Below are 121,896 nucleotides of genomic sequence, written 5' to 3' on the forward strand. Positions count from 1 at the left end.
GTTCCAACTTTATTTTATTTTTCATTTTATTTCATATAATTGTCAAGTCATGAAATCAAATAGGAAATATTTTGAACTCAACCTGAACCCCAGAACTTATCCCATTTCCTATGACCCAGGCTTCCTTTCCGAAAAACAAAAGGATAATCTGCCACCGCTAAACCCAATCAAATTCAAATTGCATGGACAATATAGGGCTTGAGTCGCCGAATTCGGAGTTTGCTGACCTAAAGGTGATTCGCCCCATGGCAAACATTGTCATATCTCACCCAAAGGAAAAACCAGGACACCTCAGGAAGGCGCCCTGCAGAGCCTGTCAATATGGCTCATCACCACCCATCTTTGCTTCCATCTCTGACACCCCAAGGCATATCTAAAAATCTGTATACGTGACAGAAACCCGGACACCCTTGATTGCTGCCATTAATAAATTAAGCACCCTTTAGAAATCGGTCTAGCAGGACTTAATCCGCTAGTTCCTGTCCAGTCACCTCATTGTTTCAATAACTCCCACCTTCTCTTTCCTGATTGGCCCGAGTAGAGACAAAAGGCAGCTTCCTATTGGGCCAACAGAGCAAGGCGGGAAACGAAAGCCCGCCTCGTTCAACCTTCTAGCCTATCAACGATCAGATGGGCGGGGAAGCAGGGCGGGAAATTCAAAGGGTTGTCAGACTGAAATTTTGTATAAATATGGCTTTATTTTGATTGTATGGTACCCTAGTAGACCGAATGATCGCTACTAGAGTCCTCTTCAGCTGAATTGCTCAATAAAGACTCCTTGGTGGATTTTCCTTCAACTTTGGTGGACCTTCTTCATTTCGGCTTCAGGTTGTATTGCGGCTCGTAATTCTCCTTTTGGCTTCGCCAAGGTCCGTTCTCTCAGGACCGGATCAGGTCTCTCCTTAAGGGCCCGATCCCCTAAAACGCGGTCGACAACACTTGGTTGAAACGAATGGTATAGTTTATTGTAATAACATCTTGCATTTGTCTTTTATGTATTTGATTAGCTTGTTGCTGTAAAGTACGCTTGAAAGGTTACATGGTAAAGAAATAACAGATGAGACTATCAATAATTTAGATAAAAATGTGTTTCCCCCATATCCCCATTCCCAAAGGCATGCTACTTCAATCCCCAGAAAAATACCACCCCGATTGCTTACTTCCCTCAACAGTATTCTTCCAATTCCTCTACACTCCAATTCCCAAAGCAGTGAAAAGATGTTCCTTTTAGTGGCAGCAACATTCAGGATTGGTTATTTGGGGATAAAAGAGCATTAGAGACTTACATGCTTTAAAAATAATCACTCTGTTAACTAATATGCAAGCAGAAAACAAATGGAAAAGAAAGAACACCAACAAGATAGGCCTTTTCAGCGGCAGATCCCAGACTCTGGAACTCCCTCCCTAGAGAGACCAGAATGGCTCATTCCCTGCTTGCCTTTCACAGGAAGGTGAAAACATTATTTGCCATCAGGGATTTAGGGTATGATGAGGAGGTGGGCAGGCTGCTGAGAAAGCTATGAGTAGGATTTTTTTTTTGGGGGGGGGGGAGAGATTATAATCCTATTTTTAAAATTTTTATGCTTGAAGACGCATTTAGGTTTTTTATTTTTTATATCCACATTTATATGCATGTGTACTTTTTTGGAAGGAAAAAGGAAGAGAGGCCGACCAAGGGCAAGATGGATGGATGGTATCCTTGAAGTGACTGGCTTGACCTTGAGGGAACTGGGGGGGGGGGGGCGACGGCCGACAGGGAGCTCTGGTGTGGACTGGTCCATGAGGCCACGAAGAGTTGGAAAGGACTCAGTGATTGAAGAAGAAGAAGAAGTACTTTCTTTGTAGTGCATTGTGTCATGTTTGCTGTCAGCCACCTTGAGTCCTTATGTTAGGAGAAAGGCAGGATAAAAATATAAATGCATAAATTAAATAGTACATCTGCTTCCCATATCAAATTTTCAATATGCAGTTTGTTTCTTATTTATATCCCTTGCCTGTCATTAAACCAAACAAGACCCCCCAGTGACACAGCTGCTGAACTTAGCAGTTCAAAACATGTAAATGTGAGTAGATCAATAGGTACTGCTTTGAGGGAAGGTAACGGTGCTCCATGCAGTCATGCTGGCCACATGACTTTGGAGGTGTCTACAGACAACGCCGGCTCTTCAGCTTAGAAATGGAGATGAGCACCAATCCCTAGGGTCGGACACAACTAGGCTTAATTTCATGGGGAAAACCTTTACCCTTTACTTTACTGTTCCGAAGTGTTTGTGTTTATGTATACATATATGTGTATATTGAATACAGACTGGCTCTGACTTTTGGCCCAATGCTACTGGCCCTGTTGTAATGGTCACACAGTGTTTTATTGTTTTAAATGGGGTATGATATTGGTTTTTAAGTGTGTTTTTACAATCGTTTGTTTTACTATATTTTGTATTATATGTGGCATTAATCTTGCCATTATGTAAGACCGCTCTGGGTTCCCCTGGGGGAGAAGAGCGGTATATAAAATAAATAAATAAATAAATAAATAAATAATATATTTTGGAAGAGGAGGGAAGGGAAGCAATCATATCAATGTATTTTATTTTATCTTGATTGAAAATGTATTTTTTTGCAATATGATTGGAAAATAAAATATTTTGAAATTATATATATATATATATATATATATATATATATATATATATATAAATTCAGTTGATGTTTCACTTATCTTGATAAAGTTTCAGCAAGTCCCAACATTTTTAAAAACTCTGTACTTCCACTTCCCTGACAAGTTTATTTTTAAACCAGTACATTCCAAAATGAAAAGGGTGAGTTATTTGCTTTTGAGTTTCGGTTGCCTTGGATCCAGCAAAGGTGAACAGTGAACACAAGTAAAAACAGCTATTGTTTCCAGGACACAGATTCATCAGGGAACAAACAAGGGAAAGATGAATGCCAGCACTGAAAGAAAAACAATCTTAATAGTTAACTAGTGTTTCAATAATAAAGGTCCCAGGGGAAGTTGAAGAAATGGGAGAAAATCACATTCAGAAATGTTGCATGACACTGGATGTGACACGTGACCATCAGGAAGGGAGAGAAGATGAAAAGGACTGAGCAAAACAACTGGATGGAGAGGCAGAAAAAAGAGGGGTTTTTTTGGGGGGGGGGCTGTTTATCACTACTTATGCAGTCCACCTCCTCCATTTATAACACACATTTCCTCCATGGGACTCAAACTGGATTACTAGATATTAAAAACAGCACATATTTAAAACTATATGGAAACTTCAATAAAAGTATCATATATTTTGGAGGGGGGAGGTGGACCCTACGATCTTGTCACATGGGCCACTGGAATCTGGTGGCCGACATCGGGGGGGGGGGCATGGGGAATCCATCACCCCAAAACCCACATCGCCTAGCTCGACAGGAAGCTGACCCCAAGGGGGAAGCATCGACCATGCATCCCCCCCCCCCATTGCTTCCTGAGCAACATGGGAAGTTTCCTGTGTTTCTCCCACAGCAGCATATGCCGGCTTCATTACCCATGAAGCCCTGCTGGAAGTTTCTGTGTGTTATAAGATGGGATCATCTCGGGCTCAATTGGTGTATGCCGCCAGAAGAAGCTCAGTCTGAGGAGGTTGTTAATGTTGAAAGCAAAGTTGTGCAACTCATAACCCAATGTTATGAAGCTCATAAAAATTCTATTATCAAACACCAAAAATTCTTCAGCTTGGAATGTAAAAATAAGATTTGTCAAGATTTTGTACATAAGCATCCAGAAGACCAGGCTTTTGCTACATTTAACTGCTTTGTAGTTCCATGCACACAAAAATCCATCTTTCATTCAGAAGCTTTTGATCTAGCTGAAACTCTGGGAGTTGTAACTTACAAAGTGAAGGACACCGTTTCTTTCATGGAAAATCCCTTATTCATACCAAAAGTCTTTGATTGCCGTGAAACTATCTGCACTACAAAGTCTATGGCTCTGTTGAATTACAAAGTTTTTCAATGTTTACTTTCCTTCATTGAAGGTCTCACTGATTGCTGTGAACCAACTGACCAACCAACTAATCAGCTTTTTGTTCTTTCTCTTGACTGTTAATTCGCAAGCATTTTATGTGTTTGCTAATACCTGATTCCAAATCTAAAAGCTTCCTTTGTATATTTGCTTTAAGAAAAGGAGGGGTGGTGCTTGGCAACCCCAAAAGCTCTCTGCCCTAACTAGTTTGGAAAATGATAAATGTAAGTGATAATGCTAAATTAAAGCATAATTGAAGTTCAATTTTGTTAGAAATCACTCCAGATTAGGATACCTTCATCATACCTGTGACAGAAAGATTCACGTTTTCAGGGATTGTGGGAGAAAACTATGCCACATTCCCTGAAAAGTGTGTCCAAAGTGAGGGCTTTGCCCCCTCAATAGAAATTTGCCCTACAAATGCAATGTTCGCCCAGTCCCGTAATTTATAGCATTGCAGAAACACACTCCAAAGATTTACACTCTCTGGGATGGATTGAAAAGCACTAATGTTTTCTGGGTTCTCTTCTTTCTACTAGCTTGATTTTTTTTTCGTGTCAGGAATGATTTGAGAAACTGCAAGTCGCTTCTGGTGTGAGAGAATTGGCTATCTGCAAGGATGTTTCCCAGGGAACATCTAGATGTTTTGATGTTTTAACCATCCTTGTGGGAGGCTTCTCTCATGTCCCCGCATGGAGCTAGAGCTGATAGAGGGAGCTCATCCGTGCTCTCCATGGGTTGAGTTTGAACTGGCAACCTTCAGGTCAGCAACACAACCTTCAAGTCATCAGTCCTGCCAGCACAAGGATTTAATCCACTGTGCCACTGGGGGCTCCTACATGCTTGATGAGCATGAGTTACACAGTTTTCAAAGGTGCGGAATATATTATGGGTACCATCATTGTATCTGTTGGACAGGGTACACGTTTAAATGTTTTGCATTGCAGTGCTCTGTTCTTTTTCACACTTAACACACCTGAACACCATTTGGGAGATATCAAAGTGAATTGGAGTGGGGATATTGGAGTGAATCTTTCACCTTCACCCTGCAGCAGAAGGAAGGCCTCAGCTTTCCCTCTCTGGAAGAGCAGTCTGCCATCTCATCTAACCCCATCATAAAGTCTCCTCCTCCTCTTTTTCCTTTAATCAGCCTTTCTGCTAAGTACCTTTGCGTGATTTGACCTACTTTCCAACACTTTCTTGCCCTACACTCACACAATCGTATCTATCTATGCAAATCACTTGGAATAAAGATAGGTCTGAAAGAGAATGCTTTCAAGACATCTTTGTAATGGATGCAACAAGAATATCTTGGCCATATATTCAGAGAGCTGATTTGCATGTTTATGAGCCAAACCGATTAATCTGGCCAGAGCATTAACATCAGCTTAATGCTCCTGACAGGCAGGAGTGTCCCTAAGAAAGAAATCACTCTGCTTGGATATAGGACAGCTTTGTTGGCCATTCCTCCTTCCCTGCCAGCTTATAAAAAAAGAAGAGATTGCTACATGGTCACGATTTGAGCTATTCTATGCATCTGCTCCACTTTCTCCTTTGATAATTATTTTCTAGTTAGATCTATAGACATTGCATTAAATGCAGAGGGGTGGAGTGAAGTATTACCCTACCAGTGATTTAGAAATATAATTTGAAGTGCTGCACTCATGATAACAGTCCTCTTATATTAACTAATTCTACTAAGATTTTTGTACAGTGATTACTTCATAAATGGCTATTTAATACCAAGATTCAAATATTTTATACTACAACCAGTGGCATCACTAAGGACTTCATCACATTGAGATTCTGAAGCTGGGCAACAGCGGGGGAATCTGTGGGGCAGCCTGGTAAATCCATGAGGCAATAAAGGAAACCATCACTCCGTGCTACGCATCACCCACATCCTTTCCCATCACACAGGGGAAGCCATTGCTGCCCAGCTTACTCAGTCAGAACACAGGCAGTCACACATGTTATAAATTCTTCCAGCACGCTTTCAACACAAAGCCAGCACGGAGCCCTGCCAGAAATAGCCCTACATCAGTGGTTCCCAACCTTTGGTCCTCTAGGTGTTTTGGACTTCAGCTACCACAATTCCTAACAGCTGGTAAGCTGTATGGGGTTTCTGGGAATTAAAGTCCAACACACCTGGAGGACCAAAGGTTGAAAACCACTACCCATGTAATGGGCTCTGACAGGCTCCATACCAGCTCTTTGTCGGAACTGTCCTATGTCAGGGCAAAAGCCCCTTGTGATGAGGTTCCCAGGCTGATGTCATTCAGTGGAATAACATAGTTTCAACCCCATGGACTTCCCCTGTACTGGACCATATCACAATATTGTAGGTAAAAATCAGAAAAATTGATAAAGTTAGCAACTTTTAAAAAAACCACATGCAGATGAAACCATGTGATTTGAAGTATCATTGCAACTCAATAATAATAATAACAACAACAACAACAACAACAACAACAACAACTCTGGACTGAATGCACACTAGAAGGTTTAAAGAAGTGTTTCGCTTTGTAGGTATACTGATACAGTATACATAAATTGGGCTTACAGAAATGTTTTTCTGGTTATATTTAAGTACAGATAGAATTTTATGAAAAAAAAGTTTCTGCTGAAATATTGTACAAAAAATATATAGACACTGGACAGTCATTTTGGTGTCATCCCTTTGATGGAGTTCCACAGCATGGTTCATAGCTCCTACCCCCCTGCATTGATGCCACTGAGTATAACTGGGATGGTTCATAATTGTAATAGCTCACAATAATTCCAGCATTATGAGGATTCAACTAAGCTCAGAGAGGAAGTACAATGCAAGATGATGTCATTAGCCTTGTTTATATAAAACAAATATGAGGAAAATTCATCTAGATCAAACATTTCACGTCTGTGATATTTGATCTAGATAAATTTAACCAGAGCTCTGCAACTTCCATCTCTAATTATTATAATTGTTACAATGGCACTCACATAGTTGAAATAAATAAATAAATAAATAAATAAATAAATAAATAAATAAACAAGGAAGAACAATGAGCTCATTGTATATTTTTGGTCTAGTCAAGTACTGAGAACAGAAAGGCTTAAAAGAGCCTTTTCTAGTCTCCGTTAGCCTCCTTTAACTTTAAGGACTATGAGGCTTCAGGTGCAAATTACATGTTACATACAAATGCAGATGACAATAACCAAATGGACTCTTTAAATGAGAGCAAGCTACTCCTCCAAAACCCACTAAATGAAATTATAGCCCAATGCCTTCCTCTGTTTAAATTAACTCAGTGATATTAATCACAGTAACTGTGTTGGCTTTACAGAACAGGAACGTGAACTATAAAGACTATATTTGGTAAAGTATGTAGATAGTTAGGAGAAAGGATTTTAGACATGTAGAAACCTTTTCCAGGCATAAATGTCCTTAACAAAAAAAAAAGATAATCAACTATAATTGGGATCATTCATAAAACAAGTATGGCATGCCTCTTTAGGAAAGCAGCAAGTCAAAGCCTTCTACAGATTGGCACCTGAAGAGATATGGAACTCTAATTCCCATTACCCTCCAGCTACTGTTTTAAACTGTGTGTCCTGACCCCCAAATGGGGTTCCCTTCGCTCAATATTTGGGTCCCACCCCAACATTCTGAATATCATTTTCTGGCTGCTACTCAACCTCATCATATAGCTAGATTTGGCTTCATCATATGGGGCTAGATTCGGTTTCACCATGCTTTGCGGAGATGCAGACCACTGCCTCCTTCTGCCGCTGGCCGTCTGATGACGTGGTTAGGCATTTAACACTAATCTGTTAGCAACAAAATGTAGTGTTTACAGTGGACTCTGCAGAAGTTACTTCAGCTGCACTTTGTAAAAAGGAAAATCAGCCTGTTTAGCAAGTCTTGCTAAGCTGATTTGTTAACAGTAAATGTTTGATTTTTATACCTGTTTTATATATTTATTTACCTGGGGTCAAATAAAAATTTCTGGGTCCAAAATGAGAATTGAATTAAAAAGTTTAAGAGCACACACAACTGTTACCCCTTCCTTACAGCTGTATAAAATCAATGTTGAACTGGATTATATTGTGGTGTGGACTCAGATAATCCAGTTCAAAGCAGATATTGTGGATTATCTGGCTTGTTATTCTGGGTTATATGGCTGTGTGGAAGGGCCCTAAGGCAATTGCCTCAATTAGAACCCTTCTACACTGCCATATAATCCAGAATATCAAGGCAGATAATTCACACTATCTGTTTTGACTGGGATTATCTGAGTCTATACTGCCAGATAATACGGTTCAAAGCAGATAATCTGGATTTTATACACCTGTGTAGAAGGGGCCTTTGCCTCTTGGTAGGATTAGTCCAGAATGCTTCATTTAAAGCAATTCTTTAGTTGCCGGTTTTCTGTTTTGCCACTCTTTATCTTAATCTTTGGGACATGAGTGAAGCCTCCCACAAGGATGATAAAACATCAAAACATCTGGGCGTCCCTTGGGCAATGTCCTTGCAAACGGCCAATTCTCTCACACCAGAAGTGACTTGCAGTTTCTCAAAAAATCTTAATCTTTGTCACACATCCTTCGCTGTACTTCTCTATCTCCTCTAGCTTATTCCTTCAAGTGTATAAACATGAGGAGTGACAATATCCAATGTTGGATCATGTAGCCCAGCAGTTGTGTTCAACTTTGACTTGCATGAATGGCTGTCTAATGTTTTGTGCAGGATTTTTCAAGTATTACTCAGATCCTTGGAATTATCCCTCATTCAGTTATTAACCAGGCCGGACCCTACAGCTTATGAAACAAGATGACAGCTGGTGTATTCAAAGTGGTATGATGAATGCATTATGTTGACTAATAAATTATCCCTCTTACTTAACATGAACTACTTCTGGTTGTTCATTCTACATTTGATTTTCAGCCACTTATCACTAGAGAAAATGTACACTTAAATCTCACTCATCCCACTATAGCTTAGCTTTGTTTAGCCTCTCATCCTCCCAGATCAGGCATGTACCCGGGGGGGGGGGGGGGGGGCTTGAGGGGCTTCAGACCCCCCTCCCCCCAAATTCTCAGGGTGGTCCGTGAGAAGGCCTTACATTTATTATTTAAACTCTGTTATGTTTATTCATATCATGATCTAATCACCATGCTCAATATATCCCATATACATGGGGGTATTGGGATAATGATACAAAAGGTTTGCTAGGGTAGATCCTCTCTCACTCAGACTCAGCCCCCCCAAAATCAAAATCCCAGCCCCTCCACCCCCCCCCCCCCCCCCCGAATCAAAATCCTGGTTACGGGCCTGTCCCAGATTGTGTGTGTGTCCTAGAAAGCCTTGTCTTTCTTACATTTAAATTGAACTTCCAGTGCAAACTTGAATACAAATACGTTTGTATCTCTCCATCTTAAAATAATTCATGGCTCCAAGTTAAATAAAATTTAAAAGGCTAATGAAACCAAGTTCTCCAGAGATTTCATTATATTCTCCATTGGCTCTCAGATAGAAGCAATCATTTTATTATGTTGCAATTGATACATCGTTCATAATGAGTTGTTTAAAAAAGCTCTATTATAACTAGTAGACGGCATCACTGACACTTGATTTTTAAAAAATCCTCTAGACTTAAACATATGAGTGTCATGATTTCAGCCTATATTATACATTATATGACTGAAATTTCTTCATTTAGAAGAAAATAGTACATCATTTTGATTTCCTGGTCGAAGCTCGGTAAGGTTGGAGCTAGCCTGACTTCTTTTGGGAAGAAATAATTCAACTGAGGAGCTGCTCCCCAAAAACCCCTGTCTCATATACCCACCAGCCTAACTTTTCTCAAGAAAAGGATACCAGCATGCACTTAAGATTTCAAATTTCAGACATCTCATAAAAGAGAAGGCCAATTTTCAGATATCATGTTCCCAAAGCATTTAGCTCAGTGGTTCTCAACCTGTGGATCCCCAGGTGTTTTGGCCTATAACTTCCAGAAATCCCAGCTAGATTACCAGCTATTAGGATTTCTCAGAGTTGTAGGCCAAAACATCTGGGGACCCACAGGTTGAAAACCACTGGTAGCTGCTTTATAGCTCAAAACTAAGGTTGCCAGATTTTAAACTGGGGTGGGCATCTGTACCTTTAATTGTTGTATAGAAGTGGGCATTTCAGCAGGCATTGCTCATCAGATAAACACCTGCTGGAATTACCTCTTCATCATCAAAAGTACAGAAGCCCTCTCCAGTTTTCACTCTGACAACTCATCAAAAGTAGCACACCAAATAGAGCTCAGAAACAAATTAGAAGCCAACATATACTTTCCATTAAAAGTAGGCTCCTGAATAATTTTCAAGGGCAACTCCATCTAGAGCACATTGCACTTACCTAACTGAGAGGTTAAAAAAACTCATGAATGGTCTAGTCAAATTCACATTTGCTAAAAAGGCATACTGATAACACACCAAAAAAAGCTGAACAAAGGCAATCTGGCCCGCAGCAGCTACTTATATTTCATGGAATAATGGTGACTCAAAGAACAGACCTAAGTGAATTTCATTTTTTATTTGTTTATATTTAATCCATGCAGCTTATAATTAGGCTAGAAACATCTTTCTTTGGGGGTGTATGAGCAAAGTTGTCCTTTCAGTTTAACCCTCACATTGACTTTTTTCTTATTTTTATATGCTGAACTTAATGCTGCTTAGGACTAGAATAAGGAATGTGTGGTGTTCGAGACTTGGAGATAAATGTATATGTGTCAACAAGGTTTAATATGATGAAACCTGTGCAGCTACAAGTAACAATTTACTAAAAAAAGAGTGCATTCCGATACAGAACCCACTACATAGTTATATTAGGTTGATACCACTTTACCTATCATTGCATTTCTAAGTATCTCACCATTCTAGTATTCTGCTAATGGAGCTATGCCAGCCCAGCTGGTATCAGACTGTCATAACTGTGTAGTCTATAGACACTTCAGAGACAGAGGCCATGGTGGGGTTAGTGAGAACATTTTTTAGCCAATGTTACAGGTGACTCACAAAGTGGCCACACATGCACATTGCTCAAGAAAAGCTAAGAACAGAAACATGCTCTCTATCAGTGCTTTCAGGTGCCAGCTGTGTCCTGGACTCAGGTGAATCCTCAAGCTTGGCATGCACAAACACCCCTCCCCTTCCTATGCAGTGAAGGCAGAGGAACAAAGAACACTCAGCTGGCATTCCCAAGAAACAGCTGAGCCCTGGCTTCAATGAAGAAGTGGTACTAGGAAATACTGGCTAAGCTTGTGCTTCTTTATCCAGATTTTGCTAATCAAATGTAAAAACATAAGAAAAGCCATGATGCATCATACCAAATGCCTATCTAGCCCTATTCATACTGTAGCCAATCAGTCACCTATGGGAAGCCCTCAGGCAGCACACGAAGACAAATCCGTCCTCATTATCTATTTCCCCAGCAACTAATACAGTACCAGAAGTGATATTTAGCCATCCTGACTACCAGGCACTATGAATGATCCTAACTTGACTGGATTTTTCCAATCCTTTGTAAAGTCATCCAAATCAGCAACTATCATTGCATTGGGTTGCTGTGAGTTGCATTGTGTGGCAGTGAGTTTTCAGTCATGTGCTAATAGTACCCGAAAGGCACCATATCTGATCTTGGGAGCTAAACAGGGACAGTTGTGGTTAATGCATGGATATGAAACCACCAATGTATATCAGGAGTAGTAGACTATAACTCAGAGCAAGAAACTGGCAAAGCCACCTCTGAGTTTTCATTGCCTAAGAAATCCTATAAAAGCCTAGTGTTGTGATAAGACAATAGGCACCTTGAAGCAACTCTAATGGGGAGAGGATTCATCACTTTTATATGGCTGGATCTACACTGCCATATAACACAGTTTGAATCTACAGTACACAAATACTGTACTTACATTCCTGAAAGCTGTTGTAAGTTTTAGTGCTATTTGGTTAAACTGATTAGACTTTGAAACATCATCAACCACCAATTGTAACCAACATAAACTTATCGGGATTTCAATGGGAAGTGTCGGCCTGCTTCTGGCCAATGAGATAGTAAAGTTCATCAGGATTGTTGTTGTTGTTGCGTGCCTTCAAGTCATTTCAGACTTTGGGCGAGCCTAAATCTAAAATTATTTATTTATTCATTTACTACAATTATTTATTACATTTATATCCCGCCCTTCTCACCCCGAAGGGGACTCAGAGCAGTGTATGTACATACAATATATTATGTTATTAGCATAGCACAATATTAGCATTATATATTACTATATTGAACTATACCACTATACTGTAATATTATATGTAATATATGATATATAATTAATATTATTGTATGGTATTATTAGTATTATATTGTAGAACATCATAATATTATTATCAATATTATATGTATATACAATATATTACATTATTAAAATGATATAAAATATTATATTATAAAACTGAGGGCGGGGGCCAGGTAAATGACCTTGGAGGGCCGCATCCGGCCCCCAGGCCTTAGTTTGGGGACCCCTGTCCTATACCATCATAAAATATCAGCTCTTAGTTTCCAGTTCTGACCCTGAACTCTCAAGACCTGGAACAGTCCTTGTTAAGGTTTCTGTAAAACCGACAGTAAGTTTTGTGTGAGATCACTACCTTCCCTGCACCAGTTGTGTTAAGAGAAAAAGGACTCATTCTGGTGCTTATTATATCCGAGCTACATGAATGTGCTCTTTAGTGCTAGTAAGTTTGGGCCACTCTTGGTGGGGTATAACTGGATATCTTTTGAGATACATGAGGCTTGCTTCCCTCGCTCGCTCTCTGGGGATGGAAGTTGAAGAAGCCATATTCCGCCCTGAGTCCCTTCAGGGAGAGAGGGTAGAATATAAATAAATTATTATTATTATTATTATTATTATTATTATTATTATTATTATTATTATTATTATATTGCTCTCTGCGTTGGTATGATTGCATACAAAGACAATGTGAATTTTGTTACGCTGAAGGACTGTTATTTTGATGCAATGCCACAAACTTATTTTGTGGTTTTGAACTCTGCTGAACAAGAGTAAATTTACATTTTCTTTTCGTGAGTTGCTACTGTGTTTTTGATGGACATGCTTCTGTAAACCACCACAATCCTGACCCTAGTAACCCACCTTTATTCTTAATGTCTTTTCTGTGGGACTTAGATTGGTAGATCTGGTAGGTTTCAAAAGCTTGAAATCTCCCCAATCCTTTCGTTGACATCATCATCATTCATGCTTTTTTTCACTTATATGTTAGGGAAAAAGTTGCATTTCCAGATCAGAATTCAGGAACAAAAAAGTTAGTCAAAACAGATTTATATAAAGTAAGGGTGCTTTCATTTCAGAAATCAAATTCTTGCTAAACGGAGATAAGTTATTCAGATTTAATCAATCTTTTTTGCTTATTTAGCTTTTTAAATACAAACTTTGAATGTAACACAAGTAAGGGATTGGAATTTCTTTTTTCTTCTCTATTTCCTCTTCCTTCATTAAAACTTGAAGTCACACATCTGCGAAACAGGTTCAGAATTCAGGGGTTCAACTCTGAAATAGCCCAAAGCCAAACAATTCCATTTCTAGATAGTAAACACTGAGCAAAATATGGTCCAGTGATTTATCTTCACTATCAATCTTCAAATATTTATTCCCTGTGCACTATCTTGTCTTGTCCCAGAGAATTCCTGGAACAGTGTTTGGCAATGTGTTACAATGCTCTCTTTACAAATTTTAATCCCAGGATTTCTGGAGGAGATAGAATGACTACTGTGCTATCATAAATATGTGGCATAGAAATATGGCTTAGTTAAATGTAGCCTGGTTGTTGCCCAGCCTGTTACAACAGATTTCCAGGCTTTGGCCAAACAGAACTATGAAATGAAAACAAAGGATAAGTAAATCTATGTGATTTATCATAACTTCCAGTCCTTTGCACCTGGACTTGCATTGTGAAATCATTTCTGTCTATGGTCTTTGTCTCCCCAATCTTGCAAAAGCATCCTGACTCCTACTGGCATACAACTAGCACCTGGGGAATAGTGTTATGGATTTATCAACTCAGACCATCTGCTGTTTTGGACCTCTGCCTGCTTCTTCCAGACGTGTTTGTCTTTGGGTCTGTCCCCTGAATAGTCACTCCAGAAGCTTTGAGGATATTAACTGTTCTTCCTGTTTCATGTATGTGTAAAAACAATAACATTCCAGAGAAGAAGTCAGCCTGACAAAAGAGTCTAAACTGATTTCTTTTACAGGTGAGTGTACAATTCTCCCTAGATGCTTTTAAAGTAATATATTGTATTTATTTGGATAGAGATGAGAAAGGGAAAAACACCACTTTTATCCATTTTTATGAAATGATTAAAGGACCAAATTCTAAATGGAGGATTAAATAAAATCAGTGCATTGATTTTCAATGTTTAAAAAAATCATGATAGGTGAACATCAAGTTTACCATGAAATGATGAATTAGCACAATTGTGCTGTTGAAGAGAGGTGTGGTTATGAAGGTATCCCTCACTAAAGGCACATGAGACTGTTTGGAAAAAAAATTACTGGGTTAAATTAAACCAACCTAAGGAGCTGTTAGAAAAACTCTCCGATTTACCAGAAGCTATCAGGAAATATTCTGAAATAAACAAAATCTTTGTTGATTTCCAAAACTAAATAGGAAAAAATGGGAACAGAATCTGGGACTTTCTAGTCTTTTAAAAATTATTCCCAGTGCATACTAATCCTTACGCAGGTGTATCTTCATTGGGGATGGGGGTGGGGGATTGGTGGCATTGGAGAGAACTAATTGTAAGATCTGTTACTGCCCCAACCCCCTGAAGCTGCCTGGACAAATTCAAGATCTGTCTGGAAGGGTCAGATGCTGAAATCAGGACCCCCGACCCAGCAAAGGATGAGCATATGCTCTGCACAATTTAGCTTGTTGTCTTTGTTGAGAAGGGGTTCTTCTGCAGTCAACCCTGGATGATATCATTTGCTTGTTTAACACTTCCTCCCCCCTCCACAAGCCTCCTGATTAGATTTTATGGAAGGGGAGTAAAGTACACCCAAAACTCTCTCTCTTCTCTGTATGAGTAATAGCTAGAAGTGGGATGGGAGGGGGTCTGGGGTGTTCATTCCTGCATTTTAGAAAGGAAACCAGGCATGTCATCATTGATTTGGCCAGCTTGGAAGAGACCAGCATGAACTATAAAAATAACTCAGTGAGGTAATTTCGGGAGCTCCTGATGCACTTTGTCAGTGGTGAGGCTCAACTGAGAGGAAAAGCCAAGGCCAGCTGTTCCAATTGCATCCTCACACTTCAGCACACAAACAGAATTACAAAATCGCCATTCTCAGCAACCTATTCCCAGCAAACACGTGGCTTCAGAAATGCAAGGCTTTGGCGAGAGACTCATGTGGAAAGTCCCATTCTTCTTCAGGAAGAATGGAACCCATTGAGGGCATGAACATGGTCCTTGGTTGAAACCAGCAGGACCCATTTGTTCTCAGGTCAAGTTGGGGCCTCATTCCTGGCCTCTTGGCTGTGGACTTATAAAGTGTTTTTCTATACGGTGATGTGACCAGCCTATTCCACAGACTAAGCAAAAAAACAAAACAAAACAAAACAAAACAAAAACACTTTCTGCCTGATATGCTGTTGGTGAAAACGTTCTGCTTGGTGCAAGGGATGTAATAAATACCACCAAAGAACTCCTTCCTTTTCCACTTAAAGTCACTATGCATTTATTTATACAGTAGAGTCTTGCTTATCCAACATAGATGAACCGTCAGAACTTTGGATAAGCGAAAATGTTGGATAATAAGGAGAGCTTAATGAAAAGCCTCTTAAACATCAAATTACATTATGACTTACAAATTAAGCACAAAGCATCATGTTTTACAACAAATCGACAGAAAAAGCAGTTCAATACACAGTAACGTTACGTAGTAATTACTGTATTTACGAATTTAGCATCAGAACATTGCAATGTATTGAAAACATTGACTACAAAAACATCTACTACTAAAAATTGATTTGACTACAAATAAAAATAGAATTGCATAAAATGAACTTACAGTCAACATTGTCGGAAGTGATGTGATCTGTGATCCTTGCCTGCCTAGATAAACAGCTGTGGATCTGGGTGGGAGGCAGACTGCGTTGGATAATACAGGGCATTGGATGAGCAAAGGTTGGATAAGCAAGACTCTACTGTATTCCTTATTTCCTCAAAGGAGCCACTGGAGGAGAATTGATGGATCTCCCCCAGCCAAACAATTCACTGAAACCACAAAGCAGCAGTCTGGATTCATGGTGTTGGAAATGACATTTAAAGACCTAAATGGTTTGGAAACAGTGTTTGAACATATTCTCTCCAGATATGTCTGCTGAGGAGTGAGACCTGCCGCTGCAGCCTCTTTGAGTCTCATTGTGGAGAGAAAATGTGGTGTATAAATAAATAAACATAATAATAGCAATAATCTTTTTTTAAAAAAAACATCAAAGATGAAATCACACTACATCTTTTGCTCTTTTTCCAAGATGTTTTGGGCTTCTATTATGCGTCACCTTGGATCCCACATTGGGAGAAAAACGGGATATACATTGAATAAACAAATGGACATTTCTTCCTCTATAATTGAGATGTCAGACTCAAACTGTTTATTTAGAGAAGGCAATTTTATAGTAAGATGTAAGGAACCTTTACTGTATTTTTGTACATTTTTTATCTGCCACACCAGATAAATTATTTAGTTAGATGTTTTTGTTGTTGTTTACCTATCAATTTTTTTCTAACCTGAGGCAACCCTATCATAGGATTTTCTTGGCAATATTTGTTCAGAAGAGGTTTTGCTGTTGCCTTCCTCAGAGTCTGAGAGTATGACTTGCCCAAAGTCACCCAATGGATTTAATATCTGAACGTGGACTGAAACCTCTTGAGAGTCATAGTCCAATACTCAAACCACTACACAACTGTTTCTTTTAAAATTTCTTAATTATTGACATATGAATCTCCCTAAATAGCTCAACATTCAAACCATTAAATACCATTATGACTCTCAGTATGAGAAATATTTTGGAAACATTGTGTGTGTGTGTTCATATTTTTATCCCCTAGGCCTCCAGTGGCCTAGGGGATAAAAGCCTCGTGACTTGAAGGTTGGGTTGCTGACCTGAAAGCTGCCACGTTCGAATCCCACCTGGGGAAAGTGCGGATGAGCTCCCTCTATCAGCTCCAGCTCCATGCGGGGACATGAGAGAAGCCTCCCACAAGGATGGTAAAACTTCAAAAAAAAAATCCGGGCGTCCCCTGGGCAACGTCCTTGCAGACGGCCAATTCTCTCACTCCAGAAGCCACTCAAGTTGCTCCTGACACGAAAAAAAATTATTTTTTGAAGTTTTTGACAAACATAATTAAAATATATATAATAAGAAAGAATTCCTGCTTCTGCCTTCTTCAGTTGCTAAAGATGGTCATAATAGATAGCCACTGAAGAAGATGGGAACTGAACTTTTTCTGCTCATGTTGTACTTTTTAGTTCTGTTTGTTAATCATTTCAATAATAGTGGTAAAATACATCCCTCTAGGAAAAGTGCTATTGGTTTACTTTTAACTGTGTGTGTTTGTGTGAGAGAAAGAGAGAAGAAGATAAAAAAACAAATTCACCACTCTTCTACCAAGTTTATTCTGGATCCCAGAAGGATTCAGTCAACCTCTCTAGGTATCTATGTGGGTATTTGACACACTTTAATTGAAGTGATCAACTTTATAGTCACATATCCAACATCAATTTCACAGTACATGCATAACATAAGACTAACTAAATAAAGCAGAACCCCTTTAAAAAGAAAGAAAGACGAAAGGAAAGGAAGAACTGCTTAGTTCAGCTTCAAAATGAAAGCCAATCACAAGCAGATCTCTCGGATTGAAGATGCATTAAACTTAGAATAAATAAAAAGGAGAGAAGGGTCGTAAACTATTGATGAGAGGGGGCTAATCTGATTATATATTCAAATAACTGAAAAAGAAGATGGGATACTGCTTTTATCTTTTTGTATTTATATCTCTTCTTCTCCTTCCCCCCTCTTTTTATTACATTGATATTATTATATTTTTCTGTATTTTAAAACATTGTAAAATGTTCTAAAAGCACAACCAGGAAAGAGAACATGGCACTAAAGGTATTTGTTTCTTCCCTGTAACTACAAAAGAAGCTAAATGTTACCGTTAAACTTCAATAGAGTGAAGTTATTTTTATTCAGTTATGATAATGTAATGTATAGTTTCATTATTGAGGAAGAGATTGTCTACCAGTTGCTGTACACTTGTCAAGTATTTCTATCCAAATTCCAACTTTCTGATAGCTTGAAACCAAAGGCAGGCATTATTGACAGTCAAGGTGACTTGTAATGACATTCAAAGGCTTTTCACTTTAGGCCACACTTTAGATCTGTCTGATCTTTGTGAGCAGAATGACTCAAAGGTCTTCACTATTTAACAGCTGTCTGGAGGTCAAGCTGAAATCAGTTTCTGGTAATAAAAAAACCAAAGAAAAAAGACATGGGTAGATGTTGGGATTTTTTAGTCATACTCAAGCAAGAATAACAACTAAAAACTAACACAAATTTGTCTGATTCCAAGATAAGATAAAACAATTGCATAAAATGAATTGATTCAAGAAGGAACCACTTTTCCTCTTTTTGCATTTGTTGCAGTTATGTCAAGAAGAAAAAAGTGGGGAAAGGGGAGTGACTCTAATCGACTCTGTTTCACCGGCAATTGCAGGTGAAATGGTACAGAGTGCCTCATGGTACTCCATGTGCCCTACCTCCTTCCCCCATCAGACGAGGACAATGGGACAAAGGCATTGCCCCCCCCCCCCCGCATCCCTGTCCCCATCAGATGGGGGAAAGGGGAGCAACATGCATTGCTGCATTGGCTTTTCCTCCATCAGATGGGGGAAAGGCACCAAAAATGAAGGTAGCTCCATTAGAGTTACTCAAAATCCACTTAGCTCTCCTTCATGGGTAAGGAAGCATTTTGTGACCCTTCTTGCCACTTCAGGATGAATGGGGGTGGGGCCAAGCCAGTGTTATCTGACAGTGTTTACCAGGCCCCATCCCAAAAAGTAAAAGGGGGCCAAAAATCCCCAGTGGTGAGAAGCTCAGTCTTCCGTATATGAATTTATCTACATATTATATATGCATATTTTGAAACATCCATCCCATAACTCAAATCAAGGTTAGGGTTTGTTTGTTTATTTATTATGCATGTCAAGATAAGGATTTTCTAAAATTTGGAGTAATCGATTGGTGTAATCAATTGAGTGTCATGAAGTATACCAGATTTTTGGCTGTCAAAGTTTAATATACTGTATCCTCAAAGCCTTTCTCGTCACTTGTTGCAACAAAGCTGCACAAATGTTTGAATAACTTTTCACTGTCACTCCCACCCCCATTCTTTCTTGCAATAAGCAAACAAAACCTGTAGGTTTTTAAGTGTTTTATTGTAATTTTCTGAATGTTCCAGCTGACATGGTCAGTAGATTCTGAGGCTGGATTTACACTGTCCTATATCCCAGGCTCACTTAGCCCTTACCCTCATTTATCATTGCTAGAAGAGGAGTGTATCTGTTGACAAGGACATTCCTCTGTCTCTTTTCACTTCCTTATGAATCCTAAACCCAGCATAAATATCTTTATAGGTTAGGTGTTTTCTCCTGTGTTTAGCTTAGTCCTGTTCTTAAAAAGGTTAAACCACTTAATCTTCTCTTCTAAAAGGTCATATCTGAAATTTTAGTGAAGATTAGCTGCCTTGCATTATTTACAGTTCTAATTAAAGTGGATTAAGTATATATTTCATATTCTTGTGCAGACAAGCCTAAATCCCTCCTACATTATTAAAAGGTGCCAGCACATTTGTGCAGCAAAAAAGAATGCAAAGCATCAGAGTTCTCACCAGGCAATTCTGAGGACCCGAATTTAGGGACAGGCCAATGTAGCCATCTGTTGTTGGACTGCAGCTCCATTCCTTCATGGGCTGTACTGTGCTTGCTAGAGCTGGTAGAAGTTGATGTTCAACAATATCTGAAAGGTCCCCCTTGCTTCTCCATTCTAATATTTCTCTGACACCAGGTTCCCCCAATTTAGCACTCTTTGAATGTGTTAAACTTAAGCAAACTACAGCCAAAGTCAACCTTTTAGTTAGGAGTGATGCGAGTTGTCTTCCAACAGAAATGGACGATGCCTGACTAAGGAAAATTTGCTTCTCTAGGCTCTGTCTACACTGTCATATAAAATCCAGATTATCTGCTTTGAACTGTATTATATGGCAGTGTAGACCCATATAATCCAGTTCAAAGGAGATAATCTGGATTATCTGATTTGATCTGGATTATATGGCAGTGTAGAAGAGGCCATAGTTTGTATTTCTATTCTTTCCTGTTTGTTGGTCTCAGGCCCCATCTATACTGCCAATTCAAAGCCGAATATCTGCTTTGAATCAAATTATATGGCAGTGCAGAACCAGCCATAGACACAAGTTCAACCCCCTGCCATGCATCTGACAGTTTTTAAAAGGCCTGAAGAAAACACCAGCTGTTGACAGTAATGCTTCTCAGACTTAGCGACTAGCTCTCCCCAAAAGGGCATGCTTATAGTTCAATTCCAAATCTACTACCTAGTTGAAGGAACAGAGTGGGAGGCAAGGAAGAAAGAAATGAAATTTGGAAAGAAGAGAAAGTCCATCAGCTGTCTCTTTTTGCCGGCAACTTGAAAACCAATTATAATGCTGCCAGACGGTATGGAGCCTCTGTTTTTAACAGAACTAATTCTGTTCTGGTTTAATAAATTAGTTACCATGCAGCGAGAGGTGAGGGTTCAACATCTCAGGTAGCAGAAGACAGGAAAACAATATGCAATAGCGAAATCTTGTCCAATTCAAAGTCGTTTTATAGAAGCAAATCAGATTCAGTTTTTAGCTGATACTGTTGAGTGTTGTATGTACCTGTACAACATCTATTTCACCTGGCACATACATTCTTGTGAATATTTGTTGGATCCCACATTGGCTGTCTTGGCAACCCTTTGCAAAATTAGCACTACAGTCAGAATTTGATGGAAAAATAGGTTTAGAGATTATAACTTCCAGAATCCACCAACCAGAATAGCCATTGTCCATCCTGGCTGAAGGGAATTCTGGAAGGTGACATCCCAATATGTAATTACCAAGATCCTGAACCATGAATGTAGCTAAGATGACAGAAGTTATTAGTTACATTTGGCGATGCCACTTCCCTCAGGCAAAACACACACACACACAAAACAAATCTAAAGTTTCAGACAGGCAGAGCATTATCTGAAGGGGAGTGCCATAGACATTATTTCCTACCATCTTGACCTCCAACACCGTGGAAATGTTTCAGGCGAGGCACTGCCAAGATGCAAAGGTAGGTTTTCCTGGGTTCCATTCAGTTTTTAGGAATTATAAACATTAATCCCCAGGAGATTCAAAATAATTATTCCATCTAGCTATCTTGTATCTTGTAACTGCTGAACAGAATGCTGGCCATTGTTTCCAGATTTTTATCACAGGACCTCTGTTGAAAGTATTATAATGTTACAAAATTATATTGTTCATGTACCTTTAACAGGTAATATGCTTTGTCAATTTGATACAGGTGGAGCTGTGTTTGTTATATATATATTCTTTGCACTTTGCACTCTGCCTTTTCTGCTGTGTTTTTCTCTTTGAGTTTTGTTTTGTTCCTGCATTATGCTTCTGTATTAAATTAAGTTTGACCACATTACTTCAGGGCTTTTGTTTCTGCTGCAGCTTTATTTTTTTAATACTCTGCAACCTAAGGATTTTACCTTTGCTAACAGGTTATGGGCCCAGAAAACTACAAAGCCAATGTGTTTGTGCTGATGTTTTATTTTGAAGTATGTGGTTTGAAAAGTTTTTTTTTTTGCTCCTGCTGTTTTGAAGAGCAGCGAAGTTTAAAAGCGGCAGTTTGCTGCTGAATGCTGAACCTTGGGAGAGACCTGGAGGCATGAAGAAGATTTATAGCCTGCTATGGTGAAGTGTTTGTTTGGTTTGCCTTCTACATGCTTGTGCAACTAGGGCCAATTTTTTGTTGCTTTCCTTTTATGCCTTGCATGGAAGGTTTTCTCTTCAGTAAATATTTTGGAAGCTGAAAGTAGAAACTAAAAGTCTGTGAGTCAGACCCTGCTTGTATTCCAAAGAAATACAGCGAAGTTTGGAAGAAATCAGTAATTTCATGGAGGAGTGAGTATAGACTGGCTGGTCTGAAATTTTTTTTCTGGAACTTTGGAGTTTTAAAGTAAAAGAACACAACGGCCTTGCCGCCTGTTCAAGTGAGTTCACTCCCGTTTGAGAGACTGAATGATAAGAATTGGCTGAGTTGGAGTATAAGATTTAAAGCTTATCTGGTTTCTCAGAATTTATGGAAAATAATTGAGAATTTGCCAGCTCAATTAACTCCTGCTGAGCAACACCAAGATGAAAGAGCATTGGCGCTGCTTCAGTTGTCTGTGACGGATTCTTTGTTGGTCCACCTTCATAATATTCCTCATGCACAAACTGCATGGAATTTGTTTAAAGATATGTTCCAAAGACAATCAAGTGGCTCAAAGATAATTCTTATGCGCCAGCTGTTTAACCTCAAACATGAGGAAGGCACTCCAGTTCAATCTCACATTACAAAAGTTGTGGCTCTTTTTTCGGAATTGAGAGCAAGAGATATTATTTTTCCTCCTGAGCAACAAGCATTAATTTTAATGGGGTCTTTATCTCGCTCTTATTATGCATTTATTGACTCTCTTCATGGAATTCCAGACACGGATCTCGCGATACCGTTTATTTCGGGGAAAATAATGGAATTTGAAGCTCAACGTAAATTGAGAAGTGTTGATTCTATACAGAAGAATCTGGGAACTGTTTCTAAGGACACTGCTTGTAAAGACACTGCTTGTGTTGCTAAGCCAAAATCACAAGTTGTATGCTATAAATGCAAAAAGAAAGGGCATTATGCTAAGAATTGCTGGCAGAATCCAGGACAATGGAAAAATAAGCAGGTGGAGAGACCTAGTTCTTCAAAGGATTTTCAGCATGCTTTCCTGGTGACTTCTAAAATGGATACCATGAACTCTTTCATCATTGACTCGGGCTGTTCTCAACATTTGGTAAAGTGTAAGGAACTGTTATCAAATGTGAGAGACTCTGATATAAATTTTATTTCTTTGGCAGATGATAGAAAAGTACAAGTAATTTCTTGTGGTGATCTTTATGTTGATCGTCTGAAATGTACTTTTGAGAATGTGTACTATGTAAAAGAAATTGTGTATAATATTCTCAGTGCCAACATACTTTTGGATGAAGGTTTTGAGGTGTCTTTAAAGAAAGAAAAGTCTATGCTGGTTGATCCTCAAGGTAACGAAGTGAAACTGATACAAGAAAAGGGATTTTTTATTTTAAAGTCATCTGATAATGCTAATATGTCTGCTTGCATTAACCAGATACCTGATAATCCCAGGCCATTACATAGCAAATGTATTCATGAATCTCATAGAAAAATGGGTCATTTGTCATGGCAGTATCTAAGGCAGACAGCTGAGTTGTGTGAAATTCCTATTCAAGGATGTAAGAATTTTCTAGATTGTGAAATTTGTGCATCAGAAAATCTTAAGAAAGCTCCTATTGCAAAATACAGTACTAGAGTTTCAAAAAGGATCTTAGAGCTTGTTCATATTGACATATCTGGTCCTCATCCTACTTCTGTAGGAGGGTCAAAATATTTTTTGATTTTGGTAGATGATTTTTCAAGGCTGAAATTCACCTTCTTTCTAAAGACTAAAGGTGAAGTTTTTCAAAAACTTTCTGTTTGGCTGAAGTTAATGAAGACACAGTTTCCTAAGTACCCGGTAAAAGCTTTTCAGAGTGATCGTGGTGCTGAGTTTATGTCCAAACAAATGCAGAATTTGTTTAAAAAGTTTGGTATAGTCCACAGGTTAACAAATCCTTACTCACCCAGTGAAAATGGTGTTGCAGAAAGGTGGATAGGCGTTGTAAAGGTTGTGGCTAGAAAAATGCTAAGAGATGCTAGTTTATCTGATGGATTGTGGGCTGAAGCCGTGGCAAACCAAAAACTCTGATTGAACTCAAATCAGGAATTTTCCCAAAAAACAATACATAAGGAATACTATTAACACTTCTACAAAACGATGTGCTCAATCGTTCGTTTTGTAGAAGTGTTAATAGTATTCCTTATGTATTGTTTTTTGGGAAAATTCCTGATTTGAGTTCAATCAGAGTTTTTGGAAGTGACTCATTTGTCTTAATTCCTTCTCAACAAAGACATAAAAAGGATGCTATCTGGAAGAAATTGAAATATCTTGGCCCTGCATCTGAATCAAAATGTTGGAGGTTTTGGTGTGGTGACAATCGAGTGACTGTGTCTAGAAATGTGAAGTTCCAACAATATAGTGGTTGGGAAAGGATACATTCAAATAAGGAAGTGTTTGTGCCTTTTGAAACTGCTCAAATGCACACACCTCAAGTCACACAGCCAACTACACAACAAGTTTCACAGCAGACTGCTACACAAACGAATACACAGGTGCAATCAGTGTCACAACAGACTGCACAGCAAAATATACAACCAAGCACTTCCCAAGATACACAGTTGGGAACACAAGTGAGAGTGGAGCAAGGATCTACTACTAGTCAGTTACAAGTTAGTAGTCCTGTGATTAAACAAAGTGAATCTCAAAAGAGAAAAGCTGAAGTTTATAGTTCAGAAAGTACTAGCTCTAGTAGTTCTGAGAGTGATGAAACTAATGGAGGAGATAGTACTAGGACCATTCCTAGGCGCAGTTCTAGGAAAAACAAGGGTATTCCTCCAAAGAGGTACCATTGTGAAGCTGTGAAAATACAGGAACATGACTGGTCTGAACCTCATAGTTATAAAGAGATGTTGAAAAGAGATGAAACTGAGAGAAATTTTTGGTTAAAAGCAATGCAAAGTGAATTTGATTCTTTGAAAGATTTGCAGGTCATGGTGAAGTCTGAAACACCTGACAATGTAAAGTTCTAAGTTGTCGTTGGGTTTATAGACGTAAACAAACCAAGGATGGTGGTTTTTTGTATAAGGCCAGATTAGTTGCCAGAGGCTTTGAACAGATATATGGAGAAAATTTTAATGAAATATTTAGCCCCACAGTGTCTGGGGAAGCATTAAGAATATCCCTTGCAATTGCTAGCAATAGGAATTTAAAAGTTAAACATTTTGATGTGAACACTGCATATCTTCATGCAAACTTGGAGGAGAAAGTTTATATATCTGCTATCCCAGGTTTTGAAACTGACCTTCCTGAAGGGTCTTATCTTCTTCAGAAAAGTCTTTATGGTCTCAAGCAGAGTGCGCGTAACTGGAATTTACATTTGGACAAAGTGTTAACAAAATTGGATTTTGTTGCTAACAAATTTGATCCTTGTTTGTACTCAAAAGGAAGTGGAAACACACAAATGTTTGTTGTAATATATGTGGATGATGTGTTATGCATTGGTTCTGAGGAACAAATTCAGGAAGTATTTCAGAGTTTGAACAAAGAATTGAAAATCAAAAATCTTGGAGATGTTAATAAATATCTTGGCATAAATATTGTTAGAAATGAAGGAGGTTTTGAGTTAAACCAAACTGACAAGATTTATGATTTTTTGAGAAGAACAAGAATGGAAAATGCAAACACTGTTAATACACCCATGGCACTTCAGTTTTTACAACATGTAGATGGAGAAGTGTTCGATAATAATTTCATTTATCGTTCAGTTATTGGTTCTTTATTGTATATTGCAAATAACACAAAGCCTGATATTTCTTTTGCTGTTGGTATTCTAAGTCAAAGGATTCAAAATCCCTCACATACAGACTGGGAAGGAGTGAAAAGAATTCTGAGATACTTAAAGCAAACAGCTGGAAAAGTTTTCAGAATTTGCCCAGATGATAAAGAGTCTTTAACAATACATTGTGATAGTTCTTTTGCAAATTTAAAGGAAAATAAATCTATTACTGGTTTTGTGATAAAATATGCAAATACACCAGTGTGTTGGAAGAGTAGAAGACAGAAAATTGTGGCACTAAGTACTGGAGAAGCTGAGTTCTCAGCTTTATCTGACGCTTTGACATCAGCAGAATGGTTAGAATCTTTAATTAAAAGTCTTAACATTGATTTAGAATTGCCAATGCAAGTTTTTGTTGATTCTCAAACCTGTATCGCTTTGAGTAACAGTCAAAATATGAAAACAAGGTCCAGATATATTAATGTCAGATATTCAAATGTACAACAATTTGTTAAAGACAAAAGAATTGTTCTCAATTATATTCCTTCAGTTGAAAATGTTGCTGACATTTTTACTAAACCTCTTTCTTTTGAAAAACATAATGAGTTCTGTAAGAAATTGAATTTATAAATGTGAACTAATATAATTTTGTGGAGGAGTGTTGAAAGTATTATAATGTTACAAAATTATATTGTTCATGTACCTTTAACAGGTAATATGCTTTGTCAATTTGATACAGGTGGAGCTGTGTTTGTTATATATATATTCTTTGCACTTTGCACTCTGCCTTTTCTGCTGTGTTTTTCTCTTTGAGTTTTGTTTTGTTCCTGCATTATGCTTCTGTATTAAATTAAGTTTGACCACATTACTTCAGGGCTTTTGTTTCTGCTGCAGCTTTATTTTTTTAATACTCTGCAACCTAAGGATTTTACCTTTGCTAACAACCTCTTCACATGGGGCAAAATAGCCCTGTTTTGCCACTTGGACAGAACCTGCCGAACCCCATTAGACAATGTAGAACAAGCCTCACCCACATTCCTCCCAAAGTGGAGGGGAAGCACCAGAAGGCACTTCCTCCACTACCACGGGGAGGAAAGTGTGTTTTGGGTAACTCAGATGGAGCTACCTGCACTTTCCTCCCCTTTTCCCTGTATGATGGGAGAAAGGGTGGTGGGGGCAATGTGCATTGCCACCCTTTTTATCATCTGATGGGGACAGGGAAAGGGTGCCAACATACCCTGTCCTATCCCCATCATATGAGGGGTGAAGGGAGGAGGGCAAGCAGGGCATCACAAGCCGCCCCACTCACCTTTCCTTTTGCCAGTGACTGCCAACAAAACGCCATGGCCCGAAAGGGCTGTATAAAGAGGTCCGTAGTCTGCTAATATCATCATATTTAGTGCTCTTAAAACAGATCAATAACAACAAAAAATAGCAACACTTTTATAAAGCACCTTGTAACATAACCCTATCTACACACTTAAAGGCTGGATCTACAACACCCTATATTCCAGGATCTGATCCCAGATTATTTTCTTATCCCAGATTATCTGGCGATGTAGAATCATATCATCCAGTTCAAAGCAGATAATCTGATATCAGATCCTGGGATATAGGGCGATGTAGATCCAGCCTTCGCCTAAGCAGGGAGTATGTTCTGTTGACAACAGTGGTGTTTATGTCTATGTAAACATATGCAGTTTGGGACTACTAATAGAACATTTCCTGCAAATAAATAGCAAATAGTATTTTATAGCAGAATAAACCCCAGGGGGTGAGGGGAAACTATGCAGCTGTAAAAAACCTTTTGAGAATATATAGTTCCATTAAGATACTGCAAGCATCCAGAAGATCTACACCACAGAGAAGCCCAAGACATTTGCTAAAAAGGAACAGCAAAAAAGCTCACCTTGTCTAAGGCCCTCATCACGTGGATGAGGTCCAGCTTTCAGGGCAAATCGTGGCAACAGTGGAACAGCAGCGGAGCAATCCGAGAACCCCAGCTGCCAGCTGATGCTTCTCTATCCCACATGGGGAAGCTTTACTGCTTCACCAAAGCCCCCTTGTTCCTTATGAAACACAGAGTGGCCACCATGTTCACCTATGGAGCCCCACTGGACATTGCCATACCTTGTTTGATGGGTGGTGTGAGACCCCATGGATGAACTGCGGCACAACCATCCTAGGATGGCTTCAATTGCCCCTGTGTGATGAGACTGAAAATTAAAGTACATGTTCATGTGCAAGTGCCATCAAATCACCTATTAACTTATGGCAACCTCACAAATTTCATAGGGTTTTCTTAGATAAGTTGGTGTTGCAAGTTCCTTTCTTGGGAATATTTCCTACAGCAGCTGGTATTCATACAAGTATCCAAAGCTAGCAATGATATATTGGTACCCAGTGTTGTATACTTCACACACATACACATCCTCTTCTCTTGCAAGAATATGATAATACAAATTTAATAACAGAAGTGCTGTTCTTTTTTGACACCCCAAATCTTCTGTCTGAAGACTAGGGCAGACCCTGCTTCCACAATGCATAAGCCAAAAATATCAAGAATCTCCATTTATAATTCTAAATAGAAAGAGAAAAAGATTGATTTCAGCAGGACGTTAGGCTGTGCAGAGGTTGTACATTTTCCTTGACACTGGGAAGAAAACAACTGTACAGGGGCTATAAAGTATAGTGTCTTTGACAGGTTTCAAAGGGTAGAAGTATTGCTTGGCAAATCACACAAAGCTAATCTGAAAACTGGCCAGGCTTTAGAAGTCTCCAGAAATGTGTAGTTTCAGTCAGCAAACCAAGGTTCTTTTTTCTTACTCCTATTTTTTATTATTTCCAGTTTCAAGTATAAATTAAACAGAACCACTTAAAAATATAAAATGAAAGAAGGCATGATTCAATCTTTTAAATGGCTGTTAACATCAAAATCTTTGGGATGTCTGCATAGATTTTGTAACATTGGATGTATCTACGCTGTAGAATGAATGCAATTTGCTATCAACTTAGCTGCCATGATTAGTTACCCAGAATATATTTTACTTTCTCCAAGTGATTAGCTTCAAACCCTTCATATAAAAGTGTAATTTTTTAAACTGAAAGATGTCATAACAAAGTCTGTCTTTACTATATTTCTGAAGTACTGCTTTCTTTGCCACTAGGTGGATGATTTAGTAAGCTTGTTATTTCTTTATAATGACTGATTGATAGTTATATTAATAAATGAGACCCTATTCATTATTAAAATTACAGTTCATATTATCCATGAAGGTTGAAAATGACCAAGTTGCAATAACCTTTTAAAGCATAGTTAATGATTTATTGTTATGAAATTCCAAAAGCCTGTTTGTAGCAGGATGTTGTCAGGTCCCAAGATAAAGAATAGCATTATTTTCTCACTGTATGTTATTACTGGAAGATAAGTGCAACCAAGGCTCTTTTTAAAAAGATTTGTAGTGCTTTCAACTTTTGCCAATGGATACTCTTGTGATTCATTTGACTTCTCAGAAATGCCCTAGTAACTGGAAACTTACTTGCTCAAAACTTATTTATTGAACGCATGCATGATCTTAAATATTGGACAAAAATCAATATAATAACTGTTTTCATAAGATGAAGGACATGAAGAGAAATCTATATGAAGAGAACATGCATGGCAAACATTCATGAAGTGAGACATATGTTCATCATTTGAATTATTATTGCAATATTTTGTGCCTGACTTTGAGAAACTACTTGGTAATCATATCAGATTCAGAAGGATTCAGGAGGGATATCAAAATCTTGTTTACCAGTAATATAGCTGTGTGGTTTTAATTTATACTTAATTTATACAGTGATGATTTTAATTATATTAGTTTCATACTCAATTTTAAACATACTGTATTAAGTCATTCCTACAATGTCTCTCCATGCTTTTAATTATCTTTTGTTCCATCCCATCATGGCTTGTTTATGCTTCCCAATATGTATGTGCACACCTTTTTATATGTGTTTAAAATGTATATAACTATTGCATTGTCTTGGTTTTTTTTTACTGTAATAAAGGCATACTGAACTGAAATGATATCAGATTCAGTGTATGGCAAAGATGAGATATATCTGCCAAAGTGAAACAGACAACAACCAGCATTCCATAGCATTGAACCATGGCAGGTAAAGTGGTAACAAACTGCATTAATTCTACAGTGTAGATGCACTCATAGTGAAGAGATGCACTCTTAACTATGATAATATAGAGGCCATCTATACTGCAGAATTATAGCAATTTGATACAAATAGATAGATAGTAGGCTTGTGCACGGATTCAGTTTGGTTGGCTCTCTTCGGCCAATTTGGCTTGTTCAGCTTGTTCAGATGGCCGTAATGGCAAGGGCTCAGCTGCCATTTTTTTTCCACCCAAACTGGCCCAAGTGGTTGCCAAGCGCAGCTTCCTCCCTTCTATTTGGGAGTATACCCATTGCTGAAACCAAGACTCCCCTGAAGGCAAGAAAGGAAAGGGTCCAAGGAAGGATGCTTCCTTAATCCCATTGCTGAAACACAGACTCCCTTGAAGGCAAGAAAGAGAAGGGTCCCAGGAAGGGTGCTTCCTTAACTCCATTCCTCAAACTCAGGCTCCCTTGAAAGGAAGGAAAAAAAGGATCCAAGGAACAGAAAGGGGAGCCTTGTAAGTTCCCCACTGATGCCAATTGGCCAGATCTTCTCAGATCATTTGGTTTCCTAGCCGAAAACAGATATTTCCATTTGCCGAATTTTTTGGGGGGGGGCTCCCAAAAACAGATCTGGGTCCCCAACAAAATTTGGATTCTAAAAACAGATTGTCCTTCAGCCGAAATACACAAACATAATAGATAGATAGATGAATCTGTCTGTTGATTAGTCCACTGACCATATCAACAATAAAAGACAAAAGACAAAAAAATACACAGACAAATAGATACTAATCACCATCCTAAAACTCCTGTAATAGTTAACTAAAATAAATTAAAACACAATAAAACTTGATTAAATAATACGTTCGGTAAAATGGGATTAAATTACAAATAGAATACTGACACCACAGCTGTCTGACAGAAAAGAGTAAATATCTCACAAAACTTCAGCTCCAGAATTTCATAGCATTGAGCCACGGTAGCCAAAGTGGTGTCAAACAGCTATAATTTGCATTGTGGATATAGCCATAGTCAAGATTAAGACCTTTTACGACAGACCCAGTGACTCAGTGAAGACAGAAAGTAGACCTGTATAATTTTACAGTGGAGGAATCTAAAATTCTAAAAAAGGAAGCTAGTATGGGAGGGTTTAGTTAGGTTGTTCAGAGTACATTGAGATCTTATGCATGTCTCAGTAAATCCCAGGGCATTGAATAGGTCATATTTCCCAGTTGCCTCAAATTATTGTTGGAATATTGGGACTATAGGTTTCGGGAACAAATTATTTGTGAAATGAGGACCTAAAGCCTAACAAATCATAGTGTATGCTTGTTGTTGTATGCCTTCTGGTTGTTTTTGACCTTTGGTAACTCTAAGGTTAACCTATCACAGCATTTTCTTGACACAATTTGTTCAGAAGTGGTTGACATAATGTGACACATAAGTCACACAGTGGGCTTCATGGCCAAGTGGGGATTTAAACCCTGGTCCTCAGAGTGAAAGTCCAATGATTAAACTATCACACCACACATTCGGATTGATTGATTGATTTCAAAACTATACAGATTTTTAAACTATACCATCTGTCACTGGCATTACAACCTCCATCATGGGTTTTTTTTTTTTTTGCTCACTGAAGAATGCTATTTTTCATAAATAAAGGTTTAATTGAGCATACAAATGACTTGCTTTAATTCAGTACCATTATTTCTTTGGCCAAGGAATAAATTGTCAGGAGTGGATATTTTTGTTCCTTGTCACTCTATGTGGGATGAATTGCCTCAACTGTCAATGCCATCATCATTATCATAATTCCAGAGAGACTTTTATAAATCCATTTCCCACTGGGGTGGTTTTTAATGCATGGATGGCATTTCAGAGATAGCATGAGCCATGTTGAGGCTACGCACTAAAATGCAGGAGGTAAATCTGTTTTATAAATAAATAAAGGAATAGGATGGAAATTAAGGCACCATAGCATTTTCTGAGATTGGTTGTACTGTTTTTAATCATTACTCTCCCTGAAGGACCCTTTCTCCTTTCAAAGATGGGAATAACATGTTTAGTTACAGCTTGGAAACACTACTGGTGTAAGGCAGTTGAGTATATGCTGCTGTTTTTTTTTAAAAGATTATTTATTTACTACATTCTGGCTCTCCTACACACATGGTTTGTGCCCCTCTAGATGACTGATGAAACCCTGGGATTTATAGTCTGGTGAGGCACTTGAGCACTTTGGCCAAGAATCCTATATGTCCCTCCCAGGATGTCCCAATCCCAGAGCTCCAGAGCATAGAAGGAAGGCAGCCAAAATGGAATCATGGCATTGTGACTGTATAGTGCGAAAGGATCCTGGCTGTGTGAACAACGTATTTTTATCACTTTTCTTTCCAAGTTCCAATTGATATAATTAATCCAAGGAAGAGAATTCCTTTTAAAAGTAACTTTACAAGTTCTTGGTTAAGAGATTTATAAATCCAGCACTAAAAACCTCATCAGATGGCTGTCAGAGGCACTGTGCTTCATAGAGGGATGTGGGGATCCCGGCGCCTCACGCCCCGCACAAGGGCGATCAGATGGGGGAAGTGTGAGTGCACATTACTTATTATTTATTTATTTACAGTATTTATATTCCGCCCTTCTCACCCCGAAGGGGACTCAGGGCGGATCACATTACACATATAAGGCAAACATTCAATGCCTCAACATAGAACAAAGACAAACAAACACGGGGCTCTGAGCTGGCCTCGAACTCATGACCTCTTGGTCAGAGTGATTTGTTGCACTGGCTGCAGCTGGTTGCTCAACAGCCTGCGCCACAGCCTGGGCAGCTTCCCCCCATGCATGTCTGCAGCTTCCCCCCATGCATTGCAATGGCAACACAGGAGTCTTTCCGTGTTGCTCTGGCAGCCGGATGCGCACACTCCTTCACCCATGGAGCTGCACCGGCGTCATGTGATGGGAGCCAGCTGGCTCAGTAGGTGACTGGGGATAAACTGGCGCATGACGCTAAATTTAGCCCCATGTGAAAAGGTTGTATGAATAGCCAGTGTATTGCTTTGCTATGTTTCTATGTGTGTGCCTTTACATTGCCTGTCAACTTATGGCAACCCCATGCATTTAATATCAAACCCCAAAGTATCATGGGACATACTGCTCCTCTCTTCTCACAACATCGAGCAGCAGCTGTTGGTTGCTAAGGGGGAAAATTCATTTGCCATTTGTTTTTGGGGTTTTTTTTGGGGGGGGGGGGTAAATGGACTTTGTTGCCATCAGCCAGACCACTGCTATCTCTAAATAGGCTAACAAGCTGCCATTTGGACAGCTCATCCTTAGGAATCCATTTCAGCCTCAATGAGTTTCTAGGTGAGCTATAAATATTTTGAAAATGAGTTTGGAAGTGATGAAATAAACCTGTCTAGGAGATGCCAGGAGCTTCTCTCTCATTTCCCCCCATTCTTGGACCTTTAGCCAGAGAAAAGAAAGCTTATCTTTCCACTAATGTGAAAACAGGCACTTTGATAGGTCAAAACCTCCTGCAGCACAAATCAGTGATTAATAATCTTCTGGAAGCTGAAAAGTTGGAAAAATACAAAGGTCAGTGGCAGGATGTCCAAAGACACAATTCATCTGACAGCGAAGCCCTTGAAGCGAATGCCATGCCATTTAAACAGAAAGAAAGAAAAATGCATTTTCTTCCACCTTCTCTTTCTCTTACCATTTTACTTTAAAAAACAAACAAACAACCGAAACACCTAGGGCACATTTTATCTGGATGTATCACTGTATCCTTGATCAGATATCTGCCCTGGGAGTCTGAAAGAAACAAAGAAAAAAGGTTGAACACTAACATCCAGTCATTTCTAAAGGCTTTCTCTGTGATGTCACATTACTTGGCACCTGGGTATGGAGATTATTTGCTTATGTAACTGATCAAGGGCAGACAGTTCAAACAGATGCTGACAGGTAAACCTTCCAGTTCTCTTGTGAATTGAATGGAAAGTCCCAAAGATTCATGGCAGAAAATGAAGATACAAACTGAATAGCAATTCCTCAGCTTTTCAGTTCACAGTATTCACCCAGGTGTTATGCTTTGGGCACAATTCTGAGATGTGTTAATCCTGGGTGCCAGTTCAGTGTAAGGTAACTGCCCCTATGGGCAAGGATAATGGAAGTTGGATTGTTGTGTGTGTTTCCAGGCTGTATGGTCATGTTCCAGTAGCATTCTCTCCTGACATTTTGCCTACATTTATGGCAGGCATCCTCAGAGGTTGTGAGATATCTCACAACCTCTGAGGATGCCTTCCATAGATGTGGGTGAAACGTCAGGAAAGAATGCTTCTGAAACATAGCCATACATCCTGGAAAACACACAACCCAGTGATTCCATCCATGAAAGCCTTTGACAACATCATGGAAGTTGGTCACATAAACAAAGAGTTTTCATTAACTGCTAGCATGTCTGCTGTGATTATAGAGGCGGTCTTGTTGTTATGTACTTTCAGGTCTGATTTGTGTTAGCCCTCTCAAAGGATTTTCTTGGCAAGATTTACTCAGAAAAGCAAATGCAACTGATGGCATCTAGCACCAGAAAGAGAAAGCTAGCTTTCAAGCAAAGTCCTTTAAAAGAGATGAGGCAGAAGCGATCTTATGGAATAGGATGGGGACAAGTGAGCAGCCCCACAAATTGTGGCAAAGTGGAGCTATGTTTGCCACTTTGACTCTGAGGACAGAAAAGAAGAATAAAATGAATAAAATAATAACTAATTTCATCTCAAGACTGTGGAGTGAGTATTATAAAGAATGTGGCGATAATTCTTGTTAGCTACAATTTTTCTATATAAAAGAGGACAATGTTTCATGTTCCACCTTTCATATAGACACTTTATTGCAGTCTAGGAATAGAAAAGAGAATTCCTTATTTCCTTTCTTTTTTGGAGTCACTCTGTAATTTCTATTTGTGATTCAGAATCTGCTGTTATAACAAACCCATTAGTGCAGGATTTCCTTTTAACAGCCCAGGTGGGGTACCATACCAGGATGAAACTTGGATGTGTAGAAGCTAGAGACAGAAGCCAATTGAAACTCTGTCTCCTGACTGGCTCAGCCAAGCAGCTGTCGCCACATGCCCTTTCCGGTTAATTCACCACATCATGCTGCTTCTTTTACAAACCCTCACAAAAATGACAGACTTTAAAAAGTGAGGAAGGGGTAAGTTATGGTGTGCAAAGTCAAGTGTGTCCGCCAACTTAGTCACCTTTTCCTTGCATCTGTCTTTCAAACATCCAGCCAAATAATCCCTCCAGTTTTCTCAGATTTCTGAATATTCTTTTGTCTTTCTGTCGACCACTCACATTAAAACACCTATTATCCTTTCCTTCACACTTGCACTGCATCACAAAACATTATACCCTACCTTAATTCAGATACTGTAGACAATAATATGTTTAATACAGACAGAAGAACATCACAGCCTCCATGAGTGGTTTCAGTATCCTAAATTTGATGGGAATAATAATTTTGATGTTGCTATTGTTAAACAATTGGGAGACTAAATGTTTTGAGGATCTGCTGCAATAACCCTATGCTATTTCTGTCCAGCCCTGAAATAAACAAGTGTGAAGGTCTGAGTCATAGGCCTGAGAGAGGGGAAATGAGAAGAAACCTAGTTAAAATCAAGAATTATATCAAAGCCAGGAAAAGCTTGTTGCTCAGGCAATATCTCAGACCAAACAGGAAATCTTTTATAGTCTAGGAGGGCCTGTTGGTCAGCTTTAGTTGAGGTGAATATGCCGGTTTTACTTTTCCAGACATTCATTTAAAAAAACCCCAACACCCCATGTTCTTGACATTTATAAATCAACTAGCTTGCGGACCCGGCGGTGCCCGGGTATCTTGAGAAACTTGTGTGGCAAGTTTGGTCCAGATCCGAAGTCAGCTGGGTTCAGAGCTGTCTGGATAAGGGTGAACTACAACTCCCAGAGCCAAAGGACAATCACCCAGAAACCCTGCCTGTATGCTCAGTTGGGCATGATGGGGCAGTGTGCCAAGTTTGGTCCAGATCCAAAGTCGGGTGGGTTCAGTGGTGTCTGATTAAGGGTGAACTACAACTCCCAGAGCCAAAGGACAATCACCCTGAAACCATGCCTGTATGCTGAGTTGGGCATGATGAGGCAATGTGCCAAGTTTGGTCCAGATCCAAAGTTGGCTGGGTTCAGTGCTGTCTGTATAAGGGTGAGCTACAACTCCCAGAGCCAAAGGACAATCACCCAGAAACCCTGCCTGTATGCTCAGTTGGGCATGATGAGGCAGTGTGCCAAGTTTGGTTCAGATCCGAAGTCAGCTGAGTTCAGTACTGTCTGTATAAGGGTGAACTACAACTCCCAGAGGCAAAGGACAATCACCCTGAAACCCTGCCTGTATGCTCAGTTGGGCATGATGAGGCAGTGTGCCAAGTTTGGTCCAGATCCGAAGTCAGCTGAGTTCAGTACTGTCTGTATAAGGGTGAACTACAACTCCCAGAGGCAAAAGACAATCACCCTGAAACCCTGCCTGTATGCTCAGTTGGGCATGATGAGGCAGTGTGCCAAGTTTAGTCCAGATCCGAAGTCGGGTGGGTTTAATGCTGTCTGTATAAGGGTATACTACAACTCCCAGAGCAAGAAGTGAGTGAAGCTACTTGGTTCATCCTCCCCTAATCTGCCCCAGGATGGAAAGGGGTTCATGGTGGTTCTGTGTACCAAGTTTGGTCAAGTTCCGTCACTGGCGGGCTTTGGAGTGGCTTGTGGGAATTGTAGCAATTGAAAGTACTACAAATCCCATCACCCATGGTCCATCATCCCGCAAATGGCACCAGGACGTAAAGTGCATCATGGGGGTTAAGCGTGTCAAGTTTGGGCCAGGTCCGTCGTTCCTGGTGGTCACAGTGGCCTGTGATAGTGGCGGCCAATCAGAAAGCTGGCACATACTCGCATACATACCCATATACATACCCGCATACAAACATTGACTTTTATTATATACTAGCTTGGGGACCCGGCGGTGCCCGGGTTATTCGTAGATGGCATAGAATTGTTTTGGATATTTTGAATGGGCCCATTTGTGCAGATCTGTGGCTGATGGGGTTTTCAGTGGGAGGCAATTTGGGTGAAGGTACTGCAGATCCCATAATCCTTTGTCTATCTCACAAACTGCTGCAGGGTGTAAAGTGTGACATCTGGGATATGTGTGCTGAGTTTGGTTCAGTTGTGTCGTTTGTGGCAGTTGCAGTGATCTCAGGAAGTGAGTGAAGGTATTGTAAATCCCATTATCCATGGTCCGTTGTCCCCAAACCACATCAGGATGTAAAGTGGGTGAAAGGGAGTATGTGTAGCAAGTTTTGTCTTTATCAGTCATTGTTGTGGGTTGCTGTGGTCTCAGGAAGTGAGCGAAGGTACTGTAAATCCCATCATCCTTGGTCTGTTGACCCTCAAACTGCAGGAGGGTCATGTGGGGCCTATGTGCCAAGTATGGTTATGATGCCTCATTGGATAGAGTAACAATGGACAGCGGAAGGGAAAGCATTTGAAAGTACTGCAGATCCCATCATCCATGGTCCATCCTCCCCCACACCACACCAGGGTGTAAAGTGGGGCACATAGCATCTGTGTGCCAAAATTGGTGTAGTTGTTTCATTCATGCGCGTCTCAATGGTCTGTGGGAAGTGAATCAAGGGAAGGTACTGTAAATCCCATAATCCTTGGTCCATCCCCCTCCAATTGGCACCAGGATGTAAAGGGGGTCACGGGGGCTCTGTGTGCCAAATGTGGTCCAGATCCATCACAGGTGGGGACCACAGTGGTCTGTGGGAGCTGAAGCATTTGAAACTACTGCAAATCCCATCATCCATTGTCCAGCCTGCACCAAATGGCACCAGGAGATAGAATGGGTCATGGGGGTTATGTGTGGTTTGGTCCTAATCCGTCATTAGTTAGAGTAACAGTGGTCTGTCAGAGACAAAGTGTTTGAAAGTACTGCAAATCCCATAATTCTTGGTCCATCCTCCCCCAAACTGCTGCAGCATGTGAAGTGTGTCATTTGGGATATGTGTGCCAGGTTTGGGTCTGTTCTGTGATTTGTGGCAGTTGCAGTGGACTCTAGAAGTGGGTGAAGGTACTGGAAGTTCCATAATTCTTGGTCTGTCCTTCCCCAAACTGCCCCAGGACATAAAGGGAGTCATGGAAGTTCTGTGTGCGAAGTTTTGTCCAGTTACGTGACTGGTGGGCATCGCAGTGGTCTGTGGAAGGCAAAGCAATTGAAAGTACTGCAAATCCCATCCTCCATGGCCCATCATCCCCCAAACGGCACCAGGACACAAAATGGGCCATAGGGGTTATGTGTGCCAAGTTTGGGCCAGGTCCGTCATTCCTGGCGGTCACAGTTGTCTGTGAAAGTGGGAGCCAATCAGAACGCTGCCACATACTCACAAACAAACATTGACTTTTATTATATACTAGCTTGAAGGCCCGGCGTTGCCCGGGTGATTTGAGAAAGGCATTGTTTGCCTGTGTTCCAAGTGTAGGCTATATCCAATGTCAGGTGGGTTCAGTGGGAGCGGGTGAGCTCCAACTCCTATATGGAAGTCCCATCGTCCAGTGTCCATCCCTGTCCAAACACATCCAGTATGTAGAGTAGGTCATGGGGGCTCCATGTACCATGTTTGGTCTTGATCAGGCATTTGTGTGGGTCGCGGTGCTCTCAGGAAGTGAGTGAAGGTATTGGAAGTCCCATCGTCCATGGTCCATCGTCCTCCAAACTGCACCTGGGTGTAGAGTGAGTCCTGGGTGTTGTCTGTGTCAAGTTTGGTCTTGATGAGACATTGATGGGGGTGACAGTGGTCTCGGGAAGTGAGTGAACATACTGCAAGTCCCATCATCCAAGGTCCAAGCTCTTTCAAACCTCACCAAGATGTAGAGCGGGCCATGGTGGCTGTATGTGCCAAGTTTGGTCTTGATCAGTCATTGGTGGGGGTCACAGTAGTCCCAGGAAGTGAGTGAAGATAGTGCAAGTCCCATCATCCACGGTCCCTCCTCCCCAAACTGCACCAGGATGTAAAGTGGGCTATCCTGCACGTGTGTGTCAAGTTTGATACAGTTTTGTCATTGATGGACATCACAGTGGTTTGTGGGAGGTGAATTGGATGAAGGTACTGCAAATCCCATAATCCTTGGTCCATCCTCTGTCATACTGCTGCAGCATGTGAAGTGTGTCATTTGGGATATGTGTGCCTGGTTTGGTTCAGTTGTGTGATTTGTGGCAGTTGCTGTGATGTGTAGAAGTGAGGGAAGGTACTGCAAATTCCATCATCCTTGGTCCATCCTGCCCTAATATACATCAGGACGTAAAGGGGGCCAGAGGGGTTCTGTGTGCGAAGTTTGGTCCATTTCCATCATTGGTGGGCATTGCAGTAGTGTGTGGGAGTGAAAGTGTTTGAAAGTAGTGCAAATCCCATCCTCCATGGCCCATCATCCCCCAAACGGCACCAGGACAGAAAATGGGTCATAGGGGTTATGTGTGCCAAGTTTGGGCCACGTCAGTGATTCCTGGCAGTCACAGTGGCCTGTGAAAGTGGCGGCCAATCAGAAAGCTGCCACATACTCGCAAACAAACATTGACTTTTATTATATATATAGATATAGATATATAGATGTGTGAATTTTGCAAATTCTTATAATAATGAACCAAATGAAATCATCAATATAAACACAAATATATCTTTACATTTGACTATTTTGTCTAGTTCCTACATAGTTGTCCTTCAAAATCCTAGTCTTTTGATTTCTTGATTACTTTATTTATTTTAATTAATGGCTGAGCCAAAGTATGGAAAACTTTGAACTATTTCAATATCCTCATTGCCTACTTGCAAGTTAGCCGATCATTTGCGGTCATTATTTTTGTTTGTTTAATGTTCAGTTGTAAATCTGACTTTGTACTTTTTTCCTTGACTTTCCTTAATAGTCATCCCAACTAGTATGGAGTCATCTCTACATCTTAAATAGGTGATGTTCCTGCCTCCAAACACTTTTGATCAGTTCAGGGCAAGATGACTTGTTTCAGAATCAGATCAACACAATGTGAATCACTACTTCATCATAAAAGCCAGGCGAAGTGTGGGAGCAGTGGGATGAATCTGTCAGCCCGTGCGCAGATTCCCACCACCTTGTGGAGAGGCCCCATTGCTGGCTCCATTGGAACCATCACAACATGTGAAGTAGGAGCCACGGTGGCGCAATGGGTTAAACCCTTGTGCTGGCTGGACTGCTGACCTGAAGGTTGCTGGGTCTCATCCGTGAGATGGGGTGAGCTCCCATATGTCAGCTCTAGCTTGTGGGGACATGAGAGAAGCCTCCCAGCAGGATGGTAACACATCCGGGCATCCCCTGGGTAACGTCTCTGTAGATGGCTGATTCTCTCACACCAGAAGTGACTTGCAGTATGTTCTTAACTCGCTTCTGACACGATTAAAAAAACATGAGAAGCCTCCCATGTTGGGGGGAGGGGAAGCGTCCAGCAATAGTTTCACCCTGACTGTGGGCGGGGCCTCCTCCAGAACTCACACAACGTTTTGTGATGTCTGGCATGGGGTGCCATCCTCTAGATAGGGTGAAAGCATCCTAGGACACTGAATTCATCCTGTTTGATGAGGTCCTTTATCTGATCTAAGTGCAGATTGAGCCAATCTGCTCTAATAATCAGAAAAAATGCAGGCACAGACATAATTTCAGGTGTTCTTTCCCTCCAAGGAAATTGACCATGAGAAGAATGTTAGGGATAATTTTCCGATTAGGGAAATAAAGGAAACACCTCAGGCAAATGGATTGGAGTACAACAAACATATTTATATTACCATATATGTTTAAGATACTGGGTGGCATTTTCTGCCATAGGTGAAATAAAACTTGGTCCGCTTTAGGTATGAAACACTCTGACTTTGTGGAGTGTGCTTGGCCCTGATTCTATTCATAATGCCCCACTAGTAGGAAAAAAGGGAAGAGTGGAGCAATACAGTAATAAATCCTTAAATAAATGACCAGCTAGGGAGATGAAAGTGTAGTAGGGGATGCTGAAAGCAGGGATCATAATCAATTATCTATCTTGGATACTGCAATATGGAAGTAGCAGCAATGGGAAATCCAGCTGCAGAATTTGCTATGAGATTAGTGTCCTCCTAAAGACATACTGATTGTGACACTTTGAAACATCATTACATTAAAGTGATCATAAACCAAAGTATGATATCCCTGGAGCTGGGAAACCTCAGTGCTGTAGTGCAGCATCTGTCTGCTCTCCCTGATTCATCCAGACAGTTCTGTTATCTCTTGTAGCCTTGGGGCCTGGGAATTGGATGAGGAATCCTGTTTTAGCCACAAGTGGCTGCAATGTAAACACCAAACGTAAGAGAAGCTCAGTTGCTTGTTAAACTCTCCTTGGTTCTTTATTTCATTCAAAATCTGTCTTGCTTTCTGCCTTTCTCATACAGAGACACATGCAGAGCTTTCCCACAAATGTGAATATGATATCAAATGTCTGTTGCATCTGTCACACATGGCCAAAGATTTGAGAATGACTACCCGTTCAGCTTATCTTTTGTGCAAGGCAAAAAGCACAATGAACTCTTTCAGGCATGCCAGTGAGCAGAGAGTCAGTATGATATGGCATTTTTAAGTGTTGGACTATGACACTGAGAGACCTGAGTTTGAATCACAGCTCATACATGGAAACCCACTCAGTGAAAATGGGCAAATAACACCATCAGCCTTAAAGTAAGGCAGCCTCAAACTTTTTCTGAATAATTCTTTCCAAGAAAACGGAGTTCACATGAAGGCACATAACAGCAATGTTGGGGAAAGGGAATTTTCTTCTTCCAAGGGTACAAAAAGGTGGTTATGGGGAAGCGGGGGTTCATTGGGAATATGGTCTTGCTATCTGAAGGTGCAAAAAAAAAAAAGAGATAGGAAAAGAATTATTTTTTTAAGGGAAGGAACCATAGTGGCGTGATGGGTTAAACCCTTATGCTGGCTGGACTGCATAAGGTTGGGTTGCTGACCTGAAGGTTGCCGGTTCGAATCCACGAGACAGGGTGAGCTCCAGTCCGCCAGTTCTAGCTTGCGGGGACATGAGAGAAGCCTCCCAGCAGGATGGTAAAACATTTGCGTGTCCCTGGGCAACGTCTCTTAAGATGGGCAATTCTCTCACACCAGAAGCAACTTACAGTATGTTCTCAAGTCGCTTCTGACACGATTAAAATAAATGAATAAATAAATAGAAATTTTTAAAAGAATAAATGAATTGTCCTGAACAGGGGGTAATCTATACTGCAATGTGCTGCTACAGCTTACACTTGTTTAGAAGTACTAGATGGGGAATATTTCTGTTGTAAAATTTGTGCCACTTCAATTCCATATCAACAATCCTTTGATAAGCTGTATATTATTTACAAAAATTATAACCCCCTTGCATCTTCAGGTCTCACACCCACATTCACTTCCTGTAACCGATTCCAGAGCACATTGCCTACACATAATGCTTTCTCCACATAGTGCTGACCTTTGAAAAGCCTATTTTTAGGATATATTACTATATAATTCCTGCGTTGCTAGCTGCAAGAGATCACCATTAGTTTAATAAGGAGAAAATATATGCCATTTTCATTCACACTATTTGGATAAAAAATTATTGTCAAGTAACCCATCTGTTTTGATGCATTCAGATTATTTATTTTCTCAGTGATTCTCCAAAATCTCTTCCTTCTTTCAGTAACCATAGGCAAGCATATCTTTCTTAGTCATGCACTACATAATACTTTTGTTTTTCCACTTTCTATCTTTTGCATCTCATTTGTGGTTTTTAAAACCATGCCCCCCTGCAACATATTAATTTCCACCAGTTTAAAAGAAACAAGAGCCGCTGCCCAAATTGTTGCACTATGATCTTAACATACTTAGCAGCTCAACTAAAAGACATAAGAGGTGTTATCTGGAGTTCATCAAGCTCAAGTTCCATTAACAAAAATAAACTAGTGACTTATTTCGAAATCGTGAGGTGGTCTGTTTGTTCTTCTTTGTTCAACTTTTGAAATGGCCTACACCACTGTATATTTCAAACAGCTCATTTGGAGAACATTTTGAGAGTCAGCATACAACACTGAACTGAAAGATTCCAACATGGGTAGAGACAATGGAAATAATTTGGGACCACATAACATTTTGACAACTCCTATAGGGAATTTTCTAACTTCATCCTTTCAATAAATTGGGGACAATATTTGCCCTTTGGATATTTTTTCCTAAATTTCCCATAGTCCCTGACTGTTAGTTATTCTGGCTAGGATGAGCGGGGAGTTGAAGTCCAAAACTAAAGGACCAATATTTCCTCACCCCTACCTTTGAGATATTCATTAGGAATTAATCTGAATTTTTTTAAAAAACAAACAAACAGTTGTTTCAGAGGAGAGCAAAAGTAATATTGTTTGTTGTAAAGTGTACCCCACATGTTAGGCAGGTTTTTCTGTGGAGTTACCAAGAGACATGACATCTGTTTATTAGAGTTTAACAGTAGGACAATAAACATATGCTCCACATTCATTATAGATAATGAATTATCATGGATGTTGTTTATTCATTCAGTCACTTCCAACTCTTCCTGACCTCATGGAGCAGCCCACGCCAGAGCTCCTTGTCGGTGTGGCCACCCCCAGCTCCCTCAAGGTGAAGGATACCATCCATCCATCTTGCCTTTGGTCTTCCTTTTTCCTTCCATTTTCCCCAGCATCACTATCTTCTCCAAGCTTTCCTGTCTTCTCATTGTGTGGCCTAAGTACTTCATCTTCATCTTCATCCATGATTTGATACCACATTTTGAAGTGAACTTGCAAATTACAGCTGAAGACAATCCTGGTTAGTGGTAATCACAATAAGATCTGATGTGACCTTAACCATGTTGTAGACAATACTAGTGTATTACAAAGGAATCTAGGAAGAAAGTCAGGAAAGAACTGATTGTCAGGATTTTAACCTCTTTCTAAACTGTGATCTCTAGATTTAGAAATGCAACCCCTGAATGAAACCGATGGTGAGATAGAGAAAGTAGGCTGGAATCAAATGCAATGAACTTCTAGAGGACTTCTGGAGAGTTCATTGCTCTTTCCTATCCCAGTAAATGATGGATTGCTATTAAATGTTTATTACTAGTGTAGGAGGTCCACTTCCTTGCAAATGTCCTACAATGGAAAGCCAAAACCTTTGCTATGGTTACAAAAGCAAGGCAAGAAACAAAGTTGAGGCAAATATATCCTTTATTTCCAGTAAATTGTTTTTATTTATCTGATTAAAGAATCTTTGTACTTGATAGCAGATTCCAGTTAGCAAAGAGTACCAGAGATGGAAGGAAGTGAAACCTCATGGTCTGCTCTGCTTGAATGGAGTAATTAGAGTGAGTACCAGAGCAGACCTATAATCCTCCATAATGTAAATCTGAGGCCCCTTCTACACTGCCCTATATCCCAGGATCTGATCCCAGATTATCTGCTTTAAACTGGATTATATGAGTCTACACTGTCATATAATCCAGTCCCCTTCTATATTGCCATATAAAATCCACACTATCTGCTTTGAGCTGGATTATATGAGTCTACACTGTCATATAACCCAGGCCACTTTTATATTGCTATAAAAAGTCCAGATTATCTTCTTTGAACTGTGGCTATATGGTAGTGTACACTCATATAATGCAGTTCGAAGGGGCCTGGATTATATGACAGTGTTGACCAGGCATGGGCAAACTTCGGCCCTCCAGGTGTTTTGGCCTTCAGCTCCCACAATTCCTATCACCCGGTGTTTTTTGGTGCTAGTCCAAAAAACCTAGAGGACTGAAGTTTGCCCATGCCTGCTGTAGATGCACCCTGGAGGTTTTTTCACACCCAATTCTCTTTCTGCATGAAGCATGTCTCCATCACTGTGCATTAAACTAGGAAACTAGGAAACTAATCTGGAGTTATAAGAAACACCATAATGTTTGGATTGGAACAAAGTGCAATATAATCTGACATGATGCCACAAGAATGTGAATGTATATTATTGTTTTAAACTGTTTTATGATGTTTTATACTTATTATTGATATATTTGCATGGAACATCACTTAGATCAGGGGCAGCTGATGGTTGATGCATGTGTATGGTAAATCCACTCACTGTTTTAGTCTGAATGCTAAAAGAAATAGGTTCAGAATCTGAATAGTTCCTTTAATGTTCAGGCTAAAACTGGCCCCAACTACATTGCCATAAAATGCAGTTTCAGAATGTAATTGAACTGCATTGAATTGCATTATATGGCAGTGTAGATGAGGCCCCAGATACAGGAGTCACAAGCCATAAGATGTAGGGACATCCGGATGGAGGGCTCCTGTCATCTATTCTACCTGTTTCTTCTTGGTAAATTTTGATGATTAGACTGTAAAAAAAGATAGAAGAAGGGTTGGGAAAATGAAGAGGTCACTATTAGACAACAAGGAAGGCCTGTAAAATTCCATGAATATAATTACATAATTCCAGTTACACAATAACGGCCTCTTCTGGGAGCACCCTGAAGTGAACTATAAACACTGGAAGGATTTTTAATACTCTCACAAATCTCCTTCACATGTTTTGACAAGCAAAGTCCTTTGAGTACATCGCTGATGACGAAGCATTAAAGACAACGATGAAGAGCACATACTCCCACTGTATGTGAAACTTAGTGCATCTTTAATTTTTGAGCCTACCACAAATGAATTTCCTTTAAATGATAGCTTTTCAAAAAAAAATCAAAGCAAACAAAAATATCACCCTAGTCAAAAGATACAGTGAATCACTGAACAGATATTATGTGTAGAAGCTTGTGTAGAAGCAGTGATTGTCATTTCCTGTTCCCTTCCAACTCCCCTTTTGGGTGGTGTAGTGGACTGAGGCCCCTTCTACACTGTCATATAATCCAGACTATCAAAGCAGATAATCCACATTATTTGCTTTAAACTGGATTATATGAGTCTATACTGCCATATAATCCAGTTCAAAACAGATAATCTGGATTTTCTATGGCAGTGTAGATGGGGCCTTAGTCATTATTAAGGATAAGATCAATGGAATCCATGATACTCCTGTGCATTACTATTTTAATTCCCCTTTTTTCAAAAGGGCTGCATCAAGTGTGATTTAATTTGGCTTCAATCCCATACTTAAAGAGGAAAATTACAATTTTCAAGTAAGGTGAATTAACCTGGCTGTCAACCAGCTAATAAAACAGAACCAAATAACATTAAATTAAGAGAGCTTTTTCATCAGAGATAATTCTCTCTCTCTTTTAATTGGACTAAGGTGCAAACTGCCAGCATCAATTATATCAAAGAAAAAAAGGGAGGTGTTATGTTATACACCTACTAATTCAAAGCTGTTACCTGAATAATAAGAAAAATGGAAATTTTCTCCCTAATCTGATTCTGCCTTGCCTCTCTTCATCTTTCCCCCCTCGATGGATTGTCACCTTGTCGTGGTGAGGGGCTTGCGTGTTCCAATGAACCTGCGGGCGCAACCACTGGAGTCATGCACTCCCAGAAGTGGCCGCAGGGGAGGTTCCAGACCAAGCACAATCTGAAGACCCAAAGACTTCAACGGCAGAGCAGGCGGAGGATAACATGGTACATGTTACAATGGCTGTGAAGGCGGAAGAAGGCTGCAACAGACTGAGAAGCCACTCTCGTTGTGTTAACCACACCACTGCTGGAACCTCACTCTGTGAAGACTGTGTGTGTTGACCGGCCGTGCACCGACCTCCACACATTAAAAAAAATCACGCACAGGTGTCTTCCAAGAAAAATAAAAACAAACCAACAAAAGTCCCATGGCGATCAGCGAGTGGTGACGGGGGCAGGTCTGTGAAATCTGGAAGATTAAGCATAAGACGCAAGTTTAACATTTGTGATTGAAACTCAAATCCCATCATCATTGATCAATGGCCATACTAGCTGTGGCTTATGGGAGTTTTAATGCCAAACTTGAGGATATCAGGCTGGGTTATGTTGGCCTGCACTGGTTGGCAACAAAACAACAGAGACATTTCTCCTGGTCACAGTTTTCACTGCATTGATGAGGTATATTGCATTTCTGTTTAAGCTGTAAGATGCACTTCTTTCTAGTTTTGCACCTCTGATTGCAAACTAGTATATTCAATTTTATGCAAATCGTTTTTCATTACGTAAATGAGAACTATTTGAAGAGATGAAGAGTGCAATTTAAGACTTTAAAGAACCCAAAGGGGCAAAATTAGAAACCTCTTGGAAAGCACTCTCTACAGATTCAAGGCCAGTGGGCATCATCTTCCCTATCGTGGGGAAATAATACTGCATTTCTAAATGTAGACATTATAAGTTTGCATTTGAACCAAGTAACTCCCCTCCCAACTCATCTTTAAACATTTCCATGAAAAGACAGATGAATCGAGGTGGACCACTGAGGCCCCTTCCACACAGCTGTATAAAATCCACATTGAACTGGATTATCTGGCAGTGTGGACTCAGATGACCCAGTTCAATGCAGATATTGTGGATTATCTGCCTTGATATTCTGGGTTATATGGCTGTGTGGAAAGGCCGTGAGACTAACTAAAAGAAGAAACTCCGAGCATAAGCTTTCATAGACTCAGGCTCCTTTCTTAAATGATTATAGTGGTATTCTCTTATGTGTCTGTGGCGCAGCTGGTTAGTAATTGGCTGCAATAAATAAGTATGACCAAGAAGTCATGAGTTCGAAGCCAGCTCTTGTCGGAGTGAGCACCCGACCATTAAAAAATAGCCCTACTCATTGCTGGCCTAAGCAACCCGAAAGACAGTTGCATCTATCAAATAGGAAATTTAGGTACCGCTTATGCGGGGAAGCTAATTTATCTAATTTACGACACCATAAAATCCTCCAGCAGTGTTTGGAATGAGGAAATATCCATCAAGGACTCGGTGTCACAGTGGATGATGAAGCAGCTGCTCCCCCTGTGGTCGGAATCGAGCATACCCTCAGTAAGTTGGAAGCTGGAGAAGGTTAAATTGCCTCTGTGTCTCTGTCTCTGTCTCTATGTTCATATGGCACTGAATGTTTGCCATGTATGTGTACATTGTGATCCGCCCTGAGTCTTCTTCGGGGTGAGAAGGGCAGAATATAAATACTGTAAATAAATAATAAATAAATATTGTTCTGACTCCTTTTTTTAAAGAACGGATTCACTCAACTCATTCAGTTATAATGGCTGCCAAATGTTTCAGTTACTGTTGCTGGACACAAATTCTGTGCACAAAATTCTGTGGGAACAAAAACGAAGGAGGAAGAATATTAAGATATTCAAGGTTAAGGCTTTGTTTTCAGAACAGTTCTACTCCAGCCTTTAACACCACATTTCAAAGTAATCGCGATAATTGGCTTTCAAAAGAAGAAGGAGAATAGAAAAACATATAGCAGCTTCATAATCAAATCAGATATTCCCACAGTTCTCTCTTGGTGAGATTTCAAATTACACAAAGGGGTAAAAATCAATTTTGAGTTCTCATCTTGAGATGTAAAACTCTGTATTAGCACATGAGCTTTAGCAGAGCCAAGGATTAGAGATTTTTGTGGAACTAAATAATTAGATACATCACAAAATAGTGTTGGTTGCCTCCGCTCAAGCACTTTGGCATTCACTGTGGTTTTGCAGGGCCAATTCAAGATGAACAAGCCAAAAATTAGTAAATACAAAGATTATCACACTAAACCACAGATTCAATAGACAGTAATTGCTTAAAGCTTTTGGCTTGGGAATTTTCTATTAAAAACAAAACAAGATAAGCCTATGGAACCAAGGCCATACCAGAAAGCAAAGGAAAGCCTGTATTAGTCGATCATAACTAAAGTTTTCTTCCCAAGACAAAACAAACCAGGACAAGTATGGGCCAAAAACGGTTCATTTTATGCTGTTAGAAGAAGTTCCAAGTGTGTTTCTGTTGCAGAAAAAAATGAACCTGGTTTCTCTTTAGGGTTCAAGCTTTAAGATTTTACTTTAAAGGTTAATGTAAAGTACCCAATAAGGAAAAAGGCAGCTCTTCAGATATGGAAGTGTTGGTAAATGTTTGCAAAACAGTGGCAGTCTTTGAAAAACAAAATGACCAAATTAACAAAGCTTATCTTTGAGGGGCTAAACCCCACTGAGATAGCTAGTAGTTATGTGAAGGGGAGGTCTAATGCTAAAATCCTTTTGCAATAAATGGCTTATTTGCTATTTTGATTTGTTTTAGCAATATTGATTCACTGTTAAAAATGGAGCCCACCCTCTTCTTTCTTTTGTGCTGCCCAGTGCCAATCCATTTTTGTGCCAGAATACTAATCCCCTTTAATAGTACCAAAGACCAACCAAAGTATTTTGGTACATGAGGAAGAAAATCCCAGAAACAACTCTCTTTATCTTCCTGGCATTAAAAATATAGGAAAGAACAAATTAATAATTACTTTTATTACATTTGTATAACAAAACAATGAACATTATATGTAACAAATAAATAAAGGCTTTGGATGCAGGTTAACACACAGCAGATTACTTATTTCAGTTCAGTAATCTCCTGCCTTATTGCTAATGCTTCAGATGTGCTGTCCGGGGCAACTGCTTCACACTGCCTAATGGAAGGGCAGGCCTTGGTGCTATCATAAGTCTTAACCAGCTAGATTGATTCAGTGTCCTTGCAGTAAAACTCTGCAAATCTTGTCTATTTGTAATCACCAGATGGTACAGTGTTGAGGTTGAGATAAGTCATGCCAATTGCTTATCGATCGAATGAACTTGGTAGAAATAAACACGGTAACATACATCCCACTTCCTTGCAGACAAATGAGTAGTACCAAGGACAGAACAATAATTACCCAGTTCCATTTACTTGTGGCAGAGGATGGATCATAAGAGACAAAGAGGCTACTGCTAGGACAGAATGCAGAGAAATGGAATAGTTCCCATTTGGTAAAGGGGAGAGAGTCAGGCAAGGCTATATTTCATCACCCTTGCTGTTTAACTTGTGTGCTGAACATATCATATGTAAAGCAGGATTAGCAGAGGAAGTAGGCGAAAAAATGGAAGGAAGGAACAGCAACAATTTAAGATATGCAGATCACACTGCATATGGCATGTACTAGCAGGAAATAGCAAAGATTAAAGAAAGTCAAGGCAGAAAGCACAAAGGAAATTTTGGAGCTGAACATTTTTTTAAAAAACAATAATGACCACAGACATAACTTTAAAGTAGAGCATGAAGATATTGAAACAATTCATTTTTCCATATCTTAGTGCACTCATTAATCAGAATGGAGACACCAGTCAAGAAATCTGAAGAAGACTAGGACTTGGAAGGGCAGCTAACAAGGAATTAGACAAGATCCTGAAGTGTAAATATATATTACTACAGCCTACTTCTTTCTTTGAAAGTGCCTGATGCACTCTGTCCCACTGAAAACAAATTAAAGAATTTTTTAAGGTTCAAAAAGATTTCATGACGCCCGAGTCTGAAAGACCTGAGCAGGCTGTTTGGGATAGAGTGAACTGGAAATTATTCATGAGGTTGCCATAAATTATGACCAACTTGAAGGCAGTTAATAACAACATCAGTATTTATCAAAGATATCTACCAATGTGCAGCCAGATGATAGGTGCAGCCAGGCAGCTTAAAATATTTATGAAAGCACTATTTCCATAGCAGATTTACAGAAAGTTCTATCCCTCTGAAGGCAGTTAGGTTCTTCCTAAACTGGAGACTTCTTGTTAAACTGGAGGTCCTCAAAATGTTTTGGATCCATTAATTTATTCAAATATTTATACCACCTGATATCTGAGAATATCTGGAATTGTAAAATCAATTTGAGACAATAAATAATAGTAACAGTAATTTCCCTGGTTTTCCTTTGGGTGAGATATGACAATGTTTGCCTTGGGGCGAATCACCTTTAGGTCAACATTCCGAATTCGGCGACTCAAGCCCTATATTGTCCATGCAATCTGAATTTGATTGGGTTAAGCGGTGGCAGATCATCCTTTTGTTTTTGGGAAGGGAAGCCTGGGTCATAGGAAATGGGATAGGTTCTGGGGTTCAGGTTGAGTTCAAAATATTTCCTATTTGATTTCATGACTTGGCAATTATATGAAATAAAATGAAAAATAAAATAAAGTTGGAATATAAACCCTGCTGGGAAAAATACATATTTTCCGGGGATCCCAAAGAGTACAAATACATATAGGCAGATAGATAGATTTCATGGAAATAAGGGAGAATCCATAAAGGTGCATAAAGGGGAATCATGAATGATATAAACAATTGAAAACATTTGATAAGAACGAAGTTCATAACATCTGGGGAACCCAATATGGAAATTCATAAAAGTGGAGTTTTAGCAGCATGATTTTACAATCCATGAAGTTAGCCCAACGATTAGAAATTCATATAACAGTGATTCATGAGGGTGTCCAGGTACATAGAATATGAAAATTCACGGATACATTGGGAAAAGAGTTCATCTGTGGTGGAAGGAATTCATAGAAATAGCATGGGGAAGAGGTACATGTGGGTTGCAGTCTTTGGAAGTATAGGATTTCATAAGTTCAGGGGTAGGTCTGGGGAAGAGTGTTCTTCTCATTCATAAAATTATGAAGGTGTGAATGAAACGTGGTGGGCGCCCGTCCAGGCACCCTCCTGGCAGCTGTAGAGAGGGTGAAGGTCCTTGGAGAACTATGTCTCCCCAGCGGGAGAGCGATCCCCCCATCCACAGTTCACAAAAAGGGACCAGTGATCTCTCAAAACCATCCCGCGGGTCGCGGGGAGAGGAAAGTCCGGGATAAGGCTGGAAGAGAGCAGTCTGGCTTGAAAAGAGCAGTCGGTTCCGTTTGACAGTCAGCTGATGTGGTGCCGAGAACTGGACCGATTTTGATTCCGCTGGTGGTCCTTGGGTCAGGAGCCTTAGGAAGGGTTAGGACTAAAAGAAGAGCGTGCTGGGGTAATTTTGATAAAGATATGAGCCAATTTGTATCATCCGCCGTATTAACCTATGGCGGGGGAGCCTCCGCCAGAGTTTAAAGGTCGGACGGGTTAGAGAGAGAAAGAGAGGGGGGGGGAATTGCGTGCAAAATAAGGAGTCAGGGAAAGACACAAAATAACCAAATAGAGAGTGTTACTGTTAAAAATGAATGCTATTTTTATTGGGAGGATTTGTTACATAGTCCAGGGAAGGGGAAAGTGAAAAAAAAAAAGATCTTTTAATAATAGTCTGCTGCGGTCCCGCTCCGTTCCTTTGGTGATGGATCTGTGGAACTCTCCGCTGCGGGTTCAAATCAATTTGAAAGCTGGCGCCACGGTCATCAAGTTCAAATGTCTAACTCTTGTCTTTGTTTTCCCTTGCAGTTCAATAACAAGGTTGACACAGAGAACAACTGTGTGACAACAGTTGTGGCAGCCATTTTAAAAACCTGCCAAGAGGAAGGCATGCCAAGTAAACCTCGAAGAGGGCAGAAAGGAGATGCAAGGAGAGAAGAACAAGTGCCTCTGGGAATCTGCAAAAGGTCCTTCCCTGTATGTTCAGGAGTGACATCAAAAGGGCCCCCTCCCCCCTCTTTTCCCTGATTGTAAGCCTAAGGGGTGCAGGGATCCATTAGGGTGTCCTTTTTCTTGGCAATTTCACTATTCAAATAAACAAGCAATGATCCTATCTGTGTGAGATTGTAAGTGCGGGGGCTGAAAGCATCCTTTTTTGTCACCTTTCTCCACATGTTCCATCCCCAATGGTGACTAACCATCCCACAAAACCTGTTGGTAAGCAATTCTGATGAGGGGAAAAGAAAAACTGGGAGAAGAAAGAGGGTGAGAAGGAGAAAGAGAAATGCTCTCTGGAGGAGAGAGTCTTGGGGGACTTGAGGTTCAGGTCAGTGCTGAGGAGAGCGAGAGGGAGTCTGAGGACATCTCAGTTGGGGGTGCATGGGGAAAGAAGTGGGAGGAGAACGAAAGCTAAGGAAGGAAAGGGATGGGAAAAGGAGAAGGTGAAAAGGGGCCTGCCAATGCCGATCCCTGAGGCTATTTTGTTATAACTTATAACCGTTTTGTGATTACTTCCAATCCCTGAACTTATTTTGTTATAACTTATAATTGTTTCGTGATAAGTTCCTCACTGCAATATTTCCACATAAAATAAAATTCTGCGGCTTTTTCCCACTCCCCTTTAAGCAATTTAGTTCATATCTCCCCTGCCTCTCCATGCACATGAAAAATGTGTTTTCCTCAACAAGCATTACATACAATGGTCAAGCAGCCAAGGAATTTCAATTGCATTCCTGAAGGTTATTAGTTTATGAATTTGTGCCTCCCTTACGTTGGACATCGTCTTGGCATGGCCAAACTGTGCCTCATTTCTTATCTGCTCTATGTATCATTGGCTGTACGAACTAGCATGATGTTTTATTGTATTTATATCACATTATCCTGCTACAGAAATGAAACCCAAGATTGCTTACAAAATTAAAAGCAATACAGACGATCATCCTTGAAGTGACATAGCACAGGTGTAAGTCAAACAATATATGTACATTGAGTGCGCCTTATTAGAAATGATTGGGACCAGAAGTGTTTTGGATTTGGGATTCTTTTGGAATATCTGTATTTGTGCATGTGTATATACTGAGATAACTTTGAAGATGGGAATCGAGTGTAAACATGACATTCATTCATGTTGCATATACACTTAATACACTTAGCCTGAAGGTAATGTTATAGTTTTAAAAATTTTGCGCATGAAACAATGTTTATGTACATTGAACCATTAGGGAGCAAAGATATCACTCTCTCAGTAATCAATGTGGAGAATTTGGGAGCATTTTGGATTTGTAGATAAAGGATGCCCAGCCTGCATGATGAGAAAGAGAAAAAAAGAGAGGGGAGAGGGGGATATCACTGGGAAGGTCAACAAACCTCCCTAAAAACTTCCTTCTTCTACTTTCCACCCTTTCAACATGCTCTTGTCACATCCACACTCTTGTTACATCCTGCTTGGATTACTGCAGTGCTCTCTATGTGGGGTTGCCTTTGAAGACAGCCCAGAAGCTCCAAGTAGTACAATGGGCAGTAGCCAGATTTATAACTGGAGCGGCGTACAGGGAGCATACTACTACTCTGTTGTGTCAGCTTCACTGGCTGCCAATCTGCTACCGAGCCCAATTTAAAGTGCTGGTCTTGATCTATAAAGCCCTAAACGGTTCTGGTCCAACTTACCTGTCCGAACGTATCTCCTCCTATGTGCCTACTAGAACTTTAAGATCATCTGGGGAGGCCCTGCTCTCAGTCCCACCTGCCTCACAAGCGCAAGTGGTGGGGACAAGAGACAGGGCCTTCTCAGTGGTGGCTCCTCGACTGTGGAACTCCCTCCCCAGTGACATCCGATAGGCTCCATCCCTTCTGGGCTTTAAAAAGAAGCTAAAGACCTAGCTATGCACACAAGAGTTTAACAAATAAAATTTTCACGGCTTCGACACGGCCTGGTTCAAGGATTATGCACAAGGTTTTTGGACAAATTGATTTATACACTTTATATGTTTTCTGTAAGCTGCCTTGAGTCTCCTCGGGTGAGAAAGGCGGGATAGAAATGACGTAAATAAATAAATAAATAATAAACATGCAGTCGGTGGGAGAGTAATAATAATAATAATAATAATAATAATTTTATTCTTATATCCCGCCCCATCTCCCCGGAGGGACTCGGGGCGGCTTACATGGGGCCATGCCCAGACACGACAGCACAAATCAGATAAAACATTAAACCGAGCAGTAAAACTTCAACATGATTAAAAACAGTCATAAAAGTCAATATACACAATAATATTAAAATCCCGATTTGGGTCAAAAGATCCAGGCCAAGGTGCAAAGCAATATCAAGTTATCAGGGAGGGATAATTATGCAGCAGGTGTAATACTTAAAGTGCTGAATGAATCCTAAAAACAATCCAGAGGGTCTACTGCTTAATAGGTAAATAACATGATCCCACAAGGATCAGTCAACGAAGGCCTTCTGGAATAGCCAAGTTTTCAGGCTCTTCCTGAATGAGAGTAGGGTAGGGGCCTGCCTAATCTCCCTGGGGAGCGAGTTCCACAGCCGGGGGGCCACGGCAGAGAAGGCCCTCTCCCTCGTCCCCACCAACTGCAACTGCGAAGTTGGTGGAAGCGAGAGGAGGGCCTCCCCCGACGAGCGAAGAGGTCGTGCGGGTTCATAGGGTGAAATGCGGTCTCGAAGGTAGGTGGGTCCCAAACCGTTAAGGGCTTTGTAGGTGATAACCTGCACCTTGAATTGGGCTCAGAAAATAAATGGCAGCCAGTGGAGCTCTTTAAACAGCGGCGTTAAGCGCGTCCTGTAATCTGCCCCAGTTAGAAACCTGGCTGCCGATCGTTGTACTAGTTGTAGTTTCCGAGCCGTCTTCAAAGGCAGCCCCACGTAGAGCGCATTGCAGTAATACAGTCTAGAGGTAACTAAGGCGTGGACCACCATGGTCAGATCTGACTTCTCGAGGTATGGTCGCAGCTGGCGCACAAGTTTTAGTTGTGCAAAGGCCCTCCCAGCCACGGCCGACACCTGGGCCTCAAGTGTCAGCGCAGAGTCCAGGAGGACCCCCAAGCTGCGGACCTGCGCCTTCAGGGGGAGTGCAACCCCGTCAAGCACAGGTTGCCACCCAATACCCCGATCAGACGTACGACTGACCTGGAGGACCTCTGTCTTGTCAGGATTGAGCCTCAGCTTGTTTGCCCTCATCCAGGCCAATACAGCGGCCAGACACTGGCCCAGTATCCGAGGGGCTTCCTTGGAATTAGGTGGAAAGGAGTAGTAGAGTTGGGCGTCATCCGCGTAGAGATGGCACCGCACTCCAAAACTCCGGATGACCTCACCCAGCGGTTTCATGTAGATATTAAAAAGCATGGGGGACAAAATGGAACCTTGCGGGACCCCACAGGTCAATGGCCAGGGGTCCGAGCAGGTGTCCCCCAGCTTCACCAACTGGGAACGGCCCTCTAGGAAGGACTGGAGCCACTGCAGAACAGTACCCCCAAGGCCCATCCCGGAGAGACGTCCCAGAAGGATACCATGGTCGATGGTATCGAAAGCCGCTGAGATGTCCAAGAGAACCAGCAGGGTCACACTCCCCCGTCCAGCTCTCTGCGGAGGTCATCCACCAAGGCGACCAAAGCCGTCTCGGTACTGTAGCCAGGTCTGAAACCAGACTGCGATTGGTCCAGAAAATCCGTATCTTCCAAGAATCCCTGGAGCTGGGAAGCAACCACCCGCTCCAAGACCTTGCCCAAGAATGGAAGATTAGAGATTGGTCTGTAGTTACTGAGGTTAGCCGGATCTAAGGAGGCTTTCTTCAAAACAGGCCTCACCACAGCTTGTTTTAGGCCAGATGGAAATATGCCCTGCTCCAAAGAGGCATTGATTATTCTCACAAACCAATCAACTAGCCCTCCACTGGCTTGTTTTAAGAGCCAAGATGGGCAAGGGTCAAGGGCACAGGTGGTCGCCCTCACCGCTCCAAGAATCTTGTCCACATCATCAGGCTGCACAAGCTGAAACGAATCCCACAAGATCGAACAGACAGATGCCTCGGTTACCTCACCTGGCAATGCGTCAAGGCCGGCGTCTAAGTCGGAACGAATCTGAGCGACTTTGTCTGCAAAATGGTGAGCGAACTCGCTACACCGAGTTGACGAGATGTCGGGTGCTCCCCCAAGCTGAGGAGGGTGGAGGAGCTCCCCAACAACTCGAAACAACTCTGAAGATCTATTTGTTGCAGACGCGATGCGGGCAGTCGAGAAAACTTTCCTGGCTGCCCGCAATGCCGCAGAATAGGCCCTAATAGCGGCTCTAGACCGTGCTCGGTCAGATACGTCACGAGTTGTCCGCCAGCGGCACTCTAGTCTCCTTCTTGCACGTTTCATCTCCGCCAGCTCCCCAGTAAACCAGGGAGCTGGGGCAACTCCACGCAGCAAGAGGGGACGCTCAGGAGCGATCGTGTCTATTGCCCTGGACAACTCGCCATTATAACGAGTGACCAGGGCATCGACAGGATCGTCAGCTTCCATGGTAGACAGATCCCTAAGAGACCTCAGGAATCTCTCAGGATCCATAAGTCTCCTGGGGCGGACCATCTTAATTGGTCCACCACCCCTGCGGAGGTTGGAAGAGACGGTTAGTCTTAAACTGATCAGATAGTGGTCGGACCATGACAATGGAAGAATAATTTGCTCTTCCACTCCGACCAAACCGTCGCCCGCAACAAAAACCAGGTCGAGTGTATGTCCAGCTTGATGAGTAGGACCCGATATTATTTGGGACAGACCCATGGTCGTCATGGCGGCCATGAATTCCTGAGCTGCACCTGTCAAGGTGGTCTCAGCGTGAATGTTGAAGTCGCCCAGCACCAACAGGCGCTGGGAACCCAACACCACGCTAGAAACCACCTCTGCTAGCTCAGGCAGGGAGACTGCTGTGTCGCGGGGTGGACGGTACACCAGCAGAATCCCCAAACTGTCCCGGGTACCCACCTTCAAGTGGAGACACTCAAACCCGACCGATTGCAAAGCGACGCATCTGACCAGGGCGATGGACTGCCTAAAGACCACCGCAACCCCACCTCCCCGCCCTCCTGGCCTGGCCTGCTGATGCACCCCGAAACCCGGAGGACAAAGCTGGGTAAGACTAACCCCACCCAGATCATCCAACCAGGTTTCGGTGATGCAGGCCAGATCCGCATGTTCATCCATGATTAGATCCTGGATAATAGATGATTTACCTTTGACGGATCTGGCATTAAACAGCAGGACCTTCAGCCGGGAGGGGCTACCATGGAGGCTACCACACCTATCCTTCTCCAGGGTCGCAAGAACCCTGTTGCGCTTCTCCCTGGAAATGCGTTGACGGCAATTCCTCCTCCTCCCCCACACGACCTCGATGGAGCCACCCCCCGCCTGTTCCCCACCTCCCAAGGAGTCTGGCTCAATTGGAGCATCCTTAAGAGAATCTAGTCAGCTCCCTGGATCCAAAAGGTTACTAGACACACCATCTAACTTTACTTCAAAAGAAGGGGATAAATGGGGCCTACTGGAAAAATGTAGTGAGGTTGAAGAGGGTGAAAGTTGCTGGTCTGGTACGGAAATTGATTGGGCCAGAGTCTCTAATTGAGACTTTTCTAAAGGGGGGAGCCTACGCTGAGGACTACACATCCTATTATCTCTGGGCCTAACAGATGGTTGAGTGTGTAAAGATAGGTTGGCCACCAAAGGGCGAATCACGGGGTCCACAAATACTCTTCTAATGGTAATGCCCCATGAGAGCAGCCGGAACCTAAGGGCCCATAATTCCTCTGTTATAGACTTATCCTCAAAAGTGAAGATAAGGCGTAAAGAGCGATCGTATGATTGATAGCCCTTATGGAGCCAAGTGATCATCTTCATCTTGACTGTCGTCAGGCTCCTTGAAAGAATTTGACCCAAGGACCTCTGGATCACTCTTTCCGAGGTCCATCTACCCCTGTTCAATATAGAGTCTTCAATTTGAAAAGCCAGCTGTTTCGTCTGTACAAGATGTTCATAGTAATCCTCTACGTATGGAGGAGAGAAATCCCCCTCCAACGGAGAATTAGTTATCGGCTTCACCGCTGCCAAATCTAGATCCATACCTTCCCTCCTTTGAACAGTTTGATCAACAAACAAATCATTCCCTCCCTCAACCTCGTCATTTTCTAATCTTAGCTCCTTAATACCCTTTTGGAGCCCAAGTTCTACCTCTCCCACCAAATCTGAAGGACAACTGGCCTCCTTTAGATCATAACCAGTATTATTATTATCCTCCCCAGGAACATCCTGTAGTCTAGTGGTGTTTACCAGTAACAAAATTCCTTTGAGGAGATGATCTAATTTCTCATTCACTGTTACGAGCTGAGAGAGGACGAGGCTAAACGATCTACCCATGAGGTGGCATAACTGGGATAGATCGTGGTTCCCATGTGCATCTGTCTGACTCATTCTCTACTACAACTCTACTACTCTTCTAGCCAGACCCTCCTTCTTCTACACAACCCAGTCCTGAATAAAGGCACCAAGGCACTAATTACTCAGAGCAATTATAACAATGTGAGTTAAGTATACTCAATTGACTCACACTGCTAAAAACATAGGTTTAAAAGGGATAGGTAAGAAACAAAAATGGGGAGAAAGCCAAGTGGCGGCGACACATTAAATCTTTAGACAAGTACAGCAATATCCATATGCGAATCTAAAAATCTCCAATGGGGAGCATTCAGTCCGACGAAAGCTGTCCAAGCGGACCCTCTGAGGTGGCAAGGCGATGACTCCAGTGAAGGCAGCCTCCCGGTCCGATGGCTTCCTCCACTCTCTTTCTTTCCTCCTTACCCCAGAGTAGCAGGGCCAGAAGTGGGCCAGCAGGACTCCCTTCTCCTGTGCTGGCAGGCAGCAGATGGAAACAACAAAAAGTGTCCAGACACAGATGTTTTTAAGGGCTTCTTCCACTCTCTTCCTTTCCTCCTTACCCCAGAGTAGCAGGGCCAGAGTAGCAGGGCCAGAGGTGGGTCAGCAGGACTCCCTTCTCCTCTGCTGGCAGGCAGCAGATGGAAACAGCAAGAAGAGTCCAGAAGCAGGAGTTTTTAAGGGCTTCCTCCACTCTCTTCCTTTCCTCCTTACCCCAGAGTAGCAGGGCCAGAGTAGTAGGGCCAGAGGTGGGTCAGCAGGACTCCCTTCTCCTGTGCTGGCAGGCAGCAGATGGAAACAGCAAGAAGAGTCCAGAAGCAGGAGTTTTTAAGGGCTTCCTCCACTCTCTTCCTTTCCTCCTTACCCCAGAGCAGCAGGGCCAGAAGTGGGCCAGCAGGACTCCCTTCTCCTGTGCTGGCAGGCAGCAGATGGAAACAGCAAGAAGAGTCCAGAAGCAGGAGTTTTTAAGGGCTTCCTCCACTCTCTTCCTTTCCTCCTTACCCCAGAGTAGCAGGGCCAGAGTAGCAGGGCCAGAGGTGGGTCAGCAGGACTCCCTTCTCCTGTGCTGGCAGGCAGCAGATGGAAACAGAGTATGGCAGAAGTATTTAGCCATAAGACTAGCCAGATGCACAATGAAGGCATCTTCCAGGACTTCCCATAGGTACTCCAGAAGCCATTTGGAGGTGATGCCATTGGTATGCAGTTGACAAAAGTTGTATACCTTGCTATCACAAGGCCATGAATACAGGAGAAGATGCAGGAGGAAAGTGAATTCTGGAGGAGAGAAGGTGTGTTGTAGTTCAACCATAACATAAATTTATGATATATCTCCTGATGCAAGAACTTGGTCACAGATAAGAAAGCTAAAACATACCAAAACAGATACAGCTAACAGCTTATAAAAATGTAATTAAAATAGATATAACATTAAAACATGAATGAACACATGAACATCAAAATTTTTAAAAAGCAATAGACAGAGATAGCCACAGCCCTGAACTTGCAAGACCTGAGCGGGGCAGTTGAGGATAGGAGACATTGAGGTCTTTAATCCATATGAGGCCTTAAATTGAAGTCAACATAACAGCAGTTAATAATAGCAACATAGAAAGAGGTCTGTTAAAAGTTAAGAGCTCTTGATTCAAAACAGTCAGTTCAATTATTCATATTAATGTAGGGGTGGGCAATAGTTTTGGCCCTGAGATGCTTGTGGCCTACACACATGGCTTTATTTTTCTCTCATTTGTCTGTCTTATTAGTCGCAAGTACAGTTCCTATCCAAGGATCAGACACTGACAAGAACAGATCAATTGTCTTCTAAACTACAGTTATGAGAGGAATAACAACTATTTTCCAAATGCATCTGGGGAGACAGCCATGTAATTTCAAGTGTGCTGTGCATTTTAATAGCATGACTACTGCCAAGAGTGGCTTCTATCCTCTGAATTAAAATGCACACTTATTTTTCATGTACTGTTTGAACAGCTATGAGCATTACAAGAGCTCCACCTGGATTTGGTGTCAGGAACACCTAGAAGCCTTTAAAGAAAATACACTTGAGGCAGATGTACTGATCCTAGGGAAGGGGGGGGGGGGGGCAGAGAAGAACAATAATCAGCCAAAGGCCAATTACCTTTCTTAGGACCAGTCAAACTAGCACAAAAATGTTCAAGTTTTCATCACACAAGGTATTACAAAAACTAAGGCATGGGAGCAGACACAAAGTGCATCTACAGTGTAGGGTTAATGCAGTTTGATACCATTTCAACTCCATGGTTCAATGGCATAGAACCATAAGATTTGAAGTCTGATGAAGCAACAGCACCCTTTGGCAAAAAAAGTGAAAAACCTAGTTAAAACTACAACTCTAATGATTCCATAGCATTGAGCCATGAGAGTTAAAGTGTCAAACTGAATTAATTCTACAATGTGGAAGCACTATGAATGTTGAGATTCCCAATGCTCCCAATTATTATGAGACTTTTTAGGAACCCTCGGGGTCCCTCCACACAGCCATATACGACAAAATATCAAGGCAGATAATCCACAATATCCAGTTCAATGTGGATTTTACAGATATGTGGAAAGGCCCCAGTTAATAATGAGCTGAATCCAAACTTCAGCAAACCTTGGGCTTAGGTCAAACACAGTATTCACTTGGGATTTCTGAACCGAAAAGGTTCCCATTCGGAACCTGAAATTCTGGACCCTATTGGTTGCATCTCTAATAATATCTTGGAGGAGGAATTTCAAGTGACAGACTTTTGAACACTTGAAATATTATTTGGCTCTCAGTATTGTAGCTATTTTTGTTTTTCATGCCCTGACAAAAGACAAAAAAGTCAAAGCAATTCAAGTACCTGTTAAAGATTCTTGTCTGTATTATAAACATCAATGGTTCTCAATCATCCGCTGAACATGTATGCAAACCATCAACTCCCAGAAAATGGGCATGTTGCTGATTCTAGATATTTGCACAAACAAAGCTTTTGGTACATTTGATACATTCATTTTCTGATTTAAAGGAAGGAATTGAGAGGGAAATAGAAGACACACAAGTTCACCCAAAGGAGAAGAGATGATGATTTCAGAGTGTGAGTTTAGTATGCCTATTTTCCAGACTGACAGATTAGCTATTCTGTAATTTAGATGTCTGTAAAGTTCTGAAGCTTGCACCCTTACTATAAAATGTTTAAATTACAATGAAGCCTTTTCTTTCTTTTTTTGGCTATAAGTCAGCAAACTACCCTGTGCCATAAAATTTTGGAATGTTTTATCAACTGTTATGAGTAAACACACACACATCTGAAGGGCCAAATGATTCTTGTCCTTGAGTTTACTCTAACAATAGGTTTTGTATTGTTTATTAGAAAATATGCAATTCAAAGCAAAGTTTATTTGTTTAGAGCAGGGAGATATTTGTTGGGCAAGGGGGAGCTATTTCGCTTGGGTTCCCACACACGTCCCCAAAAGGTAGACTTGAGGAACAAAAATATAACATCTCTAAAAAACAAAAACAACGTAATTTTTAGGCAGTGTGGCAAGGGAGTCAAAGCATCCTAAAAAGCTTCAAAAAGCCCTCAAATAAGCCAAAGACATCAGAGATGTGTCTCAGCTGTTCTTGTGTCTTAGCAGGCACTTTTAGCCATAGGTTCTATTGGCCATTTTTGGAGATAGGACTGAGCACTGGAAGCATCATTCTTCCTCACTGACTCATACCGGCAGGCCTTGTGTTGAAGTGTCAAAGTTGCTAGATGATGACTCTGAGTTGGTGGAAGATATCACACAGGAGCTGACAGTATCCTTGTGTGTTATCTGTCTGACACCAGTGGGGGTTCTCTGATAAGTTCATATCATGTTATACCACTGTCATGACAAGTTCATATCTTGCTATCCATGCTTAGACCTTTTACTTTTCACTAAGGTCCTGGTGCCATTGCCTATTTACCTGGGTGTCTAGGAGATACAGAACAAGATGAAAAGCCAGGTCTGGCTCAGGGAAACTAGTTGTCTGAAACAAAAGAAAGGACGGCACTCCCCACAGTGTTGAAGATGACTGGCTGGCAGCTTACTTTTTTATCAGTACTGATGATACAACAGCAGCTTTCATTATTCTTAAGGCAGCAAGTGAATTTAGGGGAGCCAGGACTAATAGTGTGTCATACACAACCTTCAACAGATAGTTCCAGCAACTGTAGCTTGAAGCACTCACCTCAATCTGTCTAAGGTTATTTCTGGTCCTAAGAAACAATAAGCATGATGTAAAACTATTGAAGGTAACCATGGTTGAAAATTTGCACCAGGAGGTACATAACATGTAGTTACATCGTCCTAACATAGCTATTTCCCAGAGAGTTGGCAGAAACTTATTTTGCAGCAAAGTAAGCTGGAAAAAAAGGAAAGTGGGAAAAAGAAAGAAAAAAAGAAAGAAATGTTTTTAAAGCATCCTAAAAAGTGGGCCCCTGGTGGCACAGTGCGTTAAAGCGCTGAGCTGCTGAACTTGCAGACCAAAAGGTGCCAGGTTCAAACCCCGGGAGCGGAATGAGCGCCCGCTGTTAGCCCCAGCTCCTGCCAACCTAGCAGTTCAAAAACATGCAAATGTGAGTAGATCAATAGGTACTGCTCTGGTGGGAGGGTAATGGCGCTCCATGCAGTCATGCCGGCCACATGACCTTGGAGGTGTCTACGGACAACGCCAGCTCTTTGGCTTAGAAATGGAGATGAGCACCAACCCCCAGAGTCAGTCACGACTGGACTTAACGTCAGGGGAAAACCTTTACCTTTACCTAAAAAGTGGGATGACTGAAGATTGGTTGGGACTGTTCCTGCTGAATCAGGATAGTTGGGAAGTTTGATATGAATTTTCCTTTTAGCAGAAGAAACATTTTTCTGGCTATGAGGTAATAACTTACTGCACACTCAGACATTGCAACATCCACCTGAACACAGAAAACATGGACATTATGCAAGGCCCAAGATAACAAACAAGTTTAAAAAGTAGGATTGGTGCTAGACTAAGCCAGAAAAGTGTGTTGAAACTTGCCAGCAAACATGGGAAAGTGGCACTTACTAAAACCCAAATCTTCCGAGGATAATAATTTATTTCACCACAATGATCTTCAGAAGCCTACTTCCTATTATTTTGCACAGCTCTGTTGATGGAGTGACTGATCAAATATGTAAATAGGGGTTTGTGGACAAAAATTTCATTACTCTGCATTTTTGTCTAAGGCTATATTAATTATTAGGATTCTAAATCATGGCACAAAAACACGGAATGTCTGGGTTGCTAAATTACAAATTATTTCAATCATGTATTTGCAGTTGTGGACCACTGGCTTTTGAGCATTCAAGTTTCCAAAGCCTGCCTTTAACCCCAACCTACAATATGTACAGTATAGTCTCACTTATCCAACATAAACGGGCCGGCAGAACGTTGGATAAGTGAATATGTTGGATAATAAGGAGGGATTAAGGAAAAGCCTATTAAACATCAAAATAGGTTATGATTTTACAAATTAAGCACCAAAACATCATGTTATACAACAAATTTGACAGAAAAAGTAGTTCAATGTGCAGTAATGCTATGTAGTAATTACTGTATTTACGAATTTAGCACCAAAATATCATCATGTATCGAAAACATTGACTACACAAATGCGTTGGATAATCCAGAACGTTGGATAAGTGAGACTCTACTGTATTTGTTTTTCAAATACAATAGCTCTCTCTTTCAGAACAGTGCAATTTAAACTGAGGATGTATGGATTGGAGCTGGTTTACAAGCTATTGGCTGCTGGCTGCTGGAAAGTTTCCAGAAAAGAATGAAACAGTGCTAGTCAGTGGGCACAAAAAGGATAGAATACCATTCCCTGGCACGGGGGGGGGGGGGGGGGGGAGACTGCTGTCTGCCCACATCAGATAGCAAGGGAAGCACTGTTCAACATCTGTTTTGTCATTCTGTTTACCAGCTTTGTTCTAGTATTTGGAATAAGTCATTTTATTTGTCTGGGATGTATGCCATGGGGATAAATGGTTGAGTATGTGTGTGTATGCTGTGAATGGCTCTGTGTATGCATGAAAATCATGCAAATGCCGATGCAAAAGTTGTTTTGTACAACTTTTGTACTACCCACGCCCACCCACCCACACACATGCATTTGTCTTGTGGCCCCTTGAAGTCAGCCATGAAGAAATCCAGGGCTGGAAAGGGTTCACCATTAACGATAGAATCAGTGGAATGGTCCCCGTTTGTCCCATAGAAATCTGTGGGAAAACTCTGATCCCCTGCAAGCCTCTCCTACACCAAACCCTACACATTCAAGGCTATCCTGAAGGGTATCTATGTTGTTTTTGAGATCACCAAAATAGTTTTGCTCTTCTCAAAAGAGGAACAGAGCTGGCCCCACTGACAGTTGGGGATGACTGATCTTTGCTTCCCTTCCCTATTCTTCCGACAGGGAGGGCCAAAGAGGAGCAAAGTTGGGGCACAGAGCTAAATGCCAAGCGGAAAAGTTCCACTTGGTATTTTGTTCAGGATCGATAAGAACACAGGAATGCTCTGATTGCCAGCCATGGCTCTCCTGTATTTCAGGCAAAATTCCTCAACTTACTTGCCAATCTCAGCCATTCTCTGGTGGATTCCCAGTCAAGTACTTATTAGGCCCAACCCTACTTATCTTCTGAAAGATGAGATCAGTTTGTTCAGGCTGGCATAGTGCTATAAAAATGATAAATTCAGCAACATTATCAGGTAGTGTGTGTGTGCTTGTGTGCAGCCTTGTGGTCACATACTGTGTTAAGCATAAACATCCAGTATGCATACATTAGAGCAGGGGTCCCCAAACTTTTTAAACAGGGGGCCAGTTCACAATCCTTCGGACCGTTGGAGGGCCAGACTATAGTTGGCCAACGAGCAATAATAATAATACTAATAATAATAATAATAATAATAATAATAATAATAATAATAACAACAACAACAACAACAACAGCAGCAGCAGCAGCAGCAGCAACAACAACAACAACAACAACAACAACAATAATAAAGAGGGTTGGAAGAGACCTCTTGGGCCATTGAGTCCAACCCCCTTCTGCCTCTGTGCACCAAAAGCAGATGCAAAGCACCCCTGAGAGATGGCCACCCATTCTTAATAATAATAATAATAATAATAATAATAATAATGGTTGTAAGAGAAGAAGAGACCCCTTGGGTCATTTAGCCCAATCCCCTTATGCCTTGTGCCTTGGGGGCCGGATAAATGGCTTCGATGGGCCACATCCGGCCCCCGGGCCTTAGTTTGGGGACCCCTGCACTAGAGTTTGGCTATATGTGCTATGATATAAAGCTATTTTGATATCCCATGGCCTGCCTGCACTGATTAAAAAATAACATACCTCTGTCATAGTCTCCTTGATTCTGACACATCACACAACCTCTTTAGCTGTGAAAGCACTTATTTTTGGCTTTATCATGATAAATCAGTTACCCAGTGTTCCAGTTTCCAGAAAATTCAATCTGTTGCTGTGTCTTGCTATATGCGTAGATTGGGCTCGCCTCAAGGGAAAAGTATGTCAGAGACTGTTAAACATTACCATTAAAAAAACTTGTCTGATGCTACTTGCTGGTGTGCACCTTTACCGACATTAAATATTGCTTTATTATTCCTCCTCCAGGAAGTGGCAAGGGGAGGAAAGCAATGGCAAACCTTTTCCTCCAAAGTGATTTGTCATTGCCTTCCTTTCTTCTTTATTTTTGTGCTGGAAAAAGAAAGGGGGAAGGAGTTCCCAGTCTCTTCCTTTCTGCTCCTGCTTTCTCAGCCAAGCAGCTTCTTAGCAGAGCACTACTGGGGAAGTCAGCTGTACAGAATAAGGCTTTGTTTTTGTTTTGTTTTTTTCCATGTCAGGAGCAACTTGAGTCGCTTCTGGAGTGAGAGAATTGGCCGTCTGCAAGGACGTTGCCCAGGGGACGCCCAGATGTTTTGATGTTTTATCATCCTTGTGGAGCTGGAGCTGATAGAGGGAGCTCATCCGCACTTTCCCCGGGTGGGATTCAAACCTGGCAGCTTTCAGGTCAGCAACCCAACCTTCAAGTCACGAGGCTTTAGTCCACTATGCCACCAGGGGCTCCTACAGAATAAGGTGCCCAGCCATGAGATCAATGGCTTCTTCTTATGTCAAAGCAAATGACTGGGAAGCTGTTTGGCTGGGAAGGCAGCAGCAAGAAATCATCTTGGAAGATAAGAAAAAATAAAAATAGTGTTGATTAGAATTCAGGTTGTGAAGAGCAATTTGGACGCAGTACATTACAGGTTAGGTGAATCCGAGATGAATCCAGGGGTTGAATAATCTGAATTGTATCTGGGTTATTTGGGTGTTGTAGACAAGATGTTGAACTGTGGTGTTGGAGGAAAATTCTGACAGTGTCTTGGACTGCAAGAAGATCAAATCAGTCCATACTCCAGGAAATAATGCCCAACTGCTTACTGGAGGGAAGGATGTTAGAGGCAAAGATTAAGTACTTTGGCCACATTATGAGAAGACAGGAAAGCCTGGAGAAGATAATGATGCTGGGGAAAATGGAAGGAAAAAGGAAGCGGGACTGACCAAGGGCAAGATGGATGGATGGTATCCTTTATTTTTATAATATTTATTAGGGCATTTATTGTACATAGGTTTTTAAAAAAATGGGAATTGTGAGGAATCTGGGATGGGGAGGGAATGGAAGGGGGGAAAGATAAGGAAGGGGGTTATGGGGAAGGGAGTAGGGGTCTACTAAGAGTCCCACTATATGACTTCTGATCTTCTTCCTCGTGTTTGTGTTTCTTCCGTTTAATTTTTCTCTTATTATCTATTCTTGCTTCTCTCCTTCTTTTCACTATTTCGGATATTTCTTGGTTTGAATTTTTTTTAAAAAAATTCTTTCTAAATTATTATATTTTATTCTTCTGGATAAAATAGTCTCTCACTGGGCTCCAATCAGTTCCTCCTCTTACTAGGGCCTGACGTCCTGATAGCAATGTCATTAATTTGTCCATATTTCTTATTTCCAGTATCTTAACTTCCCTTTGTTCTATCATTAGAATTCTTTCAGTCTCCAGTTTCTTGCATAGACTATTCTTGCCGCAGTGATTAGATAATTTAAAAGGACTTCTCGATTTTGCTCTAATTTATTATTTGTTATTCCCAATAGCTAAATCTCTGGCCGCATTTCATAATCTAATTTCAGAATTTTTTGAATTTCTTTGTGTATTCCTTTCCAATAATCTTTAGGTTTTTTTACACTGCCACCACATATGATAAAATGTGTCTTCTTGAACTCCACATTTCCAACATTTAGTTTGTGCTCCTTTATAGTACTCTCCTAATTTTTCTGGTGTGATGTACCATCGATACATCATTTTAATCCAATTTTCCCTAAGATCATATGCATACATTTGTTTTAATTTCCTGGTCCAAATGTCCTCCCAGTCCTCTATTTTTATAGATCTTCCAATATTTGTGGCCCATTTGATCATACATTATTTGATCAATTCGGTTTCATTATTCCATTCCAACATTTTTTGTAAGTTTTTGTAATTCCTTTCTTTTCTGATATCAGTATTCTATCCATAAAAGTATCCTTGTCCATGAATCCAGATTCTTTGTCTTTCCTGAAGTGTTCTTTTACTTGTCTGTATTGGAACCAGGATATATTTTCATAAAATTTAGTCTCCTCATGAGTTTTTAGTTCATATTGTCCTTCTCTTTTCTCCAAAATTTCTTTATAAGTTGGCTACTTTGTCCACCCTAAAGGTCTTCTTTGTGACGCTTCCAATGGTGACAGTCATAATGGAGTTTTTGGATATAGTCTCTCTTTATATTTTTTCCAAATTTTTTTGATCAAGGATGACCTAATAAAATGATTTCCAATTTTTTTTTCAATTTTAGTTTTCCCATACCAAAGATAGGCATGCCATCCTATTATTAGGTTGAAACTTTCCAATGAAATAATATCTCTTTTATTTAATGATATCCAATCTCTTATCCACATTAAGCCACAAGCTTCATAATATAATTTTAAATCCAGCATCGCCAAGCCTCCTCTTGTTTTATCATCTGTTAAGTGTTGAAATTTTATCCTTGTTTTTTTCCTTGGCTGACAGGGAGCTTTGGAGTGGGCTGGTCCATGAGATCACGAAGAGTCGCAAGTGACTGAACGAATAAACAACAACAACAACAGACAAGATCTTAGTTAACCAGAATAAAAAAACTAACATAAGAAATCTACCAATTTTCTAGTACTATGTTCTGATAGGCACGTTAAGTGATTTCAGTTCATGTGTAACTGTCGTAGTCAACACAAATGAGTTCTGCTGTGTTAGGTAGATTCCTTTGCCACATTCCAATTAGGATCTCTACCTCAGTCTCTCATATTGTGCAAGTCAGATCACACATTTCACAGCATTTGAAGAGGCTGTGCCAATTACAGGAACTGTGCAGACAGAAGCCTCTTAAATGGGGCCGGGGGGGGGGGGGGGGGGAGAAGCTTCTGCCGCAAGCAGGAAACCAAAAAGGAGTTTAGAATTTGCAAGGAAAAGTTAAGAGAGCAAATGGCAAAACATGTCTTTCATTGAGCTGCTATACAAAAACCTGACTGGCACCATTAGGGTTGATAGGAGTTATGCAATGTGATTCAGTAAACGAAATATACCCTTCAACATTTCACAGGTGAGAACTGGAACACAAGTGGCCAAGCAACATCAGAATGTGGTCAAACTAATTAGTGAAAAGAATAAATAAGCTAGGAGATGCTGCAGCAGTTTGCTTTTGCCTGAGCCTCTTTGGAAGGGCAAGATCGCTCCCTCAACTCCTCTCCTTTTTCCTGAAGTAAAGTGTTCCCTCACTTATCGCTGGGGTTAGGTTCCAGGACCACCCGCAATAAGTGAAAATCCGTGAAGTAGGGACGCTATATTTATTTTAATATTGATACATTATTTTAGTAGTTATACACTATTTTAAGTCTTTATCAACCAATCGTGTGTTGATAAATCACCTCTTTCTCCTCCCGTTGCCACTTTGGCTCCTTTTCTCTCCCTTTGGCTTCTCCTTCCTCCCTTCCTTAGGCTGTAAATTGTAATTTTTTATAATTTATAATAGTCTTTTAGAGTTTATTGAAAAACCGCGAAACAGTTAATCTGCAAAAAGTGAACCGCGAAGTAGTGAGGGAAACTGTAATAGAAAGTAAGCTACTGTTTCACATTCACTCAGTTTGCATTAGTGAAAGGAAGCAGACAAAGGAGGAAAGTGGGAGGATGAGAAGAGTGAAACTAGAGCATTTCAAAAGAAGCTAAAAAACAGGCTTAATTGGGACAATTCCTACCAAACTGGGACAGCTGGAAAGTATACTAAAATGTGTTTCATCTTCACCTCATCATGGAGCCGTGGTGGTGCAATGAATTAACCCTTGTGCCAGCCAGACTGCTGACCTGAAGGTTGGGTTGCTGACTTGAAGGTTAATGGTGCTGACTTGAATGTTACGGGGTGAGCTCCCATCTGTCAGCTCTAGCTTGCAGAGACATCCATGTAACACATCCATGCATCCCCTGGGCAATGTCTCTGTAGACGGCCAATTCTCTCACACCAGAAGCGACTTGCAGTATGTTCTCAAGTCACTTCTGACATGATAAAAAAAAACTCATCATGGTTTGACTCTATAAAGCAAAGGATGGATGTCTTGCTATTTCTGGCTGGCTACATTTTTTAAAAAGACAGTATATTGTAAGTGATGGCCTTTCTTTGGCATTGCCTTTACTTCTAAAGTCCCAGTGACATTCTAGAAAAATAAAAATGCTGAAAGGTTGTGGCTTTTTGCCATGATTTAAAGCTTGCACGTGCTCATCATGTTTGTTTTATTAAAACTAGCACATTTACCCAGTGTTGCCTGGGTGCCATTTGGACTGCTGCCCGACTGCTTTTTCCCTTCTCCAATTCTGAGCAAGTCTACCTCACAATGTCTTTGTGGCAACACTCTTGCAATAGTTGGCAGGCTCTCTTTGTGGCTCTTTCCTCCCTTCCTTTCATACACATCACGTTTCTTTCCCAGTAGTATCGGAGGGGGCCACTTCACCTAGCAACAGCCAATTCTTATTTAATAAAAGACCATCCAGTGACATCACAGAGAGCTGCATAACCTAGCACCAGTCATTGTGGTCTCAAAAGACAGACAAGCATGCATTTATACTTTGAAATAGATAGATGATAGACAGAAAGGCATATATGATTAGAGGATTCTTGGGAATATAGTGAGGAAGTGTAAGTCTCCCTCTCCCATTATATAGGAATAATCCTAGTGATTTTCACTTGCAGTACTGCCATAAATCAGACTATTTTGACATTGGTGCAAAGGCAAAGGCAGACTTCAAGGTTTTCCACCACCCATTGCTAAAATTAGATTTTGCTAGACTTCAAACAAATAAAAGGCGGCTCTCAACGAAATATATCAAGCCAAGGGTTAGTTTCTCCAAGTTATTTCAAAACGTTGTTTGGGTTGACATAAAAGAGCAGCGAAGAATGAGAAACGTGACAAAGCTCCCAAAGACTTTATGGTTCAATAAAACAGTAAATGACAAAAGAATAAGGAGGGTTACAGCTGGAGCTGAACTTTTTTGGGTGGCATTCTTAAATACCCACAGGCAGGGGATTTGCTTTTGAGTAAATACACTAAAATTCATACTATTTATGTTGTCAACATGCAGCTTTAAAAGGTGCATCTCCTGCCTGCATTTTCCCCTTTGCCAAATTTCCCCACTTCACTGTCTGTAATTCATTCTCATAAAGAAAAGGAAGATAAACAGAAAGACTTCAGGTGATGATTCTGCATTTCTTGGGATGAAGACACACCACTAACCCTTCTTCATTATTATTTTATCCAGGCTTTACCCAGTTGCATTTTTGTATATTTTTATTATAGTAAGTGCATTATATTAGTCCTGATGTATGTTAGCCATCAATGAGCACTGGGCATCTTATTGTCAGTGTCTTATTACGCATCTTTGCAATTCAGTACATGGTTAGGCTCTTTCTAAACTGCCATACAAAATCCAGATTATCTGCTTTGAACTGGGTTATATGGCAATGTAAACTCATATAATCCATTTTAAAGCAGATAATGTGAATTAACGGCTTTGATAATCTGGATTATATGGCAGTGTAGAAGGGACCTTACATAGGTCTACATAGCATAACAGGCTATACAGGATTTCAGCACCTGTCTGTAAGCTCCATTTACAACAATAGTTCCATCTCCATTAGGATTTCCTGAGAAATACAAATTTCTGGCATAAGCTTCTGGATCAGTTGAAGAGGACTGAAGTTTATGGAAGTGTGCCCTTTTTCTCAGTCTCAAAGGAATTCCTTTATTTATTTATTGCATTTCTATGCTGCTTTTCTCACCCGCAGGGGGACTTAAAGCGGTGTACAGCGTAATAAATGGCAAAAATTCAATGCCTCACATACATATAAAAACAATACATCACATATCTTAAAACAGTAACATATAACTCTACATTAAAATCATTTAAAACTATACAAACCACCAGACATGATTGTATGATGATTTGTATAGCTTTCAATGATCGATCTTGTAGGCAATGCAATTATAATTAAGGTTTGTGATGGGGTCCGCCTCAGAGAGCAGTCCAGGCAAGTAGTCCTCACACATTAGCAGATGTTGCAGGTACTGGGCAGCAAGGAGGTAGGAGCTCTTAAAGTGGCCGGGCAGCAAGGCAGCGGGGCGGGTGTGTGTGTGTGTGTGTGTGTGTGTGAAGGCTCCCTGCACAGATATAGCTGATGCCAAGCAGCGAGCAGGCAGGCCCTTAATCATTATATCTTTTAATGCTAAAATTAAATAATGTTAAACCCTAACATGGCTATGTTTTCCAATCCAACTTGTACAGCTATTGTAAGTTTATCATTTCATATGATGACATGCACCATCATGTTTCTCTTTTCCAGGAGAGAATATTTAATTTCAGCACTAGTTAATAATTTCACTTTATTCAAACAGTGTTACAGGCATCTCACACACTATATATATATATATTAAAGTGCTTCAAATACTTTCCTTCCCTTTTCAAATCAGTCTATATTCAAAAGGCAATCAATATAGCTGTATGGCTTAAATTTATTTTGTGGGCCTCAATCACCTGAGTTGGAAGTAATGGGAAAGCTATGGGTAGGTTCATTTAAAAAGTTAGGTAATTTTATATGTCCAGAAAAAACAGTATGTCTAATTTAATGATCAAAGTGTAATATGGTACAACCCCCATACCTGTGAGGGATACATTCTTATTATTTATTTATTTATTTATTTATTTCCAACATTTATATCCCACCCTTCTCACCCGAAGGGACCCAAGGCGGCGTACACTTGGACTTTGATGGATATATGAATCCATGGATAATAGCAAACCCTACTGAAATGAAAAACCTCAGACCCAAGAATACCATAAAGTCCTACTGGAGGATCTAACACATACATTGTTGGAGGTGGACAAATGCAGCTCTAAATTCTGAGACTAGGGTAGGGAGACCCCAACTGAGGGAAAAGGCCAAGGGGCTGGTCATGAATGCCTTGATGGCTACCAATGCTAATCTTCAGGCATCTGTTGTCTGAGATGATTGCCTCACCCTCCCTTCTAGTAGTATGACACAATTTCCAGCAAGATCTTCCCAGGAGAGATAAGACAAAGAAATTAAATTATTTCCAGTTTACAAAAGTAAACAAGAACCCATAATATTATTTAATATTACTTCACCACCCACACTATTTGGTCTGTAGCCATTATTCCTTAGCCCTTTTGTCATTAACCAAAAAGATCTGTTTGGCCCATGCTATGCTCTATGAAAGCATTTCATTAGTGTGATCAACAGCTTCAGAACAAGGAACTAGGTTTTCAACGTAATTCTAGCCCCACTCTTTACATTATCTTAAAAATAAGGCATCATTGATTAGACTATAATTGCTTTGTAGTAAAAAACACATGCAATCATTATCTCCTCCTTGTCACAGTCTGAACCAATATTCCTTTTTTCTTTATCTAAATGAGGCAGTATGTGAAGAGGCAACCAAGATCCCTGGCAAAAAAATTCTCTCTGTCCATCTTCATGCAGAAGGCTGGTGTCGGGATATCTTCCTGAGAAAGATTCTCATCCATTTGTTTTTCAGAACAGACTTGGTTCTTCACTGCTAACAGATTCATTTTCCTGAATGTACTTGAGAATATCAACTCCGCCCATGGCTTGGATCTTCACTTCCGTTGGCTTGGATTTCAAGACTGGTGTTTCGGGGACTTTAGGAGCTGCTGTTGAAGGCTTCTTAGGTACTATTGGCTTAGGTGGTAACTTGGGTTTGGACTTGGGCTTCCACATTTTCTCAAAATCATCTTCCACTCTGGCAAAAGAGAGGCAGAAATATAGTTAGAGGCAAAGGCTGATTTATTTCATCTGAGTTAAATCCGATATCTAAATTAAGCCATAAAGGATGGTGGAAGAGCTGTCTTTTTATCATCAAGTTGTTCTTCTCATTTGCTTGAGGAAGAACAGTAGCTCCTTGGACGAAGTTATGCTTTGTACAGAGAAGGCCCCAGAGTCTATCCCCAACATTGCTGGGAAAGGTTAGGAAACATTTTGTCCAAGCCATTAGTATATTAGGCATTTGGTTACCTCATGAAGAGCAGCCATTAGTATATTCCAACCCACTACATCTCCAAATCACAGTATCGAGACATTTCACATTTCATTGCATAAATTCCAAATTAACATTAAAATATCAGCACCCACAAAATACAACACACTCAACTAACAGAATGATAAAATACTGATCAAACAACTGAACAAGATTTTTCTTCCCACTGAAATCACTATACCCAATGGAGTATCTGACTATTATCTTCCCCCTCCCCATATTTTCCCATCACAAAAGGGCATCTACAGTGTACATTTAAAGCAATGTCTCACCACTTTGTTGTAACGGTGTCTACTGAATCATAGGATTTGTATGTTGATGAGGTACTTCACATTTTCTGTTAAACAGATCTAATGAAGTGCTTCAGTAGTGCTCTCTAATACTTGAACTATACTTAATAGTTAATTACAAGCAGCTCTTTCTGTGAGCGAGAGCAGTTAAAAGGTGGTATCAATCTGCAATAGTTCTGTCATGTGGATTTACTGTAATGCTTTGTGACAGAAAAGGGACAGTCAAGGGGAACTTGAACCTTCAACCAGCCTTGTGAGTTGCATGCAGCCCTAGAACTTCACTCGTCCTGTAACTGCCCCAGCACAATCTATACAACCAATATACAGGGTGTTTCAGAAAGATGGACCTGGTTTGAAATTGCTATAACACTGCAACCATGAACTGCCCATGAATGAAACTCATGCCCCTTGAAAGGGGGGAGCATAGAGTTTCAAATGATTGCCATTAGATACCTCTCGCAGCACACAAACAGCCCCTTGTCTTTGTCATTTGCAAGATAGCAACCCTGCAATATAATAAGATATTCTCCATTTGTATAGTTATTTTTTAGGTTTTTTTTCTAACTCAAACTAGTTATAAAAACATGACAACTCAATAACTCATTAAGCTGAATGTAACTTTTTGTATAATTGTAATATGTTGCCATCATGAAATATATTGCTTTGAAATGTGGTCCATAATTTTGGAACACTCTGTATTACTCTTTAAGGACCACATCACACAAGAGCACTTTAAATCCAGTTTCTGCCTCCTGCAGAATTCTGGGGCTTGTAGTTTAGGGAGGGGACTTTAAACTGCTCAGCCAGGCAGATCCTGGGCCTCACTAAACTACAAATTCCAGAATTCTGAAGGAGGCAGAAACCAGATTTAAGGTGAATCCATGCTAGTGTGATGAGGCTGTAAGACATGTGGCCAATGTCTTCAAAAAGATGTCTGGTGGACTGACTAAAAGACAGGTACCATTTATTTTTATGGCTTAGACTAAAAGAACTAGGACATCAAAGATCTCTCTATCAAACTCAGAAAGAATTGCTAAAAAGCAGCTTCTAGCTAGGGAGAAAAAAGCCAGTAAATTATTGAATATCACACTAAGCACCATGGGAATAATTTCTACATATATACAATAGTCAATAAGAGCCTATGGATCAGCAAGGGGTTGTCCTGTTATTTTTTTCTTCACACTTGGCACTCTAAATATTTGAATGTTAATAGCAGGTGATGTGAAAAATGTATTACAGTTATGATTTTTGACATAAATAGGTGTGACAGCAGTTTCAATTTGCTCCAGGGGAAGCTAAATGGTATAAAGAGATTTAGCTCTAAAAGTGCATGCACAATTTTGTTCCTTCTTTCTACACATCACATATGCTGTGCCATTAAAATCAGTTCAAGTATTGCCATTGATTTTGACAGATGCAAAAAAGACATCCTGTCTTTTTATTTTTAGAAGGTGTACCAAATGATTCAGGCAAGCGTGCCATAAGCACAGCTCAAGGAACTGGCAGCATCAATTCAGGATATATGTATTGCTGTACTTCTAATGGTGTAAACCTAGAGATTAGGATGCCAAGCAACAAAGGCAACAGAGATAGATTACTTTCTAAGCTCTTTGTCCAAGAGATGCTATAAGACTCTGCCTGTGGTTCCCAACATCAGGCATGATTTAAATGAAGAGTGAACGTGGGCCACATGCACCACCGACCTGACCAACTGGGTGGACTCCACCATCTTAATTTAGAAATGGAAACAAAAATCCCCATAAATGTAGCCAGGAGGAACAGCTATACAACATTGCTTTCTGAAGGCGTTATCACTCCACCTTTCATCATGTCTACCTGTTAGGTTGTGACAATGAGATGTATCAAACATAAAATGTATATTCCAAAAGTAGGAGAAGAATGGCTATCCACAGTCACATGAGAACATTTCACACTAATTTTCAGCAACCAGCCATATCCTTAGATAACTTCAATAAACAGAACTGGATTGTGCTTCCAGGACAGAAAGAAGCAGAGTCACATGGGTGAAACAACAGTATCCTTAAGTTGGTTGCTTCACTCACATCACCCTGCTCATAAGGTTAGAAAGTCTCATGGCGCATGAGATTTCCTGGTCTTCATTCTCTGCCAATAATTGCCAGTGCTGGTCACACAAGAGTAGCAAGAGAGGTTCACAACAGCTAGGGAACCTATTGGTTTTTTTTGGACGACAGCTCCCATGATTCAACAGTCAAAATAGAAACTAGAAGATAAAGTCCAAAATGGAATTTCCAAACTCTGGTTGGAACAGAAAAGTGGATCAAAGATAAGCTCTTTCACCACATAAATCTTCTCTCTGCAGGCTATTTTGTAATTGGGGGGACATGTATTTCCATGCCTCTATGTATTTGTAGTATCCAGTGCAGTCACATGGAAATGGTGATCAACTTAAATGTTGACAGTTATGTTCCTTCATTTGGTCTTGCCCTTAGACTTTATGATGTTGCGTGTATAGAGAGAAAGTGATTTGTTCATATGGTAGAATTCTCTCTGAAACAGCCTAATTTGTGTAGAATTGGTATTGTGAGTGATGGTATGTAAATGATTCTGCCACTATTTGTTTCATAAATCCCAAAGTAGCATTACTTTTAGCCACCTAAGCCAATATCAAACCAATGTCATGCCTTTTTTGCCAAACATAGATTCCGCGAAAAACCCAAAATACCACAACATTTTATGGACAGCTATTAAAACCAACAGCAAAATTATCCAAAAATATTAAGAAATATCACACCTTTGAAGCACAAAGGGTAGTTGTCTGTTTATAAGGTTATAAAGAGATTTAGAGTAAGCCATAGACATCTCAATTCTATTTTAAAGGTTTATAGAATGAAAAAGAAATCTACAGTCTATTTTTAAAATTAAACAAGCTAAATTCAGATTAAGAAGGAAACACTTTGTTTGAAACTCTTGTCATAATACCATCATGATTTTACTGCAGGCTGGTCTTAATGGAAAATATGTATGGCTTCTAAATAGGTCAGATGAACCAGAAATAAAGGGTCAGGTTAAAACTTATACAACTGAGAAGGATACTACTGGTTAGCTTTAGCTAGCATTGAACTCTGAGAAAACAGGAATCCATTTTCACTAGCAGGGTTCCCCAAAGTAAGGCCCAGGCTGGATGCGGCCCTCCAAGGTCATTTGCTCCCCACCCGGCCCTAAACTTTATATACTTAGTGTGACCTTAAGTCTAAAACAACTTGAATAATTTGAATAATAATAATAATTTTATTTTTATACCCCACCTCCATCTCCCCAAAGGGACTCGGGGCGGCTTACATGGGGCCAAGCCCAGGTGATTACAATCATTTGTAAATAAAACACATCCAAATAAAAAACAGTTCCCTGTAGAACATAATAAAAAAAACAATCACATCAAAAGTAACACAAATAGTTTAAAAAACCTGAGCAAGCTCATAAAAGCGAACTGGGCCAAAAAAGTGCATGGAGTGAGAATTGTGAACTAAAGAGTGAAGTAGGTAAGCAAAGTGCTAGAAATTAGTAAGGGGCTTGGGATGAGGTAAACATCTCAAGCTACACACAACAACAATCTTAATTAACTTGACTATCACATTAGCCAAAAGCAGGCCCACACTTCCCATTGAAATACTGGTATGTTTATGTTGGTTAAAACTGTTTTTCATATTAGATATTGTATTGTTCTTCCATGTTTCTTTCTACACAGATTGTCTGCTTTGAACTGGATTATATGGCAGTGTAGACTCATATGATCCAGTTTAAAGCAAATAATCTGGATTATATAGAAGTATATCCATCCTAAATTATTTTGGCACATGAAGCAAGGTGTCCTAAAAAATACTTTTTCCAATCCTAAGGAGGTTTTAAAAAACAGCAACAGGAAAAATAACTAGTAATTTGCTGCCCTATCATAACAGCTATGTGTCATATCTGATATTGTAGATTTGTTGGTTGGCTCTTTCTGCATAACTGGTGGATTTTATGACTGGCAAATATAATTCGAGCCTTGTATCTGCAAGATTGGTAGTTGAAATTTCACTTACACACCCAATTAAAAATGGTTCCATCTTGACATTCTCTAGGTCCTTCAGCAGAATTCTATGGTATGCTTCTGCCAGAAGTTGACAAGGAAGTCATTCTGGAAGCCTTAGAAATACTATAGGTGTTAGTAAAGGTAAAGGTTTCCCCTGATGTTAAGTCTAGTCATGTCTGACTCTGGGGGTTGGTGCTCATCTCCATTTCTAAGCCGAAGAGCCGGCGTTGTCCGTAGACACCTCCAAGGTCATGTGGCCGGCATGACTGCATGGAGCGCCGTTAACTTCCCACTGGAGCGGTACCTATTGATCTACTCATATTGGCATGTTTTCGAACTGCTAGGTTGACAGAAGCTGGAGCTAACAGCGGGTGCTCATTCCGCTCCTGGGATTTGAACCTGGGACATTTCGGTGCTATACATAGGCATTTTCTAGGTCCTCAAGTGCAATTCTATGGTATAATTTAACTGGAAGTTGATCATAAAATCACATCTCCTTTTCCAGTGCCATTCAATCTGAGGTTGCCTCCCGGTCTTGAAATTCATCCTCGCATTTCAGTCAAGACTCTGAGACCTGGCAATTGCAATAAAGTAATATGAAGGATTGCAAAAGTTATGAACATTTCCCATGCCAGACATCTGCAGCAAATTTGCCATGTGGTGAGTGCATCTGCCCAAATTCCTTAATCTAGACAACAACTGAAAGTTCAGAAGCTGTGTTTATACTGCATTTATGTGCAGGCAGTCCCTGGGTTACAAACATCCGACTTACAAATTACTCATAGTTAAGAATGGAGTGAGACAAAAGGAAATTCACTCCTGAAAGATTTATCATGGGGAAAAGTGTCTCCACTGAAGCTTCATCGCCAATCCTTATTTACACAACAAGCCAAATTTTTCAAAATCCAATGATCACAGGAACAGAAAGTGGGGTGAAATCTGAACAGAGGCACAGGCAACAAAACCAACACTACAGGGGTTGTTAACCCCTCCCTGTGTTATCCAAAGCTTATATACGGATAGATAGACAGACAGATAGATAGGCTGGAGTTATACTTTTAAAAAGTACCTGCTTAAACTTACATACAAATTCAACTTAAGAACAAACCTACAGAATCTATCCTTGTTCATAACTTGGGGACTGCCTGTAGTGGCAGGTCAGTAGTTTGTTCTAGTGTTATCTGCATTAGCCTAAAAACATAGTTGGCTTCTGTAGAGTGAAATGCCATGTATGTACCAAGCAACCTGTAGATCATTTGGGTATGTTTAATAGTTGACAGCTAAGTGGAAAGAACACCGGACAGAGCTGTCTATTCATTTACAACAGGTAGTTCTTTTCAGGTCAGGAACATTGTAGTAATAACAATTTTACCCTTTCAAAAGACCAAAACAAGTTGAGTGGAAATGCCCAGCGCAGTGAACATTGTACACAATCCCTATAAGTACAACAAAGATTTGTAGTTTTGAATTCGGCCCCTCAACAGTCTGAAGGATTGTGGACCGGCCCTCTGCTTTAAAAGTTTGAGGACCCCTGCCCCACACTGTCCTCCTTTTGCAGGGATTTGAAAACCTGGATGTTTCAGCAAGCTTTTGAGAATGACTAGTCCCTAGTTACATATGCCCAGTTCCTGGTTCGCCAGATAGTACTCTGTTCTGTTTACTTCATCCAACTCCCCGGCCCTATGGTACGCTGCTTTGTGCTATCCCATGTCCGGCCCTTTTTACAGCCTGTTCACACCCATTTTAGCATTTTTGGTTATTGGTTTTTGTCAAGCATTGTTTTGATGGAGTTTCAGTGCTGCTGTTTTATATTCTTATGTTTTATTTCATCGTGTTTTAATCTGGATTGTTATATTTTACAAGGTTTTATTTTACTGTGTTTTTGTTGTAATGGATTGGTTTGCTTTTATGACTTGTGGACATTTTGTCCCATGTGTAAGCCGCCCTGAGTCCCTCTAGGGAGATGGTGGAGGGGTATAAGAATAAAGTTTTTATTATTGTTGTTGTTGTTATTGTTATTGTTATTATTAAACACACACCATGTTACCTCTCCTGATTTTGCCAATGAAATTAATTGGTGCATAAGAAAGCATGTTTCTCTTTTGCCTTTGAAACAGGCATGAATATATGTCCATGTCTGATTATTGAGATAAAACAGAATAAGTTGTGTGTGTGTTAAAGAGAAGAGAGAGAGAGTTCCACCTCTCACCCAGCTTCACTATTCCAGTAAAATCAAGTTATGCCCTGAAGGCATCATATCTTAGAAAACTGGATGTGCTGCCAAAGCAAGAGAGACAATATATAATTAAAAATTACTAGGAGTGAACTAAGGTAGGTGTCACTGATGTGACTTGTTAATATTAATACATTTTGTATAAACAAAGGAAGACACAGTTTCTTGTTTTCCATAGGACCTCACACAGTGGAGTTTATCTCCTGCCATTAAGAACTGGTTATTAAAACTTCAGAACATTGAACAAAAATATAACTGCCAGCCTGAACATCTTACATGCACGTGTAAATGTTGTCCTGTATAATTTCAAAGATCTCTCCTCTTAATGTGCAGCATGTTCTAATCCTCACAATTCCTAGTTATAGTAATTTTTTATAATACACGTAATTGCTAGGACAAAACTGGCCCAAGTGGATTATTATCACTTTTCGCAACCTGAGTCTTGCTGGTTCAGAATATGGGAGTTATAGTCCAACAGACTTGTTGTGAAAAATGGGATTATTTTCTCATATGTCCATCCGAAGTGGACATAACTATTTGCCATTAATGCTCATGCCAAAGTAACAGATTGATGATCAGATTTTCAGTACACAAGCATAGGTTCTTACCAAAGGTTACATTACTATAGATGTGTCCCTTTACACATTTAGGATGTTTTTGTATCTTTTTACCTCTCTGGCTGGATCTACACTGCCATATAGTGGTTATATAGTCAATATAGACCAGTGGTTCTCAACCTGGGGTCCCAGATGTTTTTGGCCTTCGACTCCAAGAAATCCTAACAGCTGGTAAACTGGCTGGGTTTTATGGGACTCGTAGGCCAAAAACATCTGGGGACCCCAGGTTGAGAACCACTGGTATAGACCCATATAATGTTGTTCAATTTAGTTAAACTTCATCATACAGGGCTACACTCATTGACCATATAATGCAGTTCCAAACTGCATTATATGGCAGTGTAGATTCAGCCTCAAGAGTATTTTAAAATGCAGACTTATGCAGTGTAAAAGCATATGCACACATGTGTTGTGTCTTGCTAAATAAAAATAGGTAAAAATCCCTACTATGCCAGAGTTGTTTTTACTTATTTTGCAAATTCAGGAACAAATAATTAAAGCATTTCTGCCTGCTGGTTGGTATGTGACAGTTTTTATGTGCATTTCCAATTATTTTCTTGGCTTTTTTTCCAATAATTTTGGCAAAACACTTTTCAGTGCAAAACCTGTTTCTGGGTTTTTTGGTTTTTGAAAACCCCCACAATTATGCATAGAACACTGTGTATTTTGTGAAATGTTTTGTGCAATATTGTTTTCTGTGTAAAATTGTTGAGTTTTGTGCAACTTTTTGCACAAAATCCCATTAAAAACATCTCATGGTGGCTAACCATTTCCTTCACATCCGGATGTCCGCATACCTACATTACCATAGTATTTTGAAACACTCTTTCCAATTGAGAACCAGGGAAACCACTTTAGAATTCTTTACACCAAAGCAGAGCTTGAAAGTTATTTCTTAGACTGCAACTATAGTCCCAAAATGCAACAATCATAAGCTCTTCTTCACAAGGTTCTTGAGAACAATACCTCAGCAGTTGCTCAGTGTCCTCTTCAAGGCTAGCGCTTAATGCATGTTGTTGACTTGCACAGGCAGTCGGCAATAACAATGAGTCACCAAGAGCTACCACTCCACCAAGATCAGGATCTTCAAATAATTTGAGATCTAATGTATCAAGAAAGAAATAGTTTTTTTCAGTTGTGAGCGGCACTCAGCAAGAACAATCTAAACCAGGCATGAGCAAACTTCAGCCCTCCATGCGTTTTGGACTTCAGCTCCCACAAGTCCTAACAGCTGGTAATATGGCTGGGATTTCTGGGAGAACCATTGGCCTAGACTAAGGATGAAAATCCTCACATCATGGCCTCTGCCAAATGAGGTAGCCACTTCACTTTTCTTAATGGTAAGATAAACTTAGTTTACTCCATTCCTATTTTGTGGCAGAACAGCATGCTTCACTATATTTCAGGGCAACAGGCAAGCACAGCGCCCTATCACACTATATTGATATACAGTGCTTCCTCACTTATCACTGGGGTTAGGTTCCAGGACCACCCGCAATAAGTGAAAATCCGCAAAGTAGGGACACTATATTTATTTTAATATTTATACATTATTTTAGTAGTTATACACTATTTTTAAGTCTTTATCAACCAATTGTGTGTTGATAAATCGTCTCCTTCTCCTCCCGTTGCCGCTTGGGCTCCTTTTCTCTTCCTTTGGCCTCTCCTTCCTCCCTTCCTTAGGCTGTAAATTGTAATTTTTTATTATTTATAATAGTCTTTTAGGGTTTATTAGTGGTAGTTTCACAAGGTCTTCAGTTTTCTCTGCCCAAAAATGTTGATGCCTTATTAAACTACAACTCTCATGATTCCATAGCACTGAACCACGACAGTTAAAGTGGTTCAACTTGCATTTATTATACAGTGTAGAAGCACCCCAAGTCTCTCTTTTTGGCATAGCCATGTTCCACCTATTAGGTATTGATACAGTACTGTTTGCACAATTGGCAATGAAGAACACAAGGAAAGCGATCTGGCATATTTATGTCTGTGGGAACGATGTACATATTTTCTTGCTTTGAAGCTCTGCTCAACTTTTTAAACCAATACAGTTATCTAAATAATTATGGATTTGTCACTGAGAAATAAATGATTGTATCCAGAATCAATTATAAAGTATTTAGGACTTTTACCATCAATGGTTTACAAGCTTGTGGCACTTCTATACAGATTTGTAGAGTTTCTGCCAAGAAAATAAAGGGTAACATACTTTCATTGGCTGCCAAAATCCTTTTGTTGCTACTGAATGGAAAATCTTTAGAAGAGCCAAACAATCCTTCATCTTGATTCACTTCTTCATCAAAAATGGTTAGTGCTGGATTGTTTTTTTTCGCTGGAGAAGGCTTGGGCTTCTTGGTCTTTTTAGATCTAAAGGTTTGAATAACAAGAAAAAAAACATCATTTATGAATACAACCTCGTAGACTTGCAAACTGTGAACTTTCCCATGCCTGCACTCAAGGTATGTGTATAAGATGTGCAGGTTTAGTATCCCTTCTCCAAAATGTCTGGGATCATAAATGCTTTTGATTTTGGAATATCTGTATCTACATACACATACACCATGAGGTATTCTGGAGATGGCACACAAGCCTAATTATAAATAAATTTGATCTACACATAACCTGAAGATTATCCTATACACATTTTTAAAATGGTTGAAACAAAGTCTCTGTTAATTGAACCATCAGAAAGCAAAGATGTCACCATCTCAGCTAACCATATAGACCATTTTGGATTTTGGAGCATTTCAGGCTTTAGAATCATGACCTATATACTAAAGTTACATTAATTTCATTTTTTGGACTTGGTCCCCATCCATTCATATTCATATATGAATACACTATCAAAGTGTGTGTGTATTCAAAATCCAAAATAACTGTAATTCCAAGCATTTCTCAATAAGGGATACCCAACCTACAGTACTATGTTTTTAAAAATAAAATTGTGGGAACAGTGAGTAAACATTATTCATTAAACTTGAAAAACAAGAACCTAACTAATTATAATGGTATTCTCTGAAAAGAATAGCAACAGGCTCTAATCAAGACCCAAAAAGAATGCATTACAGGCAACAGCATTACTGTGATTTGCTATTTACAAGTTCATGTGAGAAATGTTGTTATAACTTGTCATAAAATACTGCAAGATATATAATCAGTGTAATAGCTAAACTTTTAAATCAGTGTTAGAGCGACGCTGGGTATTTTGATTGTGCCAGGAAAATAAACAGAGAACATAGCAATCTGGTTGCAACATACTCCCAAAAAAAATAAAAGAAATTACCATCCAGTCATACCTGAAAGTTATTTCAATGAATCAGCAATTCCAAGGAATATGCAGCTCATTATGCACAATGAACCTATACTAGTGCATTTTCATAGGTGTGTAGGCCGCAACTAACCAAAGAAATAATGATACATTTTAGCCATTCCACACATGTTTTTTTCCCTTTTTAGTACAGCAATATTCCCCTTATTGAATATATTTAACACAATACTATTTCCACTATCAGCTAATAAGAGGACAAGAAAATTCTTTACAGAAATCCTTTCTACACATCCTCCTGGAGTTTTATTCTTCTTTAAGCATGGCAGGTTCCGATTATATTACAAAACTACTTCTGTGAGGTTCTGTGCCTAAAGGGGTGGTAAAATTGAGCATGCTGCCATGGCGGCAACACGGAAGACTTTCCCTGTTCCGCCAGGGACAATGGGGGAAACGCACATGAAATGACAGGCAAAAGGAGGTGTTTGTTAATAACCTTTCTCTGTGGTTGAGAATTGTATATTTTCAGAATTTCCATAATCCCAATGAACTATGGGAACATGAAAATCATCTCACTTTTGAACCATTATTATGTGACCATGTTTCCTTCAGCTTTTATTCCTTTTATAGCCACCACTCATAACTTCCTGAAAACATAAGCACTATAGATTTCCTAAGGTCACCTCAAAACAAGGAGACACTCTTCCCATAGGTCTGTATTTAGCCTCTTTCCAATGTCTCATGCCTGTCAATGGTATGAAATGTACTAATGTGAGAGCACATCCTCTAAAGAGAACGTGAAGCCTTTCAATTAAACAGTTGTTGAATGATGGCCTTACTTCAAGGCAAGATGATTCCTCTGTCAAAATCCAGTAAATGGGATTAAGCCAAGTACGGGAAGACAGAATACAGTGGCGATGACTGATCACAAAAGCCACCGTATCCAGTGTGACGTCACCAGAAAGTGCTGAAAAAGCACAACATTTCATGGGAAAAACAACAGAACTCCCAGCCTGCCTCACTATTCAGTTAGATCCTGGCTTATTCTTAGCACAACTTGCAACTTTTCCAAAAACACCCTTTACTTTTAAAACAAGCTGGGGCTGGCAAGCTTATTTCAAAAGGTTTGTTGAGACCAGACTTAACGAAGCTTGGATTGTCATATCCCGCAAAGTGATTTCGGTCACTGCTGGCACACTGCTGTGACTTTCTGGAACTGAAACCATGCAGAACATATTCAGACTGTAAAAATGCAGAGGAATTGATGCATAGCCTCAGGCTTAAAACTATAAAAGTCATCTGGAGAAGGTCCCACAGCAGATATTTCAGGAAACTGTGCACAAGGGAATATTAAAATTCTGTAGAATTTCCTCTAACCTATGTCTTTCATAATTTGAGTACTTTGGTTTTTTATTCTCTTTGTATTTCCTTTTCCTGTTCTCCTATATACATGACCTATTACGGACAGTTCACAGAATGAATAACATAAGTGCAACGTCATTTGACCACAAAATGTTGCTTAAATCAAAGACATAGACATAGAAGAGTAGTTCCAAAAAGAGTTAAAAACTGGATTTATCTTCAAAATTACTTGGGAGTAAATTATAGCAATTTTATACTGCCTTCATTGTAATGGCTCTTTGGTCAAGAATCCTGAATTGCAAATCCCAGGGTTTTATAGGATGTTGCCGTAACAGTTAAAGAGGAATCATAGCACTATAATTATACAGCATGAAAGAGCCCCAGGAAAGTGATTTACTACATATTGTATTACACTATATTCCAGGCCAATCCAGCTACTATGAGAGCAACTGGAGTTTAAGATCAATCTATTTAGAAATGTCATAGGTTTTTGTAAAGATTTCAAAATCCAGACTCCCTCAAAATTGTTCTGAAAGGACTCACAAATAAACAGTTGTTTACCAGAAAAAGGAGAGGGTAGTCAAGATGAAATGAGCCACTTTTCCTGTTCAACTATTGAAACAAGATGATGAATCCCTCCTATATTAAAATTCAATGTATTTGTTTATTTAATTTAAATATTATTTATTTAGACATACAAATAAGACCATAACTAGCTGTTGGCAGTCCAAGATTGAGAAAGGGAACATTTAATAAATTTAGCCCTAGCAACACAGTTGGCTATTGTGAACTATGACCTCATCATATGAAAGTTTTCCTTGAAATCTATCAGAGATTTAAAGATGGTGTGGGTCCCTTTGAAAGAGGTGTTTTCAAAAGTGTGCTTGTCTCCTTGGTGTAAGGGCTTCAGGGGAAACAATCCCATGGAAAGTGCTGTTTGTTTCCAAAAGGAAATGATGCCTGTCTTCTTTAGCATAGGGGCTTCAGGGGAACGATCTCATGAAAAAGTATGCTGGTATCCTTGAACTGGTTGAGCTAGAAAGGAGGCAATCCTGTGTGATGGGGGTGAGTAAATTCTCCATCTTCTTTAAAGACAGAACCCCATGAAATGCCACCCAAAGAAGATTATTCCCCCTAATTTCCCCCCTTCTGGGATGAAGTCCTTAGTACCTTTAAGTTCACCAACATGTTTGCTAAGGTATTTGCAAGACACTGAAAAATGATGCGGAAAAGATGCCCTAGACACAACAGCCCAGGCTATGAATGCTCTAACTTGCTCGGCTTATTCTTTCCTAATACCATCAATGTGGTGTGAGAGCAAACATTCATGACTAGGCTCCTGCTAACCTATATACGCTTTCTCTGCCATGAATAAGCCTTTTCAAAAACCAAGCCAGTTATTCAATTAAACTCATTAAAGGCTCAGAAAAACAGGCAACTGAAATCCACCCCATTAACGTTTCCTATTGTCAACAAAACAGCCCTGTGAATCAAATGATTCAACATTTCCTGTTCCTGGGGTGGAGGCTGAACCGATCGATGAGGTAATGCCCATTTTGAATTCTAATTGAGGAGTTGAGTCATGCTATTATTACAAAGCCCTTGGAAGACAAAAGCTGCTTAAATCTGCCCAATGCCATAGCTGGAAATAGAAGAACCATCCAGTTCTAGTGAGCTGGGTTGGAGTGTTTATAGCTAGCTTTTAAAAAAATAACCGGGCAAATTTTCATCATTTTTGTCTGAGCTCTGCCACTTCAGAATGGCAATGAGAACGCACTCAATATTACCCACCCAAACAAACCAAACACTCCACACATAAAACAATATTTTGCAGTGAAGAGTTCAAGTTTACCCCTCTCCCTGACATTCCAGATAGATAGTTTTATTACATTTTCAAAAGTGTAACATGAATACAACAAATTAAAACTACAGACATTAAAATAAAAAATGAGATAAAAAAGAAAAATCAAACAAAAATAATCCTATATAATTCTCATCCCTTTATCCCCCATCTAAAACAAGCTCTTCCCTCCTTTGTCTAGAAACAGAAAAAGGATTAAAAAATGACTTTTCCCCTCCTCAAGTGCCAGTTTTCTATCATTCATAAACTGGCACTTATGCAAGACTACTTAAGGGAGCTCAGTTTTGGATAGAAATGGCCTACCTTCTTATGGGAAAAAATGTATTTTCCTGCCTACACAAAAGTTGTCCAAATCATTTTGTTACATTTTGAAAAGTCTATACCTACTCTTTCAAATACTCAAATGCTATGTGATATTTTGGGAAGATGTTTGAGATTCTTCACGTGTTCATTAAAATATGACAAAAATAAATCATCCACAAAACGAATGTGTATGTTTTGGTAACATACCCCATACTCTGTTTTTCACAAAATAAATGCATGAGTAAATAAAATATAGTAGTATAATGGTGGAGGTGGCAGCTGCCATTGCTGTTGTGATATCAGATAGAACAAATCCGTGTACAAGTGAGCCTGAAAGGGGAGGAAAAAACCAAGCTGTTTATGCAACACATATGGCATATCACAATGCTGACAAAAGTTGTTGTCTAAAAACGGCAGGCTTGATAGACAGCTGGGACTGGAAAAAGACAACTCTTGGTAATGAGACAAGCACATTTCCAGGCTTGGCTCGTAACTCAATAATTGTCAGAAGCTATACCCCAAAGGCTCTGCAGCTGTGGACTTGGACAGAACTAGCCATTCTGAGCAGGTGGCCCTAGAAGACGGAGACTTCAAATTGTCATCAGCACTGAGATGCCCTTTTCTTTTTATTATTTATGGTGTCATCTCAGGCAAAGTCAGTTATGTATTTGTCTGGAATATTTATACCATCTTCACACCCACCAATGTCCCTCCAGTCAGCTGGCAAAGCAGGAACATAAAGTTTTGTATGTTTGTGTACACATAAAAGCGTAAGTGGTCACAATGCACAATTTGGCTTTGGGCTCTGGCCATGCTTTTCTTTGGCCCCCAAGAAGATGAGTCAGAAACAGACTTTGGTCTACAAGGAGATACTTGATCCCTGCTTTTGTTTTGGATACTAGTACCTGCAAGGACAGAAATGGAAAATATGGATACACTCTCATTTCTCTCCAGCAGTTAGAAGAAAGAAGTTCAAAGGCCAGATGGGAGAGATTAAAAAGTGGGCAGAGAAAGACAGAAAGCTTAAAAACACAAACAACTCAATCTAGTTTCAAGATATGGCCTGTTAGAATTCATTAGGGATGAGCTGGAAACCTGAAGACTCTTAACATCTATTGATCAAAGTTAACACCTGCTTGCCGCCTAGCGAGGCTAATGGAGTAGCTTTGGCCACTCATGTCCACCCAAAAAGTTGAGTATTTGCTCTGGCTGGTAAACAGACACTTGCCCAGTTGCTTGTGGGAAGAATCGCCAAGTGACCAGAAAGGGAAGAACTAGACAAAATGAAAAGGATGGAGGGCCCAACTCCAGAAATGATTAATATTTCAAGTAAACGTGTGCAATTCGGCCAAAAGGCATGCCGTTTCGGCGTCAATTTTCAGCTAACCCCTCATTCTTTTTACCAGGAAGTTACTCGAATGGGGAGGAGTGTTGCCATTTTCATTCGGTAAAGATTCAGCCCATTGGCTACAATGGGAAACTTTAAAGGTTCAATCCTCAGTTATTTTAAGTTTATCTGCATAAAACCGACTTCAGTTTTAGACCCCATTTACAACTGCAGGCCTATCGAGTTTCAGAACAATTCACCAATCTACTTATTTTTTTAGAATTATAGTATTTTAGGTTTTTACCATAATATTTTTAAAAATAAGACAAACCGCAAGAGAGGGTTCTGGGAATTGTAGTCATTGGTTGTGTCCATTCCCAGCCAAACAGAGCAGTGACACAACCAGGCCTTTTATTGGCTGAGAAACAGAGAGAGAAAAAAACTTCAACTCCCATCATGCTCTGAGAGGAACTCAGAGACTTTTCAATGCCTTCCCCATGCAAGTGCTGTTGGGAAAGCGAGTTCCCAGCAGGGCCCTCTCTGGAGGAGGAGCCTAGGGAACCTCTCCGCTGCCTGGGAGGGAGAAAACATGCTACAGGATGTTCTCCAGGAGCCTTGCAGCAGACCCCCTACCTCAGGTATAATGCAGACTCCATCCTCTCCAGTAGCTGATAAATCCAGCTCTCTTAATCTGTTTTGCCGAGCTTTTTGGTTCCCTCCTCCCCATCCTGTTTTCAGGAAATTACACGGAACAGACTACTGAATATTACAAATTACTTTCAGTCAAACTGATTCGGGCCCAAGCCCAAATGTTATTACTACAGTAACTTCCATGGTTACTTGTAGACTTGAGTAGAACAAATATAGCTGGATGGGACAGGCCACCAAAATGCAAAACATTTTTATTAGGTTTCTAACTTTTGTAGATTTATTTGGAAGTCTGGTTTCAAAGTCTGACATCGACAGCTGAAAAGAGCAATCGAAAAAGAAAAAGGGGCTGGTTTTAAGATGAAGCTGCATTCTTCCTTTGAAATAACAGATTTCTTCCTGCTGCTCTACTTCAGAACACTAGAAACAAACCTTGTGGAGCCCAAATGCTAATTACTGGTATACATTTAAAGAGAATTACAGATTATATCCCTTGGAGTTTAGACAAACTCTTTTAGTTTTAACCTTACACAACTGCTAATCCATTCCCAGCAGCAAATGAACACTTGTAGATCATTAGACCTGCTGATACAGCTGTGAAATCTTACCTCGCAGCCAAATAAATGCATAATTCCCCCTTGTTTTTTCTGGTAAATTTCTATTTTCTCTGAATAGCTATTTAACTCAGGACATTTTACAACTCTTGAAATTGACAATTTCAATAGGTCTGCATTTTCTGTTTCTAGATCACCTGGTGGTCATATGAATTGCCAAAATACCCTCATCCCCATGAAAAAAATAATAAACATGGAAGTGACTGGAGTACTTCTGGGGATGTTTTTCATGAAAAAAAAATTAAGGCAAGCCTGCACCCTAATCAAAAGGTGAATTGATGGCACCGGAGGCTTCCAGAAGAGGCAATTTAAGGGCTGGAAAGGAGCCACCCAGAGTGGTTAGAGAGAACCAGTGTGGTGTATTGGTCTGAGTGTTGGATTAGGGGTTTGGCTATACCGACAAAAACAAATACATATTCACCACAAATGGAATGCTGGCTGCCTTAACTATGCACAGCAGTTTTTCTATGGATCTCGCTTTAAACCAACTTGTCCTACTTTAGACAAAATAGGAGAAGAATCCAGAATCTGCTTGAAGCTCTGGAGTATCCCAGAAATTTGGGGCAGCTGGACTGGGTCTGATTCAGCGAGAGCCACTGTCCAGATTGGGCACCAGCATCATCACCTTTTCCCTGGGCTCATCAATGCAGGGAAAGGGATTGGATTGTGCCCATGTTGCAGCCACTGCTGCTCCTAGTCAACCATGGAGCTCCACATGAGCTCCTGGCCACGGCAGTTTCCTTCGTTGATATCATCAACGATATTCTTACCAAAATGACAGCACAGGAAGGTGGGAATATGAACCCCTAAAGTGTAGATTATTTACCTTGTATATAAATGCAACACTGGGTTGGGAGACAAACTGTATTAAAAATGGATGTAAGAGAGGGTTAAATGGTTTCCTGGCATTCTGGTACTCAACCAAATCAATCATCTACTCCTGCTTTTAAGTTATTTCCCTCAAAAAACTACTCACGTTCATTGTGGCAGTACTATGGAGTAGTTTCTTAACTACTTCATAATACTGAAGTAGGCTTTTAAAGAAAGACGTATTTAAGATCAAATCAGGGGGTGTTGTGGCTTTAGCTATGAATAGGTTTTTAATTTATTTTAAGGGTTTTAACTGTTTATTTTTAATGCCACTAGCGTTGAATTTTGTGTTTGTGTTTGTATATTTTTAGGTTTTACATTGTATTGTGTTAGTTTTACTGTAAGCTGTTTTAAGTCTCTTTTTTAGAGAAAAAACAAGTAACAAATCTTTTTATTATTAATAGTAAAAATGTTGGACCACAACTCCTAAAATCTCTTATCACAGGCAATATTGGCAATATGATACATACAGTATCATTCAGCTCTGACCCACAGCACTTCACTACCTGAAGACCTTGCATTAGGTGTTAATCATTTTTGTATTATTTTAGAAGGAATGATACCAGGCTGATAATTTGTACTAATTTTTCAAATGCTGGGTGCAACCTATGGATTTAGAGAGATCTCTTTATCAGCCTAGATGCATGAAAAAAAACCCAAATTAGTTGAGAATGGCCTAAAATACAAACACAAACTAGACAAAAAATTAGGTTCAACTGGAAATTTGGTAATAAATTAGCACTCTACTTTAGTATGGATTAACAATTAGGCTTAGCCCCATAACAGTTTTTTTTGTATGTGTGTCAGGAGTAACTTGAGAAACTGCAAGTTGCTTCTGGTGTGAGAGAATTGGCCATCTGCAAGGCGATTGCCCAGGGGACACCTGGATGTTTGATGTTTTACCATCCTGTAGGAGATTTCTCTCATGTCCCCGCATGGGGAGCTGGAGCTGACAGAGGGTGCTCACCCACCCTTCCCAGATTTGAACTGCCGACCTGTCGGTCAGCAGTCCTGCTGGCACAAGGATTTAACCCATTGCACCGCTGAGGGCCATAACAGTGAATTCCCACTATTTCATTTTCAAGTTTTCTATTAAAATCAATGAACTTGATCTTGACTGAACTCTACTGACAGCTTATCTATGACTGGTAATGAAGTTTCCTCATAAACATAAGGAACTCCCTGTACTCAACCCACTATATCAAGGCTTGTCTAAACTAATTTTAAAAATCTGTTTGTATTGTGTTCTCCCAGTCTGCAGTGACTTAATTAATACCACACAATAGCAATAAGGTTATAATAACTGAGCACATATTTCTCCTTTACAAACTCACGTCAGTGTTGGGAGTGATGTACATTTTATATATATTTTTTGCCATGTGGCAACTGGAACACTCCATAGGTTTTTCCCATCATGCATGAAAATATACATATTTTTCGTTAAGCCGAGATATGCTAGTAGTGATAAACATACACATAAATTTAAGAAATTCAACCCAAGAAAAAGCCACTTCCTGGCAGAAATATTCACCTCCCGCCAGCCAATTCCTCCAATTACTAACTCATCCTGTCAACAACACAGCAAAGTGATGTCACCTTGAAGGAGGGCAATATACCGAAAACTCTGACATTCTGGTCAAATATTAGGGGAAAAGGAAGAGGTTTTTTTAATGGTTTAAGGCCTAAATAAACACATTGCAAATAGATGAGAGGGGTACAAATTTAGTCCATGTAGGCAAGTCCTCAATAAGTTCAGAAAAAAGTTACTTCAGAAAGGTCTTCTTTAGTTTGTACTCCAAGACAGCAATATCTCTCTCATCCCTTCCCTTAAGTGGTGGGTTCTGAGACTGGACCCAGGATGGTCTGTATGCAAAATATTTGCTCTAGCTGTCATCCCTTTTCACTTGCTCTACATCTCTTGTTTAAAGGACACTGATGCAGCTTTCAGAATTCAGTCACATTTTATCAATAAATCAAGTTGTAATCACATTGAAACTATCAGATAAGGATAAAATAATTGAAAAAACATACTTGAGAACACCAAGTGGATCAACATCTTCCTCCTCCTCGTCCTCGTCCTCCTCCTTTTCTTTTTCCACTTTAACCTCTGGTTTTTTTGGTGAAGGGAACTGGGGAATGACATCAGAAATTCTCTCTTCTTTGAAGAAATCAAAGGCTTCATTTTCTTCATCCTCCTCTTCCTTATCAGGCAGGTTTTTCCCCTTAACATCAGTGGTGATAGAAGATCTAGTTCCTGGGATAAAAGTGCATAAACAGTGATTTAAGGCCCCTTCTCCATCTATATATATAAAAAGGTAATGGACTGGGGGCCTAGAAGTAAGCAACTAAACTAAATGTCCCAGAACCACAAAACTTGACAACACAACCTACCATCCTTGCCCCTAGGTTCCAACAACAAAAAGAAAGGAAAAATAAAGTCCTAATTAGAGGGAGAGGAATAATTGTTTTTATCCAATTGCTGCCAGTTAGAAGGCTAAGCTCCACCCACTTGGTCTCCTAGCAACCCACTAAGCCCAGGGCCTCTTCAACCAGGCTTCTTCCACACTGCCTATAAAATACAGATTATCTGATTTTAACTGGATTATATGGCAGTGTACTCAAGGCCCTTCCACACAGCTATATAACCCATTTATAATCTTATATTATCTGCTTTGAACTGGATTATCTTGAATCCCCACTGCCATATAATCCACTTCAGTGTGCATTTTATACAGCTGTGTAGAAGGGGCCTCATATAATCCAGTTATAAGCAGATAATATAAGATTATAAATATATATATATATATATATATATATATATATATATATATATATATACAGTACAGTCTCACTTATCCAACATAAACAGGCCGACAGAACGTTGGATAAGTGAATATGTTGGATAATAAAAAGGGATTTGGGAAAAGCCTATTAAACATCAAATTAGGTAATCATACAAATTAAGCACCAAAACATCATGTTATACAACAAATTTGACAGAAAAAGTAGTTCAATGCGCAGTAATGCTATGTAGTAATTACTGTATTTACAAATTTACCACCAAAATATCACAATGATTTTAAAACATTGACTACAAAAACTGTTACACCCCTAGGTAGCAAGAGCACTGAAAACCCACACAGAGGCCAATAACAATATAATACCTTTATTGAAGCAAATAAAGTTTCAAAAGAAAATAAGCAGAAAAGTTGAACAAGCAATTGACCTTCTAGGAAAGATCAAAATTAGTCCAATAAGTGAAAGTCTTATGTCCAATATTAAAGTCCAAAGTCCAGAAACCGAAACACACTCAAACTCGGCTTGAGTTTTGAGTGGGGAAAAAAGGCAAAGTGGCACAGATGAGTTCTCTGGAGTAAATGTCCAAAAACAGGATTTCAGGGCAAGGCATGAGCTGGATGTGCAGGAGCTGAAACACAGTCCAAACTTGGGCAAGAAGGTAGACTGGCGCCCGATCTACTCAGGAGTAAGCGCACCGTCAGGCCGCTTGGATTTCAGGAGCTAGAGACGATGATGCTTCTCAGTAAGAAGTAATGTTGAGGAAAGTTCCCAGCGCAAATAAGTTCATAAGCTCCCCCAAGCCAGGTGCCTGACTCCCTAATTCTTCCCAAGAGAACTAAGCTTAGCCATAGTCTCCACGCTCTGCTAATCTGGAGTTTCTCCTCAAGCTTTGTCTCTGCGATCTCTCTGTTTTCAAAAAAGCCCTGCGATCAAACACTAACCCGTCAGGAGAATCTGGGAGAGCCGGCACTGTTTCAAGGGCATCCTTAATTGGAGCTGGCTCTGAAATGTCAATAGAAGGCATCTGGAAAGGAGTTGAATCTTGCTGACATGGGAGAAAACCAAAGTCTTCTTCATCCTGGTCAGCAATGGCCACAGGGTCAGGGACCAAAGGTGCCTGAGGTATCACAAAAACACTGACTACAAAAACATTGACTACTAAAAGGCACACTGTGTTGGATAATCCAGAACATTGGATAAGCGAATGTTGGATAAGTGAGATTCTACTATAATATGAAATAATTACTGTGGTATAATAATACAGAACAATATAATCTCTAAAACCAGGACAGTAAATAAAGAGCAACACTATGAAAGCAGGGAAATTGGGAATTCCATAAAGGAAACAATCAGGGCCAGCTTACACCTCCCAAGAAAGGATTCTCCAAGAAAAGAAGCTGAGAAGCGAGTGAAGCAGTGTGTATGACCAAAGTCATTATTATTACTATCATTACTTTTATTATTATTATTATTATTATTATTATTATTATTATTATTATTATGTTGCTGTGAACCGTGAAAATGAAAACAATCTCGCTCCAAGTATTCAAAAACACTAAAATCAGAATATATAAAAAATTACTGTGGTATAATAAAACAGAACAATACAATCTCTAAAATCAGAACACTAAATAAAGAACAACACTCTGAAAACAGAGGAATTCCAGACAGGAAACAATCAGGGCCAGCTAACACCTCCCAACAAAAAATTCCCTCAGGGAGGAAGCAGCCAGGCTTTAAAGCTGCAAGTCCATTACATGCTAATCATTTTGCCTAATTGCAGCATTCATACTTGCCTCCAACAGACAAAAAAAAAAGAACAAACAGAAATATTGTATATTCACAAGCTTTACGAAATAATATCCCCTGATGGCGCAGCGTGTAACAGAACTGAGTTGCTGAACTTCTGGACCGAACAGTCGCAGGTTTGAATTGGGGGAGCAGAGTGAGCCCCCACTGTTAGCCCCAGCTTCTGCCAACCCAGAAGTTTGAAAACATGCAAATGTGAGTACATCAATAGGTACTGCTCCGGCGGGAAGGTAACGGCGCTCCATTCAGTCATGCCACATGACCTTGGAGGAGTCTACAGACAACACCAGCTCTTCGGCTTAGAAATGGAGATGAGCACCAACCCCCAGAGTCAGACACGACTAGACTTCATGTCAGGGGAAAACCTTTACCCTTTACCTGAACTACCACCAGTTCCTCAATACTTTATTTCCCATACCACCATACTTTGCCACAGAAACGCGTGGCCAGGCACAGCTAGTTGCCATATAAAATCCAGATTATCTGATTTAAACTGGATTATATGGCAATGTAAACTCATATAATCCAATTTAAAGGAGATCATGTGGATTATTTGTTTTGATAATCTGGATTATAGGGCAGTGTAAAAGGGGCCCAAAACTGCTATGGTTGCCCTGCCTCTACTATCACTAGTTTCAGAATGATTGAACAACAAAACATGAAGATGTTGTCAGGAATTCCACAAACATCTATGTGGAATGTGCAATTGAATGAAGAAGTGCAATTGCAGAAGAAAATCCTTCTATGAAAGCACTTGTCAATCTAGTCCAATAGATATAGCCATCTGGCATGGGGGTTTCCAATTTGGAGCACTCCAGGCTTTGTTGATTTCCAACTCCCAGGACCCATCTACACTGACATATAATCCAATTTCTGAATCCAGATTATCTGCTTTAAACTGCAGTGAAGACTCATATAATCCAATTCAAAGCAGATAATATGGATTCAGAAACTGAATTATATGGCAGTGTATATCCAGTCCCAGAGGCCCCAGAAGGTGTGACCAATGGTGAGGGATTCTAACAACACCTGGAGCAAATCCCAGCTGTAACATGAGATGGAGGGAGATGAGTCACCTCAAGACATGTAAATTCAACAAATTTGCCACACACTGCACCTAAGACCCCTTCCACACTGCCCTATAATCAACATAAACAAAGCAGATAATTCACATTATCTGTTTTGAACTGGATTATATGAGCCTACACTGCCATATTATCCAGTCCAAAGCAGATAATCTGGATTTTATATGGCAGTGTAGAAGGGGTCTTAGAAAGATGCTCTTGCCAACTCACAACAGATAGGGGCACCTTCTGAAGATGTGGTGAACTTCAGTTGCTGCAGATGCAATATGGGTGGCAACTCACCTGGCTATACATGGAACCATGGCTGGGGCAGATCCCTCTCTATGGGCCTACTGGAGTTAGAGGACGTGAAGATGGATTACAAAGTGTGCCCAGCATTTCATTCTACAAGTGGAGGCTACAGCCAAGCCATCAAGCACAGGAGACAAGATAGTGCCCCCACTTGCTTTCTTTTTGTAAATTATCAATATTACCCACCAACTAATGCTGCTGAGCAAGGATAACCAAATAAATAAATGGCCACATGATAACTGAAGGATGTTGAGGTTTAACTGGGACCCCTTCTACATTGCCATATAATGCAGGTTATAATCCAGATTATCAAATCAGATAATCCATATTAACTAATTAGGACTGGATTATATGACTCTACACTGCCATATAATCCAGTTCAATGCAGATAATGTGGATTTTATATGGCAGTCTACAAGGGGCCTGGGAGAGGATGAAGCAGGGTGGCGGAAATGGCCAGGTGGGCAACTGTGCACAGCCTCCCAAACCCAAATGAGATGGTGACGATCATTTGAACAAATAGCAAAGCCTGTAGAAGTCCCTTCCCCCTCCTTCAAGAAGTTAATCTCTTTGCTACTTTTATATGGAAAGGGAGTATCCATGGGGTTCCAATCTCAGTAATGATTTCTATCTTAGCCCCATATGTGAATGCCACCCTTTAGGGCAGTGGTTCTCAACTTGTGGGTCCCCTGGTGTTTTGGCCTACAACTCCCAGAAATCCCAGCCAGTTTACCAGCTGTTAGGATTTCTGGGAGTTGAGGGCCAAAACATCTGGGGACCCACAGGTTGGGAACCACTGCTTTAGGGGCTCTTACATCTTCCCCGGTGGCGAAGTGTGTTAAAGCGCTGAGCTGCTGAACTTGCAGACCGAAAGGTCCCAGGTTCAAATCCCGGGAGCGGAATGAGCATCCGCTGTTAGTTCCAGCTCCTGCCAACCTAGCAGTTCGAAAACATGCAAATGTGAGTAGATTAATAGGTACCGCACTGGCGGGAAGGTAACGGCGCTCCATGCTGTCATGCCGGCCACATGACCTAGGAGGTGTCTAGGGACAACGCTGGCTCTTCGGCTTAGAAATGGAGATGAGCACCAACCCCCAGAGTCAGACATGACTAGATTTAACGTCAGGGGAAAACTTTACCTTTTTTACCTTACATCTAAGTATAGATCAGCTTCTTTCATTTGTCTGTTTTCCTATCCTACAAAGGATTTCATCTTACATTTGATCTAAATTTCTCCTATTTCTCTCTCAAGCTCGTATTACACAAGCCTTAGTGAACAGTACTTAATATAAAAACCAAATAGCCCTACATATCCAGCTGCAATCAGTGAAGCTCCCTCCTGCTCTCTGGTGTTCAGGCATAGCACTCTGATGTGGCATATTCCCATCTTACATTTCTGGCACATAACTGAGAAGTACAGCTCTAGAGTCTATTTTTGCTTAATCACGAACTTAAGCTTTACATGTTCACCAAGAGCCACTGTAGTTTAATTGTTTGGCTATGTCCCTGGACACCAGGATTTGAATCCTTGCTCACTGTGTGACCTTAGACAAGTCACACTATCCCAGCCTCAGGTGAAGGAAATTGCAAATTGCTTCTCCACAAATCTTGTCAAGAAAACATTGTGGTAAGGTCAAATTTGAGTTTCTGTAAGTCGGAAACAATTTGCTCACAACATTTTTTTCACATGCCAATGACAGTGATGTTAATAGGCCAAGCCAAGCAATGCTGTGAAGCCATGACCAGAAAAATTTCATGAACAAGAATTCTAATAGTTAAATCAGTGATTTTACATTCTACATAGCTTGTTTCCTTCAAGATCACTGGTAGATTTGAAGCAATGTATGGAAAAATTGTAAAATGTATGCACATTTGTAATGGCTTCAGGTGAGAGCTCCAGAGAATAAAGTACTTGCATATTTTCTTGTTCTTAAAAAGAGTGTCATGATACAAGATAATGTACATATCATGTCATTTCTATGAAAAATCTATAGTAAATCAGAAAAAATCAAACATTAAAGTCTTTGTGTTTGCTTTGTCATACCATGTTTTGCCTCATCATATACTGTGTTTCAAGCAAAACAATAAACAAATGTTGCAGGGGTTCAAGACTGGGATGGTGGCCTTAGTATCTGCTAATTATAGATCAGAACCAAATTCAGGATTATTATTTTTTGCCATTCCCAGTCTACTGAGATGCGCTGATGTGCATATCGATGTCCATTCAGGAGCAGAACTAGACCATCGCAGAACAAATTAGCAGAAACCAAGCATTCCCATTGGAGTTATATGGTTTCCCGCTCAGAGGAATAATTTACCTTTTAGACCAATTTATTTGTATGTGCTTCAGCTCTAGTAGTGTCCTGGCAAGCACATCACATTACAACATACACAGATAGGCAAACATTTTCTGGTGAGTTATTTAAACACAGTTTTAGGAATAATGTGTGATGCTGGGTTCTAATTGCATTACATGGACTGTGTAGAATAGTGATACTCAACCTGTGTTTCCCAGATGTTTTGGCCTTCAACTCCCAGAAATCCTAACAGCTCCATGGCTGGGATTTCTGGGAGTTGTAGGCCAAAACGCCTGGGGACCCACAGGTTGAGAACCACTGATGTAGAATCACCTTCAGTTATTTTCTTTTCATTCCATTTCTTTGGTGCATCTATACTGCAGGATTACTGAAGTTTGACACCACTTTAACTTCCAGTGCCCTATGCTATGGAATCATGGAGTTGTAGTTTGATGAAGCACCAACACTCCTTGGCAAAGAAAGCTAAAGATCTTGCAAAACTACAGCATCCATGATTCCACAGTGCTGAGCCATGGCAGTTAAAGTGATGTCAAATTGCATTAACTCTACAGTGTACATGAGCCCTTTATCTTCAGGTTGCTTCAAACTATGTTCATAGTAAAAAAATAAAATAAAAAAAGCTTGTACAGTACTCAATTAAATCAGCATGATGGAGAAAGAACCGAGACCAGAATCTTGCCCTTCCCTGAAGGTTCAGGTACAAACAATTCACTACAGCTTCTCCTAGGTTGTGTTTCTTCCTTTTTCCAACTTGACCACAACCTGATCTCACTTGACCACATGTACCCCAGTTTTATCTATGAAATGTTGAAAATAATCTAATAATCATCTCACCTAGCTGGCAGAAAACTTTTTCAATTAGTTACTCTTGCAAGGAAGAACAAAATAAGCTAATATTAACACCTCTATTAAATAATTACTACAGAAATTTGATTGGGTTGCTGTGAGTTTTCCGTGCTGTATGGCCATGTTCCATAAGAATTTTCTCCTGACGTTTCGCCCACATCTATGGCAGACAGGCACAACCTCTGAGGATGTCTGCCACAGATGTGAGTGAAACGTCAGGAGGAAATGCTTATGGAACATGGCCATACAGCATAGAAAACTCACAGCAACCCAATGATTCTGGCCATGAAAGCCTTCAACAACACAAAAATCTGATTGATTGGATGTGGGGTAGTATACAATGCACAACACCTAGATTATCTCTCACATTAATGATCAAAATCACACTTTCTTCTAAAACACATTACATATCCAGGCCTCAGAACTAAATCTCACAACCAGAAAATGAGACATATAGATTTCTAGAATTTGAGTAGATAATTTCTAGAAAAGGAAAATCACCAGTATAACCCAATAGGCTTCTAGAGTTATACTGGCATAAGATCTTCGCACAGATCTGACCTTTTAAAAACATAACTCATCTGGCATGTTCTTTTCTTTTTTCTTTTTGCCAAGGTTTGAGCCACTGTCTATTTGAATGAATCACTCTTTGTTTACAGAAACGATTTGTGGGATTACCTAGGAATTCCAGTAATTCTGGGCTTGTGGCAAGACCCGCATCCTTTGCAATGGATCTCATGATCTCATTGAAGGCAACTCTTCGTTCTCGAATATCAGATTCTCCAACGAACAGCACTTTCCTTGGCAGCGGTGGCAGAGAGGCCTGGGGATAACGTGTGACCAGCTTTTGATAAAACTCTTCAATCTCACTGTATTTTTTAGAAACCTGTGAGCAAAACATATACTTTCATTAAATAGCAGATTCAGGGGTTTCATGGAAGAGAGCAAACATTTCCTTGAAATTTTGACAAGGACCAATATTTAGCTTTATCATACCACCCCTCTACCATCTAAGAAAATTGCAGAGCAATGCATGTCTTATACAACTGCAGTTTCTGTATGTATTACAGAGTATATGGAATGAAATGGTGCCTCAATGTTTTATTCAACTGTAGTAAAGTATTTAGAGCAGTTTGGGAGACCTTACCTGGCATCAGCACCTGGCATCCATGAGCATATGCCAAGATCCATTACTGATGCATGCAAAGGATTACAGGCTCAAGACCTGACATTTCCTGAAATTGGGAAGCATTGATACCAGTCAGTGTTGACAGCAATAAACTAAATGCATGGACAGTGCAGCTCATATTTCAAAATGAATTTCCTATATTGCTACGTGGTTTTCCTCTGGTCCAAGCTGCACCAGGGTCTAGATCAGTGGTTCCCAACTTTTTTTGACCAGGGATCACGTTGACCAGAGACCACTCTCCAACATTAGTACCAAAAGGGTTACGAATCAGTTTTTGGTCAACTTCAGATTCAGTTTGGTTATTTGGGGTGTTGACTCAGAAAACTGCATTGGATAGACCACATCAGCTCTAGTTTCTGATACAGAACATATACCATCCAACAGTTGCCATCTGCTCCCCCACAGAAAACCGTATTTAATAATCTAGAGCTGGTGTGATTTATCAATGCAATTTTCTGAATCAGCACCCCAAATAACCCTAGGAACTGGCCTAAAAATGAAGACACCGAAGTGCCCCTGTTTCCAGGTGCCACATGGAACGGCTCCACTCAGGGGGAGGGAGGAGGAGAAGCAGCATTCAGGAGGCTTGTTGTCACACCTTTCATGGGTAGTCTGTCTCTCCCCGCCCAACATCCCTGTTGCCTAGGCACTATTAGGGGGCTTCATGAGACCAGTCGCTCTTATTGTAACTGTGTGGTAATGCTGAGGCCGTGGATCATATTTTAGTTCTTGGGGGACCACTAATGGTCCACAGACCACAGGCTGGGAACCATTAATCTAGATGGATCTTTGCCCACAATTCCTATAACTCAGCACTACTCTGAACTATTGTAGGAAATAAAAGATTAGAAGAAGCTGGTACTGACTGGAGTTGTCAAGACAGCATGGTATAATAGAAGAATAATAGCTCCCCAAATGGATTGGGAATAAGATATACAGACTAGAAACGGTCTCTCATTCTAGTCCAGCATTCCTAGTTCAAGGGTCACAGCTTTTAGATGCCAGCTGTGCTGCAAGGGTGGTGAACCTTTGCCCCTCAAGATATTTCAGACAGCAATTTCTAAAACCCTTTGCTCATGACTCTGCTGGGTTTGTGAAAGCTTAAAGTCCAAAGCATTTGCAGGGGCAAAAGTTTCCCAACGCTGCGCTAGAGAAATCCAGTAATGTCCACAAAGAACTCTCTGTGTAAAGAATGTTCTTTGAAGTTACATAAACTAATCTATCAATTTACAGGACAATTCAAAGAGGATGCCATTGCTGGGCTAAAAGAGTATTCTTTTTAAAACACATTAAGCTATATTGTGACCAAAATTGAAGAATAAACCTATGTCCTAAATGCCTGAATATGATCTCATCCTGATTTCTGGGTATAGCTAAATCAGTATTTCTACCACCCGCAAACAGGCATGAAAGCCTACCAACTGTTGCAAATGCAAATGTACACCAGCCTATTTTGTAATTCAAACCTTTTCCCAAGTGAATAAAAAATACTCCACAAAATTATAAACCTCTCCTTCACTCACTCATTAGAAGATAAACTTGCATTGCAGACCAGGATAGGAAACTCACTAAATTCAAAAGCTTTATCATATAAACCTTACACTGCCAGCAATCTATGAATTGCCAGCTATTATGTCTCCAGCATGAAAATATTCTTCCTAATTTTCCGTGTGCCAAATGCCAATGCCTTTCTCACAGAATAAGTACTTTAATTGGTATTTGAGTGCCCTCTACTGGTACCAGCTCTTGATGGCAAGATTAGGAATCTAAATTCTATAACTGCATCGGGCCATTTGATGCTGTTGAAATGTATATAAAAAAAATTCTGGGCCATGGAGCTTTACACAAAAGACTCCAGATCCAGACTGACCTCTCTCAGCTCTATAAATGCTTAAGCCAACATATTTAGTCACAATGTGCCTTCACCAGAACAGCAACAGTGGCCACATAACTGAATCACCGTGTCACTTGACAGGTTCTCTCTGGAACATGGGCCATATGGAACAACATTGTGTGTGTATTCTTTATTTCTCAATTTAGTAAACTACACAATGTAAGAAAATGTTAGAGATAGATGTCTCCTTAGATTCACTCAGCTGCAATAAACATTAAGCAATTAAAACTACAAGTCATTTGGGATATATTAGTTAAAGAAAAAAGCTGTTTACAGCTCAAACCGTGTATTATTTCGTGGCCATATAATGTTTCACTTAACATACTAAGATGTCTCATCAAAAACTTAACTAATGTTCTCAAGGACTTTGCTAAGATGGCATATCATCTGTATGGATAAAAGGTTACCGAATCAGATTGAAAACACACCTTTGGATATTTCTTCACAACTTAAACAATCATTTTTAACTTAATTTTTCCCTTTGAGTGATTTTTGCAGGTATACAAGGACAGAAGTATCTGCATGTGATCGATACAGGGCAACTGCCATGTTACTATTCTGTTTCTCATTCTCTCTTTTTTACCCACCCTCAGTCATACTACCTTTTATTAATACAGGTTGAATCACATTTATCTGAAAAGCTTGGAATCAGAAATGTTTGGGATTTTTTGGGAACATTTGCATATATATATTGAGATAACATGAAGATGGGACCTAAGTCTAAACATGAAACTCGTTTATGTTTAATATATACTTCATACAAGTAACTGGAAGACAATTTCATACACAATATATATAGTAATTTGTGCATGAAAGAAAGTTTGTGTTCAGTCATTGAAAAGCAAAGGTGTGCATCTCAGGGTGCAGCCACTATGGAATTAATGCAGTTTGGCATCACTTTAATTACCACAACACAACATTGTGGCATCCTGGGAGTAGCAGTTTGGAGAAGCTGCAAGCAGTATTTGGCAAAGAAGGCTAAAGACCCTGTAAAACTATAACTCTTATGATTTCTTAGCATGGAGCCACAGCCATCAAAGTGCTGTCAAACTGCACTAATTCTAAAGTGTAGGTGCAGTCTTAGCTACCCATGAAGAGGATTTTGGAGCACTTTGGATTTAAGATTTCCAGAGATGTTGAACTTATCACTGGATATTCTCCTCCAATGCCAATCCTTCACACTGCATTAATTGTCACTTCTGAATTCATTCTCTGCAAAAAAAAAAAAAAAATCCCAACAGCTGCAGAAACTAGTTGCCTGCAACCAATCCTACACAGCGAAAGATGTTTTGGGAGGATGAATACATAGGCGAAAAAGAAGAGTAAGGACATGACAATACATAGTTTGGCATACATGTATGGACATACATGCATATACTTGTGTGAATGACAGAAGGAGGGGAAGAAAGGCATAATAAAATTATTTGCCTGAACGTATTGCTAGAAAGACACAGAACACATACTTGTGTGGAGGGAGAATACTAGCTATGTTGGAAAAGGATGTAAGACAATTCAGTGACATCTGACCACATCCACAATTTAATATAACTGTGGTTCAGCCGGGAAGGTATTGACTAACATGGTTTTACTGCCCTCCTTTGAATTTAAAACACATTTAAATAAATCTGTTTGTAAAAACGTTTATACTAAAAACAACATCTTTAAACTAGTAGTCATGGGCTGGCATTCAGCAATTTTGAGATCATAACATAGATTTATGATCTTGTAACAAATGACCAAACTTGGTCCCAAAAGCATACCCTTCAGGCCTGGGAGCATCCCCAAATAATGTGGGTCCATCGCACTTCCACTTCAGTGCAATGGCACACTACAAGAGTAGGCTTTTGGTAGGAGTACAACAAGGCTTTGGTACAGGACTCCACTGTTAGTTATGTTGACAATATAAGATCTCTGCCAGTGCCACTATCTTTTCATTGAAGCATTGTATCATGTTGTTGTTGTTGTTGTTGTTGTTGTTGTTGTTGTTGTTGTTGTTATTTATACCCTGCTTTATCTTCCCAAAGGGGACTCAAAGTGGTTTGACATAAAAGAATTAGCACAGAATATAAAATATAGAAATATACAAAAATTAAAACAGAATTAAAGACAAGCAGCATTTTAAAATTCGTATTTAAAATCCATCAAAACATGTTCAAAGTTAAAAGTTGCCTTCATACCGATGATTCCTCCCTGTTCCATTTTCCTTCTATAATTTTTTTTGAGGCTTTCACTTGAACTTGCATATTTACATTTCCTGAACTGCATCCACTTCATTATGCATGTAACCATAGGGATATTTAATCAGCTCCTACAAGATGGTACAATTTTTGAGAATACAGAATTACACTGTAATTGAGTTTGAAACCACTTGAACTTTCATGATATGGAATCTTGGGAGTTATAGTTTCGTAAGGTCTATAAAGCCCTTTCTGCCAAAGAGTGCCGGTGCCTCATCAAACTACAACTCCCAGGATTCCAGAGCATTGAGCCACTGCAGTTAAGTGGTGCCAAGTTGCATTTATTCTACAGTGTAGATGCATCCCATTTGTCTGCAATCAAAGGACTGACTTTGAATTTTTAATGGGCAGGGGATGAGAAGAAATCTTTTTATGTTGTGTATGTAACACACACACATAAACAGGGCTGGGTGGTTTTCAAAATGTGTTGCTGTTAGGCTCAATTTTAAATGCAGCTTTCGTTAATACAAGAGGACATGGTGAAACTAAGTATTTTCTGACTGTGCAGTTATTTCTGTTTCAAAAAAGGAATCAAGTATATTTCAGATCAAAAAAGTGGGACACTGCTTCTCGGTATCTTCAAGGAACGCTCAACAACAACAAAAACCTTAGCAGTAAGGATTAGTTGCATATGGCCAAACTATTTAAGGTATTTGACCATGTCAGTGACCCAAAAAATACTTCACTGAATAAAAATGCCATTCCTAGAAGTGTGGAATGTTTTAATGTGTTATCTCCTTAGAAAGTCAAAGGGGGAAAGACATCTAACAAGAACCATGACTAACGTGCAGCATGGCTTACTCAAAAGTTCAGAAAACTTTCCAAAATGTAGCTGATTTCAGCTAAAGAAGAGGTGATTAACATGTATTTTCTCCACTCAATGATATTAAGCAGCGATTTGCCCAAAGTGAATGAATCACAAGAAATAATTATCTATCTGTTATTTAGAGCCCAAGGCTTCTCAAAAGGAGACAACTGTTCACAAGTGACAAGAAAGCAAATTTAGATTCCCACACACACATCCAGCACTTGACACCTCTGGATTTCAGGACTGACAGCAAACTGCATGAAATGTCTCAATTGAAAGTACTGATTATAAGGTATCTGCTTATAGCAGTGGTTCTCGACCTGTGGGTCCCCAGATGTTTTGGCCTTCAATTCCCAGAAATCTTAACAGTTTGTAAACTGGCTGGGATTTTTAGGAGTTGTAGGCCAAAACACCTGGGGACTCACAGGTTGAGAACCACTGGCCTACAGAATTATATTGGTCATGTCTCGTTCACTCGTGAAAATTGTTTGATGTTGCATCAGACAAGTGACTGACACATAAATATAAATCAACCCATATTTATATATTAAAATAAACCATCAAAGAGTCTGATGCTTTCCATAGTTTACATTTATTTCTTTTTAGGCTAAGGTCTTCATTTGGATCAGATCTGGCAAATCAGGGAATGGGGACATTGTCTATGTTGGATGGGGCCAAACATGTCCACAATGATACAGCTCTGCAGTTTGGTGGTCCTCCTGGACTCAGTTTTGAACTTGGAAGCACAAGTTTCTGTGGTGGCCAGGAGTGTCTTTGCATATTTAAAACACGTCCTACAACTGTACCAGTTCCTTGAGACATTAGATCTGGCCATGATGGTACATGTTTTAGTTACATTCTATTTGGATTACTGCAACATGCTCTACTTGGGGCTGCCTTTGAAGAGTGTTTGGAAACTCTAACTGATCCAAAGAGCTGCAACTGAACTGCTAACTAGGAACCTTCTCACATTAGAATATGGATTCCCCACATATTGTGGCAAATCCGTGGAGTCCTGACAGGAGGCATGGAGAACCCGTCGCCCCACGCCTCGCATTACCTGACTTAATGCTGGCCCCACTCCGGGGGGAGCATCCGCCTCCTGGTTCCCCCCACTGTGGCAAATGCAACATGGGAAGCCTCCCGTGTTGTTGCGGTGGCAGCGTACGTTGCTTACTCTCATGTTTAGCCCCACCGGAAGTAGTTGTATGTCGTGTAATGAGCTCTGTGGCAAAAAGGGAAAGGAACTGGCATACAACTGACAAATTAACTTGTACGATGAGGTCATAGGAAAGATTAACAGAGATCATACTATGTCCCTGTTAAAACAACTCCTATGGCTGCTAGCTTGTTTCTGGGTACAATGGAAGTGCTGTCCATGACCTGTAACGTCCTATATGGCTCAGGTCCAATTTGCCCAGTAGACTGTTATCTCCCTGTAGGTGCCTGCTCTTTGGCAGAGAAGGCAAAAGACTTTGTGAAACAACAACTCTCAGGCTCCTATAGCATTGAACCTTGGCAGTTAAAGTGGTGTCAAACTCCATTCATTCTACTATGTACATACACACCCTAAGATTCGCAGCATAGGACTTTGGCTTTAAATGATACATTTGGTCTGAGTATACAACTTATTTTGAAGCAATTCCTTTTTACTGAACCGATAGGACAAGGCTAGACAATCTGCATAGTTATCATGGAACTCTTTATTCAGCTAATATGGGAAAATAATGGCTTATTAGTACCTGGCTTTTTATGAAAGCTCAAAGCAGCAAATCACAATCATACTAAAATAAGATAGAAAAATACAGTTTGAGTCAAAATATACTTCAATACATATAATTAGAAAATAAAACAGTTTTCAACATGTGTACAGGTCAGTTTATAGGCCAAAGAACTACCTATCTAAAAATGTATACAGGCTTAGAAATGTTATTGGCAAGTGGCATCAAAGAAAAAGAAAGGGTCAGAGAATTTTTCATCCAAGGAAAATCCTTAAATTACTTGAATCCAAGCAATTTTTTCAGATGTGTAAAGATATTGCTCTTTTAAAAAAATAAATGTTATTGAAGTTTTACATATAAACTTAAAAAAAGAAACTATGATAGTGGGTAAACATTTGGGGGGAAAGGGATAGGAAGATGTAGGGGAGGGGAGGAAGAGGAAAAGTGAAAAAACAGAAAAGAAAGAAAAGAAAGAAAATGAAAGGAAAAAAGAATGAGATTTTTGTCTTTGAAGATATTACTCTTTATGCTGACTTTCACTGAGATTGGTTCCAAATTGCCTGTCATGTACAATTTTAGAAAGAGAGAGAGTCTTTGCACAGAAAATCAGGCAAGAGCTAACCTTGTCCCTGAAAGACTAGTTTGTTCAGTGGAAGAACTTCTATTTTTGGAGAATGCATTGACGCACCTGATCTACCATAAATGGCAAAATATGGTACAGTTCAGATATACGCTTAATACTTCAGTGAAATCTAGAGTTTAGTCCTGATGCTGGCTCTCAAGAACATCAGCACCATGCCCAATAGTTTGAAGGTATGATCTTCTGTCCCAAAGGTGGGAATCATATAATTCTCCAAATGTTACCAGATTCCAGCTCCCATGTTACGCCTACTAATGCTGCTGGCAAGATGTGATTGCAGTCCAACCACATCTGGAAAGTCACATGCTCCCTACAACTGCTTTATGCCATCACACATACACATTAATTTTTATAGCTCTCTCTGCATGCATAGACACTACAGAAAAATAGCTTTGTGTTGGATTACAACTTCCATTATGGCCAATGTTAGGGAACCATCAGTTAAGAACATAAGAAATGTTGTGATTCTGTGAGTTTAACAGATATTGCATGAATCAATGAACAGATTTATATTTACCTATGGCCCATTTCTAACACATTTGAGGCCTAGCCCCATTCATTCATATTCCTTATTGCTTTCTCTTTCCTCCTTCAACCAAAAATGAAGTAACTTGATGATTACCATAAACTGGATGATATCTTCTGGCTTGTGCTTTGCTGATTTGAATGCAGCCACCTGAGTAACAACAACGATGTTGTATTCCACATGGCCAGAAAGCATCTTTCCACGGATTTCCTGGTACTCTGGGACAGACAGATCTATCCCTGTGTGAGCATTTTGAAGAGATCTGAGAGTGTAAGAAACAGAAGGTCAGTCAGAGATCAGTAACATTTCAGCATCTTGAATACTGATACCAGTTTTTGGCCTGCTGGCTTTCAGAACTGGACTAAAAGCATAAGTCAGTGTTATTAAGAGTGATTCAGGAGAGTGAAGGAATAATGTGCTAAACTGGATTTATTTGATAATGACCCAGTTTGGTTGGGGTTGATGGAAGCCACAGTCCAGCACACCTAGAGGGCATCTGGTTAGCAAAGCAGAGCTATTTCATGGGAGGAAAACTGTCATCCCTGGGAGTTTAAAAAAGATTTTCCACAACTGTATTATTACTTACTAGCTTTTTAATCCGTCATTCCTCCAAGAAGGGCATGGTAGCGTATAATGTTCTCAACACAACTGTATTCCAAAAATAACCCTGTGGGGTTGTTACCCTGAGACATTGCAATAAGCCCCAAATCACCCTGAGAGTGGGAATTACTTGAATTTATATCTGCAAATATACAAACACACTAACTTGTAGGAACAAAACAACATGATGTACTTGTACATAGTAAAGGTAAAGTGTTTCCCCTGACATTAAATCTAGTCGTGTCCAACTCTGGGGATTGGTGCTCATCTCCATTTCTAAGCTGATGAGCTGAGTTGTCTGTAGATGACTCCTAGGTCGTGTGGCCCACATGACTGCATGGAGCGCCGTTACCTTCCCGCCGGACCGGTATCTATTGATCTACTCACATTTGCATGTTTTCGAACTGCTAGGTTGGCAGAAGCTGGGGCTAATAGCGGGAGCTCACTCCGCTCCCCAGATTCGAACCGCCGACCTTTTGGTCAGCAAGTTCAGCAGATTAATCCACTGCGCCACCGGGGGCTCATTTGTACATACAGAAATAGAAATAATGACAGCAAAGGAAGGTATTACAAAGTTATCGGGAAATCACCAAAAAGACCCTATCTTGTGTTCCCACCATGCCTGGAAAGGTGATGGGGATGGAAAAACGGCCTCTCCTTCAAATGTCAGTTTATAGGAATTTATAGGAAGAGATAACGTTTGACAGATTAATGAGGGGAAAGAAGGTATGGCACTAATGAGTCGCAGAAGACCTTAAGGGCATAAACCACAGGGAAATAGATGGAATCGTAGGCAGCATAAAATTAGCAGGAAATGCATTTGGAGTTGATAGAAAGATGTCATGCATTTAAACAAATACATCCATGTTCACTTTATCCAGGAATGGCTGTACACTTGGGTACAGGGAGTCCCCATAGGTTCTGTACATTTGTTCTCAACTATGGAAGACTCCTGCACAGGTGAGAGGATCTCTCTTGTCCATTGCTGAATGTAGCATTTGTTGGGTTTTCTTAGTGGGTAGGTAGATAGTTTGTAAGTTGTGTTTCTTCATGAGATTGCCTATGCAGTCAGTGGTTCCCCTGATGTATGGTAAGAGCACTTTTCCTCTGGGTGGATCTTTGTCTTTACTCTCTTGGCTTGTTCTTGGCCTTACAGCTCTTCTGATGTCTGTGGTGGAGTCTCCATTGGCCTGAAGAGCCCAGTTTAGGTGGTTCAGTTCCCCATTGAGGAGGTGGGCTTCGCAGATTCTCTGATTATTTACTTTTGAAATCTAATACATATACAATATTGTGAGAGCTGCCATTGTTATCCAGTTACCAGGGAGCTTTGAATCACTGCATGCACTACAACAATGATGGGCAACCTTTTGCGCTTGGTGTGTCAAAATTCACCTAAAAAACCTAGCATGACTTGGGTGGTGTGTCACTTCGAGAAAAAAACCATAATTTTGCAATATGTATGGTTTAAATAACAAAAATGTATAATTGTAATATATAACTGTATTTAATAAATCAAAAACTATTTACTACCATTATTTCCATGTACAACAATCTATGGTATCGCTTGCAGTTTCTCTCTATTCTAGTTTCAATGTAGTCATGAATAATGAATAATATAATAATAATATAATAGTAATAATATAATAATATACTACAATAATAATAGAATAATAATAGAATGATATAATGAAATGTGCATAATTCCCATGGAATAAACAAGAAAACCACTGGACCAAATCACACCAAATTTGGCCACAAAAGACATAAGTCATCCAATCAATCTGCATGAGGCAGTGTGTCAGCAAAAATGGCTAGGCGTATCAGTGCTGACATGCGTGTCATAGGTTGGCCATCACTGCACTACAAGCACACCCTGTTATTTTCACTGCTGTTTTTTTTAACAGTTGCTGAAAGTATCTAATATGATCTGGCCTTTTAGCTACAGTATTGTGGTCCAAGTTGCTGTGAGTTTTCCAGGCTGTATGGCCCTGTTCCAAAAGCATTCTCTCCTGATGTTTCGCCCACATCTATGGCAGTCATCCTCAGAGTTTGTGAGGTCTGTCGGAAAACTAGGCAAGGGGGGGTTTATTTATACAGTAGAGTCTCACTTATCCAAGCCCCGCTTATCCAAGCCTCTGGATTATCCAACGCATTTTTGTAGTCAATGTTTTCAATACATCGTGATATTTTGGTGCTAAATTCGTAAATACAATAATTACAACATAACATTACTGCGTATTGAACTACTTTTTCTGTCAAATTTGTTGTATAACATGATGTTTTGGTGCTTAATTTAAAAATCATAACCTAATTTGATGTTTAATAGGCTTTTCCTTAATCCCTCCTTATTATCCAAGATATTCGCTTATCCAAGCTTCTGCCGGCCCGTTTAGCTTGGATAAGTGAGACTCTACTGTATGTGGAAAGTCCAGGGTGGGAGAAAGAACTCTTCTCTGTTTGAGGCAAGTGGGAATGGTGCAACTGGCCACCTTGATTAGCATTGAATAGCCTTGCAGCTTCAAAGCCTGGCTGCTTCCTGCCTGGGGGGATCCTTCGTTGGGGGGTGTTAGCTGGCCCTGATTGTTTCCTGTCTGGAATCCCCCTGTCTTTAGTGTTGTTCTTTAATTACTGTCCTGATGTTAGAGGTTTTTTTAATACTGGTAGCCAGATTGTGTTCACTTTCATGGCTTCCTCCTTTCTACTGAAATTGCCCACATGCTTGCAGATTTCAATGGCTTCTCTGTGGTTTGGTTCAGAAGGAGTTCCATGGAGGGTGGCACCAACCTTAGTGACCTCACTGAGAACGAGTATCTACCAATGGAGGAGCAACAGCGCCACCTGGTGGGCAGGGGAAAATCCCGCAACGCTAAAGAGATCTTAGGAAAGGTTGGCATTGAAAGCTGGGGTTTTTTGGGGGGGGGGGGGGGCGGAGCAACTTCAAAAAAAAAAGGGAGGGGAAACTGCAAAGAGGACCATGAGAAAAAAAACTCGAAGGAAAGTCTCCTTCAAGGACGTAGTTTTCAAGAACTACTTGAACTACTCCCCTCCCACCTTTCCACTCCCTGGCAGCAAATCAGGGGCTCGCCTGGACTCCCTATAATACACACATAAGATCTCCCCACTCCTTACCTGGTGGTGACCAAGACGGCCGGCTGCATGGCGAGGCCCCTTCCAAAGCAATGGGCCCCAAACTTCGGGGGAAGTGGGGAGGAAGCGCTCCCTTGGCAGCCAGGCCGAGATCTCACGCAATCCTCTTCCGCCTTGTTCCCCTTTGCCAAGCCTCGCCTCCCTGACCCTCATTACGATCCGGAGACTCCCAGCCTCGAACCCGGCTCCTTCGTGATCTGCTTCGTATTTTCCCCCCTCTTGTTTTAATATTCTATGATTTAATAACTCATCTAATCACGCTGTGTGTCGCCGCCTTTAAAAAAAAGGCAATTGCGTAGTCGGCAGGATTCGAACCTGCGCGGGGAGACCCCAATGGATTTCTAGTCCATCGCCTTAACCACTCGGCCACGACTACTCCTAGCGGTGGAAAAGCACCCGGATAAGGCTTTTTCAATGCTGCTCTCAACATCACGATGAGCCTTTCCAAAAACTAGATTTCGGGAAGCAATAATACTTTCTAGGTTGCTGTGACGTTTCCCGCCGTCTGACCATGTTCCAGAGCATTCTCTCCTGACATTTCACCCACATCTATGGCAGGCCTTCTCCGAGGTTGTGAGGTCTGTTGGAAACTAGGTAAGAGGGTGTTGTCGAAGGCTTTCATGGCCGGGATCACAGGGTTGTTGTATGTTTTCCGGGCTGTATGGCCATGTTCTAGAAGTATTCTCTTCTGACGTTTCGCCCACATCTATGGCAGGCATCCTCAGAGGTTGTGAGGTCTGTTGGAAACTAGGCAAGGAAGGTTTATATATATCTGTGGAAAGTCCAGGGTGATAAAAGAACTCTTCGTCAGTTGGAGGCCAGTGTAAATGTTGCAATTGGCCACCTTGATTTGGATTGAATAGCCTTGCAGCTTCAAGATCTAGCTGATTCCTTCCTGGGGGAATCCTTTTTTTTTTTTTGGAGGTGTTAGCTGGCCCTGATTGTTTCCTGCCTCAAATTCCTGTTTTCAGTGTTGTTCTTTCCAGATTTTAGAGGGGGTTTTTTTAATCCTGGTAGCCAGATTTTGTTCATTTTCATGGTTTCCTCCTTTCTGCTGAAATTGTCCACATGATTGTGGATTTCAGTGGCTTTTCTGTGTAGTCTGACATCATGGTTGTTAAGAGTGGGCCAACATTTCTGTCTTCTCAAATCATATGCTGTGTCCAGGTTGGTTCATTGAGTTCATTTATTTATTACAATATTTATATCCCGCCCTTCTCACCCAACAGGGGACTCAGGGCGGCTTACAATAAAACACACATATAAAAACTACAGTACATTTAAAAATCAGATTAAAAATTATTAGCTTATTAGTTTTCCCACCCTGGACTTTCCACAGATATATAAACCTCACTTGCCTAGTTTCCAACAGACCTCACAACCTCCGAGGATGCCTGCCATAGAAATGGGCAAAACATCAGAAGAGAATGCTTCTGGAATATGGCCATACAGCCCGGAAAACTCACAGCAACCCAATAAAGGGGATTCTTTATAAGGTCTTTAGCTTTCTCTGTGTTAGCAATGTGGCGCCTCACCAAACTGCAAATCCCAAGCCTCCACAGCCTTTGCAATCTCTCCCCAAAGTACAAACCAGGACTGACCCTGCCTGTTAGCTCCAAGATCAGATGCGATTTGATGCCTTTAAGGTATTTAGAGCACGTAATGTCATCTAATGTCTATTCCGTAGTGTATACGTATGGAGGTGTTCCATATCTATTTGCATTCCAGAGTATTTGGTATTTTCTCCAGAGTGGCATGTACTGTAGCCAGTTCCCCTCTTTGATTTTCTTTGCTTGTTAAAAAAGTTTTCAAACTTGACTAATCTGGAGTGGTCATCTCTTGAGGCAAATAAGAGATGCTGGGAGATCAAGAACAACCTGAGATATGTGTGATCTGAACCTCATAGTTTGTTTATTTATTTATTTGCCATATTTATACCCCAAAGGGGACTCAGAGTGGCTCACATATATACAGACAACAATGAGTTTGTATGATGCCTTACAAACATAAATTCAGCAAAAAAAATATACATTAAATCAGTAGTTCTCAGCCTGTGGGTCCCAGGTGTTTTGACCTACAACTCCCAGAAATCCCAGCCAGTTTACCAGCTGTTAGGATTTCTGGGAGTTGAGGGCCAAAACATCTGGGGACCCACAGATTGAGAACCTTCATTAAACCAACCGTTAAAACATCTCAAATGTTTAAACCAATTACCAATTAAAACCACATAGTCCCGTAGTTACTGCTCTTGGATACTATGCTGTCACTAGCTTCAAACTGAGATTCTGGTTGGATCTACACTGCCCTATATCCCAAGCTCTGATCCCAGATTATCTGCTTTGAAGGTGTCTACGGACAACGCTGGCTCTTCGGCTTAGAAATGGAGATGAGCACCAACCCCCAGAGTCGGATACAACTGGACGTTACATCAGGGGAAACCTTTACCTTTACCTAAACTGCCAGGTAATCTGAAATAAACAAATACTCTCGGATCTGATCCTGCAATGTAGATCCCGCCTCAGTTGCTTGTCTATTCAGATTCTCTGCGTGGATGGGATTTGTATCTTATCCTTTGCCTTTGATCAAAAAACAGCTTGAATCTAACAGATTAAACAAATTCTTGACCTGCCATCTGTCCCTTTATACTGTGTTATATAACTGAAATCCCCCAAAAAAACCGAGGTTGGGTGCCTTTAGAGGCCAAAGGGCCACATTAGATGCCCAAGCAGAGCAGTGTTGGCCACAAGCCCCTGAACCCAACCCATCTGTTGCACCCTATGTAGAAGAGGCCTCCTCAGACAAGGAAGCGATGAGCCAAAATAAGAGGGTCCAGTTGGAACCAGAAGTGTCTGGTAATTCTGCCAAGGAACTATTGAAGTTAGAACCTGGACCATTCTACGTTGTAATTCCTGAAGACCAAGAGCCAGATACTGAGACACTTCATCTCTCTGATCTCCAGATTCAAATGCTAACTGAAAAATTGTGCCTGGTCTTTAAAAGAACACGTTGATGTAATTTTACTCATAGCTATTATATCTTAACATAACCATTTCTTGGTTGCAAACAAGTGCTGCAAAGTCTCTGTGGCATCATTTCACATTCCTTAATCCGTTGCTTCCTGTAATTTTACTTGCCCCTTTCTCTTCAATCTTCCACTGACTGGCATTGGACTTATACTCTTATACCATTTCTTGTGGTTTCATTATTGCCTTAACTATGCTTCAGTGTATGCTTAGACTGGTTTGGCTTCCCATATGGCTGAGTATAGGGTGCACTCATCCGATCACTAGCTTAAACAGGACACTATCCAGTGTATTCCCAACTCATTTTTTTAATGTGAATTGTATTTCTGAAGCCTCCAGGAATAGCAAACAAGTTGTACAGACCTCATATGTTTTGTTTCTATGTAGAAGATTGTATTGTCTCTGCCAAAGTGATGACAACTATTTTTTTTATTCCAAGTAAGCAAAGTGAGAGGGTAAATAACACAAACTCTCCTTGTTTGCAAGATAGATGGTGCTTCCTATAGGCTGCTGTCAGTAAAACTCACCCTAAAGAAGCAGCAAGTTGTCACCTGGGGGTAAGAGCTATTGTCTGACATATCAGGAGGGTTTGAGGAAAGCTCACCTATATATCTCCTACCCTTCTTTATGATAGTTACAAAACACAGATGTGAGCCTGGACGGGATTTTAATATCAGGACTCTTCTTCTTGAATCCCTAGATTTAAAATCTGCCTTTTATGCTGCAATAAAGTTATTTATAGAATCCTTTCAGTGTTCTTCAATATCTTTGCTGTTCCCATCAACCCCCTCTCCTAACCTCTTAAGCATTTCACTTGTAAGTCATCACAAGGGACGCGTCAGAGCTGATCAAGGCAAAGCTCTAAACAATCCCTACTGGAAGATAAACTTGCCACTTGCCTGGCTGCAGGCAAAACTTTCCTGAAGTTATGGTGACTTATTTCTGGCAAGCTTAGGTAGTCTCTGTAAATCACAAACAAATGTCACAGTACCCAGCTGTGGGGGTAATCTCACGTTTCACTATTTGCCACGGCTTTGTACAGGGCAAGCTTTCTATCTCTATAGGCTTTGTGGCTTCCATTTGCTAGAAGTGTTTTGGACACAGCCTGTGAAAAAGTAACTTTGGAGGACGGCAGTTCTCAGAATTTTCCAACCAGCCAGGATGGATTAAGAACTCAGAGACCGGAACCCCAAAAAGTCCTAACAGAACTCGGGCAGGCTGAGAGATTTCCACCGCAATCCTCTACTCCAGTGGTTCTCAACCTAGGGTCCCCAGTTGTTTTGGGCCTTCAACTCCCAGAAATCCTAACAGCTGGTAAACTGGCTGGGATTTGTGGGAGTTGTAGGCCAAAGACATCTGGAGACCCCAGGTTGAGAACCACGGCTCTACTCATACATAAGCCCCATCAGGTTTATTTATTTATTATTTATTTCCATCATTTCTATCCCGCCCTTCTCACCTGAAGGGACTCAGGGCGGCTTACAAAACTGGCAGAATTCGATGCCAATACACAATACAAAAGAATAAAACAGAACATTTCTAACAAGTATATACAGAATTGCCTCCTGTTATGTATGGTTTAACTATGCCAACATCAGGAGCCCTTCCACCCCAAACAGTTGTAGTATATTATTATTATTATTATTATTATTATTATTATTATTATTATTATTATTAACTTTATTTTTGTACTCTGCCTCCATCTCCCCAAAGGGACTCGGGCGCCTTATATATGGCACAAAGTGCCTAAAACAATCCATAAAATAAACACACAGTACAATACAAAATAAAACCACTGGTATATAAAACAACAATATTATACTTCCAACCTATCATCCTATTTTAGTTGCTATGGCTCTATTCTAAAGAATCCTAGGCTAGATCTACACTGCCTTAAATCCTGGGATCTGATTCGAGATTATCTGCTTTCATCTGGATTATATGAGTCTACATTGCCAGATAATCTGGGATCGGATCCTGGGATATAGGGCAGTGTAGGACCCCATTCTAAGATCCATTCTATATGTTGCCTTATGTCAATCCAATTTCTTCAATATGGCGAGCTTCCATCATGCTGTAATACTTTTGAAATACAGTAATACACAGTAGCATCATGCTGTCAGTTCCCCTGACCTTTATCAGCAGTTGCATCTGATCTGCCTTCTACACTGTCATATAAATCCAGACTATCTGCTTTGAACTGGAATATATGGCAGTGTAAACTCATGTAATCCAGTTCAAAGCAGATAATGTGGATTATCTGCTTTGATAATCTAGATTATATTTGTTTGTTTGTTTGTTTGTTTATGGCACAGTGTGTTAACGCGCTGAGCTGCTGAACTTCCGGACCAAAAGGTCCCAAGTTCAAATCCCAGGAGCGGGATGAGCACCTGCTGTTAGCCTCAGGTCCTGTGAACCTAGCAGTTCAAAAACATGCAAATGTGAGTAGATCAATAGGTACCGCTCCGGCGAGAAGGTAACGGCGCTCCATGCAGTCATGCCGGCCACATGACCTTGGAGATGTCTATGGACAAAGCCGGCTCTTCGTCTTAGAAATGGAGATGAGTACCAACCCCAGAGTCGGTCACGACTGGACTTAACGTCAGGGGAAACCTTTACCTTTTTACCTTATGAAATTTATACCCCGCCTTCCCCCAGTCAAGGGCCCAAGGTGGCTTACTGCCAGTAAAAACATACAATATAAAAACATACAGTATCTGCTTTGATAATCTGGATTATATGGCAGCGTAGATCCTGCCTTAAGGAGTCTGCAGTTTGGTCAGAAGCTGAACATTTTAAATGCCCCTTTTCTCAACTACCAAACCTGAAATTACAAAAGAAGTTGGGAAGGCTGATCATATAGATTCATAATCCTATAATTTTGTAGCATGAACATAATGATTGTATGATTCCATTACTGTTGCCTTTAAAATCCTGCAAATCCCTTGGGAAGAGACAGACAGACAAACATCAGTGTTCTGGAAGAAGCAAAGACCACCAGCATCAAAGTGATGATTTTCCACCATCGCAGGACTGGCTACATTGTCCAATCACCGTTTCGCAAAACAGTTATTTTATTCTCAGCTCTAGAATGGAAAACAGAATGTCAGTGGACACCAAACAGATTTACAAATGGCTTAGACTAACATTTAAATATGTGTTATAATCACCTGGCACTCAAGCCTTATTCCTGGAGGCCAACTGTTCCAAACAATGCTGTGGATTTTGAAGACGCTCAAATAGAAGGCGTAAGAGAGAAGCATATGATTTATTTATTTCCAGAATTTATACCCCGCCCTTCTCACCCGGGGGGACTCAGGGCGCCTTACACAGTTGGCAACATTCAATGCCAAGAACACAACAATAAAACAAAAACAGTACACACAATCAATTAAAACTATAAAAATACATCATTAAAATACATTATAAAAATTAAAACATATGTAAATTAGCTCCATTTGTCTAAAAACCTCATGCTTCAGCCTTCAATCGGACCATGTCGACGTTATCATATTACTCGTTAAAAGGTTGTGCACACAGCCATGTTTTCACAGCCTTTCTGAAACCCAGAAGAGTTGGGGCTTGTCGGATATTTGTGGGGAGGGTGTTCCACAGCCGGGGAGCCACCACCGAGAAGGCCCTGTCCCTCGTTCCCACCAGCCGCGCCTGCGAGGCAGGTGGGACCGAGAGCAGGGCCTCTCCAGATGATCTTAGGGATCTAGCTGGCTCATATGAGGAGATACGTTCGGATAAGTAAATTGGGCCAGAACCGTTTAGGGCTTTATAGGTCAAGACCAGCACTTTGAATTGGGCTCGGTAGCATATCGGCAGCCAGTGGAGCTGGCTTAGCAGGGGGGTGGTACGCTCCCTGTATGCCGCCCCAGTTATTAATCTGGCTGATGAGGAAAGGACATCAAGCCAACTCTTGTCAGGACCGCCTATCATCTGGAAATGTATGTCCTTACTACAAAAGACTGCGTGGATCCAGAATAGATATCTGCAGTCACTTATGGACCCATCACCTTGACTCTACACTTAGAAGGCAATTATACTCAGCCACAAGAGATCGCCTATGATGATGATAATGTAGCATCAAAGGTCACAGGATGGTGCAAAAGTATGTTTCATAATGTTTAGCTCATCTCTCTCTCGACTTTTTTTTGAATTGGTTATAATTATTATATTGAGAAATTCTTTGTAAACCTTCTTGGTCACTCAGTGACTAGGTGGCCAATATTTTTTTAGAAAGAACGTTCAATAAATAATGCAGTTATATCTTGGTTAAGGACTTCACATAGGCACCCAGTTGGATGCTGTAGTAAAAGAGTGGTGGACTAGATCAGTGTTTCTCTAACGGTACTCCTCCAGGTGTTTTGGACTTCAGTTCCTAGAAGTCCCAGCCATCTTACCAGCTGTTAGGAATTGTGGGAGCTAAAGCCCAAAACATCTGGAGGAGCACAGTTTGAGAAACTCTGGAGTAGATAAACTTTTTCTCTAATAATAAATCTTTACTTATATCACGATTTTCTCCCTAAATGGAACCCAAAGTGGCTCACAACATTATATAAAAGACAATACAAAGCAATATACATACGTAAGACCATAGCCTGTAAAAACAATTTATAATAAGCAATAAATAAAC

At 40.3% G+C, this 121,896-nt stretch overlaps 1 protein-coding gene, 3 long non-coding RNA genes and 1 other non-coding gene across 7 annotated transcripts; 2 read left to right on the top strand and 3 right to left on the bottom strand.

Annotated features, from left to right (window-relative positions):
• Positions 1 to 45,627: 45,627 nt before the first annotated feature.
• LOC134299936 (uncharacterized) lies at positions 45,628 to 66,668 on the bottom strand. Its single transcript, XR_010007179.1, has 2 exons — positions 66,549 to 66,668; positions 45,628 to 47,025 (listed from the first exon to the last, which is right to left on the bottom strand). It is a non-coding gene; the product is annotated as an uncharacterized LOC134299936 (long non-coding RNA).
• Positions 66,669 to 66,837: 169 nt separating this feature from the next.
• LOC134299937 (uncharacterized) lies at positions 66,838 to 69,415 on the top strand. Of its 2 annotated transcripts, XR_010007183.1 has the most exons (3): positions 66,892 to 67,223; positions 67,534 to 67,778; positions 69,296 to 69,415. It is a non-coding gene; the product is annotated as an uncharacterized LOC134299937 (long non-coding RNA). The 2 variants fall into 2 exon arrangements; XR_010007181.1 differs by having other exon boundaries at positions 66,838 to 67,778.
• Positions 69,416 to 71,716: 2,301 nt separating this feature from the next.
• Positions 71,717 to 114,347, bottom strand: hs1bp3 (HCLS1 binding protein 3). Its single transcript, XM_062984169.1, has 7 exons — positions 114,214 to 114,347; positions 110,581 to 110,746; positions 102,148 to 102,355; positions 94,353 to 94,575; positions 84,281 to 84,438; positions 83,038 to 83,173; positions 71,717 to 74,583 (listed from the first exon to the last, which is right to left on the bottom strand). Exons 1-7 carry the CDS (start codon positions 114,240 to 114,242, stop codon positions 74,355 to 74,357), a joined length of 1,149 nt encoding a protein of 382 aa, XP_062840239.1. The 5' UTR covers positions 114,243 to 114,347; the 3' UTR covers positions 71,717 to 74,354.
• A 178-nt stretch (positions 114,348 to 114,525) lies between these two features.
• Positions 114,526 to 114,607, bottom strand: trnas-aga (transfer RNA serine (anticodon AGA)). Its single transcript has one exon. It is a non-coding gene; the product is annotated as a tRNA-Ser (tRNA).
• Positions 114,608 to 114,619: 12 nt separating this feature from the next.
• On the top strand, positions 114,620 to 118,861 carry LOC134299940 (uncharacterized). Of its 2 annotated transcripts, XR_010007189.1 has the most exons (3): positions 114,620 to 114,825; positions 116,577 to 116,694; positions 117,015 to 118,861. It is a non-coding gene; the product is annotated as an uncharacterized LOC134299940 (long non-coding RNA). The 2 variants fall into 2 exon arrangements; XR_010007186.1 differs by lacking the exon at positions 117,015 to 118,861 and having other exon boundaries at positions 116,577 to 116,860.
• Positions 118,862 to 121,896: the final 3,035 nt, after the last annotated feature.

This window comes from Anolis carolinensis, chromosome 1 (genome assembly GCF_035594765.1).
Source record: "Anolis carolinensis isolate JA03-04 chromosome 1, rAnoCar3.1.pri, whole genome shotgun sequence".
Lineage (NCBI taxonomy): Eukaryota > Metazoa > Chordata > Lepidosauria > Squamata > Dactyloidae > Anolis > Anolis carolinensis.

Coding starts and splice junctions, on each gene's coding strand:
- hs1bp3 (XM_062984169.1), bottom strand. CDS start 114,242: ATGCAGCCGGCCGTCTTGGTCACCACCAG. Junction 110,747..114,213: donor GCCGTCTTGGTCACCACCAG/GTAAGGAGTGGG, acceptor TTACACTCTCAG/ATCTCTTCAAAATGCTCACA. Junction 102,356..110,580: donor AAGATATCATCCAGTTTATG/GTAATCATCAAG, acceptor TTTTGCTCACAG/GTTTCTAAAAAATACAGTGA.